The sequence below is a fragment of the Conger conger genome, chromosome 5 (genome assembly GCF_963514075.1).
Source record: "Conger conger chromosome 5, fConCon1.1, whole genome shotgun sequence".
NCBI classification, from domain to species: Eukaryota; Metazoa; Chordata; class Actinopteri; order Anguilliformes; family Congridae; genus Conger; species Conger conger.
The window spans coordinates 43250035-43371930 of NC_083764.1; the positions used below are offsets into that span (position 1 = coordinate 43250035).

Below are 121896 nucleotides of genomic sequence, written 5' to 3' on the forward strand. Positions count from 1 at the left end.
TGGGGATTTCATGAGGTCTGTTGGGAATACATTGTTTCCGAGAGGCTGCTACCACTAATGGCAGCATACAGCGGTCTGTTGTTGAAACATATAGTGGCATTCCCCTTTCCTTCTTATCCCTTATCACATGTTGGCTGAGGGTCAGTGCCTGCTAATGCTAACGTATAGAGGGGACTTAGGGGGAGGCTAAGAGAACAACTTCCCAACACTCAGCCAGAACAGATTATAACTCAACCACCCTTATTTCCTTTGTGCTCGTGGAGAATTCGGAGATCCTGTAATTACTGGAAGTGCCTTTTGAGACTGGGTGCAGATGGGTGCACTGCCAACAGACCACACGCACACACAGTCTCAAAAACATAGTCTGTGTATACAGTCTTACTGTACGCACTAACTACATATACTGGAAAAGCATTGTCTCGCACATAGTACACAGACAAATTAAAAACGTTAACACATGTCCCAACCACCAGAAGGCCACACAAATATTGCACAGATACAGTATATACACACATGCTCACATGCAAATATACATACATAAACACTTTATACACAAAGTATTTATGTACAGTACACGCACAAACCAGCACATTTGTACATCTGCTATGGCCATGTGCCAGAAATGGATTACAGCACCCTATCACTGATTCCAAGTTGCCATAGCTCCTTGTCACTAAATTATCATTCTCAGAGATCGTATCTCTTTATTTTTGTAATTTTCCTCCCACTCTCTCTCTCTCTGTATGTTGACAATCAGCATAAATCAGCATACATCAGTTAACGGCGACATTTTCCAGGTGAAGGCCAACTGCACGCAGACGCCACGGCAAAATGCTACGGGACTGATAAACGCAGCGTTTCCAGTCCTCGGGCTCCACGCACCATTAAAGTCGAGAGGACGGAAAGGCAGTGGGTGACTAAACTCCCAGAATCCTCTGCTCCGTAACCCTGCCCCAGGGCCGTAATTGGCCGGGCTCGCCGCGGCACCGCAGATGCTCAGCCCACTCAGTCCTCCTCCACTCAGTATTTCTCACCAGAACAACAAGGTCAGCTTTCACACAGGAGTAAGCCGTCCTCGCGTCCGCAATCAATTCTCAACTTTTCAAAAAGACTTTCTCTACCGAAGGGAAGAAGCGTTGTCTCCCTCAAAAGCAGCAGCAGTAGCAGCAATTTAATGTCTTATTTTTGGATACGATACTAAATATAACGAAAGCCGACTGCAAATCGCGGCCTCTGTTGGGCAATTGTCGCGAACCCGGAATGTGTAAATTGAACTGAGGTTTCTTATGAGCGAAATATTCGGCGAAGCTTCCTGCTAATCGAGTCCTGGTTAATCTCCCTGAGAAACAGAACCGAACAGGAACTGACGGGCGAGCCCAGCGAAGCTATGAAAGAGGATCTTTATGCACTCCTCCAGCCCCCCCCCCCCCCCCCCCCCAGCCTCACACAGACCCCACCTTCCCCTCACAGGGGGCTTCACATTAGGGAACCTGAGAGCTCAGTCGGAGCACAAGGGGGATCGCAGTGCGCTCGTACAAAATGGGGAATGGCTATGCTTTGCCAAAAGTGATTGTGACATTTGCGCCAGACTTTGAGCTCAGCTCGTCAGACGGTTACCTGAGGGGGAGGGCAGGCTGGGGAGAGTGGAGTGCGCTGCCTTAATGCGGCAGTCATTGTCCTTGTAGCTACCAATGGCATATAATTATAATGTGTTATATAACCGCTGAATATGCACGGAATAATTATATATTTTACTTGTCTTGCCGCATTTGCTTCAGCAATTTGTGAAATCTATCGCTGCTTTTGTGCCTGGGAATTTTCTCTGCGACCACTGGGATATGCGCGTGGGTCAAATAAGTAATAATAATATTAACGGTTGTAATAATAATGTTAGGGGTTTTATAAAGGGGGTATTGGAGCGGCTGCTCTTTTTCAGGTGTTTTCCCCTCAGTGGAGTGGTTTGCGAGCCAGAGGACCTGGCTCTAATGGCATCCAGCTGTGCGAGTTTGCACGCTCAATTACAGGGAGCGGCGTGGTTCCGTTCCGAAAGGGCTTGGCCGCATGCTGCAGCGAGATCACTTTCTCTGGGGGTCAGAGGTCACGCAGCCATCATTCCCTCAGCCAAATGAGGGAGAGTGACAAAAAAAAATCCCCAATGGCAGTCAAACGCGACTCAGCTTTTCCACTTGACGAGAGACATCACACGGGCGGACATTTTGTGGGGAAGGAGGGTGTGTTCAATTCACAGGCAATCCTGTATACATACTATTTTGTTTGGGAATAATCAAATGAGTGATTCAAAGGAACTAATGACAATGATTTAATATGGCAATGAAAATGGCTGAGAATGTGTGACCACCATAGCAACTCACCATAGTGGTCTCACTTGTCAGTCCACAGACCTATCATATGCCAAAAGGCACTGCCCCCAGCTCTTTCCCAAATATATATACTCCAGGCACGTTGACAGATGAACTTGACCCTACAACCTTTTCAAATAGGCACTTCCTGATCGAGTTCCGGCCAGGGGTCAGACAAGGTGAAGGGTCCTCAGATCGCAGCGCAGTCCTATGAATATGAGGACCGTTCTTAGGTGGCGATGTGAGGCAGTGGAGTAATCGATTCTGGGTTTTCAGAAATATTGCCAAACAATATGTTGCCATCCCACCACCAGGCTTAATAATCAGGAATATAAAGACACTGATTATATAATGTGATTTTTATCCTGCTAATCCGTGTTGTCCTAAGGGTCATGACCCAACTTCACTAAACCCATAAAATAAAGCAGCTTAATTGAATTTTAAACCCCAAATCTATTTTGCATGAAGAAACGACTTGTTAGTCATCAGAAACGTTTTCATTTAGGGGATTTTCTCTGCTGTTAAACATGGCATGGCATATATAGGGCGGCCTGTAGCGTAGTGGTCAAAGTACATGACTGGGAACTGCAAGGTCAATGGTTCGATCCCCGGTGTAGCCACAATCAGATCCGCACAGCTGTTGGGCCCTTGAGCAAGGCCCTTAAGCCTGCATTGCTCCAGGGGAGGAGTGTCTCCTGCTTAGTCTAATCAATTGTATGTCGCTCTGGATAAGGGCTTCTGCAAAGTGCCATTCATGTAATGTAATGTAATATCATGTAGTGGCGGGTCATTTTTGACCCTCAAGGGTTAAAGGAACCCAAGTGGTTCTGCTCTTCTCATTCGCCACGTGGCTATCCATGATTACTCCTATCGCCTCTAGTGTGTGATATATGCATTCAATTAAACAACTTTCAGTGGAACACCCACAGCATACAGTCATGCCCAGACAGAATCCGTGCAGACAGTTAGGGTTGACTGAAGCCATGAGATGGTTCAAAGCAGATGGGGTGCCAAATGTCACATTAAACACCTTTCTGTGCCCTTTTCCCCAATTATTTTCTCATATTTAGCAAAATACAGTCTTTATTTACAATCTTTGAAATGATGAGTAATTAGATATATCAGCTAAATGTTGAATTATTTAGTTTAGTTTTTTATTATTTAGTTTAATGTTTAATGAAATGTTATTATTTTGCTGAATATTTATGTAAATGTATAAAACATTTAGCTAAATATATGAAACATTTTGATAAATTTCTTTAAAACCCTTAATTTACGGATGGATAAGGTGGAAAGACTCCAATTTCATATGGATAATACTGGCCTAGCTTTCTGCTAGCTGTGTGCTGTGTGTTGTGCGTTATGGAAATGTCATCGTTTTATGAGGTTCCAATTTCAAGGAGTAAGTAAGTTAGTGGCATTTGGGGCACTCATCCCTGCCTGACATGAGACACTAATACATTAGGCTGTTCCTTGCTACTGATTGGCTATCTGTCTGGTGCAGTAAGCCAGTCTGAATTATTTAAGCTGTTATATGAAACACAGTATTTGTAGGCTATATGACTGTCATAATTATTTAATTGTTAGTTTGATTGTCTCTTCCCTAAAACATGAGCAAAACCAAAGTATCCTTTCCTGAAGTCAATCGATACAATCCAATCAGTTTAAATTAATCAATGCCCCCTTGAGTGAAAATAAATCCAGCCAAATATCCAGCCGTAATTCACTGGAGATTTGGCCTCAGCTCTGTAAATTAGCGTATATTTGTACATATGCTGTATCTCAACATGCAGTATACTAATACAGAATTTACATATTTCAGTCTGGGGGGAAGGTGGTCTGGGTTTGCTAAAACCAGCACAGAAGGCCTAGAGTCGCTTATTTTTTGAATATCAACAGTAATTAATAAGATTATTAATGGGTGAAATGTTCTCTGTTCAAAGGTTTACTGTATCTTCAGCATATGTCCTTGCCCAGAAGGACATGCAGAGTTTTTCCACAGCAAGCACATTCTGTGACCTACTTATATAGCTGTTTTTTTATTTATTATTCTTATCAAAAAATGTGTGTAAAAGGACCTTGCCCCAGACTGCGACTACGGTGCCTTGCCTGGGACTCAAACCCTTGACCTTCTGGTGCTGTGACGTGCAAACAGCCCCTCCCCCGCTGCAGTAAGGGATCGGCGGTATAATTCGCACAGGCACACGGTAAGTGATGCTGCAAGCTGTAACGAGGTCCTGACAGTTTCCTGTCAGAGGAGAAAATTCCTCTCTCTCTCTCTCTATTTGAGTGTTTCTCTTTGAAGGGGATGATGACAGCTCCCACAATTCACCTGGCTCAGTGGGACAGACCCTTCTTTCAGACTCTTAGAGAGGTAAAAAAAAAAAGAAAAGATGTTTGCCTTTTTTTTATTTTGACAGCCAAGTCCCAGATGGCAAAGCATATCCCTTATTCGCGGAAAGCCTGAAAGCACAGCACTTTGAACTTAAGATGGAAAAAATATATATATAAGTTTGGTAAACTGGCAAAAGGAGAAAGTTGAAAGACAAATATTTTTAGATCTTACGCCTAAAAACCCATACACTAGCTCAGAGTATTGTTCTTTCGTAACAGCCTTGTTTGCAGAATTTAAAATGCTAAAACACGAATCATACACTACTCACATTGATTTTGAATGTGAGGCACATCACATTAGGTTTGACATCGTGTTGCTCATATCGCTCCAGACTGTTTGAGAAGAAGTGACCATTGTCTGGATGATGAGGGCGAGCAGCTCGACTTTGAGATGGTATTTGTAGCTGTGAGTAAGGTTGAATTTGTAGGATGTCCAATGACCATGGTCTTTCAGTGCTGATGTTGCAGCTTTGAAATTTCACCACTTCCACTCCCTGGACTGCCAGTTGTATGTCTCTATAGCTGCAGGCACAGAGAGCAGCTGACTAAGGATCTTTAATAGTCCTGGTTAAATAACCGTTTGGTTCTGGTGTTGGTTTTTATCACCGTGTAAGTCTTCTGGTCCATTTGAAGTCTACAGACCAATGAGTCTTACAACGTCACAGGTCATCCCCTTTATATCCTTAATGTATACATATAAACTCAGTGAGCACTTTATTACCTATTCATTAGACTCATTTTTTAGACTTATTAAGTCTTCTGGTGCTGTACTCTATCCAGTTAGAGGCTTCACGTGTTGTGTGTTCAGAGATGCTCTTCTGCATACCATTGTTGTAATGTGTGGTTATTTGCGTTGCTGTCACCTTCCTGTCAGCTTCAACCAGTCTGGCCCTTCTCCTCTGACCTCTCTCATTAACAACGCATTTCTGCCCGCTGAATTCCAGCTCCGTGGATGGTTTTTAGTTTTTTGCACCATTCTCTGCAAACCCTAGAGACTGTTGTATGTGAAAATCCCAGGAGATCAACAATTTCTGAGACACGCAAACCACTCTCTCTGGCACCAACAATCATTCCGCGGTCAAAGTCACTTGGATCACATTTTATCCCCATTCTGATGGTTGATGTGAGCATTAACTGAAGCTCCTGACACCTATCTACATGATTGTATGCATTGTACTGCTGCCAAATGATTGGCTGATTAGATAATCGCATGAATAAGTTGGTGTACAGGTGTTCCTAATAAAATGCTCAGTGAGTGTATGCATACATGTACATGCGTACATATGTTTATTATATCTTCATATCTTATTTCAGTTAAGTTATGGACAATTAATTAGTGGGTGGGCACTTGTGACAACTTACCCCATCAGTGGGTGTGTTGTCACACTATGCTGAGTAAGTTGTCACATTTGATTTTTTTTTTTAAATAACGCAACCAAGTCATTGTTAATATAGCTTTTATAAATTTATTTTTTATTTAAAATTCAAAACCAAATATAACTTCATCAAAGGACCAGCTGGGCCAGGTCTGGGAGGGGTGGGACTGCAATTGCTGGTACCCCTGTTAATGTCAGCAGCAAATCTCCACAACCGGCAACAATCTCTGTGACAAACAATGGCTGAACATCTTTGCTCCCCATTCCTAGTCAATAATCTCTACGACGAATGACAGTGGAACGCAAGCCTCCCCCCATCACAATCTCCGAAATGAACAACAGCAGAACACTCTGGCATGTGGTACTTGCAGTCTACACAATATCTGACTAATCAAACTCACATGTGACAACTTGCCCCTAAGTCATTGAGATGGCTTTCCCTAAACTGACATGCGTGGTAATGTGGGCTATATCTCAAAGTCAGCTGAAAATATGACTGCAGCTAAAGTATTAAAATACACTTTATTTTCTCCTCTACTAAAATATAATTTTGAACATTCATAACAAAAAAGTTTTATTGTAAGTTCCATTTATTTTATTTTTTTGAAACAGGAAGATGACTTCAGAACATGAGACAACACAAAATAGCTATTCAATTTGTGATGTAGTGTCTCTTGTCTTGGAGAAATTCACAGTGTAACAACTTACATACCCCGCTCTCGCCTATGTGTGTATGTAATCGAGCTACAAGGAAAGTTTACCCTCGAATACAAATCAGCAATTGCTCTTTGGCTTTGATATTAATTGCTACATGCTGTTTACCACTTGTGACAGCACTGTGGTAAAACAGGAAATATAAATATAAAAATCCACAAATCAACACCTCATCGAGTTAAAGGCTCACAAAAAAACACATTTTAGTCCAGCTCTATTACAGAAAAGCTTGCAAAAAGAGTACACTTTAGATATTTTATGGTGGGCTAAGAATATGCCATGGTACTTTAAAAATCTTTTCCGTGAGGTTGTAAACTCCACAATATAAAAAGATTCAAAGAGAGTGAGAGAGAGAAAAGTTCTGTTTTAGTGAAATAAGTCCTTTAAAATGAAATTCCAACTCACCCAGATAAATTGACACAAACAAAAGTCTGTAAAGCCCCTTTAATGGTTTCCATATGTTCTTTATAGCAGATGGGGCCTTTTATGAAGTCCACAAGAGGAATTCAGTTTTGAGATGTATTTCATTACAGCATATTATTAGAGTCCCTTTATTCATATTCAGCTATTTTTACCCTCTCTTAATTCTGATGTCGGCAGGGCTGGGGCCTTTAAGTACACCTTGAGTATGTCCGCGGGGAATAATCACTGGCTCATCCTTGTTTGATTATTTTTTATTTACACATTTGTAGAGACTGGGGATATCGAATTCCCTCCCGCAATTTAAAAACTACTACGATGTCAAACTCAGAGAAAGTGTTTGGTTCGCCTTATAAAGAGTGCAGCAAATAGACAGGCACTCATAAACGAATGAAAACACAGGACCAGGGCTGGCTTTTAAGCAGTCAGCCCATTCAGCCTTGGAAAAGCCCCAGATACTCTTTCACTGGCTTCAAAGTAAAAGCTTTGCTTTCACTGCAGTGGTAGGCCTATAAACAACATGCCCAACGCTTGCAGTGCATGGTACTTCCATTAAGCTTTTCATTCAAGTGTTCATAATACAATAAATCAGAATATCTGAGGGGTGCTTTGCTTCTTCTGGAAGATATAAAACAGCCCTACAATGGATCATCTGTTTCTGACAGAAATGGCTTGCATGTGACAGCATTTCATGTCCAGTAGCATACAATGTTATAAAAGTATGATTGTTGCATCCATATAATCCCTGAACAATTTTGACAAACTGCTTCAAGTTACTCCATTGTACTCCTTTACTTCTCATTGCATCTCTGTACATTCGTAACTTAATTTAACAAAATGGCATATTTTTTAGAAAATGGTAGTGTTCTCTGTGATTGCCGGTCTAATATTAAAAAGAGTATGTCTTGCTTGGACAGACGCAGACATTTTATGGTTTCGCTGCAGGGTGGTTATGTTTCTAGAACACTGGCCAGACCAACTTGCTGAACTTTCTACAGTCAATCATTTTTGACAGAAATACCGGTAAAAGTAAACAATTCATTACACAGGTGGAAAAATGACTATAATTATACTAGTCTTGTGGAAGTGGCTGGGGGTCAGCAAGTTTTTCCTTTTCCTTTCTTCTTTTTTGTGTCAAAATTAAATTAGCCTTTTTAAAGCTGTTTACCAATTTGAAGAAATGCCATCATGAGACAGGGCCACCTTGAGGGTGGTTAGCGCTCTAGCTGTCAGGTAAAGCATTCGATTATTTAGCTAGCTGAAAACAGGGTGGAGAGCCAATAGTTTTAGTGCTGATTAAACACCATGACACTGATGGCCATTTGACTTACAAAGGCAAATAATGTGTCTAGTGTTAAAAATAACAATGTACATTAATTATCAGCACTTGACTGCAGGCCTAGACAGCAGATGTCTGTCCTGCTAACCAGAGATATACAAACTACTGATGTGAAAATATTTAGGATGTAACCTCTACTTGTGCTAGCCTTAATAGCATGGCCAACATTGACAAAGCTGACTAAACATAGAGCTGCAAATAAATCATTTGCCCAGGATGGCACCACTCAAAGAGCTGAAAAAATATTTACTGTACTGAGGATCAATGGCAGGGATGACTGCATTGTCTTACAGACAGATTGATAAAGCAAGAATTTAACAGAAATTATATGACGACTCTTATGATAATTATGACCTGAGGTACACGTTAAAAACTCATTTTTAATATATTGATCTTTCTCCGGATACACGTGCAGCACAATCATGGTCAGAATTTTATTTGGTACTTAAAGATTTTAAGTAATGTGATTAGAAGTAATCATTTTTTCTAACATACATTATTCACAATGATTTACAAGGTCACTGAGGAACACAGTCTGTCCCTATTTTTGTTAGATCTCACTTGTAATAGAGGCTTTAATCTCAATGTAATTTCCCAGTAAAATACATTTGGTGATGATGATGAGAAAGATAATGATGATGAGGAGGAGGATGAGGAGGAAGAGGAAGAAGTGGGGGATGACTATACTGATGATGATGATATTTTATTTCTGGATTGAACTAACACTGCAGTCATGTCATCCAATAAAATAAAATAAAAACACAGTTGTCAGTGGTGGTTTCATCTTGAAAGTCTTTTGCTCTTTTATTGGATAGCACTTATCCTTACAACAACAAGACAGTTTTAATTGAATCCATGAGGCTTTGGATATCCTCACAGCTACAAGAAGAGTTGTATACTAGATTACAAGCATGCTACAGACCAGTTGTAATACATCATTGTGAACAAGAGTCCTGAGATAAAACGTAGCATTATTGTCTGGATGACGGCCAGATTATTATACGGACGCAATAAAAGTTGACAAAGACGCAATTTAATGTTCGTTTAAAATGCTGAGTCGTTATTTCCGGGGAAAAGTCAAGCATAGTGCCATGGCCAGCACCAAGCACAGTAACGAAGGGTTAGATCATTGCAGTGGCTTCCCAAAACCACATGACGTCACATTGTGTCATTTACTGATCACCAAATTGTATTTTTACCTTTATTTTAATCAGTGAATGTTATGAATTCTGGAATATGTCCAACATTTGTAATGCCAGCATATCTATTGTGGCACATAGTTTGATTTAACTCTTTATATACAGTACATTATACAAATGTAACACATACATTCTTGTTGTTCATTTAAATTTCAGTGGCTCCAAACTGACTTTACTGTGTTTTGAGCTCTGTTTGGTCAGCTGTAGCATGAACGTATCATCATCAACCTGTAAAATAAAAAGATTTAATTAGAGGAGTTAAACCTCTTTAGACAGAGGCAGGCTCAGGTCTCTAACTGCATAAATCAATGGCTCCAGTTGTAGAGAGTTGTCTCTAGGGAGACAGGAGAGATTATCTAACTGTGTGTTTTTAATTAGCACAGTACACAATATACAAATAGCGAAAACAAATCTTCCCAGGTAACCATGTAGGGATCTACAAAAGAGCAATCAACAGGAGCCCTCAATTAGAAGAAGCCAATACAGCCAAGTCGACTGTCAGAGAAACTGATGATCTGGCCCAATCAATCAGCGCTGGGTCCGTGGACCAGTGGCAGGCCTTGCTGATGAAAAGTCGCCCCCCCCCCCCCCCCCCCCTCCCCCCACACACGAGACAGGAAATTGGAGGATGAAGAAGGACAGGTTAACAGATTGCATCGTTATAGTCTTTGAACGGAGTATGGGAAAATGTCAATGTGAAAGGAAGACCCTTTCCCAATATATCGATGTATTTATTTCCCGTGCCATCTCCAGAATTGCTAATGGTCAATTCCTGTTGACGGGCAGGGGAAGAGGCAGGGCAGGACAATGTGAATTCCTGCTGTCTTTGCATACATTATTTTTACTGCAATACAAATACTGCGTACGACCTGCAGCAGCATCTATCTCATGTTAATTAGACCACAGGCACTCATAAAATCTGACAAACTCATATTTAGTAAAAAGGAACTGAAAGTCGGTTTTATACATTAATTAGTTGAGCTGTTGTTCAGTGTTTCTTATATCTGCTAGTCAGCTGCTAGCCAACATATTGGGCAGTACTGTGGCATTCTGATGTTTGGGCACAGCGTATAAGTATGGTTCTGCGCAGCTGTTGTTGGCATGCTAGTGTCAGTGATCATTGTACTCATGAACATAGCGTACCATTTTGTGTTGCCATCTTCCAGTCTTCTAGGCCTTGGCGCTACCCTCATTAGCAATGTATTTGCAATGATAACACCTTGTCAGTTTACTGTTCAATCAATGATTATGCTGGTTCAAAAAAGGCAATGAAGATATAAGATTGTAAACACCAAAAGACACATAACACCATAACACCCAGAGAAAAACAAATGCCTTAGAGGATGGATGGATTCTTTGACTGGAACAAAAGATAACTTACCATAGTCTTGAAATTCTGCATATGCTTGGAACAGTAGCATCCCATGAGGCTATACAGTGGTGCATGATGGGAAGGCCTGACAGAACCCACCCACTGGCAGTACAGCAGCCTCTCTTCCACTGCCTAAGTTTCCGTTGAGCTTTGATCTTCTTTGTCTGCAGTTTTGCAGCTATTTTCTGCATTTTATTTTGGTTCTACGGTACTGCTAGCAGGACATAGACTATGCTCTCTACTCCTACAGGAGTGTTTTGAAGATTGAAGCACATTTCTACTTACCCAATTTTCTTGTGGTGGTTAGGAAATAAATGGCTGCAGTAAATAGGTTGCTATGTGGCTAATTATGGACTGTATCCTTTTAGATTCAAACTTAATGTTTAATAAATATATGTATTACCCATATGCATAAGTTAACTCAAGGTCCTATCTTTAGAACCTTTATAATGAAACTGTAGCACTTAGCGCTGTCTGTTGCGCTTCGGCAAAAGCAGTTGTTGCCAAAAAATGTTTTACAACAGAAAATGTATTTTGCGATGCCTACGTCTAAATAGAGGACTTTGAATCCAAGAAATCTCTCGTCTGAGTAAATATTTCTGAGGAAGACAGTGCAAACACTGTTGACAACACAATAGAGAGGGCATTTTCAGAGATCCAATTTTATATCAGTGAGCATCTAAATACAAAAAATATTTTATTATTATTCAGTATGCTTATAAATATGGAACCAGCCTGCTTTTGAATAATAAATAGCATGTGAAATTATGGAATGTGTTTGACTTGTTGATGGGGATTGGGTATTCAACAAAAACTTCAATCAATGGAGCTCAATGAATATAGTAGTATACAAGATGGTATTATTGTGATTATTGTATTCTATCCAATACATAGATTAGAAAAGACAATGCAGAATACTCATTTTTGGTGATATTGTCCATTTGGGGATTTGTCCAGTGCTGTGGCTCGGCTCTATTGTGTTACAATAATCTGTATCCAGTCAAAAACATAAAATCTTTTCACTGTGTTTGAGCTTCTGTAACTGTAATATTTGGAGTAATTCCAATTCCAATTGGAACCCCCAAAGGGTTACCTTTCAGAAGAGGCCAGGATTATGCCTGTAGTCAAAAGGGTTCGAGAATAGTAACCATTTTATTTTGGGTATTGAGACGGGTGCGTGGGGGTTGGACCCAAAATGCGCGACTCAGAAACAGGGGTGTAATAAAGTCCCGTCAGGGCTTTATTCAGGGAATGTCCAGTGAGCGTAGTCAAAAAAACAAGCAATGTTCATACACATAAAATCCATAAAATCCAGCCAAAACCAAAGTACAGTACTGAGGGAGAAGGCAGTCTTGTAATCGTTACACCAGGAAAGTCCAGTAGCCAGGAGCGCTGTCAGCGGGCCAGAAGTACAGGCAGACGGTAACGGTCAACAAAACAGAAGTCAATAATCTTTGGTCAATAAACAGGCTTGGATCATAACGAGTAGACAATGGCTTGACAAAACCGCTAAAGAGGTGCACTGACAAACAGGAGGCAACAATTTCCCAAAGACATGACATAAAACTGAGCTTTATATGCAGGTGTAGACAGGTGTAGACAACTAGCTTGAGAGCAGCATGAGAATGGAAATCAGGTGTAGAGGATTGACAAGTTAACAAGATAATTAGTAATTGTTAGTAATAAACCTATCCTGCCCTAGCGCTAGTAAATTAGTAAATGACATGCACAAGAAACGTAAGGTAACATGAACACATGGTTAGAATGTTAGTATTACCCAATCCTGATCTAGTGTTAGTAGATTAGTAGACAAGGGAAATGAAACAATTAGGGAAGTGTGAGTGACAGAAAGGGAGAGAGAGAAAAAGGTTTACAGAAAGACACAAAAAAGAGTAGGCTAAACAATGAATGGAACAACATAACATGAAACAACATAAATCATGACATAACAAGTTATTCACGAAATTATGACAATAAACTATATTACATGACATGGCAAGACTAAGAAATAAATGGTAACAAGAACTAAACATGAAACATAACATGACATGACAATGAAACGTAACAAGAAATAAAACATAAAAACGTGGCGAGACTAGACTAACATAATATGTGACATGACAATAACGTACCTAAGACAATAACTAAACATAAAACATGATCTCCTCGGCGAAGGTCGGGTACCGGGGAGGGAATGAACCCCCGGACCACACAGCTGTAGCCCAGTTCAAAGCTCTCCCCTTGAGTAGCCCCATCACGTAGCCTATCCGGTGGTCGTCGCTGTTGTAGGTCTGTGGTTGCTGCCGGAACACAAAGTCACACTGGAGCCGGAAGGTCTTGCATCTCTCCGGTTCTCCGCCAAACCTCTCCGGGGGGGTTGGTGTGGCTCCCGGAATTGCCAGGTTCCCATGGGGTTGGAAGGTGGAGGTGCAGGCGGGTTGGCAGGTTGTTCCAGTGGGTGTGGCTGAACCGCGATGGTGAGTCTCCTCATCTCAGCACAAAGCTCTCGAATCTCCAGACGAAGTTCGGAGATCCCTTGAGAGTGTTGCTGGACAATGGCGCCTTGTTCCTGGAGGGCGTAGAACATGGCAGTTATGTCATTTTCAAGTCTGTGTCAAGAAAAGGGCCGATACTCAAGGGGTTAACCTTTATTTAACCTGGTATACTTTGATGGCAGAAACCTAATTAGCCGCTATCAAAAAGCATTTCAGGTACTGTAAACTGAACTAATATTTATGGGAAATACAGAAACTCTCTTACTTCCTGCACTTTTGGAAAACAGTTCTGAGATTGGATGGAAATTAAAGTTCATTGGAATTTGGACGGTTCATCCTGAGCATTTTACTCCTTCCCACGCCCCACCACCTCCCCATCCTCCTCCCATGGTGAGATGTCAATGGTTTATCTACATTGTCTGAATACAATTTTAGTCTGGAGTGTATGGAAGATAATTTTAGTTTATTTCCACCATGACTGTTATACAGTATAGATACAGTATGTCTAACTTAGGAATCAATTATATACCAGGACAGAATAAACAGAAACTGGGAAGATTATCACAGAAGCTTGGTTTTTCTTTCATGTTCTTGTTACTATCTAACAATCCAAGAGCGAAATCACTCTTTTGTGTAAACCTTCACTTTTTCCCAAGACAGATGTCATCTGAGGGAACAAATGTAAAGTTATCCGATTCCCTCCCCTCTAAATCAAGATGGTTCCATCGGAATGTATTATTTGTACTATGTAGTGATGTAGGGTAAATGTTGCAATGGTGAAGCAGGTGATAAATTGGTTGGGTGTTATTACGCAAAACTGTTCTCCTGCTGTCTGTGATCACTCAGCAGTAAGAAATAATCAAAGCCTTTCACACTTTTTTTAATTCGTTCCCCCTACCCACCCAGTAAATGTTGTACAATATGTGAATGGTAACCCAATAAAATAGTCTTCGCAAAAGAAATACAATTCTGTCACACATCAGTGTTCTTAGCCTTGTTTGGACAGGTTACCATGTCAAACAGAAGCCTAAAAGTGATTGCTATTTTCTTATTGCTCCAGACAAGATTTTTGTTGTTTATTTTTACAGGAGCAAATCACTTTTTATACTGCATAAAACTTCATAAACTTTTTATCCTTATTTTCCCTTTATTTCCTAATTTGGAATTTCAAATTACATTTGCAGCACCCTCCATTAATTCAAGAGGGTACACGCTGCTGAACCGATCTCACCAATATGCAATAAGCAGGCTGCTGCTCCTTCCCTGTTCACTGCAGAAAAATGGAAGAGAATAAAAATTATGTAAAATACAACTAAAAGAAGAGTCAAACAAATTCCTGGAGGCACACAGCAATTGAGATGGAACCATCTTCTGGTCCCCACAAGGTTGTACATTTCTAACTCTCTCTTTCTCATTTTCAAAAATGCTAATTCGAAATCATGTTTACATTGCAAATAGTAATATTTGCACTTATGACCCTTCAGATGTAAATGTGTATCCATCTACAGTATGTATCAATAGCAACACACTGTTACAGTTTATGGTTGACAGTTTATGGTTGTTTTTGGCCAGCCCAATGGAAAGCAAAGATATACCTTGGACACAGCCAGACTCAGGCAACAAGCTGAAGGGCTTGTGCTGCCCCAACTGACACATCAGTCCAAATAGAAGCTCTGAGTCTCCCCCTCCCACCAGAAACAGAGCTAAGAGGGAGTAGACTGTGAAGTTACTGTGAAGTTATGTCTGTGACGTGTTGTTGAAAGCCTTTTACAGCAAGGCCATGTGTTACGCTCAAATCACTAGTCACACTGCCACATTGGCTAAATTTATGTGCATTTCTAAGGTTTCCACCTGTACAGGGTCTTCTGACTGAATTCCTCGCAGCCTCAAGGCAAAATTTGGACCAGTGTGAGAACCCATGGTGTAGGATAATAAACCCACATCACATTGTCATGGTATAAAGTGTGAGAGCCACACTGCAGTGGTGTGGTTAGGGAACTGGACCACAAGTTAGATAGTCCACAATGGTTATTCACATGAAACACCGGAAAAATGGTTTGAGCCTCCCTGGAAAGGGTTTCTATTGAAGATGGATGGATCAATGGAATTTATGCAATGCATGCTCCACAAAATATTGTGTTGAACTGAATTGCAGAGGGTGATTGAGTGACATTTATTAAAGAAAAGTGTACCTGCAGGCTTACTCTATTATTGCTGCTGTTGTTTTTTGCTTTCACACTAAAAACTTAAACTTGGTGAAAGGATGTATGTGGAATGCATACAATACAAACAATAAATAAATAAAATGTTCAGAGCTTTGTCTGTTAGTTGGATCTGGACTCTACAGGACTAGCATTTTTCCAGAATAGCTCAGCTCTCTTAAGACCACTTCTAAAATTGTACTTGAGGGAAACTAACGTTGTCTTTCTGGGGATTTATATGCAGATTTAGTTTCATTATCACTGCTGCTGACAGAATGTGTTTTATTATGGCCAATTAGCATAAATAGATTAGAGAGGATTTCAAATATACAGTACATCTAGATTTCAAAACTCTGCTGTGGAACATGTTGTAATTAACACCCAAAATATATCTCACAGGAATATTGGAATACGAATGTATTGTAGACAAACATGTTCTCTTATTTAAAAAATGCAGTGTTCCAAGTTTAGCATTTTTTTATTTTTTTATTTCATTACAAATATTTTCATTGTGATATTTCTTTAGTAAAGGTTGAGTAGATCGTAGAGTACTTTCAAGTACATGAAAGCACCTGTCAGTATAAATTATGTTCCCTTCAGCCTTTATGGACTCCAAGCCAGGCATTTCCACGCCTGTGGGGCAAAGGATGACGTCCCCAAATGGATGTGTACATATGTAATGTGTACGTATGCTTTTCTTGTGTGTGTTTGTTTTAAATAATGCAGCGTTGAGTGGGAAATGATACGCTTTGCATTCAGCGAATGACAGGGAATGGGGACCGTAAAGTCAGCGACAGAAAGAGATTCTGACCACAGGGACATGCGATGATGTCATAATTCTTCTGACAAGTGCCCGACAACACAGTAAACTCTGAATGCAGATGTGAGCTAGCTAGCTAGTGGATAATTCTTTTTAACCATTAATGTATCCTGTTCCACTCTACTCCTTGAGAAGTACCACTTCATTTCACAAGAGCCTGCCAACCTCTTCCTTCCTTGTTTACCTTCCTATTCAGTGCATTGTGGAAAGGCGAGAATGACCACCAGTCAGGCACATACTCCTGATGTCTCTGTTGACTTTTTATTGGCCTGGAGGAATAGCTCCCTGGGGTGCTATGAATAGTCATGTGCTAGGCAGAGTTTTCTGTGTGCGCATCTGCTGCAGGCTGGACGCAGGGTCATCTGGACAGAGACGCAGGGGGATTGGCTGAATAACTTGGCAGGAAGTGATTCATTATTCATAATCCTATGAATCTTCCTGCTCAACTCTCCTCCTCCACAGGATCTTCATATTTTTATACTCAATCTTCTGATATTATAGCTTAGTAATTACATGAGCCAAACTACTGAATTTATAGTTGCATTGGTCACACTTTACAATAAGGTTCCGTGAATTTGGCATGAGCTAATATAATTTTTAACTAAGTACTATTGAGAAGTTAATCTGTACAACTCTGTTAATATATTTGTACATCACTAATTCATGCTAACTACATTATTAATGGTTAACTAATTCTTACAAGTTCATCCTATGGTTTGCGAATGTATAAATATCAAATACGTTAGTTGGTTGTTAACAAATACATTAATGAATGAAAAGTGATTTTCATGCTTAATGAATGTATTTGTCTATCATTAATTCATGTTAACAACTCCATTAGTGAATGTCAATTCATGAACCATATTCTGAATGTCTGAATGTGTCTATGCCATAAACAGACAAGCAAGACTACTAATACCACAATTCTGAAACAAAAACATTTGCTATAATACTTAGAAACTAAAACTAATTTTGTAATTATATGACCCTCCTAAAATTTTATACGTTTTCTGTAAGTGATACAATGCAGAGATAAATCCTGACACCTTCACAACTACACCTAACCAATTTATACAGACTGACAAAAAAAAGTTGAGGTTGCCAAGAGAAGAACATATATTTTGTCATTTTAAGACAGGAGAGGTGGAGACAAAGATACATTTTCCCCAGTGTACTTTCCTGACACTAGACTATTTTTTATATGAAATTCGAATTGGATTTGAGAAGAAAGGGAGCAGAACAGTGCACTTCAGGATTTCAGTCTTGAGTGTTCTTATCAAAACAATGACAAATAAGTGACAGAACTTTGAAAGTTTATAATCTTGTTCCAGGTGCATATGAGAAAGAGAAATGTGGAAGGGCCATTGAAAGCACCTAACAATTCTATCAGACGGAAAATGGATTAAAATCAGAGTATAAATAATGGTTAAGATATATCACTGTTAATTAAGGCAATCTTGAGGAAGTTGCGGAAAATCATTGAAGCTGCAGACAGAGGACTGTTTGTTCCATATACAGTACTCCTTAGAAATACATTGTACAGAATATGCACAAAGCAAAGAATGTTCTATCCTAGTTAAGCAAGAATGAATACCAGCCTTTTTCATTGCCTTGCTGCTGTTGCTAAAGACCACGGCATAAATGAGATTTTGAGAGATTACACTGCTTAATTGGGCAACTAGTAATTTTCTCAATTTTCTCCTATGTTTAGACACTACAGAGAAACATTAGTCTGGAGAAGATTCAGAGCATGTGTGATGAGAAAGCATATATTATTCCTTATCATCGGGAAAGGGAAAGTATGTGGGAGGCAAAATGATTTAACAGTGGAGGAACTGCCAACAGTCCCTACCCGATGGTAATATTTCTATTTCCCCCCTCATTTATCGAATATAAATACCAGATAACTGAATAGTTGACTCGTGACCAGTCACTCTGCTGTACATCTTGGTTGTTTTCACCATGATTTCCCCTTGCCTGATCTGTAAGCCCTGTGTTCTGTGACGTTTCTCTATCCACTACATTCTCCGCACCCCATTTCCTCTGACAGAGTGCATTGTGGGTCCTCGAGGGAACCTCCCCTGAATGCGACACAAGTCTTTTGTCTTATTAGTTTTATGTGTGTCAGCATCACAATTCCTGTGTGATACCTTTTCTTTTTTATACTAGTGAATAAAAAGTGCTTAATTATTCTCAAGAAAAGGTGCACACCATTTATAGGTGATTTATGTAAAGAAATAAAAAATGTCACAAGTTTTATAAAATAACATTAATAAAAATAATCATCATCATCATCATCATCAAATCATTTAATAATGGTCATCATCATCATCATCATCATCATCATCAAATGATTCAAAGTAGCATTTGAAGCTAGTGTAACAGTAATTGTGTCATTGGTTCAGCATATTTAAGTACAAAAGGAAAAAGTTTGTCCAAAGAAAGACTGAGAACAAAAACATACATATGAAAAAATTAAACATTCAGAGAACATATATTGGTTAGTACAAATCATAAATTTTAAAAAGCGGTTTCACAATAATGTTATAGAAGCACACACACTGTCATTACATTTGATGGATTGATTTGCTTTGTGAATGTACATGCTGGTGCTCTGCATGAATAGTGGAACACAAACAATATCGCATAAATGTGCTGGACACATTCTTCATTCTATCTGTACAGATATAAACACAAATTCTAATAAGAGCCAAGATGTTAATGTCTGCTATGCTAAAATTCCTGACAAAAACAGTAACACTGACTGATTGCGCTGTCAAGCCTTTCAGTGATCAAAGGTACATCTGTCAGCACTGACGTTTCAAAATGACAGCAGTCTGGAAGCCATTTTCCCCCAGCTGTGTTGTGAGACAGAGGGGTCCAGCGCTGGGGTCACAACAGGCGAACCCAAATAAATCACCCGCCAGAAAGGCCGTCAGAAATAAAGTGTAATACAAATAATCTGAATAATAGGAGAGTGGATAGTGAGGAATCTGTCACTAAAGTCCGACTGCTGTTGGGGCCGGTTCAATTATTATTAGCATCGCCGGCACTTATTACTGTTATGGTATAATGGCCGCAACGGGAACACACGCATGCAATTTTCCAGTATTTCTCTCTTTATCTGTGTCTCTTGCACGCACGCTAGCTCTCGCTCTCGTTGGCTCTCTCTGTTTGTCTGCCTCTCTCTCCCTCCCTCCCTCCCCCACATGTTGTGAACTAAATGTGTGAGGGCTAGGATAGTATACTATTGGACGAGGTCTTATATTCTGGCTTCAGTTACTGTATTTCTGGGCTTTCTGAGCAGGCTGCCTCATTATGCTCTTTTCTAGCGTAGAGCTAGAACCAGGTTCTTTATACATGTTTTCCAATTCAGATTTGAAGACCTACTAGCAGGAGCAGGAACAAAGAAGGCTGACCGGTTACAGTACCACAGCACCACTATCTCTTTCGGCTATTGACCCCTCTTATCAAAATGTCACATGTCCCAACTCTGACCTCTTCTCCCTTCATGTAGAGCTGAGGCATATTCGACATTCCACACTCAACGCCAGTTCATAACTTTGCAGTGATCCGACCGCGTAGCCTTGGCACTGATTCCTGAAACCCACAGGGAGCAAAGAGGAAAAGTGGGATATTGTTTCCTACAGGATTTGTTTTTTCTCTCTCTCTTTTACAAGGCGAGGATTAGCTCCAGAACTGCAAGGCTGGAGACGAGAATGCTGGAGTCATTTCAGATAAGGTCACCGATGACAGATTAGTTCTTTATCTATAGTACCTAGGAGAGGCCTGCCAACGCTGGCAAAGTTCAGCTTCAGTGGTCGAAGCACTCGGCCTGGAACTTGACCGGGCTGGATTTTCCAGTAGCACAGTATCTGACCATACAATTGTAGTCATAAAAAAGCAGTAACATTGGGCCTTAATGCAGCAGCCTGTTCTACCTAGGATTCATTGCAAAGAGCACGGCCCCTTCTGACTTCATTTAGCGCTGGAAATGCTGAGTTCTCTGAGGCTTTATAAAAAATGTGAACTTCTCGACCACCCAAAAGCCACTCTGAGAGCCGAGTGCCAATTGAACTATAAAATGAAAACAAAGCAATTTCATATTAGTTCAACCTTGTTGGTGTCCATGTCTTTGAACTGACACCACAGGGATTATTGATTTAGTCAGGTAACACTGAGAGGAATTTCCAATGAGTCTCTGCTGCCTTCCTCCTTTTTATGAAGTCTGGTCACTTCCCAGTGCTGTCTGAGCCTGTGTGTGTGGGTGTGTGTGTGAGAGTGTGAGAGAGAGAGGGAGAGGAAGAAAGAAAGAGAGGGAGAAAGGCTTCTCTCATTCATTAGTGAAACATCGTGCAGTGAACGGATTGACCCAGAAAACTGCAAAAGGAAGAGGCAAGAGACCTGCTGCTGCAGCATGGTCACAGTTAGCCTGAATTGAGAGTTCACCGCTCCTGCAAAGGGACGATAAATCTACCAGTCAAAAGCACAGCTGAGTATCCTCCGCAGATGGAAGGTTCAGTGCATCCATCCAGGAGGGAGAAAATGTTTGCGGAGCTTGTCCCAGCCACGTGTGACCGCACACCCCACCCCTCGAAAAATAGCTAGCCACGACACCGCACAGATTTGTTAATGTAGAACCTACTTAATTCAAGGGCAAGATGCATTATTGCCGGGGATCATATGAATTGTAGATGGAAGACCTTATGCCCTGGTCTGTCTCGTCTTTCTTAGACCATGTAAATCACTGATACAGCCATGCAGATTAAGGGCTCCGAGGCTTAGTGCAACTAGTGAACACCGATCCCGATTTCCAAGCCCTGCCATTTACACTGAGACCAATACTGGTAGCATCTACCCCACCCACACAGACACACACACACACACACTCACACTCTCACACACACACACACACACACACACACACACAGCTCACAGCCCACCAAAACAAAAAGCGAGTGTTTGGTTTGCACCATGCCTTAGAGGGGAGGGCAGTGCCCCCTCCCCCGTCTAAAGACAAGAGGGGCTGGTCGTCAGATGGACGGGCGTCTCTCAGATCTCTGAGGTTCCTGCCACTTTCACACAGCACAAAAGGCCTCCGCCTGAGCTAATGGACCCTCGGAGAGAGAGAGAGAGAGAGAGAGAGAGAGTGAGAGCGGTTTCACTCTCTCCTCAGTCTCACAATGGAGCGGACGTAGAGCCAGCCCAACACTGTAGCCTGACTATTAATAAGCCGAGCGAACTAAAAAAAAACATCCACACCAACAGACTTAAAAATGTACAGTACAAATAAAGTCAAATCGCACCTTATACAACAAGCACTTGAGTAGAGAGATGCATTCTTTGGAGCAAATCACGTGACGCCTCTTCTGGGGTACGCTGCTGCCCGTTTGTTGAGTATGCAAAAGGTTAACGGTCACACCCTCAGCAACGGAAAAGGCAGGAAATGATGCACTCCAATAGAAAATCTGTTGGAGAAACTGTGCGTTGGTGGTTTTTGAACCACTTTGGTATGGTAGAGAGATAGCAGTAAAAGCTGGCATTCTAATATGAATTCCAAACAATAAATTTCAACCTGTAAAATATTTTTTATAAATAATTGCGGCCAATATAATGCTGTTTAGCCATTTATCAAGAATTACGAGACAATAAATGAACAATAAATGATGGCTGTGATGTAAACACTGTATTTATGAACTAATGTAAAAATATATATCAAAGTCGGCATAAACAGGCACACAAGCCAAGCCGAATTCTACTGTGGCAAATGACCGGATATCTCAATGAAATGAATAGCTCTTTGTACCCAAGTTCACCTCCATTGCTTATGCCCGTAACCGCACTGTCTCTGAAAAGCTAACTTCCCATAAGAAGATGACTGAAAGACCTTTCAAGTAATCTCTGTGATGTGAGCTTTCCGGTCGACCATTGCACGAACACCTTTAGGAAAACACAGACTGCACACGACCGGGGTGCTTCATCTAATTTTTTGTGTGTTATGCTCAGGTGATCCGACATTTTGTTTCTCCTTCTGAGGCTTAATAAGAGGCTAATTGAAGGGGAACTTGAAAACCTGTCCCAGGAGATTGAGTAAGCACCCCCCCCAAACCACACATTTTGTGCCCTGAGGCAAATAATCTCTTAGCCTAACTAATACAGACTAATAACAGGAATTTAAGAGCTGTAATTAGAACAGGAAATGGGGTGATTACACCACACAGTGCAACTCCACCAGGACAAACAGAGGGCTGTAAAATCAGTTAATTTAATCTAGGGCGGTTCACGACATCACCCACTGCCAATGCTCACGTCACCCACTGAGAAAATACCCCACTGAATCGCATTCACTGGGGCATATAAAGGTTACCCAACGGCACAGCAAGAAGCCCAACTTTGCCCCCGGTATAAGGTTGCGTAAATGTAGTTATTTTACTCAGGGTTAAATCTGACAGGGGGGTCAAGTTTAAGGTTTCGGCCTGGTTGAAGTTAAAGGGTTTTCGGGGGTAGGTGAACTTATGACTTCTGGTATGTAAACTTGTGTTTTACTTGAGTGGGAGCGGAGCTTTTGAGCTCGGGAAAGGGAGCGCGAGAGCAGGGGAGAAAAGAGAGGAGCGAAGCTGTAAGATTTCTACAATCACAGCGCCCTCAGAAAGAAGCTCACCTGTCAGAGGAAGACCTGACTGGGGAATTAGGCGTGTCAGGCGGATCCCACCTTGTGTTGTGTTTGATCTCGATCAAAGGCCGCTTCTTCACACCGTGGACTGAGGGAAGAGAGAGGCACCATCACACCATCAGACACATAACTGATTTAAAGGGCAGAAAGAGAGAGTGAGAGAGGGGAGGGTGGATCTATGAGATGAATAAGAGAGAAAGTGTAAGTAGAGAGAGGAGCTCTTCACTAGCTGGGGCTATAAAGACATCTCCCACTCAAGACAGCTCATTTAGCACATTGCTGTGTCCCTGGCTTTGCCAGATTTATTGAGTGAGTACGAAACCCTCATTTGCATCTCTATCACATTTTCCCATCTTTTATGATTATCAGTATTGTGCGTTTATTCCCTTGTTCGCCCGCTCTCTCTGTCTCTCTTAGGAGATCAGGTTACATTAATTCGTTTCGACGATAACAAAGAGATCAGAGATTGGTTTTAACTGAAAGCTAATTGTTTTTTTTTTCTGTGGAATGCTTTAATGTGGGGTGCACAAAAGCATCGCTATCACATAAACTGTACAAAATCTTTTAATTAATTCCAAAAGAAAGCAGTGCTGGTGGATGAGCATTGCCCAAAATAACTATTCAAATTGTTGGAGATAATTAATTTTTGATCATTTATGAAAGGTCTGATTTTTTTTTCATGGTATTTTCATATAGGAACTGCAGGAAAAGCAAGCAGTTTTGGGGCACTGTGGGTTGTGAGCTGAAAGAAGGAATTGAGCCCTAGCAGAGTGGAAATTTCCAGGCAGTGTGGCATAACTCAAACTGAGATGGGCAAATGCGTCACAGGGAGAACATGGCAGAGTGACAGTGGGGGTGGTGTAGAGAGCACTACAGACTATAATGGAGAGAGCGCAGCTTTTTTTAACCCAACACAAATAACCCTTTGGGGTGGGAGCAGACAGAGACTTACCTTGGGCTCAGCCGTGCTGTGAGAACGGAGAGAAACAACCACAAGCGAGGCACTTTTTCATTTATAAGTGACACTTGAAGGAAAAACATTCATGAAATCAAGGCCAAAGTTTCCTCCGGGCCAGGTAGCCGCGAAGTTGCACGCAATCGGCAAACTTTCGGCCTGCCTGCCACGCGAGCGTGCGAGGATATACGACTGAAAACAATCCAAAAGCAAATAAAGTCAGAGCTAAGAAAATATTCAAGCAGTCGCGGACTGTGTGTGGCTCAGTCAGGGCGCTGAGGCGGCTGTTCTCCGTGAATTAAAAGGCAGGCCCTGCAGCATTTAATGGACTTCCATCCAGACCCAGGGAGTTATGGGATATTAACTCTCTTTTATGTCCATGTGAAAAGGATATCTGCACGTGGTGTATAATGACCTGTCTTACACCTCCGGATGCATTAGCGACCAAATAGCTTTCCCATTTCTGGGGCTGTGAAAGGTTTACAGCTCTGATACAGAAAAAGTCTCTTAGACGCGGTGTCACTTAAACCTTCGCAAACAGTAATGTGTCCCCCACTCCCTTTGTTTCACCTGCGTGGCATCTGTGATGGATCCGGCGTAATCTACTTTAATCCAAACATCACCAGGTCAGCCCAGTGGCTTCCATCTAAATGTGACACAGCTGCTTCGGTCCCCAGATAAGACAGTGTCTGTGGTTCTGGACCAGATAAATATTTAAGTTCAGATAAGGAGGCAGTTTATCCATGCAGCTGTCAGGTTTGGAAAACTGTTCATTAGCCAGAATAACACTCTTTTGACTTTACTGCTAATGGTTGGGACTTAAAATACAATAGAGAAAAAAAAAACACACACTCCACACACAAGTTTTGAGAGGTCAGTGTTGATCTGAATAACACATATTTTCTTCCCTAATGTTTTTATCTGTAGCTGAACGAATGCTTTTATTTGGATATTCAAGTAGCTTGGTAAAATTTTATAAAAACATCCAACTAACTAATGTGTAAATGGGTGTTTGCGGACATATTGAGGTGTTTGATATCGTTGGTGGCTGGTGATATCTTTGAAGTTATGCCACACAGATTAAAACCTGACATTTTGTCTTACTCTGCAGGTCTCCAAGACCAGCTGGTTTCACTGGAGTCCTTCCATCTCCGACTGCTTAATGCCCGAGAAGGAAGCAGGTGATTCAACAGTGTTTTCCAAATTGTGATGTCAGTGTGTATTATTAAGACAGGAGCTCAGGTGGAAACCACACTCTGGAACTACCCGTTCCAGTTCTACAAACTTCCACAAGCCCGTTCCAGTTCTTCCACCACAAGGAAATACCAGTGCAAAATCCTTCTAATTTCACTGGGGTTTGGGGAAGGATGAGCTCTGGTTAGAATAATACGTGACCTGATATTTAGGTAGTCACAAAAAAATAAAGAGAGAAAGATTAAATTGGTATGTTTACATTTTTGTTTAAAAAAAGGAATGTAGTATAAACAACATTTCCCACGAAGAGAGCAGACAAAGTGATGGAAGAGAGGATGTGGGAAGGATGAAAGGAGGACAGGAGGACACACACACACAGAGGAAGAGAGAGAGACATTGGTACTTACACACACACACGCACACACATCAAGCTGGAATTTTCTAGTAGGGGCAGACAGGTTCCTATTATAAACCCTGTTAATAGTTATGAAGGATGCTCGAGAGGCGGAAGGATGGAAAATCCCCTTTCTGAATGAATAACAATGAAGATTACAGGGTTTTCCTCTTGAGAATCTCTCTATTTCAATGTTGTGAGATTAATAAGTGTCATTTCTCTTTGTGCCGTGACAAAATACACACAAAAAAAAAGGAAAAAACGGGACAATGATTAACACTGAGGCTCTTTTCCATGAGAGATTTTGAGATGAGATGTCTTTTCCAACACTCAAATGAGCCCCCGTGAGCCAGTGAAATTAATCACAGCGTTCATGAGCCCTCATTAAGCGCTTGCACATCCTCTTAGATCTGTTGTCTTTCTGTCTGTCTCCGGGAAACAAACCGCGGGGTCCTGAGAAAGGGGTACTGCAAAGGCCCCGGAGAGGGCCACTGGTGGGACCGAGGCAGATTCCAGAGGGACACACTGGGCCATTGTCACATTCACAGCTTTTTTTACACCCCGCCCCCCCTCACGTCCCCCCATCCTTACACCCTCTGGCCCTAGTCCCTCTCACCTATAGCCCCTCTAGGCACTATCCAGGTTCATCCAAAACACACCCTCACAAGTGCCTCCTCTTCCCTCTCTGCTTTGGAACAAAATGTCCGAGAGGATGGACAAATAGAGTAGCTACGCCCTTCAGGAATCAGACAGACAGACTGGCAGCCAGCCTGACAGACTGAGACAGACAAACAAACCAAAAGACAAACCATAGGTCAGCCAGTCATTCGTGTGGAAAGCTGGATGACAGTAAGACAGGGTGACTGGTATTCAGGTAAACAGACATGTAGATAGACATGCATTACATACAGTACTGGCACTTCCCAGCCATCTGTACAGTTAGTAGGAAGGGCTCTTGTCGCATAACAAAATTGTCCTTTACTACTGCTAGGGAATCGGAGCAGATAACAACAGTTTAATAGCAACTATTAGCAGTTAGGTACACGATTGCTGATGAGTCATAGGTTGGCGAAACTGTTCAGAAAAAACTGCAAGGACAAATTTTAACTTTAAATGCTACCGTCCTGCCCTGTAAAGACAACGACAGATGGCAGTTTGGTCCTACGAAAGCTTGTCTATGGTGCTTTGTTTATGATAGGCACAATTTTATGCACTGTCTATGCATATTATGTGTCCACTTCTATCGATATTTCCCTGGCAGATTCCATTGTGTTTGTGCGCTTTTTTCCGATCTGGTGCACCCCCAATGGATTCGTTCTCTGTTTGTGAAACATCTCTGATGTGTTTTCCGTAATGAGCTGTGAAATGAACTTCTGCATTGAGGACAATAAACTCTCAAGCTGAGCCTGAACCAACCAGAGCCAAAAAGCATAAAGTAACCATGACATGTGTGTGTTTCTCTTTTATAGAAATGACTCCTTTTAGAGACAAATACCGTGAAGGACACACAACTCATCGTGGAGTCGAACAATTCTCTCTGCTTCCATTGCATTGAAGGATTGCAACCACACGTAGAAACACTGCAGTGTGTAATGGTTTATCTCTGTCACACTTTGACATTCCCCGCATTTGTTTCTGGAGATGGAAACCGTTTTAGAGATTTTGGGGGAATAAGAATAGTGCAAACAAGCACCCCAAAACCGAACGCCCTTCAGCATGTCCCTGCAAAACCCCGGGGTAACCCGCTGTTGGCTCCCTGTTTCAGAATGCAGCTTATTCTGCAGAAAGAAGAGATTGATTCCCATATTTTTTCGACCTTGAACATGAGCTGTTTTCCCCCCCAAAAAAAAGGCATCCTTCACTAAAACTCGAAACATACTTTTGGGATATCTGGATCAGACTGCGAACATTTGGAGCTTGTTTAGACAAATAAAACTAATTAAAGACAAAAATGCGAAGCCTAGCTTGACTTGGTTCAACAAAACCGACAACCGAGGCGGGGGCCACTTCCACTTGTACAAATTGGGACAGGATTTAATTTTATTGCTTCCATTGTTTTCTTTAAGTTTTTCCTTTTGTCTATATTTAAAACGATCGGCCCACCTTGCCGGTGACCCTGTGCAGTCACGTACCTCGTTTCTGTTTCTGCGATGGCTGCCGTGATGTAGATCTCCTGTAAATCGAACAACCTCAGAGAAAAAGAATGTGTAGCGGGGGAAGACAGGCCAGAGGATGCGGCCACGGAACATGAGAGCGATTTGTAGGAGAGGCCCGACTATCTATCATTGTGTCAGCGGGGAGAGGGAAATACGTGGACGCGAAGGAAGACGGGATTCAAATCGCGCAAAAAAAGCTCTGACAGTCAGGAAACAAGTGAACATTGGGATCGCTGTTTATTTTGTAACACCATCTGCTTAAGAAACGTACAGTTCGTTAGAAAATACAAATTCAGAACGCAGACAAGCCGGCAGAGGAAGTCTGTAGCACTACCGATGGAAGCACAGAGCTGAAACACATTCCTACTGTATGTGAAAATCACTTTCATTTGCATATACTGTAACTACTGGCACTGCCTTTATGCTAAGCAGTCATAAGATAGGGAGCACATGCTAAGTGCTATTCTAAAACTGGTATCCAGCATGCTGCACTCATAGTGAAAGTGCAACTATCGGATTTCAGGTATAAATATTCAGCGGAGTTGAACTCCAGTGCGGTCAGAATGCGGATTTTTTGATGACAGCAGTAAGCAGTGAGTCAGTGGTCTTCCAAGTACAGTATGAGTTGAGTGTGAGTTGTGAGTTGAGGGTGAAAAGTGACTCGGCTGTTCCAGTTTGAACACCACACAGCGGTAGCACTTCCCCCGAGCAGAACCGTACTTTATTTCCTCATGATGACTACACCAGCGAGGCCCTTCCTGCCATAGGAATATAGGAACAGAGTTAACACACTGAACAGCTTATCAATATTGGAGGCAGAGCAGAATACCTCAATTCCCCCCATCTCAGCATAGTGGTACTTGAGATATACAGTACACATGTTAGTCTCAGTCTTATTCTTATTGTAAAAGTCCATTCTTTATTATTTTTATAATATTATATAATTTATCTACTATTATTATTATTATTATTATTATTATTATTATTATTATTATCCCTCTCTCACACTCTCACTCTCCCTCCCTCTTCCTATCATGTTTCGCTGCACTGACTAGAGCACTTGGAACAGTTTCATACACCCTTTATATTCTGAACAATGTAGGCAGGTAGTGTTCACTTCTGTATGACCTTGGCAACATCCACGGGATGGAGTTATGTTTACTGGGGTCTGAAGAAACAATATGTCTATTGTTCTCTTTCTCAGTTGGGCCAGATAATAATAGTGAATTACCGCATTGCAAAATCTACGCTAAACTTGCATTTTATTTTTTGTTTTTTAGTAAACGTCATTACGGAAGCATATTGTTTGGTATTACCCGGCATAGGACATTCAGGAGAGTGAGGTGTGTAGCGTACCATATGTGGCGCAGAGAGGAGAACAGTGCCCTCTGTTGACATTGTATAGTATGGCATTATTCCCTTAGGTACATTAGAAATGGGTTGGACATAGGAAACTAACACGGTTTAGATTGGGATTACATTTGGGTAATGCCAATGACCACTTTGCTCTCTCTCTGAATACAGCTGTCACCATGGAAAACCGAGGACCCCCAGGGAGATAGTCAGAGGTTTGCAGCTTGGGTTCACTGTGAGACAGATGTTTCAGCACACGGACCATTGGAAAACAGCGCTGGAGACCGGAGGTGCTCAGAAATCCCTCATCAGACCGAGGGCGGAGGGAGGCAGGGTGCTAACAAGGATAGAAACGAAACACAGACACGCACAAGTACATTCACACACACGGACACACAAATATGTACACCCACGCTCATACACACACATGTTCACACATGTCAGACCTCATATGCACATATGTGAGCGCACTCACACACATACACATAAACACGTACATTTCAGTACATATACTTAATGGTCCATCGGGTCACATTCAGTATTTCACTTCCATTGCTCGGCTAATGAAAAACAAACAGACTGTGGGAGCTATTATACCTGAGGGGACTGAGAATATTAAAAGAGATTTATACTGTCAGCACACAGAGGTTCTCTGCTAGAGTGTGTTGTGCAGCTACAAGCTAAATCCTCAAGCTGGAAAGCATTTTTCGGAATAACTTATGCCAATAACCCCTCTTGTGAATGCTCGCTGATACACAAGCCTCGACAAGCTCACAATCGATAATCATACATATCTTTAGGGTGCGTGCCAGTGTGTGGGTGTGAATGTGTGTGTGTGTGTATGTGTGGGTGTTTGTGTGTTTACTTCTTCATTCACATTAGACATATAGAGAAATACATTTATGATGGTTTTGTGGTATGTAGAACCTTTGTTATGTTTTTGTTGTTCATCGCCTGTGAAATATCCTTTATTATATTTTATTTTGCTTTTAAATGTACAGTGTGTTGAAGCCTCAGTGAAATACACTTTAAATAAATTATGACTTGACTTGACTTGACCTTCAAATGTTCTCTAGATGTGTGAAAAATGCACAAAAATCCTGACCTGTTCTGTTTAGTTTTGGGCATTCCAAATCCCAACATCAAAAACTCACTGAGCTCGTAGGCTAACACAAGGCACCTCTCCAGTGAATGCTACTGTAACATTGTGCAAACACTGCTGGAACATAATCGAATCTGAATGGTAAAGTGAAAATGTTATTTGCTTTACTGGATTGAGCTTTGGTCCAGATACTGGAAGCCGTGCCCTGTTTCTTATTTTGAGTCAACACAAAGGAATGATGTATCGTGGCAATAAAAGTCTCAGTAGAAGTTTCACTAACGCTGCCCAGTTTCCGAAGGCGAAATAATCCTTTATGTAGTCAAGTGTTTCTTGTCTTTTCTTGAAAGTAGAACTGGACATAGCTGACATTTATGTAAATGCAGAACAGTAGGTTCGGAAAATCAGCAGTAGCAGAAGAAGCAGGACGGCTCAGATGTCTTGCCAGATTTTTCCGAAGAACAAAAGATGTAGGCGGAACAGAAGAGGACGGCATCTCGAGAGTGCTTTTTTCTGCCACTTTTTCAGCGGCTGCTGGTGAAGTTTGAAAGGTTGAGCCGACGGGGGGGGGCAGGGTGTTTGGGGGTAACAGTAGAGCTGAGTCTGCCGCACACCTGTGACCTCACCCCCAAACCTCCATGATAGTTTATCTCCACATTATCCCACAGATATAAAAGGGCAATGATAAATAAATATGCCCTGGATTCAGACTGGAGCTAGGGTTTGGATGGAGTCCCAGGGGAGATTTGTGTGATTCAATCCGGGTTGCTGAGATTCTGATGGATCTACAATGTTGATGAGCCTTCACAGTTCTGACTGTGAAATTCAGAACAGCATGTGTGCACATACAGTATGCGCACGGCACATATGTTCAGCAACCTTAATACATCTGGAATCGGATACATTTAAAAGACATTCTATCAAATGTTCAATATAAAACAATAAGTAATGTTCAAAAGACATGGAGCGGCACAACAAATCGTATTTCAATGAGAGTTTCAATCAGAATAAAAACTGTGACGCTTTTGAAAAGCTCAAAAGATATCGGATATAACATGGATATCTAGGGCAGGAATGTAAAAACATTGGCTCTGAGATAAATGGAAAACTAACATTTAAAGATACAGCAGTTGTCAATGATTTCAATACATTATCTGCAAATGTTCTCAGATAATGTCGTTTTTTTTGGTTGCAGTGGTTTGGGAAGTTTCGGCAAAATCAAGTGCTTTATAATTATTACCCTAATAAAGATTCTCAAGTAAATGTATTTATTTATTTTTGATTGATTGGTTAGGATGGTGCAGTGGGTAGCACTGCCGCCTCACAGCAAGGAGGTCCTGGGTTCGAATCCCCGTCGGCCGGGGCCTCTCTGTGCGGAGTTTGCATGTTCTCCCCGTGTCTGCGTGGGTTTCCTCCGGGTACTCCGGTTTCCTCCCACAGTCCAAAGACATGCACGTTAGGCTGATTGGAGAGTCTAAATTGCCCGTAGGTATGAGTGTGTGAGTGAATGGTGTGTGTGCCCTGCGATGGACTGGCGACCTGTCCAGGGTGTATTCCTGCCTTTCGCCCAATGTATGCTGGGATAGGCTCCAGCCCCCCTGCGACCCTGATCAGGATAAGCGGGTTCAGATAATGGATGGATGGATGGATGATTGGTTAGGTGTCATAAATTAAAATAACTAAAACATTGCCTGAAATTATTGCAAGACAGGACACAATAAACTTTTGCTTAAAGGGATTCCACAGACCAAATATTATTATCTTAGCAACTAACAAATTTTATTCTGTTCTGAGTGTCCTATGAGGCACAGTACTTGAAAATGTTATTAATGAGCACATATGTGAATACATCAGCAATCATAATATCTAATAACATTATCAGTCTGGGTTCACTAAATCATTTTCTAGAGATTCTATAGGTTAATCAGGGCAATTTCGGTGGGATGATTATGTTAGATCTTGAAGAAGCCTAAAGTTATACAGTTAATCAAGAAAAGCCCCTTTTGTAAATGGGAAGCAGTGGGTTTGATTAACAAGTCCTTAGGCTGTGTAAGATCTTGTCTGAAAGAATTCAGACGGCAGATGCAAATGCAGCTAACAAAAGCGGGGAAGATCTACCGTGGAATGCCCACAAAGAGGTCTGCAATATTATACTGTAAATAAATCTTACAAACATTTGGGAAATGAATGCATTTAGATTCTAACTCAGACTAAGCTAAGCCACATTTTTGTACCCTATGGTCTTTAGATACTCTGTCTTCTGTTTCCAAGTCCAGTCTATGCTTTTGGACTCATTAGACTTCAATATAAAGCCCCTATACAGTACAGTAATTTTATTATGTAGTGCAAAGATTCCTTCCCAATGCATGAAAGCATGCAGACATGGCCAAGAGGTTCAGTTGTTGTTCAGACCAAACATGAGAACTGTGAAGAAATAAGATTTACTCTATCTAACTTTGACCATAGAATGATTGTGGTGCCAGGGTATTTTGTGTATCTCAGAAACTGCTGATCTCCTGGGATTTTCAGGCATAACAGTCTCTAGAGTTTACAGAAAATAGAGCGAAAAACAACAAACAAAAAAACATCCAGTGAGCGGCACTTCTGTGGGCAAAGGCACCTTGTTAATGAAAGAGGTCAAAGGAGAATGGCCAGACTGGTTCAAGCTGACAGAAAGGTGACAGTAACTCAAATTACTATGCTCTACAGCAGTGGTATGCAGAAGAGCGTCTCTGAACACACAACATGTCAAACCTCAAAGTGGATGGGCTACAGCCGTACAAGTTAAAAAAATAAGTCTAATAAATACTTAATAAAGTGCTCACTGAGTGTATGTCTTATCAGTCTTCTATGCCTTTTTTAAAATAACAATAAAAAACCTTATACCATTGAGCCCAGACCAAAGGGCAGGTGTTGAGTCAGAGTCAAAGTTGATCAGTACATTTCTCAGGGTACGTTTTTCATGGACAGACAGCCCTGGATGCCCTTTACTTTCCAAGTACAGCACTGTTCTATTTGAGGATAACACTCATTTGGGCTGCTCCCGTGACCAAACCAATTTTCTCCTTTTTGTGGTTTTAATTGGACAGAGATAACCGGCCTTCTCACCAGCAGGGTTAACAAGCTCATTACTGAGGTCGTTAATTTCTGAAGAAAGAGAACAATCATCTCTCTATATCCCCAGAATCATCAAATGGGTCTGTGCTTTCAACCAAGAAATGGAAGCTTCAAAAGACCAGTGAAACGTTCTGGACAAAGCACTGACTGGTCATTTAACTAAGACTCACAGCATTCGAATCATCGGTGGATACAGACAGACTTTTATTTTGCATTAAACCACAGTGGAAGGGGGTAACCGAGGCAACGGAATAAAGGAAGGTGGGCGTGATTACGCATTAAACAACACCTGACATTAAGAAAAACACTTATTTCTTATAACAGTCTGCTCTGCCTATAAAGTGTATTGGGAGGTTGTTCATTTGTGTATGGACCTTCTGCAATATATAATCTCACTTTCAACAAAAGCATTAAATGTGGGAACCTAATCTACACAAATATGGCCCACAGATGTCCTCATGGCAATCCAGGTCCACTCTGTGAGCTTTATCTTGATTTTCATCTACGGTAAGTCGAGATAAAGAATTACTCTCATTTGATATAACAATATACAGAGGACTATTAAGTGGCTGGTCAAACAATTAGCTGCTAGGTAAGCAGTAGTGTTAATAAAGCCAGCACATTTATCTGCACAACCTGCTCCTTAATTTGGCAAATTTTGTGTATGAAATAAATATCTAAACTGTTAGTACCTGACTTATTTGGTAAATAAGTTGAGCACTTATAATTGCTATACTTATTTAATTTGCCAATACTAGCAATTAAAGAGAAGGTTATAAATGGGGAAACGGTTGAGGGTCTCAAAGCAGAAAATGGTGGGTAAAAATCCAGCCCAGAGGTACTGTACACCAGCAGTGTTTCGCTCGAACGTACAACCCTCTGGCAAGCACCAGTGCTCCTCATGGGTTTACACGAGTGGTAATATGAGCCTGAACCTAACCCAGGCTACGCGAGTGAGCGCCACTCATAAGTACATGTCCGTACATACGTCTGCAACACAGTTAGAGTTCCTCAGTTCCTTACCTCAGGCCTAAAGCTCTACCCCATCAGTGTCCCAAATAGCTCTCCTTACCCTTCACAGGGAGGGAAAGGGAGACCGGGGGGGTAGTAACAATGGTACATCATTTGTTTTAATACCCTACCCAGAAAGCTCTGCTCGGCCTAATCTGAAAGCCAGACCGACATTTTTGTCATGAAAAGGACTGATTATTTTCCAAGCGAGAACGTCAGACGTCGGGAATATTTAAAACGGTTTTGTTATGCCACAGCTCCACGATTGATGACCGTCTGAAAACATACTTCTTCTTGGCCCAGATATAATATATAACCTACCTCCCACCCCCTCTCCAAACCTTAGTCAACTCCCTCTTTCAGATTCGGTTGGTTTCATTTGAAGCTGTGTGTATATTTTCTCTCTAAACACATTGACAGGAGCTTCGTGTTTTAAAAAAATGCCTTTCAGAAATGCCTCTAGCCGGGTACACATTGAGTCATGTATTAATTTTTCTAATTTATTCCTGACTGTACAGCGATGTACTGTTTCCAAAAAATCATACACATAGCAACTGAGGTTAAAGTTATGTTTGGAATGGATCGATAGCGAATTCCAAGGAAATGAACTGACCAGCCCAACATTATGACAAGTCCTTTTCACACCCCTCTGATTGGGCTGGCTACAGGGACGGCTTTTAAGAGAAACTTTACATTGAACTTTTTCTTACTGCAAAACAAAATGACATGCGGTCTTACAATTTATGAGCTGAGTTGTACTTAAAAACCTACAACTTGCAGCTGAGTGTCGAAAGGCAAAAGGGTCATGATCCCTTGGTTTTCATTCCATGGAGTCCAAAGATATTCTCAAGGAGATTATACCCATCTTAAAATCAATTCTTCACCACAGAAAAGATTTTTATCCCCACCAACTCGTACTGAATTATTACACACTGTGGTTTTTCTAATTCAATTCAATAAAACTGAAATTCAATTCTAAAACAGGATTCCATTGCAGAGTTTGAATCGAGCTCCAAAAACTTATATTGCTATATACACTATATGCTATATTTAACCCTCCATGTCAGACAAGTAACATGATATTCCAAGGTGTACTTTCGGAATACAGTCCTATATTGTAATTAACGTTTGCGTTGAATGGTTTTCATACTTAGGCTTGTCGACATACAAGAAGTGCGCGGCTAGCTTTCGGCCAGCTTTCGGCCGACAAAGATTTGGCGGCTGTAAATTTAGTTCCGTGCAGTGCGAGCCTTGCGGTAGGCACTTCTTTGCTTTCTAAAACAAGGGTCTTAAATCATACTTGGCCTCTGTGATTTTATACCTCTCCACCCAGTTTTAACGAGGCGAGGAAATTCTGAGACTGTAAGTTATGACAAAGAATTTTGGGGGGAAAATACAGGGCAAAAGACTCATGATGACATCTTAACGACTGAAACGGTTTAGAACTCTTCGACCATCCAGTCCTCTGCTTTCCATTTCACAAAGTGCCTCAGACACAGGGGAAGGAAAGTCACTCAAAATATATTCTTTATTCGACACCCCCTCTCCCTCAGAACATAAATTAGAGGCTTTTATTTCAAAGTCTCAGGTCTTAATGAGGTAAACAATACTCTACCAGGGCTCTTAGGGGTTAATATCAATGTTATTTTTTTAAATATATGTATTTTTTAAAGGAATTGACTGGTTTCTGTGGCCCATAGTCGATGCAGGTTAAAGATACAGTAAATTATGAATCTAATTATTTTAATACACTGAACTTTATAAACCATTTTATTAAGCCTTTAATTCCCGACTCACATCAATAAAACTTTAATTAGGGAATTGCTGCTAAATTAAACATTCAGCAATTAAATGTCTCCAAATGCAAAGTAGTCAAAGTATTCTCTGCAGCAGCACAGTGGAACCACGTTGTTTTACAGTATTAAAATGTGGTAAATACACGTGTTTCCCATTTCACATTAAAATGTCAAACGACCCAGCTTATGAAAGCAGGCAGCAGTGTTAGTGGGTGTGAAACTAGTTCAGATTCCAAGTGATTTTTTTCCATGATCTTTTCTGTAATCTCAGCTCAACCTAAAAGGTGCTGCCCTACTTAACTGGAAAAGAAAGTTTCCAAGATGTGTTGGCTAACTGTTGTCACAGATACAGTGAACAAATCTGAAAGAGATAAACGCAGTATGTGGCAAACTAGCATGTCATTAGCAATGATCACAGCTAGCAACCAACCTATGACTCAAGTATTAGAGGAGTACTCTATTTTTATGGAGGTAGACCTTCACCTTGGGCAGAGACAGCCATCTTGATCTGGACAGACACCAGCAGTCAGAGTGATGTCATGGACGACAGCCTCGGTAGAGGGTAGGGTAATACAATGGAGAAGGCGTTACATCGTACTGGGTTAGCTAGCTTTGGCTCAAGCCCACGTTCATCTGGTTCCAACTCTACAGTGGAAAAGATTATAATGATCCAGCTCTACAGTGGGGACGGGGTATAACGACTCTGTCTGGTTTCGGCTCTGTAGTGGGAAAGGGGTATAATGAGCCTGTCTGTTTTCTTCTGTTCGGCGAGAAAAGCGGCTCTCCTGATTCTCCTCCAAGAGAGGTGTGGAAAAAAAGAACAGCACTGCCCACCCTCGGAGGGGTCATTTCACAACTGTCTCACCAAGCCTCCCACCGGGGTTACACAAGCTGTATTCATTATGAGAGAACCGTCGGCTCGCAGCTGTAAATTATACGGGACGGAGCCGTCTTTTTTTCACTCCGTCGCTACGGAGGTGCGCCGAACCTTTTAGCGTTTAAGGAGCTTGGCGGCGTGTTAACGTACATCGAACATCTGGGCTATTTTTGGCCGTTCCTGTCCATTTTCACCCCCGGAGTCCCGCTTCTCCTCCTAGTATCGGGCATTGTTAGAAGGAGCGAGGCACGTCACCGGTGTGGGAGGACTGTGAACCCGCTAACTGCCCAGGCTGCGGCCATTAGAGACGTTTCTCCGTGACTCAAAGCTGCTGGAGGGAGCACGAGCGACAGCAGGCCCCACACACACCGACTGTGATGAGAGGCGTCTGATGTCAGTCCTTCTGTGGGGCGTCTCCCTGCGTTTCTGCGATTATTGTACTGCTGTCGCGAGGCGGTTAGAGCTTCGAGTCCCCTCACACCTCAACCCCACACCCAGAACTCCCACCACCCCAAGGGTAGCAACATTTTGAATTTGTCAAAACCAGGCGATGTGTGTATCTGGAAAGCTTGAAGTGTGAATGCAAATGACGTTTGCGACTGTCCGAGCAGGGGGTCCGGACTGAGGGGGGTGGGGTTTGTTCCCCATTGAATCGCTACTGGTCGGGAATACAAACCGGATATGTGCGAATCATTAGTAAACTGGACATTCCGGTCGAAAACCGGACGTGTGGCAACCTTACCCATCCCCTCCCCCATACACACCTCACCTCATCCCCCTGTCCCTCCACCCCCGCCCCCGGGCTTCCAGTAACTCTGTAGAGCTGCTGACGGCAGCAGGTCCGGCTTAACATGGGTCACAGTGGGGACAGAGATTTCCGATTCCCATTGAATCGTCCTCCAAGATCAAAGATTCCTGGGTTGTTGGCTCCATGATGAATTATTATAGCTCCAAGAAATGAGTGGCGTGTTCACTAAGAGTGTTTTCAGATCTTTGCGTAAAAAAACAAAACAATGTCGCGAAAACAAGAAACCACCCGGCTTCCTCGATCAATCTTCTCCCCTACGATCTGTCCTAGTGTCTCTGTTTCCATAGCAATTTGTTCACTTCAGTGGAAAGAAAGATTAACGCGGACAGAGCGAAATGTTTTGGTTGACAAACTTGCGGACTGTGTCAGAATCTAATACAGCCCCTGGGAGCAAGATCTGAGGTAGGAGGGAGAGAGAAAAAAAGTCGATCTTGTTCTCATTGCAAGAGAAAATTGAAGTGTTAGTTACTGAGCCCCATCAATGATGGATTCCATCATGGCTTGTCAAGGTTCAGTTGTCTCCCTGAATGTCATTTACGCATGCGCACTCTCACAGGCATGGACACACACACACACACACACACACACACATTTCACATAGTATGAAATATAGAATATTGTTTCATATAATAGCCATATATAGATAAAATGAGATTTGTAAAAATAAATATGCAATATGTTTTTTATGGTGGATGTTGCCATCTACTATTATTCATTTTGATTATATGTAATATAAGCATCCAATGTTATTTTTCAATTTACTATAACAAGGCATATAGTGTAATTATTAGAGAGAGAGAGAGAGAGAGAGAGAGAGAGAGAGAGAGAGAGAGAGAGAGAGAGAGAGAGAGAGAGAGAGAGAGAGAGAGAGAGAGAGAGAGAGAGAGAATAACAAATGATGAAGGCATTCCAAATATGCAACTTTTTGGGAGTTTTCTTTAATTGTCACTATGTAAAAAAAAAAAAAAAAAAATTATTAAGAGTAACCCTTCCCCAATTCATAATACCTTGGATTTGTTATTTCTGATAACTTTCAATATCTTCAAAAAGCACAAACTGAGACAGTGTCTAGAGACTATAGACAGTGTAGGCTAATACGCAAGTGTGATGGAAAACTTCAAGCTTCAAGGGGCCTCAAATTTAAACAATCTACTACTGCCACCTGGTGGAAAAATATAAAACAATACGTGTTTCTGTAAAATACTTTCATTCTTTGGACCTTCATGATTTGAATCCGTGTGCCATTGCCAGTGTAGAACATTCTACAATAGGTGATTCAAAGCTAGATAAATAAACAATAATTTCATTTCTGGAAACTTGATAACATTAATGATTCATAGAACTATGTGTGTGGTTAGTCTGTTGTCAAGTCATGAAATTGAAGCACAATTCCTAAATGGGAATTTACCAGATTTTCCAGTTAAAATAAAATTAGACGTATTGGACGCTCTAGCCTATCCACTTAAGAGATTTCACGCATTGTGTGTTCAGAAATCCTCTTCTGCATACCACTGTTGTAATGTGTTTTTTTGCGTTAAATAGATATATACAAAATATATGAAAAATATTTTTTTCGTAAACAGTGAACAGTTGAATGTAGGCAGTCGAAGATATACGTAAGCGAGCCATATAAATATGACCACTAGGGGGCAATGGACTATCACGATGAACGCTGTTGAACTCAATGACCCTTATAGTTATGGGGAAAATACCGTTGTATTTCTATATTTTAAATGTTAAATGTTTTTTCGATTTGAATGTGTTAGTTTTATACACTTACTTTTTTTACTTATTATTATTAAGTCTTCTGCTACTCCTGTAGCCCATCCACTTAATGGTTTGACACATTCCGTGTTAAGACCACATCTGCATGCTTTTATGTATTTAGTTGCTGCCACATGATCGACTGATTAAATATTTACATTACCAAACTGCTGTACAGGTCCACCTAATAAAAGTGCTCACTGATTGTATATAGAAAATGCCAGATCAGGGATTCATTTGCATCAAAGCAAATTTATTTTATCACGAATAAACAAACACACACACAGACATGCACATACACACAAACACACGCACACTCAGACACGCGCACACATGTGCGCACATGAATCATTATTTATGACTTAATACTATTCCTGCCTGCCTTCCAGCTTCCAGCATCACTCATACATTTGCTCCCTGCGAGACTTTCCTGACTATCTTCCTGCCTGCCTGCCTGCCTGTCTGCCCTCATTCCTGTTCTCCTGCCAGTGCTAAACTTGCCTGCTTGACATCCTGTCTCCCTTGCTCAACCTGCCAGCCATTTGCCTTACCACCCCTCCAATCACCCGCATTAGTGCCAGCGTCACCGTACCCTTATGCCTGACGAACTTGGCACTCCCATCCCATCCAGCTAAAAATAACACAAACGAACATTAATTTAAACGTGCTGAGTAATACGTTTTTAGTCCGGTTGGCTCAGCATAAATGCACCAAGTGTCCTGCACTACACATTCTGGTGCAGAGTACTCACACATATCATCCTCTTTCCCTCAAGGAAGAAGAGACACAAACTTGTGCTCCAATTGCATATAAATGCGCTGGACCTGGAGGACTGAATTCCGGCAGCATTAAGTGTGGGTCCTCTACAAGCACCATCTCTGTCTTGATTGACAACTTCAGCCTTTCAGTTAAGGTAATTGCCCAGATTCAATGTCCTCCTGACAAGAATGTACTCATAGGTAAGTGACGAGCCTAGATGGGCATGTGGCTAAGCATTCTTTCCTACGTTCTTGAAACATTGCTTCAGTTGTGTGAGTTCAGTGGTATTTTCTGAGGCAACTGATATTTCAACAGTACTGTATCCTTACACATATTTAGATTGTGGGAAATGTACAGGAGAGACATTTATTGCGCTTCATAAAAAGAATGATTCACTTACAGTTTTTCTCAATCGCTTTGGCCCAATTTTTTACGTTTTCTTAACTATAGGAGCATTTGCCAAAACATTTTATTGATACAACATGACCAACATTATGGTTCACTCAAAATCTTTAACTTTAAATTAAATAATTGTTTCAATGAATTAGTCAGTGTCATCAAGATAAAATGTCCCTTTGTCATTGTCATTTGCAATCAAGACACTGTTTGGTTAGACAGTATTGTCATTATGACCATGAACCCTGGAAGAGCGTACAATACTTCTCACTGAAATATGTAAAAGACCACCTGTAAGAGACTAGACAACAATATTACTTGTTGAGAATCCATTTTATTGATACTATGACACTGTGATACAATAAACTGAAAACACAACAATGTAGGGGAAGCCGTTGGAAATCACAAATCACAGTTCGTGTTTTCTTTATGTACTTCAAACATGCATTTACTGTAAATGAAAATAGCATGAAGAATTACAATATTGCTCAATTGCACATTCTTTGGAATGTTTTCTGATTGATGACACCGCGGACCAGTTCACTTTAGGTTTGACTTTTCATCCAGGCTCCATTCTGAGACCATGGTTGATTACATAGTCCACAATGGTGGCCCTCATTCCTGATTTGATTAACCAATCAATCTAACAATGTGGGCAACAAGAAACACCTGTCAGTCACGTGTTCCAATACTTTCTAAAAATTGGGTGATCTGATACAAAAGGTAATATGTTCTAAGTTGTTTAACAAATCTAGATAAAAATGCCAGGAAATAAAAGCTGAAATTCGAATCTGCCAACTCATGTACATGTTTTGACCTCAAAATCAATTGTCTTCAGTGTATAGCAAAAACAAAGGAATTGACCTTTGCAGTTCAACATTTTTTGGAAGGGACTGTATGTGCTTTCAAATGTTTCTACCTGTCCTGAAAATACTTATTTCCTTCTGATTACATTGCCATCAAGCATAATTATTAGCAGGGAAGAATGCAACTCGATAACAATTCAGTTTTCTTGCCAACTTATTTAAAATAGCTTTTGGGTTGCTCATGGGTCAAAATAAGTATAGCTGAAAGGTGTTTATAATCTTTCTTTAACTATCTAACTCAGCACAAAATAATCCTCCCTTCTAAGGCTTTTGGTTTATACTATATCGGAATTAATATATATTTTCCAAAATTCGGTTTAAGACATTAAAAAAATAATATTTAAGACATTTTTAAATATGTGTGCATTTTTGCTAAACTTGATTTTTTTGGTTAGACAATAAATTTTTGCTGCCCATAAGGACAATGTAAATGTTCACACAATATTATTTCATTAGCAATATAGCGAACCAAAACTTGATTTACATAAACCTTGAATTTGAATAAAGATATTTAACTATTACAGTCTGATAGGATATTGGTTGGCGTAGGAATTAAAAACAAATTGTCTCTTCAAACAGACTGTACTAAACTTGGTGTAGAAGTCCTATATCTTTGTGCATTGTGTGATGAGGAAAGTCGTTTATCTCATTATGGTGTTTACACAGCGTCACTTACAGGGTGAGTAAGTGCAACTTGTGATCAGCCGGTCAAAGGTTCTAATCTCAGGTGGTATGCTTATTCCTCAAACTAAACAAAGGTGTGTTGTGTACAGTAAATATACATTAAACAATGGCCTATATTTCATACACAATACTGTATGGGTTACTGTATAAGTGAAACTACAGTAAATGAGGACATATGCTTGATGTTCATTTACCTACCTATTATCTATGTTATGCACTAGGGTTGCTACAGTGGCATCTGGAGCGGTGTATCCAGGTCAGACACCTATGCCTCCTCCAACAATTATCAGACTCTTAGAAGGAGGGATTAAAGTAATGTATGGCAACCACAAATTCTTTAGACCTATAGTATACGATGGTCATCCCCATATTAAACACTGAAAGTGGTTACTTATGATTTTTGTAGATTAAACATATCAGTTTGATGCATATCATAAACATCCATGCATGAATGCATGAATTTGACCAAATCAGCAATGATATAAGAAATATAGGAGAATCATTTGTATAATCTTATATAATCTAGTTTTATATAAATCTCTAAAGTGACTGGGAAGGGAAGTTACAATATGTGAAATTTGTGTCCGGCAATCTGATTGGTTTTAGCAAGATTTCTCAGCTATATTTTGTGGGTCAGTGGTAGTCCACTGGCTAGCTTTAATGACCACCTCCCATTGGAGGCCTGCTAATGCAAGATGGTGATTTATCAGCAGAAGTGACTGACCTCGCCCTAGGTGAGCTAGCAAAGCACATCCCAGGCAGTTGGAAAAGGTCTCACATCAATGCTAGCCTGGTCAGGCTTATAATACTGTAAGTTTATGAGCCTGACATGGGAGGCTCTCTGTATTATAATTTCTCCCATTAATCAATGGTCGCTCTTCTGGCCAATGGGGTTCCTTCAGTCTGTCTTACTCTGCTGCCGTTTAGGCACAGTCCTCTGGCTTCCAGAGAGGAAAATTACAATATCTGACTGCTATATCAGAGGAGTGCATTCAAGTGTAGGCATGCCTGAATTCAATAGACATACATTTCCCTTTTGGCCTTGTAACCGATCTTATTTATCTTTGAATAACCAAGCCATTATATGCATGCATTAGTATGCTTATTGTAAAAGTTTACACAGTGAGTGTAATGAGGGGCAAGAGGATAATTGTAATTCTCGGGTTGCAGCACATTACACTTACGACTTGCACCTGCAATTTCACAACATTTAGGCTAGAAAGAATATAAAGGCCATGTATTTGGCAGCCCTGAATTGGAGGCAAATGGTAATATCAGCCCCTGGGAGATGGATCTCAACGCAAGACCGCAAGCCAGGTCCCCGATTTTTCATCATTGCCCTTCCAGAAGGTTCTCCGGACGGCCTGCTCTGGCGATGGCGGGTTAGCTGGCTCTCATCGTAATGTCCGGAGGCTCGTCGGTCACATGAATTGGTTGCAGAACGTGCCTCCAATTACTGGCCCTTTCCAGACGCTCAGGCGACAAGAGTCATGGGACTTTAGCCACCAGCGGTGTGTGCGAGTGTCATGAGATGTTCATTAGTATTACAGGCCTGCTGTCTGCTGGGGCACTCTGGGATGCTCGTACCCCCCATAGTCTATCAGTGTACCTTTCGATTCTCCATACGAGTCTCCATATGTATCTCCTACAGGCAGAGTGCAGAAGGATAGTTAGATAGTTAGGGGAAGGAAAAGGCAAGCATTACTGGGCTGAATGGCCTGTTATGTTATGTTATGTTAAGTTATGTAATGTTATGTCAACACCGTCATGCCAAAACATTTGCCAGTGTATTCATTTCCAGTATGGATAAAAACGGAATTACACATTTGATCAGACGAGTATTACCTGGTGTGCAGTCTGTGTGAATTGCACAGCCCAGTGCACAAATGAAATGGCTAATACAAGTTTTATTGATCAACGGTCATGATTTAGCTGTACTAAAATAACTGACAATAAAAATATGAGAAACAAAAACAACTGAGCATATTGCAATTTGTGCTTCTGAAGATTTATGGCAAAACAAAGGCATTGTAACAATAAGTAAAGAAGCAAGTCAATTTTGCATTGATGCTGTCAGATGTTTAGAAATACAGACATTAAATCAATATATGTGATACCCTACGGCAAATATATTAAAATAAATGGCAGGCTTGGACAATTGGAAAACATTTTCAGTAGAAGTGAGGTATAGTCTCATTTTACACTGAAGGCTATAACAAATAATGTTATTCTGTTGGAAATACCAGCATATCCCAGAAGAACTGATCCATTTCACTCACCCAGGCAGTTTGTCTCAATGTTTGAGTCATTTACCAACATCTTATTAAATAATGCTGAGTGGGGATAATTCATGGATCAGATGGTTGGATCAGCGCTATATAATGGTTAATTATTTGAGGTTCAGGTTTGTTTTGGTTCTCTCATACTGTCATTAGTGACCCTGAGGTCAAGTCTAGTGCTTTTAATAGAAAATGAACTTGGCTTGAGTAAATTTGAACTTCAGATGTATTTTTGGGTGCCCGTGGTGTCACAGCGGTAAGAGTATCACCCCCAATTTCACCACCGGTGATTGCCCTCTCAAAACTACAACAGTGTAAAGCGACTGGGACAGATTACAAACAGCAGGGAGTATGAAGGTCAGTTTATTCTAACGAAAAGGAACAAGAAAGACTATTTGTGAAACAAACATTGGTTGATCATTGATCCTCCTTGGAAAGGATTAAAGAACACAAAGGCATTTTGTTTTCTTAGTTGTTTTGCTGTTGTGGCAATAGTCGGTATCCTTGTCTGCCGTGTTTTGGGGACTGGAATGTTTTCAGTGCATGCATTCTTTTGCTATCAGTTGTCTCACAAAACATCTGCATGCATATGCAAACACATACTCACACACAGACACACACATGCATGTATGCGTGTATGCACAGACAGACACGCACAAGCACACACACACACACAGACATACACACATGCATACACAAATAAGCAAGCCCATGTTACCTACCACGTGGCTTCATGTAAATCCAGGCCTTGAGATATATTACACAGCCTTTGTGACACATTTCCTCAATAAAGACACTATACCCGAGTAACTGGATATTTACCAGAGGCGATAAGGAATGAAGCAGGCAACTGAATATATTAGTAAACTCAGAATGCCTTCTGTTATCATTTCATACACCTTGTTTTGTAGTGTAAAAATATTATTTGCAATTGATGAAACACTGAACATTGGTCAGAAAACTTAGGGCAGCCTATAACCTAGTGGCACAGGTGCTTGACTGGGACCTGGAAGGTTGATGGTACAAGTGGTTCAATCCTCAGTGTAGCCAAAGTAAGATCAGTGCAGCCGTTGGGCCCTTGATCAATTGCCCCACATTGCTCCGGGGGGGATTGGCCCCTGCTTAGTCTAATCAACTGAAAGTCACTTTGAATAAAAGTGTCAGCTAAATAATATATGTAAGGAAAAGCAAGGGATGACAATGACTTCCCTACCTTCTTACCTTCCTACACGGAGTAACAAGACATTTTCTCTTATGACATTTAATAGAAAATCAGTGCAAGTAATCAGCAAACTATAGCTGTTAGAAAGCTGATAGCACCACATGGTGTGGATTGTGGAAAAATACCACCGCACAGACAGGGAGAGACCCTGGCCAAGCACCAGTTAATGAGTAATAGGGCAGTCACACATTGGCCTGGGCGGCAGGACTAGAAAGTACAAGGGCGACGGGTTGTGCTAATCAGCAGGAGACAGATTATTTTCCTGACCGCTCTATTTGTTTCAGCTGCCATATTTTTATTTGTGAGTTCACCGATGTGTTCAGCGCTTTGCATGACCTAACCTAGTAGCATTCCGCTCGAAAAGGCCAACATGCAATACATTATGCGTCCATATCTACAGCAGAGTGTGCATACATTCAAGGTTGTGCAGAAACACAAAGGCTCATTCAGGGAGGAAAGGATCAAATCTACAGTCAGAAAGTAAAAGAATAAGAGCTTTGTTTCTTAGGATTTTTTAAGGCTAGTTTGGAGGCCTCCACATATCAATATTTACTGACACATTTAATTCAGGTCGTTTTTCATCCAGGGTTGTGAGAGGATTGTTTGTGTGTGGTATACAGCATGTCTTAAAGCAAACAGAATTACATTTTGGATCCCTTGGAAGCTCCCTGTATTCAGGAAGACTAACAGAACATTTATATTTCATGCTCTTAGTTGACATGTTGCTGTACCCGCTTGGGTTAAGTAACATGTTAAATAACAATGCCCAATGTGGAAACACTCAGCTTCTGGCAATAGGCTCAGTTTTTTAACCTTAACAGTCCATTTTACAGAAACAGGACAAAACCACAAAAAGAGAAATACAAATGATAAAATAGCCAAACAAGAAAGTTGTGGAGATATAAGCAACAAAGTAAGAAGTTGTAACCTAGAATTCACAACTGATTAAATTAACAGCCAATCAACAGAGGAGGAGACGTGGGTAGGGGTTTGGGAGCCCATGGGACAGTATCCTCTAATGAACCTCGTGAACATGGTGCCCAGGACTGGACAAGGGAGAGTAGGGAGCCTCGTGCCCTCCATAGCGGCACCGGCCGGCTTATATTATCTTGTTTCGTGTGAGGTGCAGGCTTCTCGTGCTCTTCCGCTGATGCAGGACTCGAACCGCATCACATGCATCAGATTTGCCGATTCCTGCCCCTAACTCTAGGTGTGGTAGTACAGCAGAAGCCACCGTCTACTGCCCCTCAATCATCCAGCGAGACCTCTTTTTATATGTTAACAAACACAAGTAGAACTACTGTACGTGCTCCTGCTTTCATAGATAGCATACAGTCTTAAAAGGTAGACCTAACCTAATTTGACCCAAATGATGTCATTGATTGATATCTTTGCCTTTTATCATTTCATCTCGTCAGTGAGCTGATAGTTTGTGTTGGAGCTCTTCACGGCCAATGATCTGGCAAGTCGTATAAGGCCATTGCATTTCACGGTTGTCACCATTGTCAATGACTCTACTCTGCAATTGATTGTCTTTTTGTTTAAACATCCATCTTGTCTCTCGCACATTCCGATTGCATACCTTCGCATGCTGACTACATGGGAAAGGAAAATACAAGAAAAACATTTGTTTGGATGCATCAAACATTTGCAAGCAACTTTTTTAAATGCCATTGCTTACATTGGCATGCACAATGGCTGGCTGTGTTGTATGTATGCAAAGAATGTAAGCTGTGTAAATTGCTCTGGATAACAGAGTATGTCAAATGCTTAAAATGTAAATGTTATATATCCAGCCAAACACCCTAGGCCTGATTTCACGAGGCCTTGTTTCACAGGTTAAATGATGCCAATGAGATATATATATATTTGTCTTAATCAAGATGCAAAAGCCCAAAGCAACAATGACAGATAATTAAAATAAAAAACAAGAGTATGGGTGGCACGAAAGTGCAGTCCGTAGCACTGTCGCCTCACGTCAACAAAGTCCTGGGTTCGGGCCAGGGCCTTTCTGTGTGGAGTTTGCATGCTCTCCCTGTGTTTGTATGGGTTTCTTCTAGGTACTCCATTTTCCTCCCACAATGCAAGACACACAGTAGGCTAATTGGATGCTCTAAATTTCCCATAGGTATGATTGTGTGAGTGAATGTCATGTTTTGCACTGTAATGGTCTGGCAACCTGTCCAACTTTCGTCAAATGCATGCTGGGATACGCTCCAGACCAGGAATAAGGAGGTTAGATAATGTATGGATTGAAATTAAAGTATAAGGGAGGTTTACACATACTGTCTGCTCATTAACATTTACGATAACATAATAACTTTCAAAGACATTCATAAACATTCATAAAAGTGAACAGAATTATGTGGAATAAATGTACCTTTGGTTGTGGCTTTACAGTGATCACAGACCCCACAATGGAGTTTCAGAAAAGTACATGCACATTGGTTTTATGAAATATATTTGACTTATAAAAATGTATCACACAATGTACTACATTTGTACTATATTCCTCATTTCTCTGTAATTATCTGATGAAACCAAAATTGAATTTTTTGGCCACCACCAAAGATCATACGTTTGGAGAGAAAAGGGTGAAGCCTTTGTAGAGAATAACACTTTGCCAACTGTGAAGCATGGAGGTGGATCCATTATACTTTGGGGCTGTGTGGCAGCTGGGGGCACAGGAAATATTGAGCAAGTGGAAGGAAGAATGGATTCCACCAAGTATCAAGAAATTCTAGAGGCTAATATTCAAAGATCAGTCCAGACATTGAAGCTGAGGAGAGGTTTGGTATTCCAGCAAGACAATCATCCCAAGCATACCTCAAAGTCAACGATGAAGTATCTCCTGGAAAAACAGATAAAGGTTTTGGAATGGCCACCACAGTCCCCAGACTTTAATATTATTGAAGATCTGTGGAGAGATCTCAAACATGCCGTACATGCAAGGAGGCAGAATATTTTTTGAGCTAGAGGTGCTGGGAAAAATTCCAAAAGTGAGAATTGAAAGATTCTTATCTGGTGTTGACAAGCTATTATAGTTCCCCGAGTTACAAAGTACTAACTGACAGGGCTCCCAAACTTTTGCACAAACTTGTATTATTTTGAAACTGTAAAAAATGTAAATAAAAAGTAATCTTGTGTCAAAATGTGAAGAAATATATCATGTTTAACATTGTACCATTTACTTTCATTCATTGAAGGCTTTTTGACCAGGGGTGCCCACATTTTTGCACATTACTATAGCTGAGATTTACCTAGAGCTGGGATCAGAGGTGGCAACTCTACTGCATGAGTGTGTACAGAAATAGTTGGAGAAGAGATAATATTGTAAACACAGAAACAAGACCCCATAAAACACTAAAAAGAGCATTATCTAGAGAAGAGTATCTGCCCTTGAAGTGAGGTTGGTGGGGGTAAAATACTTTCATAGTTAAATTATTTATTTATTTATTTTATATTGCCTACATTTTTTGCCCTCAAATATTAGAATGCCCATTTAAAAGTACAGACATATCCAAATGATGTCCACTGTGGGACGGCACGCACTAGCCCAGGGGTGTCCAATCTTATCTGAAAAGGCCTGGTGTGGGTGTAGGTTTTTGTTCAACTAATACTGATTCAATTAATACTAAACTCATCATTGTTTTCAATCAAGACCTTGATGAATAGAATCAGGTGTCGTACTGAACCCATACCGGCCCCTTTCGGATAAGATTTGACAACCCAGCACTAGCCTCTGCATTACCCTAAGCTTGTATCTCTTGTTTATCACTGGAAAAACAAATGATGGAAAGCCACTTGATGATACTGTACATTTAAGAACACCATCAATTAATGTCTGAGGTATTCCATTAAAACTATACAATGGCAAAAAGGGCTGATAGGGTCAATGACCTATTTTGGCTTTCAACTACCTTCCATATATAGACAGGGTGGTCAAAAATGTGATTAGCCCTCAGTGCACATGATCTAAACTTGTCAAATTGTGTCTCTAATTATAAAACCAAGTAGCGCACGCATTTTATTCCTGCTGCTGAAATTAGTAAACCAAATTTTCTCAAAATGCATGTGGGACCCCTCCCAGCAGGAATGAAGTCTGCTATTTCTAGTCTTGTAGACCGACAACAACCTTTCAGCTGTTCCATGTACCCAATCCTTTTGAAACATTAGTCCTGCAACATATACAGTATATATTTCATAAATATGTACATAAATATGGTTGTGTGTATAATGTGTGTGTGCACTCCACATTAAATGCAAAATACACCAGTGAAACTTTTCATAAATGCAATTATATATAATGTGCTATATGTTGAATGATATGAGCATAATATGCTTTTGAAACTGGCTGATTTATATTCTAGGGTAATGTAAAATGTGTAGATTATAGACACGCAATGATGTGGTTCAGGAAGAGATCATTCAAGGTGTAAATTCAAGGAGTTGTATATGGGTGCCGTGATCTGCTATGCAAATTAATAACAATGCCTGTACTATATATATATATATATATATATATATATATATATATATATATATATATTATCCATTGAACCTTACTTGACTCTCTAAGTACTGTATGTACTACAAAAGCCTCCTGACATCTATATTCTTCAAGTAAGCAACTATTGCATTGTCTTCAAAAGAGAATATTGTCAAAACATGTTTTGCCTTGAAACAAAACTTTCACAACATGTCTGAAGAAGCATGCAGTAGTAGCTTATGCATAACTATAGTAGGCTATGTTGTAGCTCAATATTAATAGAGTACAGCGCAATGGGGTCATTGAAGCCGTAGGTCTGACCTTCACATTCATATTTCAATATTTAAAATACAAAATAGATGTTTATTTTTTATCTAAGGGGTCAGTACGAACTGCATGTTAGAGTTCTTATGCTAGTTAGTGTCTGTGATTACAGGACACGGCGCAAAAGATAACGAAGTAGCCCACTTTATAAGAACTCCTTGATTATTGCTAAACGCTGTTTCATTCAGAGCTTTATCATGTGAATGGAGCGTGATCGGGCAGGGACAATGTGACGTACTTCGTGTCGATGGCCAATGGGCGCTTCTGTTTTGGCGCTCGTGATTCGACGGTAAACACATTGACCTGTCTCTGCTGCTACGTAGTCAGTTGAAGCGAACCAGAAAGGACCGAAGGTTCTGGGTTATAAGAGCCCATAAGGGTGACAACGGACCATTAGCTTTTAAGTGGGAGAATACGCTCTAGACAACCTTGGGTTCGCCAGTGGGGGATTTTATTGAGGAGGAGAGTAAAAAATAAAAAACAGCGATCGCTTTCTAGGTAGCACGGCGCGTGTTAGGTGCAGTAGCTAGCTAGCTAGCAAGCTAACGCTAGCTACAGTAGCTAGCTAGCTACATAGCTACCTACCTGCGTGTCAACTAGCTAACGGCTTTGAAGTCCATTGCCTGCTGCTCACCTCGCAAGCAGCTGACTATCTAGCTAACAATTAGCCACCCAGCTAGCTAGATAGTGAAGAGCATCTCAACATCACCAGCCTGCTACCTTGTGTGCGGGTTCCGAGAATGCTAAAGAATGAGTCAAAGAGACACCCTGGTTCATCTGTTTGCTGGAGGGTGAGTATGTCATTTGGTTAACGTTAATCGATTCATAATTTATTGTCATCAGAAGGTGTAAATGCATGGATAAAAGTAGCACGCTGAATAATATCTAGCATAAACAATATAACGTTAGTTAACATTAGCTAGCTTGCTTGCTGTTATACTTGGGGGCCCTGTTCAAAAATAGATAAGAAGCTGCTGGCTACGTTCTGACGTCCATGTTCCCTTTTTCTAATAGGAGCATACTGGCTAGCGACCTAGTACATTGGAATAAAGAACTAGGTTGCGAGTTGCGATATATTGTGTATAGCCACAACCTGTTAGCTAGCACAACATTTTGGCAATAGCCGTGTATTTCTGAAAGCGTCAATGGCCACGGAATAACAATTGGATACTACGCTGGCTACCTACAAACACCGGCTGCCTAAGACTTGCCTTTCCAATGTCAAACAACAGGGCATCATGTGGCTGACTTGCTAGCTAATAGATAGCAGAGCTCTCAAAGAGCACTCCAATGGCTGCCAAAACAAACTAACGTTAGCTATTATCGATATAACTTATGATAGGAAAAATCACGGAATTAACCAAGTTACGCTAACATCGCGGTAACTGTGCCGTTAATTAATTCTAGCGTTATAGCTAGCCAGTCGGAGATGTTAATCCGACATAAAGCTAACAATCTAGATCACATCAAATGAATACAGAATATGTAATATAAAATAACGTTAGTACAGCTAGCTAACTATTTAACGCTAGCTAGCTAGTCGGCTAATTGAATGGCTAGTTTGTTAGCTAGCAAACGTTAGATATTTGAAGGTTACTGAATGAATGAATAACTACACCGTAAGTGAGTTAGCTAACGTTCACTACGTCATTAATGTTACATAGACAAAGTTGCCTAACTAACTCGCTAGGTTAGTTAATTAGCCGTCAGACAATTAACATGGATTAACGTTAGCTAACTGGGCGTGCACATAGCAACACATGTAACAAATTCGTGGGTGAACAAATGGTTACCAGTTAAAAGAAGGTAGCTAGCTATATTTAGCCTGGTTAAGTTATAACCAGACAACGTTAGTCATTTCGTTTTGCACGTACTGCTCGATATAAAGTAGGCAAGTTAGCTTGGCCCTCTCTCGTTGATCTAGCCCCGGTATATCCAAGATTGTGCCGCAGTTTTGATGTATTTAACGTTAGCCTAGCTAACTAGCTGGAGATAGTTAACTTTGCGAGGCCAGCTGATCAGAAAGCAGGTCATGGCTATTGCACTCATATCTTGAATGCAACTAGTAGACAAATTGTACAAAAATCATCTGCGTGATCTATGTTAGCTAGGTTCGACCACAGATCCTGAAGATCTATCATGAACGCTTAGTATTGAAATTCTATTAGTTTGCTGCAAGAAAGTGCACTGAATCCAATATTTAGTAGTTCTACGCTTCTTCGTTTGTCTCATCTAATAACTAAACGCTTACTATAACACATGCTTATCTCAATTCCACAGACTGCACCCTGTTTCTTTCCTTTTACATCATGAAATCTGTAAGACTTTATAAAGAGTCAAAGCACTTAACGTCATATTTAGCAACCTATAGTAGTCTTTCGGGGATTGGCACTGCTTTTGCATGGCATCTTGCAGCAGCTCATCAGAATATAGTGTCTATAGCAACACTTAGATCATGTAAAAGAAATGGTCTTTAAAATAGGGAAGTGGACCTGAGAGTCATTTACATTGTTCAATTCAATGAACATGTTTGATTGCTTGACAAATTATGCAAACATTGCTGCATATATGGCTTAAATCTTTACCTGCATAAATGAAAAAAATGTTTTAACTCCATTCCAGAAAAATACCATATGTGTTTAGCACAGAGGGCATCTGGCATGCAGTAATTCCATGATTATTTTATACCAAGTAGCACGTTGTTGTAAACGAATTAAGCCCTCACGAGTCGCACATGTTCTTCAGAAGGGGTGTTCATGCGGGAGTGCTCACTGGGTGCAGTGTTCGACTTTGCAGATTTTGCAATCTAAACCGTTCCAGCCAAACCCAAGATCCAGGGCAAGAGCCAGAAAATGCCCGGAACACGCACGGCGTTTATTTAATGCGTCTGTAGTTTAATGAAGGCAGTTATTATAAAATTAAAGAAGATGGGCTGTGGCATTGTGCCTTTTATGGTGACCCCATCACAAACATGGTTTCCAGAAAGAGGGAATGGGGTTAAATAGGCAAAGCTGAACTGACCCCTCCTAAGAAATCCAGCAATTGTGGTTAAAAAAAAAAAATCTTCCCAGGGGTAAGAAAAATGTCTGAAAATATAAATGGGGAGCCCAACCTCTGCTGCTGTAAGTAGTTGAAGATAATCTAAATATTAATATGCATATTATGGAGAATATAGTGGAGCCAATGACCACAGTAGGGCAGAATATAGCCTGAAGTATTAGGTGGTAGAATAGAAAGCCATAACATGTAAGAATACATATTCAGGAGTACTTTAAAAATGATGAGAAATAGGCTTACTTTCAGGACATAAGTCATTATTAAACCATAAGTATGAGGGAACCTTGGACAGAGTGCTGATTGTTAGGGTTTTGCAAAGGTAATAACATGCAGAGTTACAATGTAGCAGTGGCTGCTCTCACAACACGATCCCTGGTCTACCTTACATATAATCAATTAGCATATGACAGCGCTACTCAGCTCCATGTCCTGCGGGCCGCAGTATCCGTGGGTATTTGGTCCTACCGTGCACTACACCACCTGATTTCACTAATTATTTTACTTGCCTGGTTTGGGTAATAAGCTAGTTAGTGAAATCAGGTGGTGTAGCGCGCGGTTGAAGCAAATACCTGCAGACACTGTGGCCCGCAGGACACAGAGTTGAGTAGCACTGGTATACGATATGCATCTTATTAGCGCTTAACTCAATAGGTATCCACTGTCGAAGCAAGATAACTTGTTCAGTTGCACATAGCAGCTCCACACTTTACCAGGCACTGACCTTTGCAAGGCCTCATAAATGCCAGCAGAATGCTTGGCAACGAAAATGAAATTAGAAGAGAACAACAGCGGTTAACACGAGCTGCAAACGCATATCATCCCGTCTCGCATTGTCTGATCCAGAGGTCTCGCCAGGTTCTGGTGTGGTTGTGGGCCTTTGTTATTTCTCACTGAGGCTCACAAACCCTTTCCCTGGAAGGCAATGTAAAACTGTCACCCTTACCTGTCATGCAATCTCCCAACTCACCGTGCAGAACTGTGTGTTCGTCGTCATTTGCTTTTTCTGCATGATGTTCAGCTGTCAACAAAAAATAAATAGTTGTATCTGTAAGGATGTTTTTCAAAAGACCAGTTTCACTATTAATTATCAGTTGCATAATTTTTGGCAAGGATTTAACCACACTAATCATACTATATTCTTATGAAACACAACCAAAACTTTCAGCCTTTGCCAGTTTTAATAAGAAGTTGATATTAGGGTGTCTCGGTGGCGCAGCCTGTAGAGCACTGACCGCATGCTCATTGCGAGCCGCGACGTCGGCGGTTCGAATCCGACCGTCTGACATTTGTCGCATGTCTTTCTCTCTCTCGCTCCCATTCTTCCTGTCTCTCTATACTATATACTGCCCAATAAAGCTGAAAAAAGGCCGAAAAAATATCTTCAAAAAAAAGAAGTTGATATTAACTTAGCATAACATAGCTTTGGGTGTTGCTAAGGATAAGTTGCCATGACACAATAAAATGTATCTGCCTCTACATATCTTGGATTTTGAGTGTGTTAGTGTCTCAGTAAATGCTATAATGTTGTAAGCTGCAATTTGGAATACATGCTTGCATTTCTGAAATGGACTTATTAAAAACATATTGAATGCTGCTTTCTGAATACAGCAAGCCTGTGCCAGTCACACAGTTTGTGAAAACAAAACCCCCAGCCAAGTTATGAAACCGTTGAAATTCACTTTTTAAGTGAATCCAGATCAAGATAATCTGTAGACTGTAGAGGTTGCAGGGGCTGGTTAGAGAGACAATATGAACTAAGCTGCCATCTAATTACATTTCTTTCCAGATAAATATTAACATGACAATATAAAAGGTTGAGACCTGTTTAAAACACGCTACGGACATCTCTCTCTTTTTCGAGTGTAGTGCATAACCCAGGATATGCTTTCATTTATCCCTCCCCCACAGCATTATGATGAAATCCTTGGCTTCTGTTTAAAGTAATAACTTGCCCCGAGAATTGTTTGTGATAACCGTCCAAGTAATTTTTGGGCTGATTTGCTTTGTCATATCAACACACATTCCGTGCTGTGTTTAAGTTGATTTCTTTAACAAATCCTTTTTAGCAGATGTTCCATTAATAGGATTGCACTCTACTGTGATTTCGACTAGTCTTGGCAAAGCATTGCTTTCAGATAAAACTTGTGGCTGTTGGTGAATTTTCCATGTGTTTGAAACAATTGATTTGAAAAAAGCAAGGTTTGTTGTCTTTGACATGGATTCAAAGCTGGTTTTTTCTGCAAGTTAGTTGTGTTTTTGCATCAGATTAAAAAGAGTCAAAAAGAGATCAACTCGTCAAACCGGAATTCCCTTATCCTGTATCTTCCCGTTGGTTTGGGGTGATTTAACGCTACATGGTGGCAAAAGTGAAGCGATGACAGTCTTAAGCCACTGACATATAAAAACAAGTTGGTGCATTTTTTCAGCATGGGAGAATGTCAAAGGCAGACTAAAAAGAGAGGATTTATCAGACAAACAGGAACGAGAGTGTTTGTAAGAAGAAATGGAGACAAAGAGTTTGTAAGTGTAAGAGGAATATTGAGATATTGCAGTTGGCAGAAGAAAGAGTTGGAGAGTGTGCAGGTTTCCACATTATTTACTGAATACTCAGCTTGAGAGCGTATGGAGAGCCTATAACGTTAGGTTGAGCTTCAGGCCGAGTCGGCTGTCGGCAGTCTGCATACTGCTGGACTGTGTAGGAACCCACATGCCTCCGTCAAATCTGGGACAAAGGTCACCACTCGTGTTATGAGGGGCGCCCCTGCAAACAGCCTTGTAAAACTAGCCTCGTAGAAAGAGGGTTGCAGTCATCACTATCAACACTAGACCTACGTGTCTGTGTGCCGCACACTTCAGAGGAAGGTGGGCACATCTAATTCCTGGGGTTGGAAATGACAATGAGAAAAACGTTCCTTAAATGTTACGAAGGCTTTTGAGTTTCTCTGTGTGTAAAAGAGGTGTGGTCTAGAGAGATTTCCCCTCCCTTTCACCCGTCGTCATAGGTCGAGGGGTTCCTCTCTTCTCAGGAAGGGGTCTGCATGTACTTCAGTCTTAAATCTCACTCTTAAACCGCACCCACCCCAGTTCATTTTGTGATGCAGAAGCAGTAGATGAATAGGCACGGGGGGAATTTTCGCCCCCCTCCCCCCCATACATCGTCCTGATAGTAAAGTGCACGAGAATGCTGGTCTGGACTGAAGACCGTTGGTTATCAATAATGCGGTTACCATGGGTCGTTCCAATGGAGTTTTAACTGCCACAGTCAAACGGAGATTCGGTGTAGAGTCGCTTTAAAAACTTGCTTGTAAATTGTCACACAGGATTGTATCTTCTTCTTTTCATTCACTTCTATTCTATTTCTATTTTTACCACATTCCATAATCCCCTCCCACAGTTGCTCATATTCCAAGTAACAGGCAAATCTATGATGCAGCTTATGGGTTATATTTACCACAGGAGGCGCCTGCTGTTTTTTTCATTTTGTGACGCTCCTGTCCCTTCTCTGTCCCTCCTCCCCTTTTTCTTGTCCTCCAATCCCCCCATTCCCATGAAACCAAAGGCCAATATCAGAAGTAATTCTTTGGTCATGTTTAGGGCATTATAGACGGTGGGGTCCTTTCCGTACATACAGGCACTTAACTAGGCCGCCATGTAGTTTTGCTGCCAGGTTTGACCGTGAAGGGCAAAAGGGGCATAACACTGTGGCTTATTTTGAACTCTGTCATTTGAATGGCCGGGGAAGGCCTCAGCTGGCAACAGGCCTGCATGATAAATGTATTCCATTATTAGGAGCGTGAGAGAACATCATTTGTGAGGGTAGCTCAGAGAACCGAATGCTCTGGGTTCCTTGCTATCCCGGTCGAAAGCACAGAGTCGGTATCAAGCTGCGCTTTGACATTGGGGATCAAATCGTAAATATGTCTGATGTGTGTGTGGCATCTCGCCCATGGGATTTACACTGTCCCTCCTCTTTCAGATGTGGGGGCACAGTGGGTGCCATTCTAACCTGCCCGCTGGAGGTGGTGAAGACGAGGCTGCAGTCGTCCTCCGTCACTCTGTACATCTCTGAGGTGCAGCTCAGCACAGTCAATGGAGCCAGCGTCGCCCGAGTATCCCCCGGTCCCCTGCACTGTCTCAAGTAAGTGCTCTGTCTGTACGTAGATCAGTGTTCCTCACTCCTGGTCCTGAAGAACCGCAAACCCATGCCGGTTTTTGCTGACGCCTTAACGGCACAATTGGTAATTCTGGACTTCTAACGGTCAAGAGAGGAATAGCAGCAACAAACACCTTCAAACCGCAACACTGTTCATCCCTCCCCCTTCTCGATAAATGCGCTGACGTTGAAACGCCATTGGCTGTGGCCAATTTTTGACCAAGCTGTACTATCTTTTGGTACAGAGTGCCAGCCCGTCAACTGCATATTTTCAAACCCGAATTTAAGGACTATAAACACAGGCTGGGGGTGAGTCTTTTTCAACGATAGGAAGGTATTTACTACACAAAAATCTTACCCATTGTACCTTTAATATCAGCAACCGATTCAGACTCAAGAAAAACCAGGTGAGGTGATTTAATTGTTTAATTAAGTGCTGAGTAACAAGGCAGCCAGGACACCCAGCGGCTCTCCAGGACCAGGAGTGAGGACCACTGACATAGATATTTATACACACAGGCACGCACACACAGGAACCCCAGCGACTTCAGTGTATGTGAAATCATGTGGATTTTGCATGTTGCGAGAAGCGTATGTGCATGTTCAAGACCACAGGACAGCATGTTGTAGAATATTTTATTGATTTTGCTCATGGCCTACACTGCCCTGGTGGGGAAGATAAAACTCAGACTGCTGCCACTCTGTCTTTTGACCCTGTGTGCCGCAAAGCTGGACTCCTGACACGTCGAAGGGCTAGTCTCTGGGAATTATCAGCGCTCTGCATACACTCCCAGTGCATGCCGGGAGTTCTCCCACTCCTGGCTGGGAAATCTGTAACCCTGTGGCTGCTGGAGAGCTGAAGGGAATTCTGCACAACCTTTTTAGTTTTCGCTTTTGCTTTCATTTCTCCTTTTTTCTACCCTTTGTTTTTCCTACTTCACTTTTTTTTAAATCTACAATTTATTTTTCAGAAATCCCCCATCTCTTTGGCCGACCACTCCGTGGCAAGCCTTGTGATAAGACCCATCATTATGCCACTGATTAAGTGGAAAAAGTGGAAATGTATTTTCATAGGCTGGAAGTGATGCCCGTTAAACCTGCTCCTGTCTTCTTGGATGCATCGTCTTGCACAAGTCCCTCGGCCTGGTTTAGCCATTGCTCATCTTTTTTCTTTTCCCTTTCTTGCTGCAAAGAAAATAATCTTTACTAATCTGTCGGATGGTTCTGTTGCCTGCGGTCATTTTTGACCTGTCAGCCACATGGGGAAATCTCTTGGAATTTTCAACATCCGCCGCTGAAAAAGGCGATGTTGTTTTGCTCACAGTAAGATCTTGGTGTGCAGAGACAATGTCCGCAATGTGCTTCATACAACACACCCACCACTCTGTCTTCGTCTTCAAAGTTTGACTAACGGTAGAGTCATATAAAAAAAACTATATATATATATATATATATATATATATATAGGGGGGCACTTGGGTATCTTCCCTTAAGCCAAATTTTTCTCATGCCATGGATATTAAATTGGAGCTTGATGTTAGTGTTGGATTCTCTGAAAATTGGTCTTAAATATTTGAAAATGAAACGTAACATTGTTTGCTTGGTTGGTATGTGAGGACGCACCAGAGCAAGTACGAGCCAAACAAGCATAATTTAGTTGAGCAGTTGTAATGGCTATATAAGAGGATTGCTATGCTACACCGATGATACAGAAGTATTCAACAAATGTCTACGCTGCTCTGCCAGGTCTGTTGTCAAGAACCAAAAGGCCCTAAAAAAGGATGCACCATGGTGAAATCTTGATTCTTTGCTGACTTTCTAACGTTGTTCTCTCGCTTGGTCTCCTGCAACCAAGGTGACGTTAACGCATTGATTGTTTTGAGAAGTTCCCGGGAGGTGGACAAAGGCCTCAACGTAATGGGGTCAGTCAGTCAGCATTTTACTGTAACTAGGTCAAAGGCTCGGTCGACGTTTCATCTCCTTTCTGCAGGAGCTCTTTTCTTACCTCATCTTCTTCCGACCTCTCTTTCTCACCTGGTTTTTCACCGTAAATCAGCTGAAAGTCTGCAGGCCGGCACACTTACAGCTCGGCTGCATCTGCGAGTCAGCCTTTTCTCTCGCACACTGCTGCTGCTGTGTGGCGGAATGCCTGTAATGCCACAGCCAGGTTAGTTTTGGAAACATTCCCTGCGGTCGGCTTGCTTCTCCGCCTTGCTCATTCTTTCTATTCAGCCGACAATGTTTGCATTCACCGTGCAGTTTGCTTAGACTGTTGAGGACTGACAATGAGACTAAGAGCAAATAACGGCAGAAATACCGCACTGCTTATGTGTTTACAGGATCGCGTTAAAATATTTCTTCCCCGATCTCTGCCACCGCCCTTTTCGTGCCCCTCCCACCTGTTCCAGCTCAAAGCAGTTTTGATTCCCAACCCAGGAGCTTTTTTAGGACAACCCAAAATTGGGTCAGGGACACGTGCACTCCAGTTTGACGAGACGTTTTTGCAATATTGGTTGTGGCTGTAGCTTTAACCCACGCACCCCGCTCGTGCTTAAATATAGGACGTGTTGACCTCTTGGCCGAGTTGCTCACCTGCGTCCGTAAAATAAACGGTGAGCGGTGTAAACGGACAGAAATGAAAGCTGCCGGCTGTGTAAGACACCCAGATAATGGCGGTAATGGCCTTCCTTGTCCCAGTTATTGTTCTTTGAAGGTGCGTGTCCTCAGCGGTGTTCTGTTGAAACACTGCGCAGAAGCCCATGTAACTACAGTAAGTCATGTCACAGGGATAAACCTGACTTCTTTCTGTGTTCAGCTGCAGTTTTGAAATGGCTTATCATTTGACTGGTAAATGTGCAGCAAAATGACTGGTATCTGTGTGCCAATATTTTTTAATTTACCAAAATGATTTGCCTTGAACATTTATGGTACTAGGCACTTGACTAGTAAGTATATCCATATGCCCTATTTATTTTTTCTTTGTGAAATGTAACATCTCAAGTTACATTTTCTATAACATTGACATTTTTCTATTATTTAGGATTCATTTGCATGAACATTATAGTATATGCTGACTCTGAATCTGTCAGCTTCAGGTGAACAGCTGATCAGGTGTTGGCCTTGAGAACATTCAAATGAGTCTTTCTTTCATTGCCTCGATTGTCTGGCTTTGCCCAGCTATCTGTTGAAAGAACAAAAAAGTTTTGTTTTTTGAGGCAGATTGGGAAAACATCACTAAACGGTTGATCAGATGTGAATCCTGTTGCAGTGGCAATGTTTATACTCGGCTGGCTAATGGTTTACTTCACTTAAGTGTTGTTTTGTGGCAGATTTATTGCAACTGGATCCATGTCAACAAATTCACCTGAGCTAACCCCTCATGGTTTATTATATTTTGGTCTCTCACCGCTGCATTTTTGTGCTTCAAGGAAACCAATGCCCCAGTAGAAAACGCGTTCTCCGGTTTAGAAAGGGATATGGTGAATGCTGTTGTAAGTGGTTCTGCAGGGTAGACTGCTAAACTGCAATGATGGAAAACCCAAAATCGATCACACTTCTGACGAGGAAATGTCTCAATATTTATTTCTCTGGAAATTATTTTACGGCGCTCGTATGCAAAATAAGCACTTTAATGGTGCAAAACTGACCCGTTTTGATGCTACAGCGTCTTCATCAGAGTCAAATAAATACGCTGTAGCATCGAAACACGTCAGTTTTGCACTAGACTTTTTAGTACACTAGACTTTTTTTCCTTTTGAACAACATAAGAGCAGGGCGCAAACAAACAAAGGGTTAAGGGCCTTGCTCAAGGGCTCAACAGCTCTGCAGACCTTATCGTGGCTACACCTGGGCTTGAACCACCAACCTTCCGGGTCCCAGTCATGTACCTTAACCACAAACTTAATTTTACTTTGTGTGCTTTCCAGTGCTTCATTTCAAAGAAAAACGGCTTAGCCTGGTGGAGCTCTGCTTTCGCTGTACCGCTAACGATACTGCTAGGGCCTGAATTACCCAGAACTAGCCATTGGAAACATCAGGTCAGTGCACTGGGCTAACTGCTGCGTTCTCTTTCTCTACAGATTAATACTGGAAAAAGAAGGACCCCGTTCTCTATTCAGAGGGCTGGGGCCTAACCTGGTGGGCGTGGCTCCATCCAGGTACGAACCCTTTTTCTTTTTTTCCTTTTACTATGTTTGTCCTTTTCAAACCTCAAAGTGTCTTTATGAATGCAACAGTAGTTGTCAGTTGCTAAAAGACTAAGTATTTGTCATGGAGACAGATTAAAGGATATGGGGAAATGCAAAAAGGGGGAGGCTAGACATGGCTGTTGCTTACAATCTAATTCTCCAGCGTGAGAGTGGGACTGTCCTGCAATCTTGCTATTTATATTTATTTTTTTGCAGTCAGAATTGTCCTGCTGTGCACAGATATTTCAGGGGTGTTTTCTTTTCCTATCCTCACTAGCACAGCTCTGTATCAGCAATGTAGAATCCTCACTAGTACAGCTCTATCGGAGATGTAGGGTCCTCACTAGTACCGCTCTATCGGAGATGTAGGGTCCTCACTAATACAGCTCTGTATGTAAGATGTAGGGTCCTCACTAGTACAGCTCTGTATCAGAAATGAAGGGTCCTCACTAGTACAGCTCGGTATCTAAGATGTAGGGTCCTCACTAGTACAACCCTGTATCAGAGAGGTAGGGTCCTCACTAGTACAGCTCTATCGGAGATGTAGGGTCCTCAGTAATACAGCTCTGTATGTAAGATGTAGGGTCCTCACTAGTACAGCTTTGTATCAGAGATGTAGGGTCCTCACTAGTACAACCCTGTATCAGAGATGTAGGGTCCTCACTAGTACAACCCTGTATCAGAGAGGTAGGGTCCTCACTAGTAAGGCTCTGTATTGGAGATGTAGGGTCCTCACTAGTAAGTGGGCTCTGGCCTATATCTATAAGGCCCTCTCTAGTGTAGGCCAGATGTTGTCATAGCTCAGTTTTTTTAGTTTCAGTCACTATTGGGCTTGTGAGCTTTCTGCATGTTTCTTCACAGCTGCTGCATTGCATGAGCTTGATGTCATTGTGTGTAGCTGCATGTTCACTGCCTCCTGTAAGCTGCTGCGGGGTGTGTGTGTGTGTGTGTGTGTGTGTGTGTGTGTGTGTGTGTGTGTGTGTGTGTGTGTGTGTGTGTGTGTGTGTGTGTGTGTGTGTGTGTGTGTGTGTGTGTGTGTGTGTGTGTGTGTGGCAGCAGCTCCTGAGCTCCCAGCTGGAGGTCATCCCTTGTGACGCAGCGGACCGTTATGTAAAACCTCCGCAGCAGTCTGATGCAGCGGCAATGCAGAGCTCGCCCAGGGGTCCGCTTTAATCCTTCACAACATCGCAGTCACGGACACCAACACCACGCTTCAAACGCACAGCACGGCCCTTCCCTAGTCTCAGACTATTAGTGTCCGCCCGACATTATTCACTGCTCCCATCTCTAGGATTGGTCGCTCCGTCTGGCCACATGTCTGACTGCAGGGGCTTTGATTCGTCAACATATTAGTGTGTGTGTGTGTGTTGCAACTCTGGAGGGGGTGGAAAAAAGGAGAGAGTCAATGCAGTAAGTGGAAATTTTTTAGTGGGGCCAGATTGTTTGATGTGTGCTGGACCTGCCCTACAAATTGCAGAGCAGGAAGATAAATGGCCACTAATGGGCAGCAGGTTATGCTTGCCTCGTGGGTTCTGGATGCGAGAGAGCAGGTGTTGATGCGGATCCATCGCAGGTGAACGAGCACCTGTACATTCCGCTCACTGCCGTAATGGGCCCTCAGTCACAATGATGTCAGTTAGCGGAGCGAGGCTAGCGCCAGTTCAAACAACAGACCCTAATTTTGCCTGCACTCAGCAAAGCCGAATCCCCGTTCCACAGTATTTACCTGCTGTGTAAATGCACTTTAAAAGTTAATGAAGGGATAGTAAATTAGTGACTTTCTGTACTTGCTTTCCATGAACATTCTGTAAGCCTTCTGGTTTTTTTTTTTTTTTTTTTGCCTCCGTGAATGCTGTGCTTTCACATCTCGAATGCAGACTCAAATTTACAAAGCTAATGAGTTTCTCACCATACAGGTAAATTCACAGGGCCCCTGTACAAAAAACTAAACGAAAGGTTGTAATTAGTACTTTGTCTTTCATTGTTTTGAACTTAATGTATGCTGCTCATGAACCAAGATTTGAAACTGGTTCATGAGCAAAATATATAGCACTTTTTTCTTCAATTTTTTCTTCCAGAGCTTCTAATGTTTGAAAGAACAGGAAGAAAATTGTCTCTTGGTTACTGAACCGCATACATTAAGTACAAAAACAATTTGAAAATGACGAGAAGAGGTACAGAATTTGCATAATAATAAAGATTCATTCATCTGTCCATCAGTCAGTGTAACAGCTCTGTTTGTAGAAAGCAATGCATCTCTATTACCCTAGTTCTGTAATTAGATTGTAAGACGTTTAACATTGATTATATGCTTTCGGCTCTGTTCACTTGCCTTTACTTTCTTTGTCTGCAGAGCGATATATTTTGCGGCCTACTCCACTGCTAAAGAAAGGCTGAACAGCATTTTGGAACCCGACTCCACGCAGGTCCACATGGTCTCTGCCGGGCTGGCAGGTGAGGGTCGCCCTACACGCCGTCGGGTCGACATGCTCTTTTAAAAGGATTAGGACCAATAGCAAAAATGCATTAATCATTACAAATAAAATAAAAAATTATTTATTTTTTTCATTTAAAAAATCCTTTGATGGCAACTGTGTATGCAGGTAAATGCAACCATTACTTCAATCTCAGAATGACATTCTGATTACTTCTGAATAAGTCTGCTGTAACGATTGTATTCTGGATACAATGATAACTAGTCCACAGAACACAGCTGATGTTATAAAAAGTGGGTGGGACAGGGGCAGAATTTCAGAGAACGTTTATTTTGACCCATTGTTTTTAGATCTTCACGTTTGGGTGGGGGGTGGGGGGTGTCATGGATTATTTAGGTTTTGATGTTGTTTTGTGTTCAGTTTGGGGCACTTTCTTGCTCCCAGCATGGACAGTGTCTACAGCAAGGACAGCCATTTTGTCAGAGAGCACAACCGTAAACTTTCAGGATCTGATCTACTTAAACCCCGCTGTTAAACCATCTAATTTACCCTGTGGCTTGGTTCGTAAATGTCCCCCTGAACTGGTGACGGTGCATTGCTCTTCTTAATATCCACAACCATTTATTATGATTTATTACATTGTAGTGAATGAAACGATGAAGGACTCTACCTGAAGTTCAGAACTGCCTCTGCAGTGAGGATGCGTTGCCGTCCAAAATAGAAAAAGATGAAGAAATCATACTTGAACCCAAAATGTTGGGTCTTTAGAGTCGGCATGAGTGACAAGGATCTACTGCCATAACCTGCTCGCTCTTTGTCCGAATATAGTACTGAGCAGCTATGCAGTAACTTTACATACATTAAATAAAAATTATTAATACAAAAAACACATATTAAAGCAGGACCAGGACACAGAAAGCAGAACTAGAAAAATAAGTTCCTAAGAGTTTTGGTTGTGCTTTCCTCTTTTTAGGGGAACATGGTGGTTGATTGACAAAATTTAACCCCTGAGCAGTCTTACCTCGTATGCTGCTTGTACTGTATTTGGCCAAGCCTGTAGCTCAGGGCTGCCCAAACCTGTTCCTGTAGATCTTACTGCCCTGTAGGTTTTCACTCCAACCCTTACAAAGCACACCTCATTCAACAGCTAGACATCGTATTGAGTTGCTAATTGTTAGAATCAGGTGTGCCAAATTAGAGTTGGAGTGAAAACATACAGAACGGTAGATGGCCTGGAACAGGGTTGGGCAGCCCTGCTGTAGCCGCTAATGCTAAAGGTCCTCACGGCTGCTACTAGAGGGCACGGGCGGGGCAGTGGGGGAGGGGTCCACGCCAGGTGGGCAACTCGGGGTGGCTCACGTTTCTTCTCCCAGTATAGTGAGGATGATGATGGTTATGTCGTCATGATTGTGACTGACGAGGCCGCTGGCTTGCAGCTCTCTGTCCCCTAACCTCTTGTGATTGCGCAGTTTTGACGCTGGCCCCAACCAGCCTGTCGCCCTGGTAAAGGTAAACAATTATACAAACGATTTTATTTTATTTTTTACTTTTTTTACTTTTTATAAAATCTGCAATGGCAAATGCTAACCTTGTCATTATCAAAATTTGTAATGGTTTAAGACTATATGCTACTCGTTTTGCTTTGCAAATCTGACACATTTGTATATTATGCAACATTTATATGTTTATATTTCATTCTATATCCCTGCATGTCCATATGTGTCTGTAGTACATTTACATTTTAGGCAAATGGTAAATGATTGGTTGAAAGGGGATACTTCATTCATACTTTTCATTTAATTGATTTTCACTGGCAGGTGAAATCAGTCCTAATTACTATGACACCTGGTCAAAGAAACGAAACTCTGGGAAACTCTCGGAAAAAAAAAAGAAAAAGACTCAAGTCAAGCTAGCTCTGTGTTAGATTAATTTTAAGCAAAATATTATATTTTAGAACTAAAATGTTCAATTGATGATCATAATTGATCAAGAAATTGGTTGTAAGAAAAACTAGCATTCACACTGCGTCCTCTGGACTGAGTGTGGATCTATTAATGCAATGCGCCTGGATATTTCCTGAAGCGTGAACCTACGACCTTAGTTACATAAACATTATGCTACTCTGCTGCAGCTATACTTGTAAAATGGTTGTAAAATATGCTTGGGATATGCTTCTAGATAAACCACATGTACACTTTGATGAATTATTATAAAGTAAGCTCATTCTAATCGAGGAACTGCAACAAATTCACACACTAGCCGTAATTGCTTTTAATTCAGGCTCCGGGGTAAACAGATGTTCTTCACAGAGGCCACACCATCCACTTCCCAGACCTGCCTTATGATTAACTACTCGCATGCTCCGATTCACATTTCAGCTCAAAGAAGGAGATCAGAGTAGCACATTAACTATTTACTGACCAGTGAGTGAAACGGTTTGTGGACATTTCCAGCTTTTCTCTCTCTCCCTCTGCCTGCCTCTCAAGTCAGTTCAGCATGACTGTTACCAAAGCATGTCCACAGAAAAAGTTCAATAAAGACATATGTACTAATACAAGCTGCTGTGAGCAGTACCTCTCTGTCTCTGAATGTGTGTGCCCGTCTCTCCCTCTCTGAGCGTGAGTAAACGCCCAGGCTCTTGATTGAAAGCGTACTCACTCTTGGCTGGGGGCCTACAGAGGCACACTGCACCCTGCAAAACAACTTGAAAGAAGCTGCAGCCAACTTTCCTTCTGAAAAGAAGGCTTAAAGAGAGGCAGAACAAAGCCTTTCAAAGCAGGACGTAGAAACATTTGTAGTTCTGAAATTGAAATGGGCCCTTTTCTAAACTTGATGTTGGCGGGAGGGGAGGCATTGCTTCACCAGAGAGTAGAAGTCTCATGTTCCAGGAATAATAATAAATGTGTGTGAAAGGTCAGAGGGACATACACCAACACACACACTCATATACACACACACACACACACACAAGTAAGTTGGTCTTGTTTGCGTTCATGTCAGTGTGTGTGAGCCATCTTTCGAGTTCACCGTTGACTGCGGTGACAAGGTTAGCATTTAAACCGTTTTATTTTTTGTCCTCCTGCACTGCTTTAGCATTCTTTTACCTTGATAATTTATACCTCTGTATGAAGACATGTTCCTCTCTCCCCTCTCCCGTTACACTGTTGGACTAATGACAACAGCGATTGTGTTTCGTAACGCAGGCATTTAGCTTGAAAGACATGGCTTTTCATTCTGTTTACATTTTTACACATTTGTGGAGACAAAAGTTTTATTTTATTTTTTTATTTATTGTCATTTTTATACAGCGTAAAGGGCAAACGTCACGCCCGTAATTTTAAAGTACCCGCCCTCCTCCCTCCAAAAAAATGAAGTTGTACAATAATTGGTTTTGTGGGGTGATGTGGGTGGGGAGGGTGGAGACCAGGGGGGGCTGAGGGTCAGGGGGTGACCCTTGTATCTGTGGTACAGAAAAGCCTGTGTCTATTTTAGGCCTGTACTCTACTGTAGCTCTCACCTGCGTGATTGAGTGAGTGAGAGATCCTTCCATCTCAGTCTCCACACCTGCAGGTCTCTAGCTGCAGCGGTAAGGAGTAGCTGTGAGTGAGTACTCTCTGCGTACACTCGCTCTCTCTCTCTCTCCCCTCTCGTACGATCCATCCTTCACACACCTCATCTTCCTCACGCAGGCGCGCCATCTTCTCTTTCTCCGCCTGTCTCTGCACCGTAGTGCTCTGTGTAGACTCATGCCATAGGTAGATGTCTCTGATTCGCTGTTAGAGCATTCCCCGTTACTCGTTTAGCTAGTGTGCGCACAGTAGAGTTTATGCGTTCATTTGAAGTTTATTTATTTTATTTTATTTTCCTCCATTTTGTTTACTTTTGTTTGGGAATCTTGTATAGACCTTTTTGATATTTGCTGTTATAGGCACATGTGAAATAAATAAAAAATAAGAGAAAGTAAATAAACTTAATATCTTTAAGCCTCAATTAGAGTGAAACCCCTCTACACGGAGTCTCACAGATCTCAAAAAGACTTTCATGTGCATGTACTTTATATACAATGCAGTTTGTAAGTATTGCAATAATGACACAATTTTTTATATTTTTCACTCTACTCCAGCAGATTAGATTTAAATGATAAATACGAGGTGCAGACTTCAAGCTTTAATTTAAGGGAAGTTATATCCATATCCAGTCATCCATGTACGAGATACTCCTCCTATTAGTGGACCAAAAGTAATTGGACAAATTAGCATGATGTTAAAGTGGTCATATTTAGTGTTTGGTTGCTAATCCTTTGCATTCGATGACCACCTGAAGTATATGACGAATAGATATCACCATACGCTGGGCATCTTTCCTGGTGATAAACCTCTACCAAACCTGTACTGCAGCCATCTTCAGGCTATTTCTGGGTATTTCTGCCTTGAGTCTGCCATGTTCAGTTTCAGATCGGGTGATTGAGAACAGGAAGTTAAGAACATTCCAATTTCTTGGCCCTGAACACTCCTTTGTTGCTGTGGTAGTGTGTTTGGGGTCATTGGGTTGCTTTGGTAGTGTGTTTGCGGTCATTGCCTTGCTGCAAGCTGAAGTGCAGTCGAATGAGTTTTGAGCTGTTTGTTTGGATCTGAGCAGTTGTTTCTGTACACTTCAGAATTTATCCTGCTGCTGCCATTACCTGTAGGGCTGGGCAATATAGCCATTGTGGTTTAACAATTTATTTTGTAAGCGCAGTAACAACTATCTCTGGCATGAGGTGTTGGATTTTTTTTATTTAATCATACCTGATGTGGTAGCACACCACCAATTTTCTGAGCCAAAGTAAAATGCTTCCGGGGAAAAAAAGCAAGAAAAACATCACTCGTATGTTGATATGACAGCAACAAGGCCATGCTGTTTCCATGTGGTAGATAAAAGCATGACTACAAGGATAAAGAGCGAAAACATGCGCAATGTGTTTACTAATAGGTAAGCTAACCAACATGGAATAGATACAAGTGATGTTTTTTCTCCCCTATGGGAAGCATTTCACTGAAGTTTGGAGATGTGTTACCGTATCAAGTATGACTAAAGACGAAAAGAAGGAACAAAACACCTTGAATGTGACATTAGCTTTCTTGTGCATGAAACACTGCTGGCCAAGAAACAGCTGAATTGTCCAATTACTTTTGGTCCCCAAAAATGTGGGTGGGACTATGTATATAAAGGGCTTAATTTCCTACAAAATAAAGCTGACAGTCTGTACTTTAACCTCGTATTCCTGGTTTCATTTAAAATCCAATGTCCTAGAGTACAGAGCCAAAGCCACACAAATTGTGTCACTGCCCAAATAGGGACTGCACTGCACGTGATATTCTGCCAGCATTTCCACATACTTTACAGTGCCCGGGAGAATGGGCAAATGGGACAAATATTTGCAGTTTTATTATTTAGTTGTGGCCATTTTGTAAAAATATCCAGTCCTTGTATGGCAGCTGTACTTGTTTTGAAACCCCCTCCATTGGAACTAGATAAAACTGTCCAAAGGAAAGTGCAGTGTGAGTTTGTAAATGCACATTACTTGTAAACACCACTGTGATCACGTGACCATATCATATTTTATACTGTAGTAATGGACCCTGCTGTCAGCCCCTGGGAGATTTTCTCTGATTGGTTTAGGCTGCAATGCCTCAACCAAATCCACAAAAAAACATTGGTCTCAGTCTGTATTTCTTATATAATGTTCAAGGGTTTTTTTAGTTGCTATTTCCAGTGCCATTTTGAGTGGAGTATGCTCCAGTCTGTATTTTTAAGCTGTGTTTGTGGCTGGGGTTTTTATTGTGGCTAAATGTTCCTCTTAAAAATAGCATCATATTTAATGACTTAATTGGTACCGAGTGTTATCATGACGGGAAATATGATACAATGCGTTCAGGGTCATGTTTGTTGTTATTCATCGGATTCCTGCATACTGGTAATAATGAATGCTATCATATGAATAGGTCCTGATTTAAGTTGGTCATAAACACAGCTTAAGGAAGCCAGCAGAGATAAGCTAAACGCATATTTAGACGTTGGAACATCATGTTAGCGGGTAGTGTTAGCCTTGTTTACATGTGTAGTTGTGCCAAGTCTTTGAGATGAAGTCACGTCCTGTCTGAGCCTTTCCTTTTCATCTTCCAGGGTTTACTGCCATCACAGCTACCAATCCCATCTGGTTGATAAAGACACGCCTGCAGCTGGATGCCAGGTAAGAGGAGCCAAGTTTCACACCAAGAGTCCAAAATTGCTCCCTCGTTCACTCATTAGCTATTCCCTACATAGGAAGCACTCAGTCAGGCACTCTGTAGGGAGTGATAAATTGAGATTTTGTACACATGAGTCATTGTTTTTGCATCCTTGTTGACAGGAGTGGCATATAAATATCTGACTTTCAACACATCTGTCCTCAAAGGCATCCAAATAAACAGTCATGCATGTGGTGTTGTTTTTATTGTCCTTGTATCCACTCTTTTACGCAAAACATTTTTCAGGGCACTACTTGGTGCATAAATTTGACTGTCGGAATTTGGAAGCTCAAAATGGTTAAAGGGAATATTGTCCACTATTTAGTGAATTGGGAGTGATTACTGGTACAGCTATATAGTGCATCTGTCCCGTAGAGTGTTTGCCGTCTTCCTCTAAATCCAAACATTTCACTATCTGTTTTGTGTTTTTTTTCCTCCAAGGCTGTAAAAAAAAAAAAAAAAAAAAAAAATCACACCCCCCTCATCAAGGCAGTCCTCCAGGTGTTTCAGTCCAGTGAGACATGAAAATGTTTTTCCTGAAAATCTGCAATTCCTAAATCTGAAGGAATTTGGAGTTGAAACATTTTGTAAAACTCATCTAGTTAAATTCCAACTCGGGGCCTCTGACCAGCAGTGTTTGCAAATGCTGGGTTTTCTTGATTTAAATCCCGTTTTTCCTTTTCAGGAACCGGGGGGAGAGGCGCATGAACGCGTTCGAGTGCATCCGGCGGGTGTACCAGTCCGACGGACTCCACGGGTTCTACAGGGGCATGTCGGCCTCTTACGCCGGCATCTCAGAGACTGTCATCCATTTTGTCATCTACGAGAGCATCAAGCGGAAACTTATGGAGATGAAGGCCGCGGCCTCCATGGCCGCCATGGACGAGGAGGAGGAGGCTGTTAAGGACGCCTCGGACTTTGTGGGCTTGATGCTAGCCGCGGCTACATCAAAGACGTGCGCCACCTCAATCGCCTATCCGCACGGTGAGTTCTGAGGTCCGGCAGATTCTGGTTTTTTCCCTGTCAGTCCCAAGAGTGCCATATGGCACTCAATCGTAACTACCGTAACATCCCCTCAACCTTATACCTTTTCAACCTATCAAAATGACTGCTGTTTTGAGCCCCAATTAAAATAAAATAAAACTACTAAATATTCTACATTTTCTCATACAAAGCCAAAACCCCTGGGGATTTGTGTGGAGCCACTTAATATTTGCCTTGGGACTGTGAAAGGGTTATGCTTCAACCGTGCTTTAGCTGAGATACGCACTTGCGCATTGAAATGTGCACCTCAGCATTTATAGCCTTGACTTGAGACGATGAGTCCAAATTTATAAGTGAAACACGAGTCCGTTCTTGCAGGATTCACTTGCACTATTAAATCCAGTCACGGTGGTCTTACTTTACAACGCTGGTGCGTACTGACGGCATTAATTTGACCACTGTGTAAGCCTGCTCAGCTTAAGTAATGAGTGCTTAATAGAGAATGCCATGAAGCACAATTATCTAATTTCCCTCTCCCTTTTGCTTTCACATTCACAGAAGTCATACGCACAAGACTAAGAGAGGAAGGGACCAAGTACCGGTCTTTCTTCCAGACACTATCTATGGTTATCAAGGAGGAGGGCTACCGTGCCCTGTACCGCGGTCTGACCACTCACCTGGTGAGGCAGATCCCAAACACGGCAATCATGATGTCCACCTACGAGCTGGTCGTCTACCTGCTGAATGGTTAACCCCACCCTCCCCTGCCCAGAGAGAGAGGGACCCCGCCCAGGACATCCCATCAGAGACCAAAAGTAACAAAGGACCAGGGAGACTACCCTGCACCCACTCACCCTGATGGGCCACATAAATGGTTGCCTAGAGACAGAAAATATTGTTGGGAGGGGGTGGGGTGGACAGGTTTGCATTTGTGGACTCTTATGTCAAACAGGTTAAAAACAGGGGAGGGACAATTATGGCCAAAAGTGTACATTTTGTGTACAGTTCTCGCATTAAAACTACGAGCTGTCTCCCTTTCCCTCTCTCTCTCTCCCCCACTTCCTTCCATTCTGTCTATCTTTTTGTGTCTGCCTTCTGTCCTTCTCTCCTAAAAAAAGAAAAGAAAAAAAAGCTGCTTTAGGATGAGTTTGAAAAGAATATCAGAGAGGGGGAATGCTTGAAAAAAATAATTTAATTCATGGTAGCCCATCCTGCCTAAGTAATTTGTACAGATTTCCAGCATTATATATGCAAAGCAGTTTCTGTAGTAACACCCGTGTCAGATTTAATACAGAGGCATTTCATGTTCTGCCTTTCTGTGGGCAAACGTTTTGGACCATATTAAAGTGTAGTTTTGGTATGGAGTCTGTGATGTGTGTATGAGAAATTTGGTAGTTTTTAGATTTGGGGTCTATGGGAAAGGCACGGGGTGGCGTTTTTCTCAGAGTTTATGTTATGTCCCTCCCATTTGAAATGTGCACAGTCACTGCAGGCCTGACCCACGGGTATTTCTGCCAGAGGACAGCACACGCAGAGGAAAGGAAGCGATGTCACATTTTGCACTGACTCAAAAAAAAAAAAAAAAAAAAAAAAAGAGTTTTTAAGTTCAAGCATTCCCCACTACTTTCCGGTGTTCAGTCCCTTTTACAGAGGGTCAGGGCACAACGGTTGACTCGCGGTCGGTTACTACACGCTGTGGCCATGGAGGTTGTGGATTTGCTCTTGACTCTTGATGTTGTTTTTTTTTTGTTTTTTTTTTTGTTTTTTTGGTTTTATTTGTTTGTTTTGCGGTTTATCTGTTTGGGAGTCTCCCCGGTGTCCTGTCACATTGACTAGCCCATTTTCTTGTGTGAAGCCCTGATAGTGTCATGCATGGCAATGCCGAATTATATACATGTGTTAATGGGCGTTCTCCACAGATTGAGTGCCAGCGAAATGTGTGTGCTGTGTGCAAGGAAGAACATCACTACTTGAAACTTGTGGATGCACACTCATTAAGATCTGAGAGGCACTTTGTCTTCTAAAATTTCAATGCGGCTCATTGTCAGATGCACCTAACATCGGGCGCTGGACAAAAGAAAACAGGCACAGAGCATTCCCTTGTACTCCATGTTCATTTACAGCCTAACTACTGATCCATTTTGTTTCCCAAAATTTTGAAAAAAAAGAAGAAAAAAAGAAACACAAAACGAAAAATGTCAATGTTTTGTTTTCCTGGTGGTATGCTATATCGCCCTCTACTGGACTGGAGGTGTCTCACTCCTGTCTCTCTGCTGCATCAGAGGAGAGTGAGAGCCAGGCGGGTCAGGTCTGACGGGAGAACTTGCCTTTCTGCACTACAGTACTTGAAAAGATACCGGTGTGACAGAAGCTAGAATTTAAGTAACGGTTGTACATCGACCTTTTCTGTGAAATGAGTAAACACAATACAAAAATGTAAAGGATTATTATTACGTTAAATATATCTTTTGTTTAAGCTTCTAGAAATAACAATAGGCGTGCTGTTGACATTGAAATGCAAGATCCGTCAGAATGGGAGGGGCGCCCACCCACACCATGGCTTGAGAGTGACTCCTTATGCACTTTTGTGGCCTCTTGGCTTGTGATAAACGTTTTATTTTATCTGTTATGTATTATCAAGAAAAGTGTTATAAGCAAGACTACAAAGGATATCCATTGAAGATATTGTACAGTTAAGTGTACAGACTAGTGAAGGATATTCTTATATGTGTGTATATATGTGTAATATATATGTATACATATACAATATCCAGTGTTTATTGCTTAGGTCCATACATTATTATGCAGTAGTTTGCAGTTACTAAGTATTTTTTGTTTTCAAAGATGTATCTGAAACTGGTGCAAAATGGTGTGAGACTGTAATGCATTTTTTGTTTTGCTTCTTTTTTTTAATTGTTATTTGTTATTGATTTAACAACATGCACCTCAAACCAGAACCAGGTGCTGAACGATGTGATCCAATTTCTTTCTTTTTTTTTTTTTTTTTAAATTGCATCCTGTGAAAATCCAGTGTTTCATCTCCCCCCTCAGTTTGTTTACCTTCATGCTGTCTCCATGGAAACGCCCCCAGTTCCCTGTGCAATGTGTGTAGGTGTTGCTGTGCCCCCTCCCCGTCAGCGAACAGACACGTCAGTGTGCAAAGGCTCGCGCTTACACCCGCAAACGTTGACACCACACTGGAAACGGCAAACAGTCAGACAAGGGCGGAATAACACTCAAAAGTCCAGCAGCACAGTAGATAAAAGCCTTTAGGAGCTAGACTGAGACCGGTTCTGCAGGGCTTTGTTACTTTGTTCCTTGGCCTGTGGTCACGTGACCTTGGGGTTAGTCCTTTCCTTGACTCTCCCTGGAACCTGAGACCAATTCCAGCTGTAGAACCCAACAACCCCACCCAAGTTCCAGAACTCGTTTTATTATAACGGAGGTCAATATATTTATAATCGCGCAAGGCACTGGTATTTATTTTATTTTGCTGGGTGTACTCACTTGGGTCTAAGCACTTAACTTGGGATGCAGTGAGCAGTGTGTATCAACCATGGCCATTATGTACACGTGGTTGTAGCAATCGCTCTCTATAAGAGGACTAAGACTTGAAATCCAGGAATAAATCTCTTCTGTTCATTCTTCAATCATCATCTTTACACTTGTTGCACGTTTGCAAAGTACATTTTGGGAGAATTGTCACATTGTTCTAGAATTATTCACCGAATGGATGCATGAACCCAGCTAGAATTCACTTAATAGTGTCTGCTGTTTTTAAACCAACAATTATGTTTCCGTGTCACAAGGCACAATGGTTGTTTCGTTATCCAGTGTTGTCAGCGCATACCCAGTAAGGGGTTTTTAGCAGGACTGTGAACATATTTCCAAACATACTACCGTTATTGTTCTGGTGTCATTCATGTGAAGTTCTTCATGTCGTTCATTTCGTGACCCTGTAGTAATAGACACTACATTACTTGTATTGCCCTCTGTCAGTGTAGATTTCCACTCTACCCATGAATACATTCACAGCAGTTTAATGTGTTTTACACAAAGATTAAATTGCAGATCCCCAGTTGGGGTGTTAATCCAGAAACCTTGTAATAAATAGTCCAGCTCCTTAACCAGACTAGCGCAGCGGACTAGTATTGATACTTCCAGTGTTGAACTTGCACAGTGCGACTCCACCCTCACCAGAGTCACTCTGCATAAGCCTGGAATGTTCTGCAGATTCAGAAGCTGGTCTCAGAGGTGGCTACAACATTGCCTGTCTGAAATCACTTACCACAGCCATGCTCCTCACTAGGGAAGGTACAAACAATTGTAACGGGAAATAAACCATAAAATATTACTGTATAGTACATAAACATTTAATGCAAGGAGATGATCATGGATTGTCATTTCCCTACATATCATTTTTACCCCCCCATTTGCATTTTACCATTACTGAGACCTGGTACTGAGAGAGTATTATGACGCACAGTTTGTTCCCATTAATGCTATGCTAGCAAATCTTATTAGTGCGTTTCACAGTAATGATTTTGCTGTTAATGTTATTTTCCTCAATTGCTTTTCTTTTGTTATTATTTTATTTTTATTTTAATTGGTTTTTAGCCTGATGAATATGTGGCAAATTCACAGCCGCCTATGCATTATCAAACCTCCTTTTGTACAAAAGTCAATAAAAATAAAGTTGCAAACTCCATTGATGTACTCATAATGCTTTATAATAGTCAGTAGCAATAATTAACTCCTAAACTACAGTGCTGTGGAGAAAGTACAGTGCTGTATTTGCCCCCTTCCTGATTTCCTCTATTATTGCATATTTGTCACACTGAATGGTTTCAAGATCTTTAAAGAAAATATAGTATTAGACAGAGAGAACCGGAGTAAGGTTCAATTTTAGTTTTAGGGGGCAATTACTTTTTCACAGGGCTCACTTTGGTGTTTTTAATAAAAAAATGAAATAATAATTTTAAAAATGTGTTTTGTGTATAGGCCTACTCAGGTTCTCTTTGTCTAATATTGCATTTTGTCTAAAGATCTGAAACCAATCAGTTTAAACCTGGGAGTTCAAAGTGTAAATGTAAAGATAAATCTGAAATGGTAGAATTAATGATATACGTGTGATTAATGATATACGTGTTTAATACCAATTTCCATTTAAAGCTCTTTTTCCGAAGGCACTGCAGTTCCCTGTCTGGTGCACAAGGTGTCAGCACAGTTCCTGAATCCAGTCTAACTTGAGGAAGAGAATTTGGTCTCACTATGGTACATATTTTGCATTCTGATATGACATAGATCTACCAATGCAGTTCACATACATTCTCATAGTAGAGGCACAATGCACTTTTTGAATTTCACAACAATGACTGAGAAATGTTCTTCAAATATGTTCTGCAAAATATCACCCACCATTTTGTTTCACTCCACTGTTTACCAGTCAATAGCAGATAAGATATACTTCATTGAACCCTGTGGGGTAATTTGTCCTCTGAATTTAACCCATCCTAGCTACCTAGGAGCAGTAGGCAGCTACAGCGCAGCGCCTGGGGACCAACTCTAGCTCTGTGCTTTGGTCAAGGGCAATGGTCGGAGTAAACCTAACCTGACATGCATCATGCCTTTCAGTGTGGGGGAGGAAACCGGAGTACCTGGAGGAAAGCCACACAAGGAGAACTCCAAGCAGAGAGGATCCGGCTGGCCAGGACTCGAACCCGGGACTTCCCTCTCCACTGTGCTACCGTGCCTATGCAGTTAGTATGCCGGGTGAATTTAGTGAAAAGAGTCAGTAATGTGTGATATATCCTGCTGACTGTAACCCTCCCAATCAACTGTGCTTTCTCCCTTCAGAGTGCTAGCCACCGTTGGCACTGGCGTCATGACGATATTTTATGGGATGCATTACTGGAACAAGAACCAGTGCTTTTTGGCTGGACTGGCACTCCCGGACCTTTTAAGTTTCATTCAAAAGCTTTTTCGATGCTGGGATGCAGCTCTCAGTATCAACATCGATGAATTAATAAAAGAAGAGTGAATAGGAAAGGAAAGTAAAGTTCTTGAAAGAACTGGGCAGCGGACATTAAAGTTTGATTCCTGCACAGTCACTCTTTCAGGTGGGTGGATTGATCTGTTCCATTTCCAAAAGGATAACAATCAATGGTGAAACGGCAAAAAACCCAGACACTTATTCAGAGTAATAAACAACAGTGGAGAACAGCAGGGTGACTCGCAATAATGCAAAAATGCGGTATCACCAAGAGGCTTGTTTATAATCCATGAATGTAATGTTAAGCTAACACGTTTTACACTTTCTATCTTTACATGGAACATATGTAAAGAACACAATGATGTCAGAAGCTGTGTTCCTATATGTCAGCTACGGCATTCTTTGATCGATAAAGATTATCATCAGTGAATAAGGAGGTCCTGGATCAGGTATTGTGAGTGGGGCAGAACATACCTGGTGCCCAGGGCTACAAGGTGTCACTGACTAGAAAAGACTTAGTGTAATCTAGAGAAAGAGAAATACCCCTAAAATGTATGGATGGATGGTGTATATTTTTCAGTAATGATAAAAATAAATTAATACATTATTTGTTATAGGTCAAGGGGGGCCCAGGGAGGTGTGTGTATGTGAGTGTGTGCGTGCAGATGGGGTCACTTTATCATTCTTTTTCCCAGTACAAATCATTTCTATATCCGTCCCTGCACGTGTGGCACCTTGCCCTTTCCTGGAAGGAAATGGAATGTCAGTCGCTAGATAACCATTTTGGGTAAGGGGTGGAAATATGCCCATATGCCCATAGATTCCAATCGTATGAAGCAGGACACCTCTAGCCATCCTTTATTCCCTGGGCATTGCTGACACAGGGGAAAATACCAGCTTACCTTCATCTGAAGCTCTAAAACCTGCTCGCAAACAGACCCAGGACTTATCCTATATACAAATATAGCATATAACATTGTGCTAATTAGACAAGATGGCCTGGCCTGTATAATTTGGAAGGGGCCTGGAAGCATCAACAGCTAGGCTATAATCCAAAACCATTTACTCATTTTAGGTTGAGAGGGCATCATTTGTTTACAATGCTAACTGACTAATCAGAGCTGAAACAAGGCGGGAGAGGGGAAACAGAAAGGAAAACAGTGGAAACGGCTCTATACTTGACAAGGTTAAATAGACTAGAATATTGATAGGGTGCCTGAGAACAGAACACTTTTGTTCACAAAATGTGAATTTTTGGTCATTAAACTATTCCATCTTTCTCCGTTTAAATGCGCATAGACTTTTAAGGACTATTACAGGCCCAGTCTGTCTATGGCTAGTAAACCTATGACTGAACCTGAGTCTTTCATAGGCTATAAAGCAGGGGTGCACAACTCCGGCCTCTGCGTACTGGTTTTTGTTCCAACTAATCGCCTTGTTTTTAATTTGCTGACAGCTCTATATATTACCCTGGTTCAAGCCTGTACTTGAGCACAGTAAAATCATTTGGGTACACTTGCAGTCTACAGCTGTAGCCGGTACTCATACACATGTCAAATAAGATATGATTGAGTCAATTAAATAATTAAGACCAGAAGTTGGCACAAAATCCTGAAATTGATCGGCCTCTGCTATATCGATCCCTGAAATGTACTCGGAAAAAACGTATGGCGTCATGTATAGAACGTTCATCAACTTTTTCTATAGGCCCTGCTTTACGCACTGCAGGGGAAGAACGCGGGGGGAAATTTGGATGGTGGTTTGAGATCTGGAAGTCAAATGGCTAGGCCTATTCATGCTAACATGGGCTAAACGATTCAATCGCATTATAGATTTTCTTGATCAAGGAGATTGATTTGGCGAAATAATTGGCGTCCATTACCCATGAGTTGTGACCTTATATAGCCTATATTTTGACTTGTGACAAATCAATCATTCGAGTTGTTGGGGATACGCTTCCAGCATTAACAACACAATATCGATTTACATTTAGCATACCTTCCTCATCTTCAAAGGAAGCCGAAGTAAGTATTCAGTCGCTCAGGAATAGGTTTAGCAGAACATCGATTTTGCAGGCTCGACCGCTCACCGAGGTGGGGAGACTCTATTGATACGAAACAAGGCAGACGTTAGGACTGGGAGGGGCTTTTCACTCCATACGAACCCAGCAGTCATCACCTCTGCCCGTCTTTCTCCACAACGCGTCCAATCAGCGTCTGTCAGGGAAGCATGAATGAATGGCCACATCCACAAAATGACTTTCAACGCTCAGCCAACAAAGAGACGGTCGTCGTGTGAAGCTTTGTGTTGCGGTACGGATGAGGGGACACAAACAGACGATTTTTAAGCAACAACGCGAATAATTATATTTACTGCTAGGTAGCAAAAGCGCAACTGTTTCGACAGAGGATACATACGCGGACATCGATCCATTCTTTGCTTCAAGAAACTTCGTCCATTGCAGCGACTGTTCACTTACAAACGTAAGTAGGCTACAATCGGCTCTATTTGATCTTATTTTAAGTTTGCGCAAGGCAACGAATAGAATCAGAGTACTCTTGCAATGATATCACCTCGTGCTTCGTTTACGGTCAGTTTCGTGTAACCGGACAGTTTAATCCGCGAAACAACATGAGTTAACTTACTAACTTCACCTCGCCGTTCGACGAGATGCAGTTTTAAATTTTTCTAATGTTATGACCTGAAGCACTATTTCTTCTAATTCGATCCTTTAGCCAAAAAATAGCTTCGTTGTCTCCTTTCAGTTCATTTATTTAATTAGATCGCGTACACTGATCCAATTAACTTAATGTCCTGTGTGATTAATATTCAGAACGACCTGTTTTGACCCTCTCAATTCCCATAAGTTACCCTTATTTGTAATGTAAGAGACCAAGACACAAATTTCAGTTAATCGAAAAAAGCAACAGCTGTTGAGGACAATAGAATAGACTATCAGACAACGTCCATGTTTCTACATGGACAGCTTAACTCTTAAGTTACCCTGGAAACTGTGGGCTTATTACATGCATGTCTGAGTGGCAACTGGCAAAAGCTCAAAGGTGGGATTGAAGGAGACGTTAGACCTACTGTGAGGGTGTGGGTGGGAGGGAAAAAGAAAATAAGAAAGATGTTAGTCAGGAATATTTGTGTTTTAACAGTATTTTCAGTTGGATGCATTTAGTGTGGAGGTAGGCTTCCCACAACAGTCAGGACTGCAGAAACCCTATCCATCCATCTTCAGACCGCACCATGGCTCCACTGACCCTCCAACATAGTTTTGGATTTCCTTTTCTGATAATGTTATCAGTATAGGTGTTTAGTGGTATTTACTTTTGTTAACCGCACTAATGGTTGGTTGGTTTGTTCGACTAACTTCTTGGGTGGTATGTTACTGTTGTATTCCTGAGACTAACACTGAAGTTCTCCCCTATTGTAATGAATGGATTTAGGTGGCCTCATAGTTTTCCCCATATATAAATCACAAACCGACTACACAAACAACCATACACTGAGGTACACCCCCACCACGCACAGTCTTTCACCACCTGGGATGAGACTATCTTTATATTTCTTAAGGCTTGAGCCCTTAAAGATTTTTCCATGTTGCATGAAGTGCAGGACCTGATCAGTTTACCAGGGATTTACCAGTTTACCGTTAATATAGATTGAGATTAGAGTGTGTATGTTAGTCAGTTCATCCATCTGTGTCTATGTCTATGTCTATGTCTATGTCTATGTCTATGTCTATGTCTCTGTCTCTGTCTCTGTCTCTGTGTCTTTGTATGTATTCCTGTGTATGTGTGGCTGAATGTGCGCTTGTGCATTTGTTGCCATTTGTGTGCCTGTATCTCTCTGACTGTCTGCATTTGTGTGTGGGTGTGTGGGTGGGCACGTGTGCGGCTGAGGCTAAAAAGAAAGGGGACAGGACAGGACACAGATTACAGCCCCTGTGGCTGCTGACTGCAGCACTCCAGGTCCTCATATTTCCAAAAGATCATGCAAGGTCACCTGTGAATAAGAGAGGAATACCAGCTGCGGAGGAGACCGATGACTGTACCTTAGATTTAACACGCGCACACACGCACACGCACACGCATACACACACACACACACAAGAATAACTGCATACCTGTGTACTCGTGCTCTCACCACAGACATAGCACACATTATGCACAGACATACAGATACTTTCTTACAAGCATTACATATTGCTTGCATCAGACACATTTGTAAACAAACTGTCTCACAGGCACAGACAGAAGAACACATAGGCAGGTAGTCTTGTGAACAAGCTCACAAACTTGCACCCAGAAACACAGGCATGTGGACACACAGGATACTTGAGCTCCTTAAAGGGTAAACGATAGAGATTTTAAAAAATGTGTACACCTGCCACATGGAAGAATTTGTCCTATTTTAAGCTTCACAACATTTAAAAGCATAGTTTTGTTGACATAAAGGCACAAAATAAGCCCTAAAAGATGCTTGGTGTTTTCACCCCGCCTCCCATTTTCAGCAAGTTGAGCTATTGTATCCTGGCAGTGAGGGCATTTTTCTTTTGTCATAAAAGGTCACCTGATTTTGATGAAAAATGACTTGCATTTCAGTAAGCTTACATTGAACAAATCTAGCATGTTTCTTGTGTTGTCTAGAGCTGTCAGTTATGTGTTAGCTAGCATAATGGCAAAGTTGGCAATGCTGCAATAACGGTACAGTAGCTAGGTAGCAGCCATTGCATAATGATGCTCTTTGGTGGGGGAGGGGGGTGTCACAAAGCAGAATTGCTGAGTTCACTGAGTAAAACCGGGAACCCTTCCCGGTTAAAAAACCGCTGTTACAGGTTTTACTCGGTGAACTTATCCAGCTAACCCTGCTTCGTTATATACCCCCGATGCAAAGCTGTCTGGACCGTTGACAGTTAGCTGGACATGTACTCCATTTGTTCAAAACTGCCATATAACTAGCCTAGCGCTTATCATAGCCGAAGTTATAAATTGTAACATCCGTCTTCATTCAATTGAGCGCAATGCTTTATAAATGATTTAACTCAAAATATACAAGGGTTTATTGATTGTTTTAATTGATCCAGAATCAATGATGTCAATGTTGTCCATTCATGCCATATTTTAAACTTAAATATGATACCAGAGGTGCTTGTATTCCCACTGTGATGGCACCCACCAGAGAAGTAATTTTCTGGCGTGATGTTGGGCGTTTCTGTCAGCTGCGATCATTTTGTCAGACTTTTAGCCACACTAACTAGAATTTAAAGCCTTTTAAAACCTCTAAAATACAAATAATTGTTCTAATCTGTGGGATGTCATTATGCGGTGCCCTTTAATGCTGACTTTTCTGAAATACAGTTAAAGCCTGGCCTTTGAATCATGCAGGAAATATCACTCTACATAAGAGTGCCCCTGGTAGTTTGAGGCCCAGGTTGTTTTACGAGACCTAGCTATAAAGTCTTCACATTTCCATAAATGCTTTCAGAATTGTATCTAAACGGCAAGAGCCGCAACATATGTTCCAGCCTTTCATCTCGCTGCATTTGTCTTGATGCTCTATTGGGACTCTCATCAGAATATAAATGGCCTTCCAGTGGGAAGCCCATATGGATGGATTTGATGCTTCTCTCTCATAGTTCTGACAGGCCCTGGCTGAGTGTGTACCAGCCTGAAGCAATTTCCAGGGCTGGATGGTACAAGCAAGCCTCATCCCGGTTATCAGACTATCATCCGCCTCTCCGGGTGGCGCCGGTCTACGGAGGCGTCAGGGGAGTGTCAATAGTGATGTAGTTTACCAACGGATGCCTCAGGCAGTACCGCACTGAGTGGGAGGGGTCCAAGGGAGTCCAAAACCCCTCCCATTCTGCGCAGTATTGGGTGACCTGCAGTAAACACCCAGATTCTTAGCCCCGTGATAAGGAAATGGCTTTTGTGTCAGGGGAGGTACACTGCTACTGTCAGAATTTCCTGCAGATACCAGGGCTGTTCGGGGAAAGGTTTTATTTATAGCACAGTTATGATCATTGTGATAACTGTACAGGGATGCAGCGGAGTATTTGCATCCTGCCTCAGTCTGGTCTTTGGGTACAAATGGAAAACTGTACATCAGATATCCAAAGCTTTGCCTCCTGACTCGAGGTTAATGGGTCTACTAAATTCTGGCCCTAACCCCCACCCCAACAATACACATAGAGAGGGGCTTGCATGCCTGTTTATGAACCTACTGCCCTACAACTGTACACCCTGTTATATTGGTTCTCTACGTCTTCAGTTCCCATCTTCATTACCTGCACAATGAGCACCTGCACTTGTGTAAAACTGGAAATGGCAGAAATAAGAGGGAAGTACAGCACGATGTGAATGCAGAACCCGCTTGTGTGAACAGCTGAACTGCAGAGAATGAGGGAGGTGGTGGCTGATTGCAAGATGGCTTCAGTCCTGGGGAAAGCAGTTGGTGACAGAGCAGGGATGCGTCAGCAGCATGGACCAGAGCATGCCACGTCACGGCTCTTCAACCACACTGAGAGCTGGAGGGATTGCAGTGAGCAGGAATATTACATTGGGGGGGGGGGGGGGGGGGGCGGTGCTTGGATCCTCAGGTGTCCTTGTAGAGCTATATCAGTGGCGTCCTGCTGGAAGTTCAGCGGTCTGTCCCCTCTGTCGCTGCGCCGGGCAAAATTAAATTAGAGCCTTTAAATGTGATGGGAACACGAGCGCTCTTCTGCTGCAGAGTGGTCTCCAACATAACTAGGAAGTAGAATCTGCAGAGCAAGGCTGCTCAACCCTGTTCCCTGTACCATCCTGCATGTTTTCACTCCAACCCTGGCAAAGCGCACCTCATTCAACAGCTGGAGATCTTGTTCAGCTGATAATTGGTAGAATCAGGTGTGCCAATTTAGGGTTAAATGAAAATCTACAGGACCCTACATCTCCAAGAACCAGGTTGTGCAGCCCAGATGCATAGCAACAGGGCCTGCTGGTTTTTGTTGATCAATTAAAGCTGTTTATTGTGCTATTTGCTTACCTCATCTGGTTTCTTGGTCTCAATTTTTTATTGATTTTAATGTAGAAATGAAAACCAGCAGGTCCTGTGGTTCTCCAGTGTTGAGGATCTGAGCACTAGAGACACTTCCTTAAACAGATTGTGACTCTCCCATTCCATGGGAACATTGACCTGGGTGGGCCTCAACATGAGCACATGGCTAAGTGTTGAGTGCTTCACAGAGATGCTTCTTCATCTACTTGCGCGGTGATTGGAAATAAACACAGCGAGGCAAACAGTCTCTTGTGAAGCCAAGCTCCTATCGGCTAATGACTAAACCCTGTTTGTCTGAGGAGCCCTCATTAGCATTTAGACAACAGCAGGCGGGCACGGTTGTTTCTCCGTCAAAACGTGATTTGTTTTTGTTGTCGGCTGTTTTCATTCCCTCGGTGTGGATTGGAATCCAACATGTGAGTAGATGCCCTGTCAAACAGCAGGCCTCCAAAGGAGCTTTTAATTTAACATATCTGCTTGTAAATGCCAGGGTTCATCCATGTAATGGAAGTATTCTTTATGATTGTTTGTCATGCACCGTTTAGCCCCATTATTTGTTGCTGTGGTCTAACTACTAATGCCAAATCTTCCCACTTCATCCTAGAATAAGCCATTTAAAATGGAGTTCATGTAAAATGCAGTGTTTTCAGCTGATGATACCCATCTACTTGAGAATTAATCATGTATAACTATTCCAAATTTGTAATTGAAACTTTCTTATACACACTTGTGAACATGGAAAACGACTGCACACAGTCACATAATGCAAACAACACTGATGCTTAGTGCCCACTACTACTTCCAACAACACTGAGCTACACTCTGTATTAGTGAGGACCCTGTATCTCAGAGATGTACTGGTGAGGACCCTGTATCTGACACTGAGCTACACTAGTGAGGACCCTGTATCTCAGAGCTGTACTGGTGAGGACCCTGTATCTCATAGCTGTATTGGTGAGGACCCTGTATCTCAGAGATGTACTGGTGAGGACCCTGTATCTGACACTGAGCTACACTAGTGAGGACCCTGTATCTCAGAGCTGTACTGGTGAGGACCCTGTTTCTCAGAGCTGTACTGGTGAGGACCCTGTATCTCAGAGCTGTACTGGTGAGGACCCTGTATCTCAGAGCTGTACTGGTGAGGACCCTGTATCTGAGAGCTGTACTGGTGAGGACCCTGTATCTCAGAGCTGTACTGGTGAGGACCCTGTATCTCAGAGCTGTACTGGTGAGGACCCTGTATCTCAGAGCTGTACTGGTGAGGACCCTGTATCTCAGAGCTGTACTGGTGAGGACCCTGTATCTCAGAGCTGTACTGGTGAGGACCCTGTATCTCAGAGCTGTACTGGCGAGGACCCTGTATCTCAGAGCTGTACTGGTGAGGACCCTGTATCTGAGAGCTGTACTGGTGAGGACCCTGTATCTGAGAGCTGTACTGGCGAGGACCCTTTATCTCAGAGCTGTACTGGTGAGGACCCTGTATTTGACACTGAGCTACACTAGTGAGGACCCTGTATCTCAGAGCTGTACTGGTGAGGACCCTGTATCTGAGAGCTGTACTGGTGAGGACCCTGTATTTGACACTGAGCTACACTAGTGAGGACCCTGTATCTCAGAGCTGTACTGGTGAGGACCCTGTATCTCAGAGCTGTACTGGTGAGGACCCTGTATCTCAGAGCTGTACTGGTGAGGACCCTGTATTTGACACTGAGCTATACTAGTGAGGACCCTGTATCTCAGAGCTGTACTGGTGAGGACCCTGTATTTGACACTGAGCTACACTAGTGAGGACCCTGTATCTCAGAGCTGTACTGGTGAGGACCCTGTATCTGAGAGCTGTACTGGTGAGGACCCTGTATTTGACACTGAGCTACACTAGTGAGGACCCTGTATCTCAGAGCTGTACTGGTGAGGACCCTGTATCTCAGAGCTGTACTGGTGAGGACCCTGTATCTCAGAGCTGTACTGGTGAGGACCCTGTATTTGACACTGAGCTATACTAGTGAGGACCCTGTATCTCAGAGCTGTACTGGTGAGGACCCTGTATCTCATAGCTGTATTGGTGAGGACCCTGTATCTCAGAGCTGTACTGGTGAGGACCCTGTATCTGACACTGAGCTACACTAGTGAGGACCCTGTATCTCAGAGTTGTACTGGTGAGGACCCTGTATCTCAGAGCTGTACTGGTGAGGACCCTGTATCTCAGAGCTGTACTGGTGAGGACCCTGTATCTCAGAGCTGTACTGGTGAGGACCCTGTATCTGACACTGAGCTACACTAGTGAGGACCCTGTATCTCAGAGCTGTACTGGTGAGGACCCTGTTTCTCAGAGCTGTACTGGTGAGGACCCTGTATCTCAGAGCTGTACTGGTGAGGACCCTGTATCTGACACTGAGCTACACTAGTGAGGACCCTGTATCTCAGAGCTGTACTGGTGAGGACCCTGTATCTCAGAGCTGTACTGGTGAGGACCCTGTTTCTCAGAGCTGTACTGGTGAGGACCCTGTTTCTCAGAGCTGTACTGGTGAGGACCCTGTATCTCAGAGCTGTACTGGTGAGGACCCTGTATCTCAGAGCTGTACTGGTGAGGACCCTGTATCTGACCCTGTATCTGACACTGAGCTACACTAGTGAGGACCCTACATCTCCGATACAGAGCCTTACTAATGAGGTCCAATACAGCTGTGTGAGGGCAATACATCTTAGACATCGAGCTGTACTGATGAGGAGAGTAAATGCCAGGGGCGTAGTCCTCATGTAGGGTTTGCCGTAAAGACCACAGCTGAAAGCAGGTATACCACATCCGACCAGCACTGTAAAGTGCCTGAAACAAACACTTGCAACACAAATAATGCCAATGAAAACTGAGTTTTGTCGTACTGAACACAAGAAAATCAAAGAGCACTGAGAAAATGGTCTTGCAGCCTATGGGGCCGAAGAGCTCATCCCCATTATGCACCTCCACCAGCACCAGATAATTTATGGTACCCTGACAGGGCCATTTCCCCTACAGTTGTAATCACAGGGCCCAGAGAGGTGAGCAGGGAGATGGGTTTTAAAGTCTGTTGAAGGACGCACTCCGAATATCTTGCGCACTGGACCAGCTGAAAGCAGTACTCTTTCACCACCTTAACTGGAGAAATATTAAAATAAATTCATGTGTGGGCCAAAACACTGGGCCCATGAGGGCAATATCACCTGTGTAAGCAGCCAGCAGTCATTTACTATTCACAGTGTGTAGTTTGTTTCCAACATGGATGCTTTATGTTCTTTTTTAGCGCAGGAAAGTCACCGAAAGGCAAACGCATATGTGCATGCCTCACGGAGCTGCTGCATAATTTTCTTTAGTCATTTTTTTAAAACATGATGAACTTTAGTTAAGGCTGTTAAATAAATGAGCAATATTAACTTAAAAGGCATGGCGGGTTCAACTGTGCTTTCTGCGTGACTAATTACACTATTTGAGCCCAGCTCCTTTCTGACTCAACCAGTGTGGTTTATGCTCCATGTGGAGGTTTTGAATTCTGGCTTAATTAACATGTTTTTCCACCTCTTTGTTGAGGTTGTTCTTTAACATTGTGTATATTTGTTGTTGTGTGGATGTTTGCCAACGCACCGCACTCATCACTGAGGATGAAGGATAACATAGGGCCTGTGTTTCTGTAGGTCTAGTGTGGGTTGTTTGGGAGTGAGCATACAGGCTGTAATGGTATGGTTTTACGGAAGGTATATGGAGCAGAGGGCGAAAGGGAAAGTGAATGTGCTACGTAGGGTTTAGGGGTAGCACTGAGATAGCACTTAGGACTTTGAGAACAGTTAGAGTATAGAGAACTAGGAGTACGCAGGTGTAAGCAGCAAGTATGTAGTGAATTTGGAGGTGCAAAGAAGAGCTTGGCTGCAGCCAGGATTGTAGGGGAGTAGACTCTGAGGATGGAGTGTAACTGGTAATTGCAAAGCTTCTACACCTTGGTTTGGAAGTGAAGCACAATTCCTCTGTTTAATGAGGAGATGTTGTCTACTCAAGGAGCAGTCTCCCAGAAAACGTCTGTTGCTGCGAAAGTGGGGAAAATTGAGCCGTCTTCAGCTCTGCCAGGCCGCTGTGTAATCCCAGCACTAAGCGTTTCTCTTGCAGATCGCATTTCTGATAATGAAGCCATTTTGGTGGGGGGAGGGAGGGATAATGTCCGAGAGAGGTATTTTGTTCATTATCCTTGTTTGTTTGAATTGGTGCGCGCATGGCTAAGCCTGGCAGTTTCCCACTGGTCCTTGTGCATTCTCGTAGGGTCGCCGGTGGGAAATTGACGCTTTGTCGCGAGGAGTCTGTTGCCGGGCGTGTCAGGTGACCAGGCGAGGAACGAAATGGATGATTTTGCTGAAAGGCCGACAGCCACCTGTCAGTGTGACGGGTAATGCATTAACCCTTTCTCTCCCTGGCTGTAGTTTTTTTGAATAGATGGGTCTGGATTACATGCTGGCAGACGGACACGGACTTCAGCACATTCGTCAGGACACCGGCAATACAAATAACATGCTTGACTCTAAAATGACCTCATCAATGTGTGTTGACCAGTTCCAGTCAGCGAGCTTGTATGTAAACTCTGCCCTGTTGCCAGAAAGACAGTTAAAACCGCTCGCTGTGTTTTGAAACGGGCTCCCATCGCGTCTCATAAGCAAGTTGCCCACGCGCTGTAATTGCCTGTAGTGCATGGGTGCGCCCACGCTGAGATCGGTTGGCGACTCTGTCCGCCGGTATTTTTAGAGGTGAATCATTTTGTTTCGCTCTGGGGTTGAGCAGCGCACCAGGCCGCGGGCGATGTGATGCTGGGAAAAGGGAAGTTTCAATTTCGGAACGCCAGTTTGGAGCCGGGAGTGTGGGACGAGCGCGCGTGAGGTTATCGAGTTCCACCAATTGGGCTGTTATTGGTGGAGATGTCGGGCTGGCTTCCATTCTTGTTGCTGAGCAATAGCAGCCTCACTCCCTCTTCGATCTTTGTAGGCTCACTCAGGGCTGACTTTGACTGTGTTCATACGTTTCCCAAGTACGTTCTTGCTCCCTTGGCCTTTTTTCCGCTAAACAGTTAAATGTTCTTGCGTGCATGCCAGGTCAATTAACCTGATTTAGTCTTGTAGCTGTAATTGCCCTTTTTATTTGTCAGAAGGAATTTGACAGAGAAGTGTCTGCACTTCTGTCCAATTTTGAAGCAATATTGTAATTTTTATTGCACGCCAAGTATGCCTGCTAATTAGCTGGAGGTCAGGAGACAGGCTGAAGTGTTCTGCCTAACTTGATTTGAGATTCTCTTTTACACAAGACAGGTGGAATAATGAGTTTAAGCGCTTGCTAATTGCCTGCGTGGCAGACACACTGGGCTGTGTTAATGATGACAGGCAAGCAGTATAATATGTGGGTAAAGGATGTCTTTTTTTTATTTATTTTTTTATTTTTATACATATGTACATTGCGCTGCAGAATTATTGGTGGCCTTGATAAATATGCCCAAAAAATACTAAAAAATAAATAAAATTAAAAAATACCTTCATTGAAGTGAACTTTATTATCCAACATGTGAATAGTGTGCTTTATTAATGGATTCAACCAAAGTCTTTCAAATAACAAATGCATTCACTTAACCCTTTCTGTGTGAATTTTGTTGTCCTTCTGGACAGTCTGCTAATGGCCAAGTCTCAGATTCAGCAAGACATCGCAGAAACATCAATGACTCATCTCCATATTTACTTGTCTGCATTCCTGTTTTGCCGCCAAGCATATCGATGATATGTATGACCCTAAGCATACCTCACAATCCACACACAAATGGGTGAGTGACAACAAAATCAAGAAAAGGTTTTGCCATGGCCATCTCAGGCGTTGGACCTCAATCCAAGGGCTGAGCACAAACCCAAGAATGTGAAGGGTGATTCAAGGTTCTGGATCAAGGAACGGTCCAAAATCCCTGGAAATGTGTTCCTTAAGCATTACAGGAAAAGACCAATGCTGTCATCCTTGCCAGAGGTGGATGCACCAAGTACTAAACTAGGGGTGATTTTTGTGAAATCTAGTTTTAGTGACTTAAAGTTTGATTTTGGTTGGTTCCATTGAAACTTGATTTATTGATTAATGAAGTACTGTGTGTTTCACATCATGGTGACATTTTTGAGTTTCTCAATTATATTGTCTATTTTTAAAAAAGTATTTTTTATGCATTGCCCATCAGGGGTGCCGATAATTCTGGAGCCCACTGTATGCATGTAGATTCCTTTGTAAAGAAAATGTTGATACACAGATATATGCAACATACTTTTTTGTTCTGTCTTTTCAATACTTTTTCATACTCTCACCCATCTACCCTCTCCCTCTATTTACTTTCTCTTTCATTTTGTAGCACACACATACTGAGGCAAGTAGAAACTAGGTGGCCATTTTGCTTCCGCTGTATAGTGTCATGTTACTTAACTTCCTTTAGTTTTTCCGATGAATTCAGGCCATGCCTATTGATTTCGGTAAGGGTCACCTTTGAGAGGACTGTGAACCGTACTGAAAGGGAAAGGTGGTGTGTGGTGTGTGTGTGTGGCTTGGTGGGGGGTGTCAGTAAGAATGGAGAAAATTACCTCTGGCTGGTCAGTTTTTTTGATTTATCTCTCCTTACTACTGACAGTATTTTACACTGACAGCGTGCCGGCCTATAAAATGTCTCCTTGCTATTTTGGTTGTTCAGATTTTATAGTTGTCTAACTGTACTGCTTTGATGGATGAAGAAGATGATTGCTTTGGAGAGCCATTTTTGTCAGTGTATTTCCCCTCCATGTTGAAGGTCGCAGTTTAAAATATGTAGCACGTAGGCACAAGGACCACAGCCATCTTCCCCGCTCCACTTTACGGTAAAAACATTACTGCCTGGTGTCCCCCGTATTGATGTTTAAAGCAGCTGAACACATTCAGCGCCACGCTGCATGGATACAAATCCCAGAACTGAGGCGGGTGGTGAAGAAAGTGGTGTGGGTGGAAAGGTCACATGACAAGTTGGTTTACAGACTGTTGTTCCCTGCCCCCTCCTTAGGGGCCTCTGGGGAGGTCACGTGAAGCTCTGCCGCAGGAGGGAAGTAAAAGATCGAAGAATAAACATCTCCCATGATTCTCTGGAGCAGTCACTGCGTGGGAAATATGAACTGAACACAGTGGTTCTTTCGGGGTGGGAGTGGGTGGGGTTTCGTGAGTTACACCTGCTGCTATTCACTACCCCTCCCCCCCTTTTTTTCTTTTCAGTCTTCTTAGGTTGTCCCTGTTCATGGAAACATTTCTCAGCACAGATGAAACCTTATCTGTGCCATCTTTCCCCAAGTTGTCATGGTAACAGAAGATTATCCATCTTAAATCCTGTAGCAGAAGAACGATTTTTTAACAGGATATTGATCAATTTGCCTTAACCTCTTCAATTCTTTGTGTTTACCAAATCGCTTCAGTTGCCTGGTTTTCCTTTTCTGTCTTCTCTGGAGTCCTTAAAAGAAGTTATACAATGTCATCCTAAAATTTTAATTTCAAATTCATGCGTTAGCTAATTTTATTAGATTATATCAATATTGTCTGTAGACTTTGCAGAGGTTTGCAGAAGAACCTCAAACATTGAGCGCTTATTGGTTGTTGCACTGAGGAATTGGGATTGTTTTCTTTTTTGGAAACATGCCCAGCATTTATCAGGCATCATGTACACACGAGTGAGAGGCAGATTCAACAAATTGGGTGACGGTTTAATCTGCTGGCCGACTCCTCGGGCTGTGAACGAGTTGGAGGAATTCTGCTGACTGGGTCGTACTGCGTCCTCATTAGAGTATCTGGGAGCTCAATTAATCAGGCAATTTAAATGTCACAGGGAGTCTGAAGATCAGGATGCGTTCTCTGAACGATTAGAGAGGTTCTGAGAAGCGTGGGGGAGTGATTAGGCTGAACAGTATGAATACGTACCTGGGTACAGGGGATGACCGCATTATTCCAGAGTCTGTAGGACCTTGACCGACAGTATTTAGTAAGGGGGCTGGTATAAATGCAGTGCAATTGAAGAGGAAGAGAGGAGCACACAACATCATCATTCATTGTTGTTATTATTATTATTATTATTATTATTATTATTATTATTATTAGTGGCAATAGTGGTAGTAGCAGTAGTTGTAGTTGTAGGGGCAGTGGTAGTAGTAGTAAGTAGGCAATCACCAACAATATTGCACAGAGTATGGCATTGTAGCAGCAGCAGTTGAAGTAATATTGTCAATAAAAGTAATGGCAGATCACAGGAGTGGATCAATGATTTCCTTTTGTTTTTCAGCGCTTTTGCATAACCTCCCCAGATATGTCTTCTGCAGTAGGAGCAGGAATAGTAGTGTGAACTGCAGCACATTTCCATGGTAGTTTTACTCCTGGGAGTACTCCTCAAGGCATTCTGCACTCTGGCTTTATGTTTGCAGTCTACTGAAGGTATAGATCGGTATCTTAGCAGGCTAGCAGCACGAGATGTTTTGCTTGTGCTTCTTTGAACTACCTCCATCACCGCTCTGAAGTTAACTCATTGGTGTCATTCACGACACAAAAAGTGTTCTTTGTTGACACTTGTTAATTGCTTCTCAATACATCTAATCATCTGAAATGTCAGATTTTCCCATCAAACAGCTCAATTATGCTTTTGTCTAATGAAAATGTGACGCGTTAATGAGCAATGACATTTTCCCTTCCAAACCCCCCCCCCCCCCCCTTGGTTCCCTGTTCCTGCAAAGTCTGAATTTTCAACATCTGGGCCAGTGTCAGGGAACATCAGCTCCAATTAAAATCAGAGTCCCCAGATGAATGCCAGAAAACAAAACAGGCATGCGTTTTATTAAGCAGATGGAACTCCATTACACGCCTGACTTTTGGTGGCGCTTTGTCGGTCAGCACCCTCCCGCTGGTATGCCTCAGGGTCACGCTCTTCACTCCGTTGTGGCACGCTACCATTTTAACCTAAAGCAAGGAGCTCAGCCGCCATTCCAACCAGCTGAGAAATCGTTACGGTAGGAACGGGTCATCAAATATACCAGCCACTCAGGAAAATGGTCTCGTAAGTAAACCGATAATGTTATGGGTTCATTACAGACGCAGTGGTAATGATCCTCACCCAGAGCTTCGCTCAAACCCCCGCACACCCCCCCTCCCCCCCCTCTCCCTGGCCGGTATTCCGGACAGGCCTGGGAATGAGATCTGAGGCCGGTGTGTAAGGGGATCCAGAGTTTCACTAAATATTTCAAAGAGGTTGGCTGCTGACAGATGCTGTAGGTCAAGTTACCAACCCGTCTAACTCCTGTACCGCAGGTCCGTGGACAGTATGCCCATCCACTGAAGCAGAATTACCCACAATCCCACTGGCTAGCGCCATGCTGCGCTTTTGAGTGTGTGACAGAAGTCTCGTGAAGGTCACAGGTGCCATGAAACTCAGTCTACCTCTTGCCAAGTATGGAGACACTAGGGTTTCCCCTGTTCTATTCTACCCATGTCGTCAAATATGAAGTCGATTTTCTCACACTGCTAAAAAATAAAGAAATAAAATAACAAGAAAAATAGGTCTTATTTTGATTTCTGGCTCCTGCCGAAGGTAAAAGCTGTGAAGTATGACCTACTTTCATATCTCCCCGTGTGCAGTGCACGCAGGCCGGCAGTTATGACAGGTTCCATTTGTTTGCAGCAGTCTGTTTGTTTTAGGCCCAGGGAGTGTTGTGTGGTCTGTGGTCTGTGCGGGGTGAGCTGGAAGGCACCCGGCAACCAACACGGACACACTGCAGATCTTCAGCCGTAGCGGAGTGTGGGGTTGGGGGAGGGAGAGACGGGTCGTAAATCAGGCTTCCCATCCAGACCTTTTCGAAAAAATCAGACCTTGGAGAAGTGCTTGGAGAAGAACGGAGATGGAGAAAGAACTGATAACTGAGAGAAAAGGACAAGTGGAAACATAAGGAAGATGGAGGAGGTTTTTGAAGTTATTGGTTTATCAGCAGGGGATGTATGTTGTCTTACACTGAAAAGCTAGTTCTGGGCCCTTTTTAAACTCAGGAACAGAGACCGACTGCAAGAGAGGAATGTTGAGTGAAAAGGAGAAACAAAAATAAATGGAGAGAGACGAGTAGAGCGAGTGAGAGGGTGGAAGGGTGTGTAAACAAAACCGTCCTGTCTGCAGAGCTGAGCAGAGGAGTGGCAGTGCAGGGAGTATCGTCTGAACCGGCCCTGGTTGAGCCGGAAGCTTGTTGGCAGGATGCTGGTGGCCGGTTTCCTGTCAGGAAGGCGACTGCGGTCAGCGGCGCTTCCTGGTACCCCCACGGTGCCTCACTGCTGCCGTGATTAATGCGTCTCGGGCATAACCAGTGCAGGCCCAGTGGAGGCCGGTTTCTGAGGCGCTGAAAGGCCTGCACTCTTGTTACAGTGTCTCCTCAGTTACCTCCGCACAAGCAGAAACATTGTGCCCATTGCTCTTGCTTTAACTGTACACTGAGATCGAGGGGTGAGGGCACTGAGAATGTACCTCACATTTATTTAACCTCACTGAGCAGCAGGCCTGAACAGCCTGCAGCATTTTGGCTTACATTGACAGCTGTGCATGAGTATGTGGTAAGGCATCCACTCTATCTAACTGGTGTAGTGTGGGATACTTCATTTGAGTTGGTTAAATCCAGACTTATTTTTTGTGGGGTTTTTTTTTTATTTTTTATTTTTTATTTTTTTTGTTGTTGATGATTTCACAAACTCACTGGATTTGAAAAACTAATGTGTTTAGTTTCTCGGGATGAACCCATTCACAAAAAACATGATGCTTCTCACTCTAATCAGGACACGCGTGTGTCCCTGATGCTTTAATATGACACGATTTCTTATCGACGTTCACATTGCGATCATATCAGTGATGTGCGATCGTTACAGTGTGTTCAAGACCACGTGGGTTCGGAGCAGGTGGCCGTTCGTTTTCAGGTAGCAACAGTAAACGTTTTGTCTGCGCCGCAGTATTGATTTTCTTATCCGTGAGGTCGCTGAGGGGGCGCTCGACGATTCTGGAGAGACGTGGCAGAGAAATCGCTGAGGAACACTGCCCCCCTCATTTATCCCCGACTTTCCGAAGCCTCAACTTCTGCGCAGTCTACCACTTTACTCTTAAGAACATCGATTCCCTTCTCTAATGAGATTAAACCCCCCTGTACTGTATTTAGCTTCTTTCTTGGAACCGGTTGAAAGATCAGCGGCTTAGTCGCAGTGGCTGGGGGCGGGGTGGGGAGGGGACGGGGGGGGGGGGGGGGGGTATGGAAGGGCTTTGTGGAAGGCGCCGGAGCCCAGAAACCGCGGACCCAGCGCCGCTCGTTGGCCGCGGCCTGCTGTGCCCCGCCTGCGGTCCCCCGCGTGAAAGGAGACAATGAGAGATGTGTGTCTTCTCAGTGTGACGGTTCGAGCCTGTTGTCCGGAAGAGGATGTTAGTGCGAAGCGCAATCAATGTGACAGCGGGGTGGCTGAGCGAGGCTTTCTGGGTAGGAACTGCGGAGCAGGTTCTGCGAGCGCTCACAACAGGTCACACTCAACGGCCATTTTCAACTGCCAGCGACACGGGATACATATGCAAATCGCTATTTGCATAGAAGTCCTCACAAAAATAGGGAGATCAGTGAATGAGATGCATTTGACCAAGTAGAGAAAGTACATGAAGTGCATTATAACAAAGTTTTCTTTCACTGCTTTCCGTAACCACTAATGATCTGTGTGCCACCAAAAAAACTTTTGCTTTATTTCATGCTTGCTAACTTTTTGTGGTAATGAAGACAACAAGAATAATTACAACTACTGCTACTACTGCTCATATTCTTATCACACATGAATTTTACACTGTGCTCAATTCCATGCTTGTCTGGCTCTAACTTGTGAACTCGTAGACTACATCTTAATCAGAGAGCTCTGTGATCATGTTCACCCGGGGAATGCCTTTCGCTTGTCAGTCATTTGGATATCTTCATCGGATTGCGAAGTGAAATGGTTTTCTATTGATATGAAGATTCTTTTAGTTGTTTTTTTTTTTTTTTATATACGCATTTAATTATTTCTCTCTGAATTCAGTTATCTTGCGCCTGCAGTATCTTCATTTTGGATATGCCTGGTTTTGTTTTTAATTTTAGCTATATGAAGGGTTGAAGGCATGACTAGAACAATTTTAAGTTGGTTGTCTCTTCATTAATTGCCCCCATTGTAATTTATTTGTGATTGGTGTTGCAATTACGTTCTTTCCAAATATTTTGGTGAACTCTGGTCGTTCATTTGATGAGTAAACATCGATTTCCTGGTCAAATTCATGCCCATTTCTGAGCCTGGTTTCATACACTTAGCAACTCCTTCTTTTCCCACAGCAGGGGTCATATTCTCCCTTTCCTCGCCGTCTCTTTATTCTATCTTTTACTCTCTTCCTTCATCTTCCTCTTCAGTTTTTTTGTTTTGTTTCTCCCTGCGTTAACCATTCAGTTTCTTTCATCTTGGTCTCCGTCAGATCTCACTGCCAGCACACTGACTCTACCCTCGATGAAGTTGAGAAGAATCGCATTCAAATGGCACTACCTAATGAAATGAAGCACGGAGTGTTTCCCCTCCTCCGCTCTCACACCTTCCTCACCCCTTGATCATCTCTGAAAAGAAGAAAACACAAAGGGAACTCTCGATCCCCTGTCTGCGACACTGAAGAGTCATCCCATGAAAACGGCATCATTGTTGCCGCAGTAATGGTCCCGTCTTCAGCGGGGATGCTGGTGCTCTTTGTCCCGGGACCAGTTGCCCTGTGTAAATAGAAACCTCTAAAGTCTCGAGAGCAGAGGGAAGCGTTTGACCTCGTGCCCACTTTTTCATTGCCCTTGTCACAATCGCCATTCTCTTATTTTGCGTTATTACTTCCTTGCCAACGCCCTTCTCTCTCGCCTCTGGACTCTCTTTTGTCTGCCATCTGTCCTGGGTGTGGGCTAACGTCTGCTGCCTAGGCACTGTCTCTGTCCCCTTACGCCCTCCCCCGTCCTCCCTCTCCCTCTCTCTCTCCCTCTCTCTCTCTCCCTCTCTCTCTCCCTCTCTCTCTCTCCCTCTTTCTCTGTGTGTGTGTGTGTGTGTGTGTGTGTGTGTGTGTGTGTGTGTGTGTGTGTGTGTGTGTGTGTGTGTGTGTGTGTGTGTGTGTGTCGCCTGGAGGGGAGCTTATTCAATGGGCAGTCCAGATGGCCCCCTCCGCTCGCTGTGCCCTCAGATTAACCCTGGACCCCCGCCCCCCACCCCATGTGGTGCTCTGTCCCACTGGGCAAAGTGGTAAAAGCCAGTGAAGCAGAAAACAGGGAGGCAGACCCCACCCCTGTCCCATTTGAATGGAAGTGGGGGGCACGTGTGCACAGGGAGGGTCTGTTTCTCTTAATCTCCTGGGGATGCCTGGTGTGCTGTTCTCTCCCCTGCACACACACACACACACACACACACTTTTTTTACACACACAGGTTTAGAAACAGAAACTTGTTTTTAAAAAGGGAGAGGTTTTTCTTCATCGTGAGTTTGGGTACAAATAGAACAAATATGATTCATCTCATAATCCCATGTAGCCTGACGTATTCTCTCTGATTTTTCTTTTCTTTTTATTTGTCAGTTGATTGATTTGCAAAGGCAGCAAGTTGTTTTTGTCCTTTTTTTGCATCCCATTAATATGTGTGAAATGACAGAAGTGAAAAAGGCGCATATTCGGGACGGCTGATCCCAGCGTGTTTTTAATAGCGCCGCATCCTCCCATTTATCACACTCAAACAAGTGAGAAGCGAAAAGCTCGGCGAGCTTCAGTAAACTCTTGAGCGTGGGAAAAGGGGTTTCGCCGCGGTCGGGCGTGTCTGTGAAAATAAGCGCAACGCTCTCGCCGTGCCTGGCTGCGACTTTCGGGGCGAGTGGAAACGGTGGGCCCCCAAGGGCCAGCGGTCAGAACGGCCAGTGAACGGGGCCGCGTGATTGGACACGGTGTCCCCGACTGGCTGCGTTCTTTGGAAAGTGAGAACTGTTTGTGTGGGCAGTGGGTCGTGGACTTGGACTCCCCCCATCTTCTGTGTACTTTCAGAAAACAGATGTGCAACTGAGGGAGATTAGAGGGACCGGTCAGAGGGACCGGTCAGAGGGACTCGTGAGTCTAGTCTGTCTCTCTCGAGAGTCTGAGAGAGTATCGGTCTCGAGACAGCTCGAGAGAGAGGCCAAGTATTGAAAAATTTAATACTGGCTTAAAAATCACTCCCGAGCGCAAAGTGCACTGCGGTCATATTGAACTGAGGAACTGAGGCTCGTCCCAGTTTTCCTTCCCCAAACAGAGAGAGTGTTGTTCTGGCAGACGTGCGGGAGGAGAGTCAGCACTTCTCTGGCCCGTTTCTTCTGGACGGATGGATTTTCTGCTCCCTGGGTCTGGCTGGAGTCTGCCCCTTCCCAGGGACACGCCTGACGGGCGCACGGGTGGAAAAACACACAGAGAGTGCCATGGGAAGGGGGGGGAAAGGGAAGAGAGAAGGGGTTGTTCAGGAGCAGAGGTGGAGCGGGGGAGGTCTGGGCCGTGTGGGGCAGAGAGAGGGAGAGGGAGAATGAGGGAGGGGAGGGCACTGAATGGGGGGAGGAAAGGGGAGTGGCAGAGCTTTCATCACTGGAACCTTTGACTCCTCCAACTGCTGCGGTACCTCAGTCCTGCACACATTCTCTCTCTGTACCCTCCTTCATCCCTTGTGTCTTTCTCTCTCTCCTCCCTCTCTGTGCTCTCTCCCCCTCCCTCCCTCGAAGAAGGGTTGGTACCTCTCTTGCTCCCTCATGCTACTTCTGTACCGAGACTCGACTGGAGCCGTAGCCCAGTACAGCCAGCATTCCGGCGAGGCCAGGAGCCCCACCTTACAGCACGGAGAGGTGTGTGTGTGTCTGTGTGTCTGTGTGTCTGTGTGTCTGTGTCTGTGTGTCTGTGTGTCTGTGTTTATTTTCAGCGGTGGGGGGAGGGGGGCGTGAGGGGAGGGGAGGCGGGGCTTGCTGAGAGTTTCCGGAATCCTCTGGGCATGTCGGCAAGCGGAGGAAGCTTCCTATTCATGACTCTTCTTTTGCGGGGAGATTGAGGGGTGACAGCGAGGCCGGTGTGGGGAGTGGGAGGGGCCCTGGGAGAGGGGGTCCTCCCTCCTCACCCCCCCTCCCCCCCGCTCTAATCCTGCAGACTGCCCTTGGACGGCTTCTCAGCTCGGCTCGGCTTTAGTTCTCCTGATGGCTCCACGTTGCCTGGGGCATGTGCTGCAGGGTTCTCCTCATGATTAGCTGACCACTACATTTCCCTGTTCGAGTACAAAAATTGTCCTTCTGGTTTTTCCTACACAAACAAGTTACTTTTACACACTGGCTTCAGTGTGTCAGTTTTTAGTGACGCTGATCTCCTTTAAATCCACTTTTGGACAGTGTTGAACTTTACCTGAAAAATCAATGGTAAGATATTTTTGTATTCCACGAGATTGTGTTGGGGAAATGTGGTCGAGGTGCTGCGGGCAGTGGGTAACAGTCTCCAGAATTGCCTGTGCCGATGTGTTCTCATGTGTGATCTGCGGCGTTTGTGCCACGTGCTGAAGTATGTGGCATGTGTGTGTGTTCTGTAGAGTGGGCCTCCTAGTTTGTCAGCTGTATGCTCAATTTTTTATTTTATTTTATTGTGCTCCCTGGTGTTTAGCTTGGTGTTTCTCATCCAATGTGTTCAGCATTGTTGCGTTTATACTCTCTGGTATGTTCAGCTTAGTAGTGTCATTGTGTTTGTGTTATTCAGTGTATTCAGTATTGTTCTGTTTGTGTGCTCAGTACTGTTGTGTTTGTGTTTAGTGTGTTGTTTTTTTGTGTTATGTAGTGTGTTCAGTATTGTTCTGTGTGCCCAAGGTTCTTGTGTTTGTGTGTTCAGTACTGTTGTTTGTGTGTTCAGTACTGTTGTTTAATGTGTTGTTTGTGTCTTATGTAGTGTGTTCAGTATTGTTCTGTGTGCCCAAGGTTCTTGTGTTTGTTTGTTCACTACTGTTGTTTGTGTTGTATAGTGTGCTCAGTATTGTGTTTGTGTGTTTTCTGATGTGTTCAGATCTGCATTAAGGTTCTCCAGCATGTTCCACAAATTGGAGGCGAAGGCTGGTTGTTCGAAAGATGAAAATGAAGGGAGTCTGAACACAGGATATTCTTCGCACATAATACCATCGGGATGTCGCCAAGACAGTTTTCTGGTTCTATATAATTTCTGGTGTTACCTGGCTGTTTCAATTTCGCTGTCATGTTGAAATGAAATCTGACAGGACTTGTCTGCTTTTGAGCTTGCTGGGATAGGATATCTGACAGCTCTGCTGCTCTCTGCTACTTCAAGTTTTCGGAAAAGTTACATCTACATTCAGTGTCACTCCCACAAGAGAAGCAAGGAAAGAAAGTCTGTATTTAATGTAATGTCACATACTGGGCTCAAGTCGGTTTTATATAAATAACCCAGGATGGTTGACAGGGTAATTTGAATGCAGCTTGGTGATGCATTTTACTCTGTTTTTATAGAGGGCTCTTGGAGTGTATGAGCGATGGGTGGTAAGTAGCGGGTAAAGGGCTGTCAATTTAAAATGTTTAAATCTCAAAGCTGACATTTGAAGACCGAATCAGTCGCAGACATTGAGAAACGTGGCTACTGAAAGAAAGATTTGTGGTGAATATCGGTCTTTAGTTCGAGTGTTGCATTTGCACTAGGTATATAGCCACTCACGCCAAATATAGTACAGCAACACCTGACTACTGTTTGTCTTAAGAAATGAATGTGTGACGACATTCAGTTGAAAATGTGTTTGTGTATGAGTGTGTTTGAGTTTGAATGTGTGTCTTGTTGGTTTGCATGACTGTGAGTCTGAATGTCTGTGAGTTTGTGTGAGGTTTAATGTGTGAGTGTGTTTGAGTTTGAATGTGTGCGTCTTGTTGGTGTGCGTGACTGTGTTGAGTCTGAATGTCTTTTTGAGTGTGTGTTTGAGTTTTAGTGTGTGTGTGTGTGTGTGTGTGTTTTAATGTGTGTGATAATTCGGTTTAATGGGAGGAGAAGGGGGCTCATCTGGCGTTCCTCGACGGGTCATTTGTTGCGCATTTCTTTGTCACCGATGTCACATCAAAAGTCTGTGCCTGAAATGTTCCTAAAACGAATTTGACGGGTATTTATGCGTCGCCTCCGTTGCCCGTTTGATAAGCCGGGAGGGAGCAGCTTGCTCCTCGGAACAGTTATCCTCACACCCTACTCAATTAGCGAAAGTCATCAATGGGCCCGTGTCGCCGGGTCCCGAGGGGACGGGGGGCTCTGCCGCTCTGGGGCGGCCCTCGTAAATCACCTCACAGAAGGGAAGCAGGAGGGATGGAGGGATGGGTGAAAAACGAGCGCGGGGATGAATAATCAAACGGCGGGCGCGGGCGGCAGATGGTGTGACCAAGTCTTCTCGAGCCGCGGGCCGGACACGCGGGAGGCTCCGCCCCCAGAGGGGTCAGGCGGCTCCGGGTGGCCGTGGTAACGGGGACTCTCTGGCCCCCGTTGAGAGTTCCCCCTTCGTGCTCCCAGGCACGCGTCTGTCCTGCCGCCCTGGCTGTAAAGGCCCTGCCCATGATGCACCTCTGCGGCTGGGGATAATCCGTGTTTGGCTGCAGTCCTATCAGAAGCTCCGTGGAGGGCAGTCACAGGACCTGGACTGCTAACACAGCGCACTGCTGCTCTAACCTTTCAACCACATGCACACGCGTTGCCACCGTGAACACCCAGCTTCTTAAACGGGCGGCGTTTGTCCGTAACTGTCCTCGGTAAACACGTAAACGGCACTGTAGGGGAAGGCCGCTCTATCTCTCCTGCATTTCCTCAATCTAAAGCGAGCAGGCGGGAGGGGGCGGGGGGTGACGAAATCTTAAAACAAGTACAGAGATGTCCCCGGTCTTCACACCTCCCCCCCTCGCGCTTTCCTTTGACGTAGCAGCGTGGGAATAGCCCTGCTTCACCGCTCCGAATCTCCTCTCCGAGGCCTTCGCATGACAACACGCCAGGGTCTGTTCTCCACAGGAGCGGCTAAACGTTCCTCAAACTGAGGGTTTTTAGTAGCAGGCTTCAGTCACAGTGGCTTTTAAATAAAGCATGTGTGGGTTTAAAAAATAATAAAATAAAATAAAAATCATTAATGAGGCACGATTAAGAGCGTATTAGATCTTTTTTAATGCTTAATATGTGTTGTAAAAACTGTTATGGACCTGAATGGCAGTAAAATAGGTTTTGGCGTCCCATTGTGAAGCACCCATTAACTTGGTATGTGATGGCCTGAGGGCCTGTCTCCCCTGAGCATCGTTATAGCAGGAGAGAGGAGGAGAGAGGAGGAGAGAGGAGGAGAGAGGAGGAGAGAGGAGGAGAGAGGAGGAGAGAGGAGGAGAGAAGAGGTGAGGAAGGAGAGACTGAAAATGGTAGCTGAGGAGAAAGCGAGAGAGCGAGGTGAAGTGGAAGGAGCGAGAGAACACGAAGCTCCGGAAAGAGAGTGAGTGAGAGAGGGAGGGAGAGAGAGAGCGAGAGATGAGAAGAGAGCGCGAAAGCAGTGGTGTTAATTGGAGGGGGTGTGAGGAGTTACCGGGGGGATTGAGGAAGCAGAAGGCAGCATAGAAATGCGGTGATTAGAGCAAGAACGCTGCCTTCATTATACAAACACACAGACACACTAACACAGTTCTGCTTCAATAGGTACGGCCAGAACCGCACGTAAAGGCTAAGTGGATAGAAAACAATGAAGGTGTGCACGTTTGCGTGCCTGATATTTATGTGACTTACTGCAGTATGGGCTGCATACGAATGTTTTCGTATTCACACGTACACACACACACACACACACACACACACACACACAAACACACTTGCGTTCTCTCTGGTAGGGGAGAGTGATAAATGATACAGATGGATAGTTGTACATGAATAATACAGGGAGCGAGAGAGAGGTGGAGAGGGATATTTCTATTGAGATGAATAGGCTGCTAGATGCACGGACAGACGAACGGGCAGATGTAAATGGAGGCTCCGCTGGTCGCCGAGGTCCAGACTACACGCTGGCGTACCGCTGACCTTCCGGTCACAGCTGTCGTCTTCTCGTGACACGGTCCTATCCGAGCGACAGGGCAGAACGTGCGGGCGGGGCGGGGGGGAGCGGAACAGGGCCCTCTGTGAACCGGGGGGAGGTCATGTTCCTTTCCTGGAAGAATGCGGCTAGCGCGCTGGGGGCTACGCCGGGGGGGGGGGGGGGAGGGTCATGTTTTGAACGGGCCAAAGTGCGATCTCATGGTTTGTTTTTGTTTTGGTTGTTTCCCTTCTAATGATTTCCCAGACCACTTTGATATAAAAGGCTTGTTGATGTTCCATGAAAGTGGACCTTTTGTGAACCGTCTGTTTTTAACACACTGCCAAGGGGGAGGCTGATTATTTATTGCGTGCTCGTTTTCTTTTTGCATAAAAAAAAACGCATCAAGCTAAAAGACTGGATTCCTGAAGGATCCCTGGTAGGAGGGCGAGCATTATTGTCTCTCGGGGCAGATTTGAGTTACGGCTACTTTGAGCCTGTGGGAGATTCACCGTTATATTGTGAGTGCCTATGGCCGTTCTGTTTCTGTCTTTCCTATGTGTATTTTTATATCTGCACGCTCATGCAGGAGCGTCTCTCGGTGTATGGATGGATGCGTGCGTGCATGTTCTTCATGTATATTTCTGTTTGTGCGTATGCATGACTGTATCCTTCTGTGCCTGTGTGTGTGCAGCCTGAAGTGTGTGTGTGGTACAAGGGAGACTGGAGGGATGTCTCTAATTAAGCAGACTGCGGGGGGAAAGAGCTCCTCTCCCGCTGTTCAACATCTGTGACGCTTCCACACTCTCAGAATGTGAGCAGAAAGACCAGAGTCAGCTTTAGGGCTTGTCCTTCGTTCACACTGCACTTAAGGCAACAGGCCCCATTTTGGCTCAAGTGTTTTTAGTGTTTCTGTAATGAAGTGTTTCGTCCCCTCTTGTCTCTGCGCCCGCAGGGCGGCGGTTTCCGTGACTCGTCCGGCTCCGCGGCAGTGAGGCAGTGACCCGCTCCGTCCCCCAGAGACGCACAGCCGGGGTGCAGGGCGGAGGGCGGCGGGGTAACAGATGAGGTAACAGCGGGCGTCGGGAGCAGAGACAGACCCCCCCCGCGAGAGGCCGGGCGGCGGCGCGATGGGTCAGAAGGTCTCGGGGAGCATCAAGTCCGTGGACGCGCGGGGCGAGCCCTCGTACCGCCCCGCCCGGCGAGAGCTCCGGGGGCCCGACTTCTGCCGGCCCCCGCGGCTGGACCTGCTGCTGGACATGCCCCCCGCGGGGCCCGAGCTGCAGCTCCGTCACGCCTGGAACCCCGACGACCGCTCGCTCAACGTCTTCGTCAAGGACGAAGACCGGCTCACCTTCCACCGCCACCCCGTGGCCCAGAGCACGGACTGCATCCGGGGCCGGGTGGGCCACACCCGGGGGCTGCACGCCTGGCGGGTGCACTGGCCGAGCCGGCAGCGGGGAACGCACGCGGTGGTAGGGGTCGCTACGTCCGCCGCCCCGCTGCACTCGGTGGGCTACACCTCCCTGGTCGGCAGCGACGCCGAGTCGTGGGGGTGGGATTTGGGACGCAACAAGCTCTACCACGACGCCAAGAACCAGCCGCCCACGGCCCCCGGCACCTACCCGGCCTTCCTGGAGCCGGACGAGTCGTTCGTGCTGCCCGACTCGCTGGTGGTGGTGCTGGACATGGACGAGGGTACGCTCAGCTTCATGGTGGACGGGCAGTACCTGGGCGTGGCGTTTCGCGGGCTGAAGGGGAAGAAGCTCTACCCCGTCGTCAGCGCCGTGTGGGGCCACTGCGAGATCACCATGCGCTACATCAACGGCCTGGATCGTGAGTACCGCCTCCGAGCGCGTTCCTGTGTTTTTGTGTTTTTCAGCTGTTCGTCTCGTCCTCAAGCTTCCGGTTTGTGTTCCGTACTGATTCAAGTAAAGAAGTTGCAGTTTTGGTTGAATTATCCATCTACGTTTTAGGATCAAACTGCTTTTTTTCCAAGCTGTTCGTAAAACAATTTCCCTTATGCTTTTGTATAATTATCGGATGACGTTGCTAAATATAAACCCCATGTATATGAGCCCATGTATTCTGCCTCTTTGAGTCTGAGGCCTTTGGACACCTTTTGAGAACCCTGTTGATCTTATAAATTAGTTAGTTGTTAGTTATTTGCCAGATATCAGGAGGGGGAGGGGTTGTGGAATTTTCAGAAGACCTACATCACTGCTCTTCACAAGCATTTTGTTGGTGTTTTAGATACTAAAACCGGGAAGGGAAAGCTGGTGCGTGTGGGCCTTTAAATGACTTATCCGGCGCTCTTAATGAAGCCTTCCTCTGGTTTTTTGAAGGCCGCTCGAGGGGAGGAAGTTTTGGCTCCCTGCTTTGTTTGGATTGATTTCTGTATCAATCGCTTGGGTTCTGACCGAGGGGAAAGGCTCGGTTAAGAGTGTAATGGAAATTTTAGTGCTTTCAATACTGAGTGCAGGAATTGAGCAGTGTGTGTGTCTGTGTGTGTGTGTGTGTGAGAGGGAGAGAGAGGGTCTTCTACCAGTACCGTGGTATGGTAGCAACACCAACAGGAGTATCCTTGCCGTTTTCACACCAGTATTCAGTCTGCCATCTTATCAGCAGACTGCCGGGGCTTCGGGGAGTCTGTTCTTCCTTTCAAGTTTTTGCTCTTTCTTTCGTGTGCCCCCCCCCCCCCCTTCTCCTCCTCCTCTTCCTTTCTTCTGGGCCCCTCCCCCGCTCCCTCTCTCTAATCTGGAAAGGCTTAAGTGAAATTGGAATGACTGAACTTCTCGGAAGAGGAGAGTGCTTTGTTTGCCCCCACCCCCCCCCCCCCCCACCCCCACCCCAAAAACCGCCCTGTTGGGAACGGGTTTAATTCACCAGTCCAGCAGCTGTCAGTCAGCTCTGTGGCCAGAGTGCACGCTTCTCGATTGTGTGCCTCGCACAAGCGCCTGCCAATTGTGTGGCTCTTTCATGGCTCTTGTGAATCACTTTGAACAGTCAGCACCCTCGCTTGCAACTTGAGTCACTAGTCTCCTGTCTATGCTAGAACCTTCCGGCTAACACAAAAACGTCACTGTAGTGTTCTTCCCATGTTATAACATTACAACTGCATTGCAGCAACATTGTGAGAATGGTTTATGTTAGCTGGGCTATTTCTGAGCGCAAAGAATCTTCACATTTATTATCCAAGCTTGCGGTTTCACTGATCACCGTGGAGATTTAATGAGACCGGCAAATGGTTTTATTTTGGAAGAAAAGCCTGCGTTCTAACATTATGTTCTTAGTATCTTCTCAAAAAAAGCTCCTCACTGCCAAAACATGGCCCTGGTGTATTCCTGTGCTGTGAAGTAACCATGTTCCCACTAACAAAAAAAGAATAATATCAATAATAACTTCCAAAAACAAGTAAGGAAGGAAGCATCTGCTTACTGCAGTGTCCCAGCGACAGAAAGGCTATTAATATTATATATAAGAAAGAAAATGAGCCTGCAGCGATGTCTCGTTGTCTGAAATGAACTGGGACACACGCCGGCCATCTGAATCCCTGCGTTTCAGACCCCCTACGCCCAGACAGAGGTGTGTCTGAGGAAGATGACTGCTGGGATGTGGGGACTGTCCTGAAAGCCGGGAGGCACCGCTGTGAGCTGCTTTTGTTTCACTCCCCGTGTTTGTGCGAAGGGAGAGCCGGCCCGTCCCAGGACCGCGTGAATAATTGGGGCCGTTTCGCACATTTTCTCGCAGACAAAGGCACCCCCCTTCCCAGTCTGTCCCTTGATAGCTGTAGCCAGTGGACTGCGGGAAGGCACACCTGCCAGACAGGCCTTCCTTTCTCCCTCTCCACCTCGCTCTCTCTTCCTTTCGTGATGGATTGCATTTGGCAGCCATGCCTGGCCCTTCTGCTCAGATGGCCCAGACCTGAGTGGGTGTGTTTAGCGCACCTCTCTTCTCCTGCTTTCCTGAAGCCTCCTCCTGACTTAATTTACAGAAAGTTCCATCTCTCTCCTTTCTTTCTCCCCTTTTTTTTCTCGTTTTAGTGTACCTCTGTTCTCTTCCTGAGTTCATTTCCAGGAACATCTCTCGCCTTTCTCCATTTTTCTCATGTCTAGCGCACCTCTTTTCTCCTGCCATCCTCTAGCACTACCTGACTTCATTTCAACAAGCCTTCCTCGCTCTCTCTCTCTCTCTCTGTCTCCTGTCCCCTGTCTTTCTTTCTTGTGTTTATCACACCTCTCTCCTGCTTTCCTCTAACCTCTTCCTGACTTCATTTCTAGAACCTTCCATCTTTCTCCTCTTTCTTTCTCAGTCTCTTTTTCTCCTACTCCCTCTCACTCTGTCCCTAATGTGCTATAATATTGTACTTGCTCCCTTTGTGAATAAAATCGTGTGATGTCTTATCTGAAATTTATAATAGATTTAGGACTTCAAGGCACAGTCTGTCTTAATTTTAAGGGAAAATTACAGAATGAATTGCATGTAATTAGGTTTGGGGTGAAATGAGTTGAGCGTGTTTAGGCTGAGAGAGAACACTATAAAACTTTCATTAGCTTATTAGATGAGCTATATTTATGTCTGTTTCCAATGTTCCTTTGTTTCCTCAGTCCATGAATCATTTGCGCTTTATTTGCACTCTTTGCTTGTTTTGCATGTGCTTTTGTGAAGTGACTGCACACTCACTGCATGCATGCGGGCGGGTGTGCTTTATCTGTCCGAGCTGTGATTGGCTGAGCCCAGCGGTATTTTTTACGAGATTAAAGCTGTGTCCCATCAGCACCACAGTGATTATTTGCTTTGCGCAGCAAACACTCCCTGAAGTCTCACAGACTGCACCCACCCACGCACGCACACACACGTGCATACCTCAGACACACTCGCACACACTCACTCACTCACACACACTCACACACACACACACTCACTCTCACTCTCACTCTCACTCTCACTCACACTCACTCACATACACACTCACTCACTCACTCACTCACTCACTCACTCACTCACTCACACTCACACTCACACTCACACTCACACACACACACTCACACACTCACTCGCACACTCACTCACACACTCACTCACACACTCACTCACTCACTCACTCACTCACTCACACTCACTCACTCACTCACACTCACTCTCACTCACTCACACACACACTCACACACTCACACACTCACACACTCACACACTCACACACTCACTCACTCACTCACTCACTCACTCACACTCACACATGCATGCTATGTACACGCACCCACACACACACTCCCCATTTGAACAGGAATATGCACACCACACATTCACATACGTACACACACACACACTGCACAGAAATTCACACACACACACACACTTCCCACACCCACCCCACACACATACTTATGTGCCACAATCACATGTGACATGCACGCACACATACACAGGGCATGAATATTAGACATACACACATGCCAGCAGAGAATTGAACAGAATCACTGTTAATGGGTTAGAAATGCACACCCATTTCTGTGAGGTTTCTCAGCCTCAGCAACGAAGAGCGCACAGTTAGTGCTTTTGGCACGTACACGCAGAGCACTGGCTATTGCTCAGTCACACCATATGACAATAAAATCCTCTTTGCAGGCCTGCCGCATTATTGACCCCCATGCCTCTACCCTCACCCAGTCCCTAACGGACATTAAAGGAGGAGAAATTAACTCTGACTTTTATTAGTTTTCCATGAGACACACGATTCCGCTCCATTAGACCCTCTCGTTCCAAATGCTAACACTACTCCTTTTGTGAAGCGGCCTGTCTTTTCTGTCTCACCCGTACCATTCTTGTGTCCGATAAATCGATCTCTGAGAGGGGTCTCGGTCGATACTCCATGCACCCCAAGGAGAGCGCACAACCACTGCCTGTGAAAGAGCCAGGGGTGAGAGCATCCCGTTTCAAAATGGAGGAAACCCAAAACGGACACTTTGCAGAAGATGGATGCTGCTTGGTTGTGTATGTAAACGGCAGTCGCTGTCCTCAGATTTAACTGTATAGTCGATGGGGAATTTGGATTTGCCTGTATTTTGTCTGTGCTTTTGCTATGCATGGCGGTCTCTGTCTTTAGGGTATTGATCTTGCATTGGCCTCTTCCTCTCCGTCCTGTGAGTGTACATGAAATTTGTATCCATCACCCCATTTATTGACTCAGTCCGGCCCAAAGACATCAGCTCATGCACACTCCACTGCCCTCACTTCCTGTCTGTTGCACCTCATTATGCTTGTCTAGAGCTGTTTGTCGTCTTAAAGGCATGAAAGCTGGCTATACACTCAGTGAGCACTTTATTATCATTTATTAGACTTATTTAGACTTCTTCTGCTGTAGCCTATCCACTTACGTTATGATGCGTTGTGTGTTCAGAGATGTTCTTCTGCATACCACTGTTGTAATGTGTGGTTAATTGCATTTCTGTCACCTTCCTGTCAGCTTTGACCTGTATGGCCATTCTCCTCTGACCTCTCTTATTAACAAGGCATGTCTGTCTGAAGACCTGCTGCTCACTGGATGTTTGCTTTCTGTAACATTCTTTGCAAACTCCAGATACTTGTGTATGTGAAACTCCCAGTAGCTCAGCAGTTTCTGAGATACTCAAACCACCCTGTCTGCCACCAACAGTCATTCCAGTCAAATCCACACTTCCCACATTCTGATGGTTCATGTGAACATTAACTGAAGCTGAAAATGTTCCTAATAAAGTGCACGGTGAGTGTACCAGGTTTAAACCAAGGTAAAGTTGTTTTTTTGCTGGACATACATATTCACTGTATGGCTGTGTGCTTGTTACATACAAACATAATTCCTCGGATTAACTTCCGTTTTACTGTAATTCCTGAAACTGAAAATTACACATGAAATTAGGATTAGCCTACATACTGATTTGTTTTGGAGAATAACCTTTGGTGAGGAGCAAAGTGTTTATTTCTGGTTCTGGTAGTAGTAAAGGTGTGTTAGGCAAGGTGGTGAGAATATACAGTGCTCACGCGTGTACATTTCCTACAAAATATTTCTCATGTTTGCATTTCTGCTTCTATTTTAAGTCGCACTCTTCAGACCATTTCTCAGAGCAAAAATCACTGTTGAATAATAAACTGACTCCCTGGGGCAGGAGGAAATATTAATGATGGCGCGGTACAGTAGGTAGAGGGGGAGGTATAGAGGAGTGGAAAGCAGAGGGGATGTGTGGGAGGAGGCTAAGGGGCGAAAGGTACCGAATTGTTGCTACTGTACAATTTCCAGCTTTCCCGGTAGTCGTTTGATATTGCTAAACTGCCGTCAGCTTTGTCGACAAAACAACAAAACGTTACCTGGGTTTAATTCTTGTTTAGCTTGCTGACTTCAAGTATACAATTTAATTATAGCTCTTCCGAATTCAAAGGTTGTCGTATGCTAATCCGTTATCCGTTTTGCTCCCTTGACCCAATCGGGCAAATTAGCCAAACCCTTCCAACGGGCGCGATGAACGATCCCCTTTCCCGGGAACTCTCGTACGTCGAATTCTCTCGTCGCCCGGACGGCTAATTTGCCCCGGCCGTTCCCTGGCCTCGTTCCGCCACCGGCCCGTTCATCCTGCTCTAACGAGTCGCCCACTTGACCCCTGGGAAGACACGGCAGAATCGCTCAGAGAGCCAGGCTGCTTTCATCTGCTGAATGAAATGTTACCCGGGGCATGCGTATCAAAGCAAACGTTTTTTTTTCTTCTGTACTCGAAACGGCATGCAAATTGGCAATCAATTAAAGCTGCCCTTAGCCCCCCCTGTCATCGTGTTAGACTGGAACTCTGCTTATGAACCGATAGAGCAGAGAAAATAAGGATAAAGAGTGGGGGGAAAAGGGATAATGTTGTTCCCGTAAAGAGACCGAGTACTGGAGGAAGATCTTCTACCAACAGAATATATTCTCCGAGATTATATGGTGCTGCACTCAGGAGATGGCTGATAACCAGAACTTTGTGTTTGAATCTCTGGGGAGGCAGACATTTTGCATTCTTCACCTGCTGGTGCAGATTACTTTGGTAAATATGTGGTAGTACACATACAGTATATAAAAAAAAAAAGAAAAAAAAAAGGTTTTCTATAGATGGTGTAGTCTAAAAATGTCTGACACAGGTATAACTTTGATCTTTTTATTTTATTTTGTCAGTACAGGGGTGAGCACGTGTGTGTAGGTGTGTGCTTGCGTGTACAGCGGCTTATAAGATGGTCCTCATGAGACACACACACACACACACACACACACACAGTTAGAAATGCAAGTCTGAAAGGTGCGGAGGCTCCTTTTCAAAGACCGGACCTCTTATCTCACCCTGGAGCCAAAATGAAATTTCAGAGAAACCATGTGATCAAAGTAAGGGAAGAACCTTCGGCTCACAGCTGCATTTCCCGCTTGTCCAGAGATGAAACCAGAACCGTGGTTTCAGATTCAGATTCAGACGCAAAGCGGGATGTTTTCCATCCGTGTATTTATCCTTTTCAGAAACACAATTTCTGCCCTGCTTTACCCGCATTAATAATGCATCCCTTACATCCCCCCAGTTTTTTTTGATATTCTAATATCTGGGCAACAGTGCAGTCCAAAGCTAAGAGACTTGACCTGAATTTCTTGGGGGAGGTATCAAGCTGTATAAATGGAGTGCATAAAAAATGTGAGCAGTGCATTTCACTCTGGGTAAAAACTGATAAATGCTTGAAATAAACTTAAATAAAAAAATTTGATATCACTTTTTACGACTGATGGGCGTCTCTGGAAATGGCCCGTGTGGGTTTGAAAGGGTTGGATGTTTAATTAACGGCTGGCTCTCCGAGCACGTCGTATTTTCTGAGGTAGCTGTTCGCTTGGATGGGGGCATTGCAGAGAGATTGCAGTTCACATGGGGGGCCCAATCTCTCTGCCACTTCCTGCATTCTCTGGAATGTTCCAGAGATACTTTAACACAGTCGTCGTCATTCTCGGTCCTGGAGAGCCGTAGGGTCTGCTGGTTTTGTCTTTACCCTGCACTTAATAGGCTAGATCAATCTGAATCGGTTGCTGATTTTAAGGCAAAAACAAAAACCAGCTCACCCTGCGGCTCTCCAGGACCACTGCCCTAAGGGCCTGATTAAGACCTTTAGCATGTACAAAAGCCATTGACACAGGCAATGTCAATAACAGGACAAATAATTGGTCACCGTATTTGTTTTGCAGCAATCATTGGTTGTGTTATTAGTGTTGTGTGTGCTAAAGGTCTTAGTAAATCAGACCCTTAGTACACGGTTCCCTAACTTCCCCCTGGCTTCTCTCCTGCAGTAGCCCCCAATGGACCTTACTCAGTCCACAAGCCAGTCTTTCATATCTTCTCAAATGTATCATGTCTACTCATTTCTTTCTTCTGCATCAGCTTGCTCATCCAATGCTTGATTTTTCTTTCTTTTTCTCTTTCTTCAGATTTCTGTTGGACGAGGTTTGACACTAAATATAGACAAATGCGTGAAAATATGTAAAGACCTGGATAGCTTCTCTGCTGGTAATGCCGAGACTCTTGCAGTAAACGTGTAGGAAAATAAACAGAACCAGAGCCGCCTAGTCCATCTACAGCTGGCAGCCTGTTGTAGGATAAATATAAGCTGCAACCTTTGTACCGGTTTGTGTTCGCAGCTCCTCAGATGAATGGCTTTGGCGAAGCCGTCAGCATATTGTAATTGATTAATCATTGGCAGAAGTGAAGTTGGCATAGTCCCATGCATCCTGCTTATGACCGAGTGTAATGGGACTGTAGAACGGAGCCATCAGCTCCAGGTCCTGTGGGCCACAGTGTCTGCAGGTATTTGCTCCGGCCACCTAATTTGACTAATTACTTTACCTCCTTGGCTCGAGGAGTAAGCTCATTAGTGAGACCCGGGTGGCGTGGTTGTCCATTTTGGGAGCAAGTACGTCCAGATGCTGGGGCCTACTGGATACTTAAGCTGAATGTGGCTTCTCTTGCATTGTTTGTGTGAAATGTGTTACTTTGGCAGGTCTTTAAGGGCTAAACCGGGGAAATGAAACTGTCCGTATTCATGGTAACTGCGTGGCGACCTCGGCACTGATACTGTAATTATTTTTCTCCGGTGTCGCAGCCTTGCTGTCGCTTTGGAGCCGCTCACACCATAAACGCGGAGGATAATGATTCCGTTGTCAAGTTATCCGTCCGACCTTTCACACCCGCCCCGCTCGTTTGAGCGGCAAGTCGAGCTCCGAGACGGTGGCAGCAGCAGGTTTTTTCTTTCTGGGTTTTTTTCTCTTCCTCTCTCTCCTTCCCTCTCCTGTGAGCTAACGACGCATCCTTTAACAGGAAGTCCTCACAGCCAGGGGGTTTCTGTCACAGTTCAGAGCCCTGCGGACGCGCAGCAAGAGGAATATCTCACGTTTGCCCTTCACCCTCTCTGTCAGCTTAACGACATTTAGACACCCGGATATCGCGTTATCTCCCTGGGCCTGAGAGCAGGCTAATGCTCCTGTTCACGGTTTCAGACTCCAGAGCCACACCGCTAATCCGGCCCTTTGGACCTAGCCGCGGCGCGATTGCACGGTCTCTCTTGCGCTGCGACAGCGAGGGATTGTGGGGCTTTCCAGACGGACTCATGCTTCACTTTCCCCATTTGGTTTTTACGTTAGGGCCGCTTCACGGAGGGTAATAAATATTGCATAACTGACAAATGTTTTGTGTAGGGAGCTGTGGGGGCGCACGGTTAAGGCGTCGGACCTTGATGCTGGCATCGGTCCGGTGCAGTCGCACACAGAGGACCAGGGTTTGGCCGGCTCATGTGGGAGCGGCATAATTGGCTCGCTGCTCTGAGGGCAGGGGAGGGCCTCGGAAGGGTTAGTAGGATCGGCGTATATAGCTGTGCCCTGAGCCTGAGTTCCACGGGCTGGAACATTGTGGTTTGGAGAAGGCGCGTCGTTCTGCAGAGCACTAGATCTCACCGAGCCGCCGAGGGATGAGGACAGCGTATGGAAGTAGTTAGCGTGGGTAATTGAAACAGAAAGGGTACAATTGGCAGCCAAATTTGGAGAAAATCGGGGAAAGAAATCAGAATCATTTTTTTTGTAAAAAAAGAACCTGATGTTTTGTGAAGCGCGGCCTGCTTTGGACCAGGACCAGACCTGGTGGGAAGCAGCCCATCGTTTTAGTTAGCGTTCCAGTTAACTAACGTTTTAGCTAGCATTTTAGCTCACGTTTTAGCATTTACTGTTTCAGCCTGCCCCCGAAAGAGCGTCATCCTCAATCCTGCTCCTCTGGAGGTTTAGAGATCTTAAGCAGGGATCACACCCCAGCCAGGCTGCAGTCGCGCTACATTACACGTACGCTCTTCTCCCCGAGGGCACCTCGCCCCGAACGCAGTCAGTCCACACAGGTGCAGGGCGCGATGTTCTCCACCTCGATGCCACCTGGCAAAGAACAGAGATGTAATGCAGTCTCAGTTCTGCACTGGAAGTATGTCAGAAGAGACGCGTGAAGGATTTCTGAACGCTCTACTTCTCCGTAACAAAGACTGCAGGTTCCTTTCCGAGGAGGAGCGCCGGGCTTGTCTCGGTAAAGATTTTCTCCGCGAACCGGAAGTGTCAAATACCGGCCCTGCAAATTGAGGCTGTGTCCCTAATTGGATCTTGCTTGGATTGAATCCTTTTTTTGGGTCAGAGCGAGCTCCCCCCACCCCCCTTTCCGTCTTAGCCTGGCTTTGGTGTGAATTGTGTTGGGTGCTATTAATGGAAGCGCGATCAATGCCCTCCCTCATGTAATTACCGCGGAGCAGAGACATTACACTGCTCTTGTCCTGCCTGGCGCATTGCGCGGTCTGAAGGTGCGAGACGCCGGGCGATAAAGCATCCGGAAAAGGAGCGCGCGGCCCACGGCTCACCGGCGTGAGAGTCAGCAGACTTCACAGCGGTCAGCGGACCCCAGACTTATCGCCCACTTGATTAATACGTCCATTATCTGCGCCGCGATTACTGCTGAACCGGGTCTATCCCCACACCTTTAACTCAGCCCAACGTTGCTTACTGTAGCGTTTAAGGCTCCCGTGCTTTAACATGCATGGGTTTCTCGCTTTTTTTTTTCCGTTCTGTTTTTTTAAAGCTCCAGAGTAACATCGATTTTTCAATCAATGTTAAAAGGTTGCTGCGCTAGGGTTACCTCCCCCCCCCCACTCTGAGATACTAAGACTCACAAACTCAAAAACGCCAACCAACCTGCAACCAACCCCTCAGACGCAATATAGTGCCTGTTGCTGTTCCTGACCATATAATAATTCCTGAAAAAAATATATATATATTTTTTTTCTATATGGGAATTCTGTATATTACACTTACATGGCATCCGCCGTTTCTGCATTGTTCATTCCTCCTGGGTGTTGCGTGTGTGGGTGTGGTGTTGTCTTTCCCTCCCTCACAAGCCCCATAATATGGAGTCTGCTGCATGCGGGCCTAGGCTGACTCTTCACTCTGTTGCGTATATGGTTCTGTACAACGTTTCGCAGGTAATGCAGGTATTCCTGTTTTATTTGGTTTTATGGTGTGGGAGAATGCCGCCGCTCTGCCCCGTGCCTGTGGTCTCTGCCTCAGAGTAATGGAGGTTAAGGGCTGCAGTGCCCTGGGGGCTGGGTGAGAGGGGGGCGTACATGATGCGGTAATGGGGCTGTCTCAGCATCTTGCGTATATTCTCCTCCTCTCTCTCCCTCTCGCTCTCTCTTTCTCTCCCTATATCTCAGTCACTCCCTCCCTTTCTCTGGGAGCATTCCATTGGCTTATTTTTCTCCTTGCTGCTGATCGAGGTCCGCCATCTTTTAAGGAGAAGTCCAACCTGTTAAATGCTCCTTGTAGCAGTGAGAAGTAGAAGTTAGGAACTCCCAATCTTTCCTTTGAGCAAGGAAAAGTCAGGGCATCCTTTGCAGAAGTTTTCCTGTTCAGATCGACCTGCGTAACTACCTCTCCCCATCTGTCACTCATCTGCCACATCTGTAACTGACATGGCTTCAAACCGATGTTTGAAGGAGCAAGGATATGCCATTTGCCTGATTCACGTTTTCTTGATTTCCCTGTCTTTTCTCTCTCTTTCTCTCTCTCTCACTCACGCTCTCTCTCTCTCACTCACTCTCTCTCTCTCTCTCTCTCTTTCTCTTTCTCTTTCTCTTTCTCTCTCTCTCTCTTTCTCTCTTTCTCTCTTTCTCTCTTTCACTCACTCACTCACTCACTCACTCACCGACCGCCTGATTGATCTTTGGCTGTGAACCTGGAAAAACAGCTTTTTAATCTAATTAATGCACTATGCGCTTATTTACTTTGTCTGTTTATGTTGTCCAAGCTGTTCCACCCGGGAGGTCCAGATGTTCAGCCCCGGCAGAGTCGTAAAGGAGTCAGAAAAGCATCCAGGCGGCAGTCTCGTATTGATTAATAGATCTTCAGGCTGGACTAATTGAACTTAAGGAGCATTGATGAGCGTGGTCTGGAACCGCTGTCTGCCGGGTGTTTGAGAGTTGAGTGTGGTCAAGGACACCACGTCCGGTACCTAGCGGCCTTCATTTCTGACCCCACCCTCCAAAAGGAGAGGCTTGAGCCATTCCCATAAAGCGAGCACAAAATGTTCTTTCAGTGTTAGCGGGATGTTTTATCAGTGTTATAACATCACCACTGCATTGCAGCAGCATTATGAGGACCCTGGGTAACCGTCCGAGACACCAATACGCACGCGCTCAGCAGGCATCCGGACAGACGGGCGAGTCCCCCAGAGGAACCCTTGGGTTTCCTATGGAAAAGCCTTTATATTCGCTATTCCATTACCGTAAAGGCAGAGCAGGCCGGCTGGGAGGTAATTGGATTTTGCTCTTGTACTTTTGTTATGTACAGCCCCACAGTCTGGCAGCCAGGCTCAGCTGGAAACCCCGGCTTTAGAAAGGCGCACCGATTCACGCCCGTAGTGAAATTTATATTTTCCCTTTCACATCTCTTCCCCCCCCACCCCCCCGTCGTATTTTCCTCCAGATTTGGAGTGCCATATTGTGACTCGGGAGCTACTGCTGTGCCACCTGCACCCTTGTCGTAAATTACAGCTGCAGTCCTCCAGTCTTCGAGCCACGGCACTGCAGCGTGTGATTGGATGCCAGCCGGCGGCTCTGTGGGATCCTTGCACATTATTGGAAGGATCTGAGGAGGAGGCAATAACCTGGCCGACTCCGCCAACCCTGGCCGACTTAATGGCATCTCGGAAGTTGGCAGTTTCCAACTTCCAATTAGGAAAAGTCCTATTGAATGCCTGTGAATGTTGTCATTCCGAGTCTGGATCAAAACGCGTCAGGGCTGAACAAAACATCAAAGCTGAACAGCGTTCTTTTGGTGGCACCCATTATTCCGAGCATGCATGAACGTAGTATGGTCGGAGTGAGGCTAATTAGCCTAGTGACTGGGAACTGGAAGGTTGGTGGTTCAAGTCCCGGATAAGGTGATAAGATGCATGCAGCTGTAACCCCACATTGCTCCTGGGGTGATTGTCCCCTGCTTAGTCTAATCAGTTGAAAATGATGTAGGAGAAACGAATTATTATTATTATTATTATTATTATTGCGCTAATGACGTACAGTAGTTGAAGCTAAACTCGTGAGGACTTGGCCTGGAGGCCCAGCCTGCTGTGGTCTACCCCCCGATCTACTCAGGAAGTTGCAGTTTCTGTTTTTTCAAGTCTTATTATATTGGTGGGTAATGGACAGTTGTGGCTTGTGGAATGGAATTCCATTAACATATAAAATCTTCCTGTTTATATGGGCTGATTTTGATGATGCTGCAGTTCTTTGCCAAGTGCAGTCTGGGTCACGTGCCAGAGATGCGCCTGTTTATGCAAAGAGGGTGACGTCATGCCCAGATAACCAGAACAGACGGCGTCTTTGGTTGCTAGTTGGTTGGCGAGCGCTCACCTTCTTAAGTGTCTGTTGTTAGACATTGTGCAAGTCGGCACATATATTTGGGTGTGTACAGTGGCTTCAGAAAGTATTCAGACCCATTCACTTTTTACACACTCCTAATTATACTCATGACCCGTAATTACAAAGTGAAAACAAGCTCTTAGAAATAATAGCAAATTCATAAAAAAATCTAAAACCGAAATCTCTTATTTGCATAAGGATTCAGACCCTTTGCTGTGCCAATCCAAATTGTGGTCAGGTGCATCCCATTTGCTTTAATTATCGCAGAGACGTGTCTAGAACTAGATTGAGAGTCCAACTGTGGCAAATACTTTCTGAAGCCACTGTGTATTGAAAGACTTAGAGTTGGAGTAGAGTTCAACAGCAGCTGTATTGCATCTGTAGTCACCAGAATATAGCGCTTCAATTCTGCCTTGACATAATAGCGTTGTTTGTTACGGCAATATGGCTCTGTTCAGTAATCGCGCAGTTCGATTCAAATAGCAACTCGCCCGCTTGAGGATAAACTGCCCGGAAAATTACAGGCATGACACCTCCATTTTCTGCACAAGATATTTATGTGCAGACTGATGTCAGGCAAACTGTTGATCTCAGCCCCATTCTCACGTACTGGGCCCGTGCACACATTTTCCTGTCAGGGCAGATATATATTCCTCCAACGCGTGGGCATAATAGATATGTAAAAGCGCTGTCCCTTTGTCTGTTCAATTGCATGACAGTCAGTAGTAACGGTCGTCGAGCGAGCGGTGCAGATGGGCCGGTTAATGTTTGTTTTGTTTTTTTTTTTTTTTTTTTTTTTTTTCCTCCAGGTATGCATTACGCTTGTGCCAGTAAATGGTTGTTATCTCAGAGTGTGTATTCTACCGACACCAGTAAATAGTCGTTATCCTTGTTTGCCTATTCCAGTAAAGACTGGGCACTACTTTTTTTTTTTTTTTTTTTTTTTTGCACTGTCATCCATTCTGTAGGTTTGTATTCATCATTTTTACCGTTTGTTTAATTATTAGTCTGTGTTTCATTGTATTGCGGGCTTCTGCACTCGAATGTGATTCCCACTAAAGGGGCAGTGTCTTATCTTTACTCTGAGAATCTCCTCTCTTCCTAGTCTCTTCACTTCCTTGCTCCTTCTCCCTCCCCTAGTCTCTTTCTTGGTCTCTCCCTGTCTCTGCCCCTTTGTCTCTCTCTCTCTCTCTCTCTCTCTCTCTCTCTCTCTCTCTCTCTCTCTCTCTCTCTCTCTCTCTCTCTCTCTCTCTCTCTCTCTCTCTCTCTCTCTCTCTCTCTCTCTCTCTCTCTCTCTCCTCCCCCTCTTCAGTTTTTCTTTTTTTTGTTAATTTTGGTTTGGTGCATTCTTTGTTTCTTTTGATGTTGCCAAAGGGCTGAATGTGTTGTTACAGTAAAGGTGTGTTAGAAGTCTCCCTCTCTCTTCCTCCCTCCCTCTCTATCTCTCTCTCTCTCTCTCCCTCTCCCCCTCCACATTACATTAATGGCATCTCTCCCTCTCTCTCTCTCCCAGCGGAGCCCCTGCCGCTGCTGGATTTGTGTCGGCGTGCCGCCAGGCTGGCCCTGGGCCGCGGGCGGCTGCACCAGATCCACACCCTGCCGCTGCCTCAGTCCCTGAAGAACTACCTGCAGTACCAGTGAGGAGGGCCTCCCGGGGCCTCCCGGGGCCCACTGCCCCGGCCGCTCAGGACCAACGGGCCGGGCCGGCCTCGACCTCGTGAACCCTCCCGGGGCTCCGGGAGACAGCGGGGCGCCGGTTCCGAAAACACACTACCCACGGCTCGGCTTTCGGGGTGTTTATAGCCGGATCTCTCAGGACCGGTACACGTGCCGGATCCACCCGGCTGTCCGGAGACGCAAACCCGAGACTGACTCTGTGGACCGCGATTCGTAGCGTTCCGGTTCCCGCGGTCTGTAACGGTCCTGTTCCTGCGGTCAGCCTGCCTCGTAATTATGTGCCACATACTGAGCACATCACCAACCTGGACCAATCACCAGGAGACTCTGCTTCAGTCAACCAATCAGAAGCAAGATCCAGTCACTGGGTGGCTCTGTGTCACCAAGCTTCCTGTTTTACCTGAATGATCTTTTATTTCAAAAAGGAGGCTGTACTCCAAAGGTTAATTTTCTTTTTTTCTTTTTGAGTGTAGGTTTTTGGAAACTGCTATTTAAATACGTGTGGATTCTGGTTCTGATGATTTTAAGATTGGTATCATAACTATTGTTTTTAGACTGACTTTATTTTTTAATTCAAAGGGGTTTACAACGCAGGTCAATACACCTGTTTCTGTCACCACACTTTATTTTTAACAAGATGCTGCTTTTTAAACATTATTATTATTATTATTATATTATTATTATTATTATTATTTCCAATGTCTTAGATCTGTCTGCCTGCTCAGCTCTGATGTGAGAGTGGACATCGTGTCATGAGAGGTGGTGGAATGTACTGTAAGGACAATGATGCCCTTTGCTTTTAAAATGTGAATAAAAATGAATTATGATGCCTACGAATACGGACGCTGTTGTGCTGGTTCCTCAGGTCCAAATGTCGTCTTTCCTGGTCAGGAGAAGCAGGAAGGCGTTGCGTTGTAGGTCCCAGTGTAGCCTTTGCTTAAACCCTCATTTTACAGCAACTGTCTTCATTGCCATGGCAATCGTAGCAAGCCTGTTAAAGGTACTGTTAGGGGAATATCAGTACATTTTACTGGAGATATTGTGGAAGCACACACTTTCTGACACTTAACCACTCTCTCACACACACACACACACACACTCGT

General features: G+C 43.5%; 2 protein-coding genes across 3 annotated transcripts; both read left to right on the forward strand.

The window, feature by feature from the left end:
- Positions 1–51224: 51224 nt before the first annotated feature.
- slc25a36a (solute carrier family 25 member 36a) lies at positions 51225–76699 on the forward strand. Its single transcript, XM_061241993.1, has 7 exons — positions 51225–51697; positions 57940–58101; positions 62196–62273; positions 64657–64757; positions 70904–70970; positions 71693–71991; positions 72550–76699. The coding sequence occupies exons 1-7, from the start codon at positions 51657–51659 to the stop codon at positions 72741–72743; spliced, it is 942 nt and encodes a 313-aa protein (XP_061097977.1). The 5' UTR covers positions 51225–51656; the 3' UTR covers positions 72744–76699.
- Positions 76700–79926: 3227 nt separating this feature from the next.
- LOC133129339 (SPRY domain-containing SOCS box protein 4-like) lies at positions 79927–121630 on the forward strand. Of its 2 annotated transcripts, none has more exons than XM_061243350.1 (3): positions 79927–80007; positions 105105–105985; positions 120630–121630. In XM_061243350.1, exons 2-3 carry the CDS (start codon positions 105280–105282, stop codon positions 120755–120757), a joined length of 834 nt encoding a protein of 277 aa, XP_061099334.1. In that variant the 5' UTR covers positions 79927–80007; positions 105105–105279; the 3' UTR covers positions 120758–121630. The 2 variants fall into 2 exon arrangements, with proteins under 2 accessions (XP_061099334.1, XP_061099333.1); XM_061243349.1 differs by lacking the exon at positions 79927–80007 and adding an exon at positions 80029–80466.
- Positions 121631–121896: the final 266 nt, after the last annotated feature.

Bases quoted from the DNA above. Each gene is read 5' to 3' on its own strand.
- slc25a36a (XM_061241993.1), top strand. From the start codon at position 51,657: ATGAGTCAAAGAGACACCCTGGTTCATCTGTTTGCTGGAGG. The intron at 70,971-71,692 runs GTAAGAGGAGCC...TTTCCTTTTCAG, and splicing joins CGCCTGCAGCTGGATGCCAG to GAACCGGGGGGAGAGGCGCA. The intron at 71,992-72,549 runs GTGAGTTCTGAG...TCACATTCACAG, and splicing joins CTCAATCGCCTATCCGCACG to AAGTCATACGCACAAGACTA.
- LOC133129339 (XM_061243350.1), top strand. From the start codon at position 105,280: ATGGGTCAGAAGGTCTCGGGGAGCATCAAGTCCGTGGACGCGCGGGGC. The intron at 105,986-120,629 runs GTGAGTACCGCC...TCTCTCTCCCAG, and splicing joins CTACATCAACGGCCTGGATC to CGGAGCCCCTGCCGCTGCTG.